At 41.8% G+C, this 115,394-nt stretch overlaps 7 protein-coding genes across 12 annotated transcripts; 6 read left to right on the top strand and 1 right to left on the bottom strand.

The window, feature by feature from the left end:
• The first annotated feature begins 6,622 nt into the window (after nt 1–6,622).
• Nucleotides 6,623–11,856, top strand: LOC139366259 (ras-related protein Rap-2c). Of its 2 annotated transcripts, none has more exons than XM_071103538.1 (3): nt 6,623–7,850; nt 8,241–8,559; nt 9,306–11,856. In XM_071103538.1, exons 1-2 carry the CDS (start codon nt 7,578–7,580, stop codon nt 8,517–8,519), a joined length of 552 nt encoding a protein of 183 aa, XP_070959639.1. In that variant the 5' UTR covers nt 6,623–7,577; the 3' UTR covers nt 8,520–8,559; nt 9,306–11,856. The 2 variants fall into 2 exon arrangements, with proteins under 2 accessions (XP_070959639.1, XP_070959640.1); XM_071103539.1 differs by lacking the exon at nt 9,306–11,856 and adding an exon at nt 9,030–9,106 and having other exon boundaries at nt 6,665–7,850.
• Nucleotides 11,857–12,156: 300 nt separating this feature from the next.
• c14hxorf65 (chromosome 14 CXorf65 homolog) lies at nt 12,157–18,289 on the top strand. Of its 4 annotated transcripts, XM_071103537.1 has the most exons (8): nt 12,157–12,288; nt 14,202–14,333; nt 14,490–15,456; nt 15,565–15,651; nt 16,192–16,314; nt 16,446–16,514; nt 16,652–16,764; nt 16,975–18,289. In XM_071103537.1, the coding sequence occupies exons 3-8, from the start codon at nt 15,432–15,434 to the stop codon at nt 17,062–17,064; spliced, it is 507 nt and encodes a 168-aa protein (XP_070959638.1). In that variant the 5' UTR covers nt 12,157–12,288; nt 14,202–14,333; nt 14,490–15,431; the 3' UTR covers nt 17,065–18,289. The 4 variants fall into 4 exon arrangements, with proteins under 4 accessions (XP_070959638.1, XP_070959635.1, XP_070959637.1 ...); XM_071103534.1 differs by having other exon boundaries at nt 14,490–15,651; XM_071103536.1 differs by having other exon boundaries at nt 12,212–12,288; nt 13,939–14,333; nt 14,490–15,651.
• A 5,248-nt stretch (nt 18,290–23,537) lies between these two features.
• LOC139366257 (sestrin-3-like) lies at nt 23,538–39,020 on the top strand. 2 transcript variants are annotated; one of them, XM_071103532.1, is made up of 9 exons: nt 23,538–23,739; nt 35,364–35,564; nt 35,803–35,985; nt 36,649–36,900; nt 37,011–37,122; nt 37,451–37,575; nt 37,762–37,928; nt 38,178–38,322; nt 38,544–39,020. In XM_071103532.1, the coding sequence occupies exons 1-9, from the start codon at nt 23,674–23,676 to the stop codon at nt 38,631–38,633; spliced, it is 1,341 nt and encodes a 446-aa protein (XP_070959633.1). In that variant the 5' UTR covers nt 23,538–23,673; the 3' UTR covers nt 38,634–39,020. The 2 variants fall into 2 exon arrangements, with proteins under 2 accessions (XP_070959633.1, XP_070959632.1); XM_071103531.1 differs by having other exon boundaries at nt 37,735–37,928; nt 38,544–38,871.
• Nucleotides 39,021–44,064: 5,044 nt separating this feature from the next.
• Nucleotides 44,065–52,127, bottom strand: LOC139366256 (forkhead box protein O4-like). The gene is made up of 3 exons (XM_071103530.1): nt 49,670–52,127; nt 47,988–49,444; nt 44,065–47,765 (listed from the first exon to the last, which is right to left on the bottom strand). Exons 1-2 carry the CDS (start codon nt 50,099–50,101, stop codon nt 48,017–48,019), a joined length of 1,860 nt encoding a protein of 619 aa, XP_070959631.1. The 5' UTR covers nt 50,102–52,127; the 3' UTR covers nt 44,065–47,765; nt 47,988–48,016.
• Nucleotides 52,128–52,780: 653 nt separating this feature from the next.
• Nucleotides 52,781–62,354, top strand: LOC139366255 (sorting nexin-12-like). The gene is made up of 6 exons (XM_071103529.1): nt 52,781–52,933; nt 53,067–53,341; nt 54,396–54,491; nt 54,620–54,744; nt 54,925–55,023; nt 61,769–62,354. Exons 2-6 carry the CDS (start codon nt 53,177–53,179, stop codon nt 61,845–61,847), a joined length of 564 nt encoding a protein of 187 aa, XP_070959630.1. The 5' UTR covers nt 52,781–52,933; nt 53,067–53,176; the 3' UTR covers nt 61,848–62,354.
• A 5,292-nt stretch (nt 62,355–67,646) lies between these two features.
• LOC139366254 (cationic amino acid transporter 3-like) lies at nt 67,647–86,610 on the top strand. The gene is made up of 12 exons (XM_071103528.1): nt 67,647–67,770; nt 78,546–78,967; nt 79,394–79,555; nt 79,774–79,945; nt 80,191–80,309; nt 80,399–80,621; nt 80,969–81,108; nt 81,216–81,318; nt 81,393–81,628; nt 81,880–82,046; nt 82,303–82,411; nt 82,689–86,610. Exons 2-12 carry the CDS (start codon nt 78,601–78,603, stop codon nt 82,829–82,831), a joined length of 1,941 nt encoding a protein of 646 aa, XP_070959629.1. The 5' UTR covers nt 67,647–67,770; nt 78,546–78,600; the 3' UTR covers nt 82,832–86,610.
• Nucleotides 86,611–86,814: 204 nt separating this feature from the next.
• On the top strand, nt 86,815–94,780 carry LOC139366253 (ubiquitin-like protein 3). The gene is made up of 6 exons (XM_071103527.1): nt 86,815–86,995; nt 87,509–87,707; nt 90,667–90,775; nt 91,125–91,211; nt 91,586–91,663; nt 91,866–94,780. The coding sequence occupies exons 2-6, from the start codon at nt 87,681–87,683 to the stop codon at nt 91,916–91,918; spliced, it is 354 nt and encodes a 117-aa protein (XP_070959628.1). The 5' UTR covers nt 86,815–86,995; nt 87,509–87,680; the 3' UTR covers nt 91,919–94,780.
• The last annotated feature ends 20,614 nt before the right edge of the window (nt 94,781–115,394 follow it).

The following is a 115,394-nucleotide window of genomic DNA, read 5'->3' as shown; positions in this document are numbered from 1 at the left end:
GTAGACCTCCACAAGTCTGGTTCATCCTTGGGAGCAATTTCCAAACGCCTCAAGGTACCATGTTCATCTGTACAAACAATAGTACGCAAGTATAAACAGCACGGGACCACGTAGCGGTCATACCGCTCAGGAAGGAGACGCGTTCTGTCTCATAGAGACTAACGTACTTTGGTGCGAAAAGTGCAAATCAATCCCAGAACAACAGCAAAGGACCTTGTGAAGAGGCTGGAGGAAACAGATACAAAAGTATCTATATCCACAGTAAAACAAGTCCTATATCAACATAACCTGAAAGGCCGCTCAGCAAGGAAGAACCACTGCTCCAAAACCGCCATAAAAAAGCCAGACTACGGTTTGCAACTGCACATGGAGACAAAGATCATACTTTTTGGAGAAATGTCCTCTGGTCTGATGAAACAAAAATAGAACTGTTTGGCCATAATGCCCATTGTTATGTTTTGAGGAAAAAGGGTGAGGCTTGCAAGACGAAGAACACCATCCCAACCGTGAAGCACAGCATCATGTTGTGGGGGTGCTTTGCTGCAGGAGGGACTGGTGCACTTCACAAAATAGATGGCATCATGAGGAGGGAAAATTATGTGGATATACTGAAGCACCAACTCATTACATCAGTCATGAGGTTAAAGCTTGGTTGCAAATGGGTCTTCCAAATGGACAATGACCCCAAGCATTCTTCCAAAGTTGTGGCAAAATGGCTTAAGAACAACAAAGTCAAGGTATCAGAGTGGCCATAACAAAGCCCTGACCTCAATCCCATAGGAAATTTGTGGGCAGAATTATTTTAGAACCCAGACCCCGTGTACGAGAACCTATTCTAATCCAACTCTGGCGAACCCCATTCCCGAACCTACCATTGTCACATCCCAAGTATTATCTCCATACCACGGCAGGTAGCCTAGTGGTTAGAGCATTTGTCCAGTAACTGGAAGGTTGCTAAATCAAATCCCTGAGCTGACAAGGTAGAAATCTGTCATTCTGCCCCTGAACAAGGCAGTTAACCCACTGTTCCTAGGCTGTCATTGTAAATAAGAATGTTTTAACTGATTTGCCTAGTTAAATAAAGGTGAAATAAAAAAATAAAATAAAAAATTGTCACATGAGATCCCTTCACTTGACGAGGTCCCAGTAAGACAAAGCTATAGGCGCCCCCCTCTCAATATGTTAAACAACCAGGTTATCCGGGAGAGTAGTAAGCCGTATGCCTCGTCAATCATCATAGTGAAAAAGAAAAACATTTACCTGCACCTGAACTCGAAAACTAGGAAGAATGCATACTGCTTACCCCACATCGAGGAATTTCTTGATGCCCTCACAGGTGCACATTGTTTTTCCACCATAGACTTAGCTATTCGTTATCACCAAGTCCCTATGGCAAAAAAAGTACAAGGCAAAGACCGCCTTCTGAACCCCATTTGGGCTCTTTGAGTTCAATCGTATGCCATTTGGGCTATGTTATGACCCAGGAATATTTCCGCGCCTAATGGAGCGCATCTTTGGCAATCAGAGCCTACAGTCTGTCCTCCTGTACTTGAATGATGTACAGTGATATAAAAAAGTAGTTGCCCCCTTTCTCATTTTTTCCACTTTTGCATATTTTTGATAATGAATGTTATCAGATCTTCAACCAAAACCAAATATTAGATAAAGGGAACTTGACTGAATAAATAACACAAAAATTACATAATAAATTTATTTAATAAACAAAGTTATGCAACACCCAATGCCCCTGTGTGAAAAAGTAACTGCCCCCTTACACTCAATAACTGGTTGTGTCACTGTTAGCTACAATGACTCCAAACAAACACTTCCTCTAGTTGTTGGAAAGTCTCTCACGTCACTGTGGAGGAATTTTGGCCCACTCTTCCATGCAGAACTGCTTTAACTCAGCGACATTTGTGGGTTTTCAAGCATGAACTGCTCGTTTCAAGTCCTGCCACAACATAGACAGTGGAGCAAAAAAGTATTTAGTCGGCCACCAATTGTGCAAGTTCTCCCACTTAAAAAGATGAGAGAGGTCTGTAATTTTCATCATAGGTACACTTAAACTATGACAGACAAAATGAGAAAAAAAAATCCAGAAAATCACATTGTTTTCAACAAGTTGTTTAGTTTGTCTGGGAGCAAGACATCGTGGTCCGCGACGGAGCTGGTTTTCCTTTTGTAGTCTGTGATTGACTGTAGACCCTGCCACATACCTCTCATGTCTGAGCCGTTGAACTGCGACTCTACTTTGTCTCTATATGAAAATGGTGTCACATATGAGACAAGCCCCTGACATTCTCACCTAACAACATCCAGCTGGAGGAAGGCTGTCAATCGTTTATGAGAAAGTGGGTGTGTGACCTCGACAGTTGATTCATACACAAATGTGCGTGTGCACACACACACATTCACACGCACACACACATTCACACGCACACACACACATTCCGCTACACTCGCAATAACACCGGCTAACAATGTGGATGTGACAAATACAATTTGATTTGACACATGTATACATAAACACACAAACACCGGGGATGGGGGGACCGTCAGAGACATGACATAATACAGTCCCCCAGAGAGAGAGAGAGAGAGAGAGAGAGAGAGAGAGAGAGAGAGAGAGAGAGAGGTGTTCCGGTTGGTTCTCCCCTAATATGCTTACTGTTGCCCTACTCACTATGGCCCTGTATCAAGACACACATGCACGTGCAAGCACACACGAACACACGAGAAATGAAAAGAGAGAGAAAGGGAAGTGAAGGAAAGGAAAGAAGGAGTGAAAGGGTGATGGAGTGGAGAGGGCCAGAGGCTGAGGAGGATATCTCCCACAGTACACAGCTTAGGGTCTCTGTGGTTAATGGCTCCTGTGGGAGAGAGAGGGAATGAGGGAGCAAGGGGGAGAAAGAGGGGGAGAACATAGAGAGAGAAACACATTAATGGTATGTTTTTCTTATTAATTACACAGCAATAATAAAGTCTACCTCAGAAGCAGCACTCCCCCAACTTACCTCTGGGGAATTACAGTGTGTGTGCGTGTGTGGATTTTAGGAACTGTTACTGCATTGCTGCTAACTGTATGTACGTGTAGGCCACTCAGCAAACTCAGCCGGTCATACCCATACCCCAGAGACAGAGGGGAAGAGAGAGAGAGAGAGAGAGAGGGGGGGGGGGGGTAGAGAGAGAGAGGGGAGAGAAAGAGGGAGAGAGTATAAGAGACTGTGAGAGAACCTTCCTTGCCTTCTTAAATACACCTGCAGTGCAGACTGACTGACTATGCAAGCTCAGTCAGAGATGGAAAAACACAACATTTTACTAAGCAAAGTAGATCATGTGTGTGTGTGTGTGTGTGTGTGTGTGTGTGTGTGTGTGTGTGTGTGTGTGTGTGTGTGTGTGTGTGTGTGTGTGTGTGTGTGTGTGTGACCCAGCTGCTGTGTCAAGCTGCCCCTTCACTCCCCATGGAAATCTGAGGAGAGACATAGTTCAATTCCATCCATTTCATTTCAAGTCTATTCAGAGAAATTAGGCAACTGAAATTCAATTAGTGAAGTAAATGTATTTCATAGAAAATGCACTGTATTTCTATTCGTTCCCTAAAGCAATAATATATACGTTTTAAATTAAAATGTCACTGTTAAAACGAGAAACCCACTCAGACTATATTGAATGAGCTGCATGTCCTTTTTACTCCTTACTTGCCACTACTCATCAGTCTCTCCATTTATCCTATCATAGGCAGGTCTCCCCATCTAGTGGTGAAACTGAACAGTAACGCAGTACACGAAGGTGTTATAATTGCAAAAGAATACAATGCCAAAGCAAGTCAATGGCGAATGGTAAGTAATCCTAATAAAACACTGCTTTAGCAATATGTCTGAAACTCAAAACAAATGGCAGTACAGAGTAGAAAACACTATTTAGCCAAAAATGTTATTAACGGCTACCAGCGCATTGCCTACCGGCATGCCTAAGAGCCTGTTTAAGCTTGATCCTAAAATGTTGTTGGAGGTTCCGTATGGAGGGTGTGACCCATTTGCGAAGCCTCCTGAGCACTGGCGATTTTAGCATGGGATTCTTGGTGGGCAAAAAAAATAAAGGTTGAATGCATGCCAGCAAAGCCAGTACACAACACGACACTATACAATACATTAATTGCACTATAACGGTGACAAATGGTACCCACAAACTGTTAGGGCCTACATAAAGCTGTCCCAACAGGAGTCCCAACATCTTACCACTTCTACACCTGGTTATCAGTGGAGCCTTGTCTGGTAGCAAAACAGTTCATTCAGCCTCATTTAATGCCTTTAAAAAAAACATAGCTGATATGGCTGAATTGCTTGACAATTGAGATGTACAAACTATGGCATAAGGGATTAGAGGCAACACGTAATTTCGATTAAGACATTAATGAGTGAGCTACTATTTGTTTAGCACTTTTGAAATGTACAGTGACATAATTCAGAACATGGGCAGTTGTTACAGTGATCTCCCTGTACAGCAAGTCAGACCGTAGGATAAATAAAAAGGGCATATAAGCCCTTACATACAACATTTCTCTAAAACAGGTTATAGGCTACATGAGCACCACCAAGTCAGAACAGTAGGAAAAATTAAGAGGGGTAAATAGAACAAATTATTAGGGTAAGGCACATGTGCTACTAACAGCTACGTACACTTAGTATTATTTTCTTAGTTACAGTATACATATCTCCCTGGCATATAACATAATTTATGCAGCAGCATACAAGACATTTTTGGACTCACCTTGTTGTGCTGTGCTCACTTGAACAGGAAGGTGGCACGGCGGGTTTCGTGGGCAAATTTTGTCATCGAAGTCTGGCACTCTCTGGATTTATGGTGCTTTCAAAACAACTGGGAACTCTGAAAAAAAACAAGGTCAAATCATGATGACGTCATTGATCTTCAGGTCGTAGCTCTAGAAAGAGGCCGGATTTATAATTCCGAGTTGGATGACCGTTCAAAGCGTATTTTCCTAGTCGGAGCTTGTATATTCCCGACTTCCCAGTTGTCTTGAACTCACTGAAGTCAAGTTTTTGCAATTCCGAGTTAACAGTTGTTTTGAGTGCGGTACAAATCATGCTTCATTGACAGCATGGCCAATGTTGAATGTTTATCATTTTAAACTTGAAAAAGAGCCCCTTTATCCCAGATTTGGGACCACACAGCCACTGTCATTGATTCCTTCCAAACCACTCATTGTTGAATTTGCGATTTCTAACTTGCTGTGTAATGTTAATGTCCAATGGCCGATGAGCACCGATATGTTTTATCTATCATTTCTCTTCATTATTTCTCTTCATGTGACAAGGATTAAAAAGGATTTGCCAGTAGATTGTCGACTTGATTCATGATGTTGACTGCTAGCTAAGATTTTGGAAGTATGATGTTGACATGATCAGTCCAATCAAAGCTAATGTACATATAACGTAATTTGACGTCATTTTACCTGTGGCCAATGACCTTGGGCCTTCATGGATGGGCATTTCTAATGTAACTCTATGGCAGCATCCAAAGGGTTAGAATTTTCTAGGTCTACCCTTAGACTTGGCGGTGACGTAGTGTCCCCATGAGTGACAGAACACTGAGCAAATCACGGCACAACGCTCCGTATTTTCTGCTGGCTTGCCCCACCACCACATAAAGCACTGAGCTAGGCTGAAACACCTTCCGTTTGGAGCTGTCTCACTCAAGAAAACTAAAAAAGAGACCATTTTCGTATGTGTCTTTATTAACTCAATGTTTGTTTGTTTTTTACATTGTTTGCAAACTAATATGAGACACATATTAATGCCAAAATAACATTTAACTTTCTCTGTAACTTTCTCACTCATCACTATTCATGATTCATTCATGATTTTTCTTAATCATGGCATTATATGGATTGATTTTGAAATTTTCAGAAGCATCTTGTCTACTCACTTAGAAATATAATTACTCCAGTCATCATTCACCATTCAGTTCCTATTGGACAAAATACAACCCAAAATACATCCAAAACAAACTGCAAATACATCCAATGAGTTTTTAAAAGTCACATGCTTGATGTAGTCATTGTGTGCTTGGAACATGGGACCAAATACTACATTTTTGACTACTTCAGTACCCTATAACTATAAATGAAATTTGTCCAAATACGTATTACATCTTCAAATGGGGGGACTATCTCTATGAAGTGCTTTAATTTATAAATGGTAAATCAGATATATATGAACAAAAATTATCCACAAGAATATGAGGTCCAAAAAAGCTGGGAAAAAAACACAAATTCACATCAGTGCTTTTGTTTGGAATCTCCTATTTATCTTGCTATGGAAAAGCTGAAGCACACTTAAAACACACAAATATAGGACAACTCAGACAAATGATTTCTTGCCTATAACAATCTATAACATAGTTTCTGTAAATAGCTCACTTAATGTTCACACTTCGATTATCAGCCATTATAAAGATGAATGTTTTCATTTAATTACCATCCTCAGCTTGCAGCGAACTGAATCCTGTAAATTCCATTCTATGCAGCATATTTCTATGTGCAACGTTCTATACGTTGCGCCCAACTGTCCCGCCTGAAGTTATATTTGAACCAATGGGAATGACAATAAATCTTCAAGGTGACCAATTACATTGCAGATTTTTCACGATGGTCCTTCTTTGACATATGGCCTGCATTTTGGACAACCATGTAGCGATTCAATGTCCCTGCTGAGGACTTAAATATATTAGTATTTGCACTAGCAAATTTGGTCCTCGTCATTTGATTAGATTTATGAAAGAAAATAAGAGCTGGTTACTTACTAGGTTCCACAGGACATTGCAGCCCAGTGGTGGTCGCGAGGATGAGACAGTACGGATACTAGGGAGAGGCCGTGAGGACGAAATTAAGGAAGGTAGTGGGAGGTCTTTCCCTGTCTCGTACTAAACAGCAACCAAGTAGTGTACTGTGGACAGCATTGGAACTCCAACCCGAGGTTCCTAAACGCTATCTGGCTGCTGAAGTGCAGCTTGCCCGTGATAAGGCCAGGGACCAGCCGTGGTGGAAGTGGCAGACGCTGGCATTGGGCTTTTGCGACACCGGTATGCTTTATGATGTGGTGTGAGCGAGCCACATTCACATGTTCTCCAAAAATGGAGACAATACAAGTCATTATAATATTGTGCATCTTAACTAGCTAGCCACCAACTCCGGTAATGCACAGTTTTGGGGCAGATTACTGATAAAAGCAACAGCCCATATTCATATCAAGGTAACGTAGTTATGTTTACTGTCTGAAGGATTTGTCATAAGAAGGCTCCTTATCGAGAGCGAGCATGGAGGGGCGTTGTGGATTTAGCCAACTTTGCTAGTTAGCTCAGTGCAACACTTCTGCTTTTAACTAGATTTTAAATTGTTTTCACTAAACGCATACATGTTAACATTTTAACTGGGAGGTTGATTTGTGCGGGTTTACAGAGTTGTGTTGTCAAGGTTTACTTGATTAATGTTGTCACGGGCTATAGCAATCCAGCTAGCTAACGTTAGCTAAGTAACCCGGGTCAAACTCGTGCCCCTAATGAAGGAGTACAAAGTGGTTGTGCTGGGAAGCGGCGGCGTCGGCAAGTCCGCGCTGACTGTCCAGTTTGTCACGGGCACATTCATCGAGAAATATGACCCTACAATTGAGGACTTCTATCGGAAAGAGATTGAAGTGGACTCGTCGCCTTCGGTGCTGGAGATCCTTGACACGGCAGGGACAGAACAGTTCGCCTCCATGAGGGACCTGTACATCAAGAACGGCCAAGGTTTCATACTTGTCTACAGTCTCGTCAATCAACAGTCATTTCAGGTAAAGGGCCTTTATCTGGTGTTACCTGCCAACATGTCAAGGAGCCTGCAACCTCTTGATAGAGTTGTAGCCATGTTTTAAATGGGCCTACTGAGCAATGCCTATTGTATTCATATCATTCTGAGTGCATCATTCCTAAAAACCATTGACAGCCTAATCTCTACAATATAAATCCATAAACCTCTCTTCTACCCCATTTCCATAAGTCTGTCCTCTACACACTGAAAGTTTAAGATCAACAGGTTAGAAGAGTGGCCAAAGGGCTGCTACTTAACCCATTGATATACATTGAAGAGCTAGGCAGCAATAACTGTTGCGCAAACATTTCCCCACAGTTCCTGAGAATATCCTTATATCCATCCCTAAATTCCTCCCCCCTTTGCTCCCCAGGACATCAGACCGATGCGAGACCAGATCGTGCGGGTCAAGCGCTTTGAGAAGGTGCCACTGATCCTGGTGGGGAACAAGGTGGACCTGGAGTCTGAGAGGGAGGTGGCGGGTGCAGACGGTCGGGCCCTGGCCCAGGAGTGGGGCTGCCCCTTCATCGAGACCTCAGCCAAGAGCAAGACCATGGTGGACGAGCTGTTTGCTGAGATCGTCCGTCAGATGAACTATGCCACGCTGCCAGAGAAACAGGAGCAGTGCTGCACGGCCTGTGTGGTGCAGTGAGGAAGTAGGGGACACTGTCCCCTCTACACCTCTCTCCCAGGTAAGAGACTGAAGCACTACACTTTACCCTCCACACACACACACAGTAGGACAAAGAAGTGTAAATGCACAATAGGCTTGTCACTGACAATGGGCAAGAATTCACAGGTTGTGAAAAGATGTATGGACATGGGTAGCAGAAGTGTAGAGTTCATAATGGGTGTACAAAAAATGTACTTGCGGAGGAAGGGAGATGAGAGGATCAGGGGTGGAACAAAATTACAGCTGTTAGATAAAGCAGACAGGGAAGGGGGTTTGCTTCTCAGATTGCCTGTTATCATTAGATCAGATGAAGAATGTGGCGTGAAGAACCCAACTGTCTGAGCAGTGAGCACAAGGGCAGAAAATAAGAGTAAGAGAAGAGGCTGTCAGTGTAAAGGCAGAGGGACTAGACTTATGAGCCACAGAGAGGGTAGGTCCCAGACAAAGGAAAACGCAGCATCCTGAATATAAATTGATGTTTCAAAACAGGAAGCAGATTTTCTGCACTGTGTGAGAACTACCCCCTGCCTTCCCCACACAAACTGCAGACACACATACACATTGAGGTATTGGTTGTTTTTAACTGGGTTTCACAGTTTACATATTGATGAAATGCTAATTTCCTTAACTGTGTAAAGGTCTTAATTACACAAATATGAATATCTTCATACTGTCTCAACACCTAGTGGTGTCTTCAGTCTTTCCTTTACTCTGTCGGTAAGTAAAATAGTACTTTTTTTGTTCTCCATCATCATTATTTGGCAGGATCTCTCCCAACTGGCTCCTGCTTTGATGACCCAGGAACCACTTCAGCTCGATCACACCTTTTGACCTCTCCAGCTGGCAGTGTTACCTACAGTACCAGAGAGCAGATTCTTGTCTGTCCATAATCCAATTCAAGTGAGTCTTGAGCCTGCCCAACCTTTGATATCTTGACTGTGGAACACATTCACCTACAGACTCACTGGCCTTCATGATGACCCGGCCCAGGGAAGACCCACTTTTCAATGTGTAGAGGATAACCTTTATGAGGATGAAGGATTGTCTATGGATTTCTATTTTCTCATTTGGGGTTGGGGAGTGCTGGGGCAATGAGCAGCGATCTGTTCAGGACCACAACAAAGCTTTTTGAAGCTGCTCCGTCATTAGTTCCCCTGGTTTTACTTTTTACTTGTATCCATTTATTAAATCTGGTATCTAATTTTAAAGTAATAACGGACATGCAGGTTGAGGACTCGGGTCAGAATTTATTCAAACCGTGGTAAATGTATGATTGCTGTGGTTTATAGGGCCTAAAACCAACTGTATGGTGGTTATAAAGCAGACCACCCTTCAACTTTCTTTTTTTCGATGGGCATGGTCGAGCCAGGTCTCCAAGCATGAAACATTCACGTTGAGCACTATGCATGTTTGTTTTCTGGTTGCCGCTGTGTGGTTTGCTTTAAAGACAGGAGATACAGTTTCCTCTTAGTCATGCAAATGACTAATATGTTACATGGTTTGATCAAATTCTGACCCTAAACAATCTAACTTGCCCTGAACCACATGTCAAGCACGATGTGCTGAGGGCAGTGTCTGCAGGTTTTTACGCCACTCTTGTACTTTATTGATGAATTAAGGTCAACGATTATTAAGGAACTCCACTCAACTGGTTGCCTTGGTCTTAATTGAAAGAAAAAACCTGCACACACTAGGCCCTCCATGGAATGAGTTTGACACCCCTGCCCTAAATGATCTAACTTACATTGTTACTTTTGTTTTTGCTTTTCTCATAACATATTTATTAAAATATCTAATTGCTTTGTTAGCCAATTATCAACTTTTTTTTTATATACTTTTGGGTTTGCTTTTGTGACTTCACAGTGTGTTGTTTTTGAAGATGAGAATTAAGAGCCTTAAATGCTTTCAGTCTTACATTGGTTTCTGTGTGGTTATTGTCTTACTTCCAACTTTTCAATGTAATTACTGCCATCATGTAGTACAAATCTGATACCAAGATTGAAGAACACTGGCCAGAGGGGTATCCTAAGAAGCAAGCTAGATCTACTCTGGGTTTTCTAAAGCTAACCAGCTTCAGTAAGCCTCACATTCCAGCTTCATCTGTACTAAGACAGTGGATATAACTAGCAGGCTCGTAACTGCATGTCGCACGTGGTTAGTCGAACGCCAAACTCTTCATTGAGACTGCTGAAACCTCAATGGATTGGGAAGTCTGACACATTTTCACTTGTGCTGAAATCAAAATGAAGAAATGTACCTGACTAAGGTATTTTTACATGACTGGTTACCTCGCTGAAGGATACCTCTGATCAAGTGGTCACACGTTTGGTGTCCTGAATCACTATTGGTAAGGACGTGCGCTTACATTTCTGGTTTAGACTGTTACATTATTACAGCTGATCTACTGTACCAGTCAAAAGGTTGGACACCTACTCATTCAAGGGTTGTTATTTTTTTTAGTTCCTACATTGTAGAATAATAGTGAAGACATCAACTGTGGAATCATGTATTAACCAAAAAAGTGTTAAACAAATAAAAAAAAATATTTGAGATTCTTCAACGTAGCCTTGATGACAGCTTTGCACACGCTTAGCATTCTCTCAACCAGCTTCACCTGGAATGCTTTTCCAACAATTATTCTACAATGTTGAAAATAGTCAAAAATAATAACTGCTTGAATGAGTAGGTGTGTCCAAACTTTTGACTGGTACTGTTTTGGGGTTTCAACTGGCACAAGGCTACCTTCAGAAGAGTCTTGTGAGTGTCTTAGTAAGTAAGCCGAACTGTTCGGGCAGTACAGACAATTTCTTGAGAAGACTGAATTTTAGGATGTCTCATTGTCTGAAAAACGCTGCTTAAACAGCCTAATTTTAATTGGGACTTCTGTATTATGCTAATTTGATTTTGACGGGGGCATCGATTCTAGGGGGATATTTACCATCCCTCCACATTGTAAATATGGCACTGGAATATGGCACTGGAACTGACCTTTTATATAGTATTGTAATGAAACAGGCAGGGAGCAGGCCTCGAACCCTTGACCTTCTAGCCCGAAGTCCAGCGCGCCATCGGTGTGTCCCAAGAGCATGCTCAAGCATCAGAGTTGATATCCGTGCTTAGAAACCCAGGGTCGTTACAGTATGTTATGCTTACTTACAGTACTTTCTCATGTTCTTATTTGTATTGTGTTTTTTGTTCTACGTTATGTTATTTTTAGTATTACTTTGTTATTGGATTACTACATCGTTGGGTTTAGAGCTTTCAAGAAAGCCATTTCACTGTACTTGTGCACGTGGCATTAAAATGTGAAACTTGGTTTAATATTCAGATTAAACCACTCAAGTGGCCTTAAGGTTGGGCCATTTTGGCTGAGACGAGGCTACTTACTTTTACTTTGCTCAATATTCGTTTAGAATATGGTGTAGGACAGTTATGATTTTCTATCATGTAGAAAGAATAGTGGCAGCTCTCTATAATATACTGTATTTCTATCTACAACGTTATATGTGTTACACACAGTAAGGCCAAGTACTGTCACACAATCAGCCACGAGGGGGCAGCATTATCTTATTTGAAAGCAGATATTCATCATAGTAGATTCTTCAGCATTTGAGGTGTCTAACCGATTTAAGTATTTTCACATCACTAGCGTAGTTTTCTAAATTGTCAGAGGGATACTACCACTGTTTCTACAGTATTACAATAATACCACACTTCTTACTCGGCGGAGAAAATGTCGAGGCTGCAGGTAAATCTCCAAATCTCCTTTAGGTGGCAGAGTGATGTATTATTGTGAGTAAATTAAAAAAAATGCGAACGTGACGTCAAGCTACTGACAGATGTAAACAAACAATCGATATATTTTGGTACAAGTACTGTAACATTTGATAACATTAGTTACATGCGTAACCATGAAGAGGGTATTTGTTACTGTAGGAACAACGAGCTTTGATGACCTATTTGAACGTGTTACTTCCCCTGAAGCTGTTCAAGTGAGTAGGATCTGTGAAAATGGCTACATAAGCTAGCCCGTTCAAATAGACGGTAAATGTTATTTAAGCAATACGGCCCGAGGTGGTGTGGTATATGGCCAATATACTACAGCTAAGTGCTTCTCTAATGCACGACGCAACGTGGAGTGCCAGGATATAACCGTGGTTTATTGGCCATATATCACAAACCCCTGAGGTGCCTTATTGCTATTATAAACTGGTTACCAAAGTAATTAGAGCAGTAAAAATAAATGTTTTGTCATACCCATGCTATATGGTTTGATATACTACGGCCAAGTACCCAATTGTCATAAATGAGTAAAAGTAAAGATACCTTTATAGAAAATGTGTTAAATATACTTAAATATCAAAAGTAAATGTAATTGCAAAAATATACTTAAGTTGTAAAAGTAGAAATCATTTCAAATTGCTTATATTAAGCAAACCAGATGGCATCATTTTTATTTTATTTTTTACAAATAGCCAGGGTCACACTTTCAGCACTCAGACATCATTTACAAATTAAGCATTTATGTTTAGTGAGTTTGACCAGATCAGAGGTAGTAGGGATGACCAGGGATGGATGTTCTCTTGATAATTGCATGAATTTGACAATTTTCCTGTCCTGCTAAGCATTCAAAATGTAACACGTCATTTTGGGTGTCAGGGAAAATTTATGTAGTAAAAAGTACATTATTTTCTTTGGGAATAAAAGTTGTCAAAAATATATATAGTCAAGTAAAGTACAGATACCCTAAACAACTACTTAATTAGTGCTTTAAAGTATTTTAACTTAAATACTTTACACCACTGGCTCTAATACTCTGACTCAACACAAATACACTCTACTCTGCACACGATACAGTTTAGGAAACAATTGTAATTTAACTTTAATATAAGTGAGAAATACTTGTTCAAATACAAAAGATACTTACTGTAAGCAGTTTAGGAAAGTTGCACCCAGTTGTATTTTGAGAGAAACACAGGAAATGTGGGATGGAATGGTCCAGTGGAAATGCGAGTGCAACGTAAGAGGATGTGTCTTAGCCAAGGCGGCGTGTGAAAACCGCCGGATGCAAGCAAGTGTATCTTTTTGTATTTTTTAAATTATTTCACGCTTATATGAAAGTTAAGCTCCAAAGGTTTGCAAAACTGTATCGCAAATTAGGAGTATTTCTGTTTAGACAGAGCTTTGGGATTAAACATAGCATCGGGTTTGTAGTTCACTTGGGAGCCAGCTGTGATCAGTAACATCCGCTGAGAACCCAAGGGAGGGCCGGTTGTAAACTAGGTATACCCAACTTGGGTTCATGAGCTCGAGCTAGCCAGCTGGCCTCAAAAACTAGACAATGATAAGTTGTGTAGATGTGCCATACCCTTTCATTGTTCCTTATCTTTCTTGAAAGCCCGCGGCTATCAACATTTGGTCCTGCAGGTTGGACGAAGCTCCATCTTCCCAGATTCAGACAGCTGTCACAAGCTCACGTTAGAGGCCTTTAAATTCAAGGATTCCACCGCTGAAGATGTCAAATGTGCCGACCTGGATATCAGCCATGCTGTTGTGTACAATGTCCGAAGAAATAAAAAAGCTAAACTACCAAACAATTTTGCTGGTGTTGATAATTTATGATAATTTATAATAATGAAATGCCTCTTCTTGTATTCTCAGGGGAAGGTAGTTGTCTGGAGACCCTTGGTTCAGGCAAGCCACTGTTAGTGGTGTTCAATGGCAACTTATGGACATTCACCAGCTAGAGCTGGCCAGACAGCTACACCAAGACCTACTGTACTTCACTGCCAGGTCAGTGTAAATCCTCATGTGCAACTTAATCATGAAGACTCACACTTTGTCAATCTAACATATTGTACATTTCTGCTAATGAAGTCCCAGAGTTGTCAAACTGATTGAAATTCATTGGGTCAACTTATAAATCTCATTTTGTCTCAAATTTCACAGCAATCTCACTGAGACCTTGAGGACGATGGACCTTTCGGTTCTCTCACCCTTCTTACCTAGACAACCAAATCATTTTGCCAATTTCCTGGACAAGGCCCTTGGTGTTCAATGATTCCAGCGCAGGGAAATATCTGAGGTCGACTCTGTGTTCTTTTATGGTCTCTGGAGATGTTTGCACTCTGAAACTCTCCTCATCTTTGAGATGAACTGGCGGTGGGGTTGGACAGAGGGAAGCCTGGGCCCCATGTGCCCGGCTTCTAGGTTCTCCTATCAGCATGCAGAGCAAACGCCAGAATGCGACGTCAGTCTATGCAAGACTTTAAGATTAAGAATCTGTTAAAAGGTCTGGCCATGTTCTATTTCATCTAGTTGAAGACAGGCTGATTAGGCATTAGATGCTGACTTTTTAATGGTGGAAGGGGTATGTTTTCAACTTGAAATGATAGGAAAGACACTCACGGATGTAGATACAGTGTATTGTAACTCTCATTTCTATGATTTGTTATGAACAGAACAACTTAAAAATATGTATAATTTGATGTGCTGTTTGGTGTGCTGTTCATATATGCTGTTGTCTCGATTATACTGTTGTTGTTGTCTGAAGTGTAATTAAGCTTCTCCTTCACTCCTCGTGACACTGGTCAGCACACTGTAATAAGGCTGGCATAGACAACAGTGGGGTTGCACTCTGACATGAAAACAAACACCACATCCTGTTCAGATGGAGATTAGCACAGATGGAGAAAGCCGCCTCGAAAATTATGGGATCAAAGTTGTGAAGCCAACAAGAGAAGAGAGCACTCCTGTGAAATCACAATTCATATTATGACTTCATAACCATGTATCCAATGATTCCAATCCATGGAATGTTTCTCAAAAAGCTTTCGTGACTTTAGGCTTCTCATTATCGCAAGGGACTCCGGTTCCTCAGCTTCCTGAGTGATGTTCATCTGTATTAAACATGGAGGTAAGGCCAAAGTTATAAAATGCATTCCGCTAGTGTCACATTTGATGTTTGCAGTGTTAGAAACTGTATTTCACACAATTTCTTTATTCTCATCCTATCTCCTCACAGACAATGAGCAGTTTCTGGCCAACACCAACTGCCCTGTGGTTCTCCTGCTGCAGTACATGAGAGCTAAGATGGGCCTGCCGGAGACAGGTGGGAGTTGATGATGACAGCTTCCTGATTGAAATGCTGCTGTGCCGATCGTCTCTTACAGACTAGGGGGGTCTTAAGTCTATCCTAAATTTAGTTTCACTGCTGTAACTAAAGCAGGGAATGTGGATGGGGAGCGCTGATGTGAGAGTCAGGGATTTGGTTGGGGGGGCCAGCGGCATGTGAGTGGGGGTTCACCGGCTGGTGTTAAATATTTCACACTGCTCAACTCGAAGGGTGTCTGCTTACACCTGCTGGGTCCTGCCACACTTACCACTGTGTTGCCGCTAAGCCCAGAACAAGCGCCATGCACTAATGAAGCTATCTATCATTACCACTCTCATTAGCACTGAGATTAATGGGGCTTGCTGATGAGTGGGTTTGACTACCGCAAGACTATCAGTAGTAAATCCTGCACTCTGGCTCTGCCCCTCATCAGCCATCTTTATGTTATGCTACATATTCAACCAGTTTTGGCTCTTTCTCTACGTACAGATAGATTTGTCTTAAATGTGTGTGTTTGTGTGTGTGCGCGTGTTTCAGAGCTGGTGGATCTGTGTGATGACCGTGGGGCTCTGAAGCTTCTCTTCCTGTCCCAGCAGCCTCAGGAGTGTGCCAGCCGACTACTTCCTCCCCGCTGCTCCCTCACATTCTGCATTGTGAATCGTGAGTTCTATACATAATAGAAGTCGAACCAATGGAGTGGACAAGTCCTCTATGAAACTATTCCTAGTTACCAAAAATAAGTTTCTATACATGGCTCTTCTTTGTTTTGAAGTTTATGTTTATCTTATCAGGAAACCCAAAGGATGGTGCCTATATTTCCATCACCCCCTTAGTGGCCAACCCAGACCCTGCATTTCTGGGTAACAATAAACTCTGCTTGTTAATTATGTGTGTGCATTCAGATAAAGTATTTCATGTGTGTCTTCTGGAGGATTGATTTGTTTACCCATTGTCTTAGCGTGTGTACATATGTTGTTCCTGTTTGTATGTGTATCAGAGACTCTGCAGACACAGACTGACAGCCTGGAGAGGGCTCGTCTCAGACAGCTCCGCTCTCAGGAGGACCGCAGAGCCACGGAGGCGCCCTCTCAGACCCAACCCACACAAACCGTGAGTATGTGTGCTGTGTGTGTGCTGTGTGTGTGTGTGTGTGTGTGTGTGTGTGTGTGTGTGTGTGTGTGTGTGTGTGTGTGTGTGTGTGTGTGTGTGTGTGTGTGTGTGTGTGTGTGTGTGTGTGTGTGTGTGTGTGTGCACTCCACCAATTATTTGGACAAAATAGAAGTATTAGAAGATTTCCAACTTTTGTACTGTGTCCCACAGGCTAAGGGCCGGGGTCGTGCGGTACATATGGACACCCCTGATGATGAACCCTCCAATCGCCGGACTGGAGGCAGGAGGAGCAGGAACTGAAAGAACCTATCAATTTTACAATAATTGATGTGCATATACATTTTGAAATGTAATAAAGTGGACACTGAATCTATCTAAGTCTACGCCAGCCAATGGTCATTAGTGTTGAATAGTACGGTAGATCAAAATAGAAATCTGTTATACAATTGCTACGCTCCCATGTCTAATACACTTTATGTTCTGAAAGGAAGAGAGTTTTAACATGGTCCCTTGAAGTTAAGCCATAGATGATGTCACCTTCTGCTTCTGTGATTGGTGGGTATGAATACCTGTTCCTTACCAAGCTTTACCAGTTGGGAAAATTGGATGGAAATGACTGATTTGGGATAAATATATTTAGAAAGGGTGCGAAATCGTGACTGAAGCTCTGACATCAGTGTTTATTTTCCAAGAGTAAGAGTTATGTTATGTTGTCTTTTAATCTTGCTTTGCTCAACAGGTGTTGAGGTGTTGTTGCAATAATTATGTGTCTTGCAATATGTTCAACATGCACAATTGACTTTTGAAGGCTTTATCAGAATTTCATTTATCTTGAAATTAATTTCCCTTGACCAGTGAGGGATCTTAAATTAGGGGTGGTATGTTGGGGCTATCTGCCAGAGGGACTGAATGAGGGGTGTGACAGTGTTCTATTCTCTTTTCTGAAGGTTTATTTAGCCACCTCTGGTGGGTGGCCTGGCACTTTGAAACAGGAAGTTGTGGGTTAAATGCCAGCAGGTGGTTCCTCCCAGTGTTTGTGGTGTACCATCTTCTAAATTATGTACAAGGCCTGGGTCAGATAGTTTTAATAACAGATAACTTCCCTTCCTAGAATCACTGGATTATTTTCTTAATGTATGTCTGTGGAAGGCCTAATAACGTTTGAGGAACAAAGGCCTTTGGGATTTTGTGATGAAGTTCCATTTGAAGTTTAGTTTTAATTTCATTCAACTGGTTTTTACCCAAACTGAAACAAGTACTGTACTTGTTTGGTCCTTTCCAAAGTGATTACCTCAAGAAAAGGAAGAAGGAGGCATGTTATAAGTATTTGAATAGGGCCACTGTGTCAGGCCATACAACTGTGTCTTGCAGATGGCCTAACCACTTGCTAAATACTGTGAAGAAAATAGGGAAGAAAGAGAAACAGCTGAGCTGTTCTTGTAAAAGGTTACATTGAGAATCTAGACATCATTTAGAAAGTGGAATGCAACATAAAAAATAAATTTTCCATGCCATTATCTAATTCGGGATTTGCTTGCTGTGTGATTCTTCTCTTTGATTGAGATTTGATTTACCCAATCTCTAGAACATCTACACTGTATATAAAAGAACGAGCAGTATACACTGATTGTAAAAAAACATATTGAGCACCCCCTTTTGCCCTCAGAACAGCCGCAATTCATTACGGCATAGACTCTACAAGATGTTGAAAGTATTTCACAGGGATGCTGGCCCATGTTGACTCCAATGCTTCCCACAGTTGTGTCAAGTTGGCTGGATGTCCTTTTGGTGGTGGACCATTCTTGATACACACTGGAACTGTTGACTGTGAAAAACCCAGCCTCGTTGCAGTTCTTGACACACTCAAACCGGTGAGCCTGGCACCTACTACCATACCCCATTCAAAGGCACTATATATCTTGTCTTGCTCATTCACCATCTGAATGGCACACATACACAATCCATATCTCATGGCTTAAACATCCTTATTTAACCTGTCTCCTCCCCTTCATCTACACAGATTTGAAGTGGATTTAATAAGTGACATGGATTCACGTGGATTCACCTTGTCAGTATGTCATGGAAGAGCAGGTGTTCTTAATGTTTTGTACACTCTATGTATATGCTATTTCACTTTTTATCCCGCAAATATCCATTCAATATTTCCATTAGCCTACTTTCTTGCTATAGTAAATCAGAACATTGTGTATGAAATCATGATTTAGCATGCCATGTAATAGTTACATCACTTCATGAATTTAGGAGATGAGATCATTGGGTTATTAACTATTCCAAGAAGTTTTAAAAGTCTTTGCCCTTTGCTGCAAAACAGCTTGATCAGGTTCCTATCAGATTTGTTGAGACCACATGACAGCTTTATGCAGCCCTTTCACATCACAATCATTTAGACTTGACCAATCATGGAATGTTCTAACGTTTAAAAAAATATATGCAATTGCCCCTCCAGTTCAATTGTGGAAAGGTTGCGCTTTATTCTGATTATTTAGATTAGAGTTATCTGGTTCAGACTGGTCTTGCATGTCTGCCAAAATGGCTATCACATGATGTTTTTGTGGACATAACTGTGTGTTAATCTAGTCTGTATTCAGGAGTTACATTCTAGCAGCTCAGTTTTTCTCCTCTCGAGTTTCTCCAACAATTACAACTGTTATATCTAGCACATTCATAGGATAGTCAAACTTTTAAAAGTAAAGCCATATAAAATATGTCATGGTATTTACATGTGCGAGGTGAAATAAATATTTCAGGCTGTTGCAATTTCAGTAACCAGCAGACCATAGCTCTAAGGGGTGTGCAGACAAGGCTGACTTGTCATTGCTCTGAGCTTGTTTTGTGTTTTTACCAGCTGTAGAATGATAATGCTTGTACACCAGTCCCCTCTCCCAGTGGAACTGGGGCCACAATGACTGTAAGCTGTCATCATTAATGGGGGTGAATATTGGGTACTGTCTCCCTTGCCATTCACTGGCACTTGATTGACTCCCTGAACAGATGACTCAGTCCATGGCAATAACTCCTGATATTATATAAGGCCCTAGATCTTAATCAACTCCTTGTTCTAGAAAAACAGGCGGACGCTGATGATATTGATATCGGTTCCCTTATGGGATAATTAATATAGGCCTTAATGTAACAGCTAATGAACAAATTACAGTTAAACAGAGGTCCAGTGAAATGGGGTGGCCTCATCCTTCCAGAACATAAAACAAACAAAGGGCTAACTACAATTTCTAATGACTTGCAGTGACATACCTGGAAAATATTCAGACCTTGGATGTTCCCTTGGAAGTAAACGGTTGCCTTTCACACTCACACTCCCTGTAGGTCTCTCACCTCACCTCTCTACTTCAGCCTTGTTGATTATGACGTAGTGCTCCTGAGAGAGGCCAAGAGTGTGAGAAGCTACTTTTGGCAATAGAACAAACCACATATAAAATCTTTAGATGGAATTACATTTACCTAAATCAGAGTTTATTCCTTTTATGCACAGGATACAGCAGGTGTAAAAGGTACAATAAAATGCGACAATGTCAAACTTGCAAGCTCTCCTTTCAACATTGCAGTAACAGAAAACAAAAACTCAATTGTAGTCTTTTTTTTGTTGTCTCAAAGGCCCACCTTTTTCTTTAAGCCTGTGGAAATCTAATAGGAAGAGTATTTTATCAACAGCAAATGTTACAGAAGGTAGTGCATTAGGAGGGCATGTGTATGTCTGACAAATGGGTGTCTTTGGGAATGAAAACATTGTACATTTTAGCAGGACATGATTGAATGATGGCCAGATTACTGTTTTAGGACAAAAGCACTATTCATTCAAGACCTGTGTGTGGACTGAGTTAGTCCAAGCTGAAAGCAACAGGGGGGCAGAAGGTCAATAAAATAATAATTAAATCAGAACGCAATAGTCATTAGTTGATATCACATGTTTGGGGAGAAAGCAATGATACTTGTTTATTTCCAGACACCAACTGCAGGGAACAATGGAATGGCTGTGATTTAACCTGGCATTTACAGATGGGGCTCCCCCACTTCCTGGCCAAGTTGAAGAGGCAGGGAAAAAGTGTTCTAAGTCAGTGTTAGCTCTGTGGCTCTGATGACATATGCCAGAATCTTGGTCCACTCTCTCTCAAATGTGTTTACTTGAACAGGAAATATACATAGATTTGTTTTACACAACAACCACTTTATACTAGGCCTCACATTCAGTTAAATGGATTGAGGACCTTGCTGCTGTAGAATCTTGATCTAGTTTGACAAAGATTGGCTCTTTTTAAGGGACTGATATAATTTATTGTCCGACCAAATAGTATAATCCCACTGATGCTCTGAGATATTGGTTTTCTCCAGGTTGGAGAGCACGTTGGGCTCTGAGACAAACGTACTAAATACAGACAGGAAAGAGCACTCCTTGGCTTGAGTCCCGCCTGGGGCCCTGCTGACAGTGCTATGAAATGGTGAGATTTTATGTAATAACTTAATATAAGAAATAAATGGATTACCCTGTCTATTGTTTTCTCAGCCTGTTTTGTTTCTCCAGGCATTTCCTGGGAGTTTGAATTATGCCAGCCATTATGGAGTTCTGGGCAAGAGTGAACCATTTCATGTTTCAGCTTCTGTACATTGTATACTGTATGTTTCCTCAGATGAAGGCTATTCTACTGTCAGTTAGATCGTTTGTTATTTTTCTATAGCGCAAATATATGAAATTGTGTAGGAGGATAAATAATGATCTTCCTGGCGCATTTGTATTGAGTCAGTGTGTATGAGGCAACTTCTACAGACAATATTAGTCTATAAGATTTCCAGCCAAGCAAAAGGGGTTTGGTATCAGATTCCCCACAAGAGTAACATTGTTCCCTGGTCCTTTGCCCAAATAAAATACCACCAATGAACCTATTAGACGTTGAAGCATCAGAATCTTGTAGTTTTCAAGTTACTGTATATCCTATTGTCACAAGTGCAATCTCAGATGTGTTTCATTACTGCTTTTTAACCACTTTTGTGTTGCTCATTGTCTGTTTCTGTGACATGGAAAATAGTTTTGGTTTGAAAAAAGTCAACTGTTGTTTTAAGGGTGATATTTCACCCACAGGATTATGTCAGCATGGTAACCAAATTTCAGACAAACCTTGTATAAAATATAAAAAGTGTGTACCTTTGAAACAATGTCAGTTCTTCACAGTTATGTATGTCGGGGTAAAAATAGTCTAGGCAGCACCTCCTACTGGAGAGTTGATTTATCTACAGCTACCCTTTGGTCTCCCATCAGGGTTTTAACCAAGCCCAGCTTTGATATTTGTCACTGACTATTACCAATGTGCTATCGTGAGAATGATTGTTGAGAGCTCGCCACTTAAAAACCAAATACACACTGTTGCTATCAAAGTCATTTCAAAAGGGTAGGTTTAACAGAGCAAATGAAATGTGACCATACTTTTTATTTAACATATCATTAATGCTAGTCAGGCCTATATAGCATTTGCAACTTAAAAATAGGCAATACTATAGGCCTAAGGTTTCAAGCTCTGGATGTATCACGTTTCAGGTATGACCCAGATGCAAACAGTATCCAAAAAACAAAAGTTTATTTCCAAAACAGGGGCAGGCAAATGACAGGTCAAAGGCAAGCAGGGGTCAATAATCCAGAGAGGGTGTAAAGGGTCCAGAACGGCAGGCAGTCAATAATCCAGTTAGGTGGGGGTAAGGTACAAACACGGTAGGCAGGCTCAGGGCAGTCAGAAGGTTCAAAACCACAAAGGACTAGGAACAAGAACCATGCAGGGGAACAACATGCTGGTATGTTTCAAAAACAAAACAAACTGGCAACAGACAAACAGAGAACTCAGGTATAAATACACAGGGGATAATAGGAATGATGGGCGACACTTGGAGTGAGGTGGATACAAGCACAAAGACAGGTGAAACAGATCAGGGTGTGACAGGATGATTTCAAATGTATTGATATTGAATTGTGTTTGATTGTCAACACAACCAAATATCCACATTTGAAGGACATGTGTCTTATGATTGAATAGTTCCATATTAATTTGTAGAAAAACTGGAATTAAAACCAGATTAAGGCAAGTTAACATGTTACAGATGCAGCGGAGAGCTTGTGTTTATAACTTGGTGATTATAACTTGTTTGCTTTCCTTTTCCTCAGAAGTGTCAGGGAATCGTTCCGTATGACATTATCTGATGCATGCATATGTTCCTTTTTTAGTACAATCTTCTGTTCCTCTATTTTGTTTCCTACATACACAATTTTTTTCTGATGAATTACTAGTAATCAAGTATCAGGATGGACATTTTTCAATTAAGGTATCTTTACTTTTACTCAAGTATGACCATTGGGTACTTTTTTTTTACCACTGCACCCACCTACAAACACTTGGCTAAGAATATACCCATAATCACTTGCGTTTCTTTTTTTTTAGGGCCCTATATGAGAAAAATGTATTTTGGACCCAGTAGGTACTGGAGTAAGTCCTGTGAGAGGTAATTTTGTTGTATGGCTTTCCTCTCTGTGGACTGTGGGAAAAATAAAGAAAAACACACTGCGAATTGATCTCAACGTTGAATGGATCAAATGGTTTTTTCCCCACCAGACCATAGCTAGCAGTAATAGAATTTCATATCAGCCTTTCAGTGAAAGAGTTGAAGCCTTAAATGCCATCTCTGTAAGTTGATTGGTCTTTAGCATTTGCACGGTCCCTACTCTTTACTCCGCCCCTTTATGATTTGATTGGGCACACTGTTACTGGAGCTGTCAGTCCACTGCGAGTTTTTTTTCACCTCTAGCTAAATGCCCAGACTTGTAGTGGCTCCGCTTTGTCAGGTGGACATCAGGAGAGACAGAGCCGTATCCATGCACTAATTAGTTGGAAAATGATCATCTTTATTAAAGAAATGGATTTCCCTCTCAGAAACCAATGTCAGCGCGTCCAGAACCAGGTATTTGTCTTGACTTAACTACTAAAAAGCCAGTCAACGTTCCAATTTATGATTAACGTTAGCTGGCTACTAATAAAGTTCCATCGACTGTCGTTCATTCATTTTGTCCTGAAAAATGTGTGGCAGGTTTTGTCTCTCACGAAACTGTTAGCTCCAGAACTACGTTAACTACTTATACTTCTATCCCTTGATAATGGTGTTTTTTGTTTTGTTTTTGTCTCGAGATTTGCTTTAGCTAGCTAACTAATTTAATATCCGAGCTAGTTTGTCGCCCTCTAATGGCTAGATAGCTAACGTTAACTGCCTTGGTAACTCATTCAGACAACTGACTTGATAACCAGCTAGCTAACGTTAGATGACAGTTGACAAGGGGCAGGTGAGCAGCTAAGTTAACTAACAGGTGGCTATTAAGTTAGCTAACAAGCTAGCTTGTTTACTAGCCAAGGCAAGTAACGTTAGCTAGCTATCTAACGATTATTCTGAGCCAAATGGTGAAATAAATGGCCAGCTAACGTTAGCTAACTATTGTTTGTCATCTCTGAAATAGCTAGGTAAATCACGTTAACTAACTAGCCAAAGTACCAACAAAGCAATGCCAATGGTCATCGATTGCCATTTAATTTATATAGCTAGGGGCTTCTTGAAGGGACGGTAACAAGCTGTCAATAATTTTGATTTGTCAGTCAGTCAATGAATGAACATTTGCTGTTGTTGAAAAATGGTTTAGACATCTATTCAACTAAACTAACGGTGTTGAATGGTAACCTAGTCCTAGAATGTTGCCATAATGGATTGACAACTAGCTAACGTTAACTGGATATTAAAAATGAATGTGTTAATCTGCGAACTAGGCTATACTTTTCCTCGTGATGTATTTGCATTATGATTGTAGCTATATTTGCAGCCTAGGTTTGATGGCCATCAGCCGCCTACTATTTTCTCTTTTTGTGGTAGAAGGCAATAATGACATCATCTCTAGCGATTTGCACGTACAGAAAAAGTGTCTGCTAATGCAATGTCATTCCATCATTTTGGCAGTCTCAGTGTGTTCTGACCAGCTGCAAAGAATCTAGTTGGCTTGCTAACGAACAAAGACAGTCGTTGACAATCAGAGTTCAAGGAGCAGTTTTCCTGTTCTGTTTCAATCGGCCTAATGCATTGTCCTCTGTCATAATGTCAAACGTTTGATAAAGATATTTGTTTTGTGTGTATTTTTTCACTAAGATTTAGACCTTGTGTGCAGTGATGCTGGGTGCACTGCCAATCAAAGTTGTTTTTCTCATTTCTGTGCTGTTTTTCCATGTACAGCCGAGGGGGGGCAGTGCGGATAGGATAACTTGTTTACTGCGATTCAACATTCAGAAAGAAGTAGCTAGAACAATAGAGGAATGTGGTCAGTGACATGCATTCCTTAATATTTGATGTAAAATTATATTTGACTTGTACCTGCACTTGCATATAGGGGTTTAGACCTAGGCTTTCTTCAATGCTATGTATGTCAGATGTCACATTTATTGCCTGCACCAAACCTGTCATACATATAAATGTGAATAGCCATCCTTATAAGATTTGCACCAGGCGTTTGCAGATTTGACTAGACAGAAGCATGGGATGTATATTTTTAATTTGAATAAACAAGATCCTTTCTGAGGTTTACAGTTTTGGACATTTGTTGCAGCTCTGGTTAGAAAGCAACAGACATTGTTGCATCATGCTTTTGTGTGTTCTTTGTGCAGAACCCAAAGTAGGGCCCCCTCCTAGACTATTACTCCCTTACCACTGTATATCCTGTCAATAAAAGTGCCATAGATAAATGTCAGGTGTTTAAAAACGGTCTTATCTGCTGGCATTGATATGAATTAGCAATTCTTACATACACACATGTGGTGTGTGTGTGAGTGTTGCAAAATAAATGTACACAAGTGTTTCAATCATTTCACCTGCACGGCTCGATCACGTCTGCCTAGGACAGCGCTAAAATAGAACTTGGTTCTCTTTGATACACGCAACGCACGGAAAGTCCCTTCCTGTTGTATTCGGCGCATGTGAAAAATAGTTTTATTTGATGATTGAATATCAGGAAGCTACAAACCCTGGATGCTTGAAAGACAATGGAGGAGAGATTAAAGGAAGCTCAAATCTAATTGGCGTAGAAACATACGATTTTGTATGACTGGGTCAAAATTCTGCGAAAGAACCAACAAACAAGAGGACCGTGTGCATGATGGGTAAAATAACAACCCAATGTTTATCTCCCAAGACTAACTAGCTATCTGAATGTCCATGAATGTTTCATTTGTGTTTCGACCTGCCCCCAAATTATTAAAGTTGGTTCTGATATTTTAACCCGCGTGTCATGATCTCTAGACTGGTGTGTACGGACAAAATCAACATACGTGCAATCACCGCGATGGCGCAAATGTCTGTGGCTGGTGTAGTCAGCATATTAGGCATGCTTCTAGTTTGAAAAAGAGTCAGAGAGAAGTTTGAAAAGGGGGTATTGTGAATGTAACTAACCAGGTTACAAAAGATGACTAGATCAAGCAAATGATGTAACCTGAATTCTGAAACACCTTGTGTGCATTAGCACTTGTTTCTTGTCTATGCTCAGCTGTCTGTCTCATGTCACCATATAATCTGGTTCTACCTGCCTGTCATGTTTTTTTGTTGTGTTATACATGCATGTTTGCATGTCTCCATATGTAGCATGGTATGTTTGTGTGGGTCGTCTATGGCTGCTGTCCTGCCCAGCTCCCCACCCCCTACCCCTCCTGTGGGCTGCAGCTGGTTGTTTAGCACACCTCCCTTGCAGAGCCAAAAACAAAGCTTGCTGTTTGTTTCCGATGAAGAGGGACGAGTGTGTTAATGGTACGCAGCCGGGACTCGACACTAGCAGAGCAGCTAATGACAAGGACAGACCCCTTCAGGCTCACTTGGAATGCAGATAGAATATCCCTTTATCTCCTCCTTCATCTGCAGCTAACCCCCTCCCTTGCAGCCCCCTGCACTACCTTATCCGCTCCCTCCCTCCCTGTCACATTTACCCTTTGAACCACTACTTGCATCATTTTTCTAGTCTTTGTTCTCCTTTGCTTGGTCATCTCTGCATACTTCCCATTTCTTATTTTATACTCCACAATTTATAGGCCATTGTCTATTTAAGCAATAAGGCACCTCAGAGGTTTGTGGTGTATTGCCAAAATACCACGTCTAAGGGCTGTTCTTACGCACGATGCAACGCAGTGTGCCTGGATACAGCCCTTAGCAGTGGAATATTGGCCATATACCACAAACCCACGAGGTGCCTTATTGCTATTATAAACTAGTTACCAATGTAATTGGAGCAGTAAAAATAAATTAGTATGTCATACCCGTGGTATACGGTCTGGAATACCATAGCTGTCAGCCAATCAGCATTCAGGGCTGATTTGTTTCTTCTACCCCTCTTTCCCTCCCCTCACCACTGCCACTATCCTTTGCATCTCGTTTTTACCTTGTGACGTTCTCGGATCAATAAACAAATTAGTTTCCCTGTGCTGCAGAGAGGCAGGGACCAGGGTCAGGGTGGATGATGTGGTAAATCAATGGTGCTTTTGCATTTCAAATCATGTTAACCTCTGCAGAGACCCAGGGAGTTACAGGCCTTTGTCAGGACAATACTTTATTGAAAGGCTTTCAGCTGATTTACAGCCTCTCAACCTTCCTCACTTAATACAATATAGCAGTCTGCTCTTGTAAACACTCTCAGTAATCCCTGTGCATGTTATTAGTCTCAGCCTTTACACTTTGATATTATATGCTGCTGCAATCAGTATGGCATGTCTCTATACAGGCCTACAGTTTACATACACCTTAGCCAAATACATTTAAACTCAGTTTTTCTCAATTCCTGACATTTAATCCTAGTAAAAATGTCCTGTTTTAGGTCAGTTAGAATCACCACTTTTATTTTAAGAATGTGAAATGTCAGAATAATAGTAGCGAGTGATTTATTTCAGCTTTTATTTCTTTCATCACAATCCCAGTGGGTCAAAAGTTGACATACACTCAATTAGTATTTGGTAGCATTGCCTTTAAATTGTTTAACTTGGGTCTAATGTTGCGGGTAGCCTTCCACAAGCTTCCCACAATAAGTTGGGTGAATTTTGGTCCATTCCTCCCAACAGAGCTGGTGTAACTGAGTCAGGTTTGTAGTCCTTGCTTGCACACGCTTTTTCAGTTCTGCCCATAAATGTTCGATAGGATTGAGGTTGGGGCTTTGTGTGTGCCGCTCCAATACCTTGACTTTGTTGTCCTTAAGCCATTTTGCCACAACTTTGGAAGTATGCTTGGGGTCATTGTCCATTTGGTACCAAGCTTTAACTTCCTGACTGATGTATTGAGATCTTGCTTCAATATATCCATGTCCTTTTTCCTCCCTCATGATGCCATCTATTTTGTGAAGTGCACCAGTCCCTCCTGCAGCAAAGCACCCACACAACATGATGCTGCCAACCCCATGCTTTACGGTTGGGATGGTGTTCTTCGGCTTGCAAGCCTCCCCCTTTTCCCTCAAAACATAACAGTGGTCATTATAGCCAAACAGTTCTATTTTTGTTTCATCAGACCAGAGGACATTTCTCCAAAAAGTACGGTCTTTGTCCCCATGTGCAGTTGCAAACCGTAGTCTGGCATTATTATGGCAGTTTTGGAGCAGTGGCCTCTTCCTTGCTGAGCGGCCTTTCAGGTTATGTCGATATAGGACTTGTTTTACTGTGGATATCGATACCTTTGTACCTGTTTCCTCCAGCATCTTCACAGGGTCCTTTGCTGTTGTTCTGGGATTGATTTGCACTTTTCGCACCAAGGTACGTTCATCTCTAGGAGACTTCCTGAGCGGTGTGACGGCTGCATGGTCCCATGGTGTTTATACTTGCGTACTATTGTTTTTACAGATGAACGTGGTACCTTTAGGCATTTGAAATTGCTCCCAAGGATGAACCAGACTTGTGGAGGTGTACAATTTTCTTTTCTGAGGTCTTGGCTGATTTCTATTGATTTTCTGGGATCTTTTATTTCAACTCATGAAACATGGGACCAGCACTTTACATGTTGCGTTTTATATTGTTTAAAAAAAATTATAGTTTGTACATTAGCTACGTATTTTTATTTTGTGCCAACTTGTTAGTTGGGCTATACGTACACAAATACAAATGTGTTAAGAGTCAGCAGAATTGATGTGTGACTCATTATGTCGTTTCCTGCCTGGGACTGATGAAAGGATGTTGGTTCCTGTTTTAGTTTGACTAGACTACTTCTTATAATGGAACATGTTGGAGATTAATTTCCCTATTTGAGCATGTCAAGATGTCTGGGGAAACTAATTGTACCGTATAGAAAATGTATGCCGTTGTGATAGTTTAAAGTGTGTGACATTTTCTTGTCTGGTTTGAATTATTAGTGAACAATTGCACAATTCCAACAACGGTGAACAGAATGACTAGTTCTATGTCTTAAGCAGGTCACTCACCCTACCTGTAAGTGTGCCAGTGACGCCTTCCATACAGGTTCTCTCATACTGTAACTTAAAGGGATACTTATGGATTTTGGCAATGAGGCCCTTTATCTTCTTCCCCAGAGTCAGATGAAGTTGTGGATACCATGTTTCTGTCTAGTATGAAGGAAGTAATGGTAGTTTTGCAAGCCATTGTTAACTAGCGTTATCACAATGACTGGAGGTCTATGCTGTCTGCTAGCATGCTTGATTCTGTTGCCCTACAGCGCTATCAGGTAAATGGTGACTGGCCTGTTGAGAGGTGCAGAACACATTTGTATTTTACTGCCACTCTGAACCTGTTTTCCATCGGGCTTGGTTATCGGGCCCTGATGAACTACTCTATATTTACAGGGCGAGTGGGACATGGCCTCTGAGGCTTTTAGCATCCTGGTTGGGAATAGGGTACCATCTGGCTGATTGGTCTGGAGCGTTGGCATTCCAGCGTTAACGCATCAGTCTGACACGTTAATAACACACACTAATAATGTGGTGTCATGGCCACAGCAGGATGTTTATGATACAGCCTTTAAAGCCTGACTGAGCCCTGACTGAAATTTAAACTTGTGTTTAATTCGCTTGTATGGATCTTGATTCCCAGAAAGTTTCTCAAAACACCCATGGAGGCTTGGTTAGACCGAGTTCCTGGAGAGTGGGACTTTGATTGCTCTCCAACATGGAAAATGTGGGGCCACAAATCAGCAGGCACAGAGTTGTGGGGGCATACATGTAGGGTTGTGTGAGTGACGTATGCCAGTGTCAAAAACCTTGATGCTAGACCAATGAGGCCCGTGTCGTAGAGTTGAGCTCCCGTGTTCCTAGAAAGTAGACAAGTGGGTCAGGATCCAAGTCTGCATGGCTAGAGCTTTCTCTCCTGTTTGCCTTTCTCCAAAGGCCACACCTGACCATGCATGCTCAATATAGGATTACCATGACATTGACACATTGCAGTCGATAGCTGTTGCATGGTGATTTAAAAAAGGACTAAAGTCATTGTGAATGAGGACTCGTGTATTGGAAGGCCATAGAAATAAAATGTCACATTTAGGCAATGAATTCCATGGGCTGTCAGCTGAGTGGTTAAACCCCCTAGGCCTATCCTGTTCCCCTTCTTGACATCCACCAAAATGTTGGAGGAGATGTGTATTCATTTTAATATTGGAAAGTCTTTGTACCTAATGTTGGAGGAAGAGCTGCGCCACCTGCTGGGTAAGGTGTGAAGTGAATCGTTTTTGAGCCACAGAGAAGCCAGTGAGATATGCTAACATGTGGCTAAATGCCACGGAGCTATTACGTGAGGTGTTAGAGCTACATAACGATCATCGCAAATCACCATCGCTGCCACACACCCGCTGATATAGATATACCTTTGGTATGAGGGGAGCCATAACTAGTGGCTGTGGCAGTCACGAAATTGTCAGCTGGTGATTGTCAAGCAAATAACTGTCAGTCTCATGGTAATTGACCAAAACACATTTAGGATCTCCTGGCTTCCACATATAGCCTACAAGCCATTTTTTTAAAGTCCATGTAATATAGCCTACATTTAATATAGCCTACACCTTCACAATAAATCCATGATTTATTTTAGACAGGTCTAAAGAAGCATGATATGAAGAAAATGTGGTCTATTTCAGAAGAGAAGAATAGTGTACTCTGAGTTGTCCTGATGTGGTTATGCCAAATGGCTGTGGGTTACACTATTTCATTTAACAGACAAGATTTGCTTATAATTCCGTGGCGTTATTTTAGAGTATGAAGAATACAATTTGAACAAGGCTGAATAAAATATAAATATTGTCTCCAAGCGATTTGAGGGAGTGTGCACCTGCGGCTATTCTGTTTTGAGCGGTTAACAAAGAAATGGGTACTCCTGTATGCTTAATTAAGAGTGTATGCAACTTTAATTGTTATACAAAAGTTGGCCTATGTGTTTATATTTTTATACATTGTAAGGCTGCATTATTAGATTATAAAGTCATGAGCTCTGCTTTTGTACACACTCCAATAGTCTCTCATTCACAATTTGATAAGCACTTGATAATGCCTTGCATTTCATGGTGGCATCCCCTTTGTGGCCGTAATGCACCCTAAAAAATCTATGCCTTTTTGCATCCTGGAGTGCTGCGTTGTGCCCTTCTCCCTGAGTGTGCTGTGCCCTCTCACTCACATGGCTCTCTGTCCTTATCCAATTCAGAGGTGCATGTTGGAAGAACTGTTCACGTTTACTTTTCGTCAGCCAACAAGATGAGTAGGCCTAACAAACAGCAAAAGCACTAGCCTATGTCAATCTACTATCCCCCATAGTACATTAGTTGACCTATTCTGTGTGAGAAATAAATATTCCAAACATAGTCTAGGACAGTTGTGGGATGTGATAGATCCAAAATGAATACAACCACTAGCATCAAAACATGTTTTATGCAATGTGGCTGATGCAACAAATCAGAATGTTTAGCTTAAAATTGCTATTTCTTCACATAAGCACAGCAATTTATACATGGTAGTAGGCTACAGTGGGGCAAAAAAGTATTTAGTCAGCCACCAATTGTGCAAGTTCTCCCACTTAAAAAGATGAGAGAGGCCTGTAATTTTCATCATAGGTACACTTCAACTATGACAGACAAAATGAGAGAGAAAAAATCCAGAAAATCACATTGTATGATTTTTAATTTATTTATTTGCAAATTATGGTGGAAAATAAGTATTTGGTCAATAACAAAAGTTTATCTCAATACTTTGTTATATACCCTTTGTTGGCAATGACAGAGGTCAAACGTTTTCTGTAAGTCTTCACAAGCTTTTCACACACTGTTGCTGGTATTTTGGCCCATTCCTCCATGCAGATCTCCTCTAGAGCAGTGATGTTTTGGGGCTGTTGCTGGGCAACGCGGACTTTCAACTCCTTCCAAAGATTTTCTATGGGGTTGAGATCTGGAGACTGGCTAGGCCACTCCAGGACCTTGAAATGCTTCTTACTCCTTCGTTGCCCGGGAGGTGTGTTTGGGATCATTGTCATGCTGAAAGACCCAGCCACGTTTCATCTTCAATGCCCTTGCTGATGGAAGGAGGTTTTCACTCAAAATCTCATGATACATGGCCCCATTCATTCTTTCCTTTACACGGATCAGTCGTCCTGGTCCCTTTGCAGAAAAACAGCCCCAAAGCATGATTTTTCCACCCCCATGCTTCACAGTAGGTATGGTGTTCTTTGGATGCAACTCAGCATTCTTTGTCCTCCAAACACGACGAGTTGAGTTTTTACCAAAAATATATATTTTGGTTTCATCTGACCATATGACATTCTCCCAATCTTCTTCTGGATCATCCAAATGCTCTCTAGCAAACTTCAGACGTGCCTGGACATGTACTGGCTTAAGCAGGGGGACACGTCTGGCACTGCAGGATTTGAGTCCCTGGCGGCGTAGTGTGTTACTGATGGTAGGTTTTGTTACTTTGGTCCCAGCTCTCTGCAGGTCATTCACTAGGTCCCCCCGTGTGGTTCTGGGATTTTTGCTCACCGTTCTTGTGATCATTTTGACCCCACGGGGTGAGATCTTGCGTGGAGCCCCAGATCGAGGGAGATTATCAGTGTTCTTGTATGTCTTCCATTTCCTAATAATTGCTCCCACAGTTGATTTATTCAAACCAAGCTGCTTACCTATTGCAGATTCAGTCTTCCCAGCCTGGTGCAGGTCTACAATTTTGTTTCTGGTGTCCTTTGACAGCTTTTTGGTCTTGGCCATAGTGGAGTTTGGAGTGTGACTGTTTGAGGTTGTGGACAGGTGTCTTTTATACTGATAACAAGTTCAAACAGGTGGCATTAATACAGGTAACGAGTGGAGGACAGAGGAGCCTCTTAAAGAAGAAGTTACAGGTCTGTGAGAGCCAGAAATCTTGCTTGTGTGTAGGTGACCAAATATGTATTTTCCAAATAAATTTGCAAATAAATTCATTAAAATTCCTACGATGTGATTTTCTGGATTTTTTTCCTCTTTTTGTCTGTCATAGTTGAAGTGTACCTATGATGAAAATTACAGGCCTCTCTCCTCTTTTTAAGTGGGAGAACTTGCACAATTGGTGGCTGACTAAATACTTTTTTGCCCCAGTGTATAAGTGCAAATGTTCCATTAGTGGAAAACACCATTATCAAGTGACCGCAAATGCGATTATGCATGTAATGCTTTTATTATAAAGGGGCATTTTTTTTATGGTGAAAATGATCTTTCCCAAACTTGAAAGTCACGTGCTGCTCAGTTAGGCTCTACACCCTTTGTAAAGCGGATTAATGTACTTAATTTTAAGAAGTTATTTGGCCACTTTAGTTGTGAAACAAACCTTGTCAAAACATATAGGCCTATGGGCTAGGCTACATGAGGTGTGCGAATAGGATTCCAAAAAGTCACATTGTTTCTTATGCTGGGCATCATTCACAAGGGATAATATATAATTCACAAGTGATAAGCTAATATTGTCACCCATCAGACTATTCTTGATTGAATCTTGTCTTTACATATACTAAATAATGTGACATTTTGTTTTGATTTAGAATGGACCATTATCATGCACCTGTATCGAAAACGGGGTCAGCATGAAGAAATACATGTCATCTATGTACTTAAATAGCAAATGGAGGACGCTTTCCCCCATGGTTTACTTTCATGCCAGCCAGTGAGGCTATACCCCTGTTGTAAAGAAGCAATGTGCTTAATATTAGGAAAGTTGAGAAATAGATATTGTAGGCCGAGCCTATAGAAAGCTGGTGGGATCCTTATATTTGTAATAGAGGCCATCACTCTGTTTTCTCCTGCATTTGCAAAGCCTATAGAAATGTTGCGCAACATGAGTTCATGGGCTCTCGTGAAGGGTCTGATTTAGGTTTTCGAATACATTTGCATTGAAATCAGAGTGACTAGAGGGACAATAGAGTGCTGAGTACCAGGCAGTTGTCAAGTTTAGTAGGCTACTAATGACCAGCAGCAGCATCAGAGCTTGGAGAAGCCTAATTACTCCGACTTAAATGGTCATGTGGAATTTGACTGGCTTCATCACTCGTGACCGCCGGTGTGGCGGTAATAAGTTCACCACAACAGCCCTAGCCTTAACTGAGAACACCAGGCTCTGCCAACAGAGACTGCTTAGCCACTTGGATCCTAGGTAAGCTGCCCTGGCCTCTCACATTTCACACACTGGGGAACTGAGTCAAGACCCGCTCTCTCCAGCCCGGTGCCAACACCTTTTCCTAGAAGCCGTTGAGAGTGAGGTAATAAATCCCTTTAGCCTTTAGAAGACCAGTCTCTCTCTGAGTCCAAGTTTCTCTTGGCCTGTGGCTCTCCTCTTCCCCAGACAGTTTCTCTCAGAGTCCATGTTTCTCTTGGCCTGTGACTCTCCTCCTCCCCAGCCAGCTTCTCCCTGTCAGTTTGGACTTTTCTACTTCTTTACTGTGGTTCTTCCCTCAATGAGGCCTCATTCAGGTCCAGCCTCACAATCCCCCATACACCCAAGTTCCTCTACATGTATCTGCTCTACTCATTTTATCACAGTAAAGTGGAGGACTTTGAGCAGTTAATTCAGGGTAGTCTCATTGCATCCTCCTATGACTATTGATCTGTTTTGTCTTTTGGTTGATACTCTCTGGTACTGTGAATGTGTTGGATGCTGAGCTCTTTTCCCTACCAGCAAGTCTCTCTGCCTGAAAAGTGTGCAGAGCGGCCTTGTTTGTGTTTTGCAGGGGAATATTGTGATGGTGGTAAAATATCTCTGCTGCGGTTATAAGAAGTCTCCTGTCGACGGTTGGTTCAAAACCCACAGTCCTGACCTGCCTGCAATTCACATACTGATCTCACTGTAGGCTGACACCACAGGGACCATCAAAACAGAGGCTATCTGTCAGCATATCTGCTACCATAAGCAATCCTCACTAAATAAGGCTTGTGGAAAAACTGGCATTTAATTTATTCCCCATTTTGTTATAGAACATTGATTTTCACCTGGGATGAATCATTGCATAGACCTAGTTGCTGTGTGCATTGTCAGTGACATATTGTCTCTGCCACCTGTCTCACCATCCTCTTCCTCTGGTCCTGTCCAGGTGACGAAGGTGAACGCTGAGAAGGAGCGGGTGTCGCTGCGGTGCATGAAGGCTTTGGCCAGCAGGGGGGGTGTGGACGCCGTGTCCCAGCAGATGGCCTCTCACCCCCAGTACCTGGAGAGCTTCCTCCGTGCCCAGCACTACATCCTCCACATGGACGGCCCCCTGCCCCTGCAGTACCGCCACTACATCGCCATTATGGTGAGGCCACTGGACACACGTTACACACACGCACTGCATGATGCACAGAAATGCGTATTATATTTGCACCAATCACCCACTCACAGTTGCGTACACTTGCACTGACCCCACTTTCATGTACATAAACATTTACACCGACACAAACCCACGCACATTGACACAAACGTGGTCAACATCCTGGAGTCAAGCCTACTTGTATTGAAGTGTGTGTCTCTGTCCCTCCCTCCATCTCTCCCAGGCTGCAGCGCAGCATCACTGTGGCTACCTGGTGTCTCTGCACTCGGCCCAGTTCCTCAGGGTGGGGGGCGACCCGCTGTGGCTACAGGGGCTGGAGGCCGTTCCCCCTCGCCTGCAACACCTTGACCAACTCAACAAGGTTCTGGCCCACCAACCCTGGCTCACCGCCCGCTCACACATACAGGTACCACAAGAACCAGCTCCTTGAAAAAGTTATGGGCTCTTATAAAAATATCTAATGTGCCAAAAAATAATGTTTTGATGCCTAAATTTGGATTTAGATTGATTCTTATCTTTGCGGTTTAGAACAGTGGTTCCCCCTTTTTGTAAGGAACTCAGTCTGGATTTCAGCTTACTCTTGAAAGTCGTAATGGTAGAATTGCACAAGGTGCAATTTTGAAATTGGGAAGTGCATCAGTTTTCCTCTTGTCATTTCAGACCTAGAGAGCTATTTATAACTTGCTGACGTTGCAGATCAACTAGCCCATGTCAGCTAATGTTTTTTAGCCCTTAGATGTTGTAGTAATATCACATTAATACACATCAGATATGGCCAAATGTATAGAATTGCAAGAAAATTAGCTTTAAAACGGCAACATTTTCTCTGCAACCCATGACAAAATGTGTATAATTGCAGGAAATGTACTTTAAACCTGCAAAATGTTCCCTCCACCAACAAGAGGGGGTGTGAACAGCGGGACGTTCCCCAATGTTGGAAGGGGGACCTGAGTGAAAAAAGTTTGGGAACCGCTGGTTTAGAGGGTCATATCCCTGATCAGTAGAGTTCTCCACCCCTGTCTAATCTCCACCATGAGGCCCACTCTCTGCTGTGTCCTTCCCCCACCAGGCGTTGCTGAAGACGGGGGAGCAGTGCTGGTCTCTGGCTGAGCTGGTTCAGGCTGTGGTGCTGCTGGCCCACTGCCACTCCCTTTCTAGCTTTGTGTTTGGCTCTGGCACTGACGCCGACCCCGACCCCGTCCCCCTCCACATAGCCCCCAACGGCACCCCCCCGGGCTACTGCCTCTGTGACGCTGCCAACGGCAATGTCAGCGCACCTCCGCCTCTCACCACACCCTTGGAGCACACCACACGACGACGGGTAAGGGTTGTGTGCTGTATCAGACTGAATATGACATTGGCGCTATTCCACAACAGATTGTTTCATGTTGTTCAACTTCACGTCTTTTATCATTTCATCTGTCTTGGCAGTCTCTGGACTCCAGTTGTGAGATGGTGTGTCTGAAAGAGAGGATACAGAAATCCCAGGAGGAGAAAGAGAGGGGGGAGTGCGTCCTACACACCCAGACACTCCAGCACACAGGTACACACACACACACACAGCTGTCCCCGCTCACATTCACACCTGACATTGTGAAGCTGCGAGGGCTAAACTTATCCTCATGTGTGAACCAGTGGAGGCTGGTGGGAGGAGCTATAGGAGGACAGGCCCTTTGTAATTGCTGGAATGGAATCAATGGAACGGTATAACAAAAATATGTAAACCACATGTTTGACTCTGTTCCATTGATTCTATTCCAGCCATTACAATGAGCCCGTCCTCCTATCGCTCCTCCCACCAGCCTCCACTGGCGTGAACGTTGAGTGACGGATCGACTAAATTTATTTATCCTCTAACTGTTTCCTCTCAGATGTGGAAGATGAGGAGGAGATGATCTACTCAGCAGACCCCTCTCGTTTCATAACAGACCCTGAGTTCGGCTACCAGGAGTTTGCCCGCAGGGAGGAAGACCACTTCCAAGTATTCCGGGTGCAGGTAAGGACATGGTTTACGTTCATGTTGGAATACGTGACCGGAGTCCATGTCAGTAAAGTAATAAATCAGATTTGTAGAATGTGAGTAGCATATGCTGCATCGTATGTCTGTGGGCATATAGTTAGCTGAGGTGTTACAGGAACCATGCGAGTATTTCAGGTTTGTTTGTGCGGTCTGTCTGGGCAGGACTACTCCTGGGAGGACCACGGCTTCTCCCTGGTCAACCGGCTGTACTCGGACATCGGGCACCTGCTGGACGACCGTTTCCGCAGCGTCACGACGCTCCCCTCGTCCCACGGTCCTGACCTGAAGAGAGCCATCTGGAACTACATCCACTGTATGTTGGGAATTAGGTGAGGTCATTCTATTGGTCTGCACACAAACACACACACACACACACGTATACATACACAGGAACCAGCACAAATCGTATGAACACTGGGTACATAGTTTGAGTTCTTATAAAGTGAGATGCTATCGTGATCACATGCATTGCAGCCAGGTTAGTCCTATGATTCAACGCTTGGGATTCGCTGCAAAGGCCCCGCTTGGATAGCGTTCATGTTTGCATGACATGTGACACTTGTGGTGTGGGTCTGCAGGTACGACGATTATGACTACGGGGAGGTAAACCAGTTGCTGGAGAGGGAGATGAAGCTTTATATCAAGTCTGTGGCCTGCTACCCTGACGCCACCAAGACCCCGCTGTGTCCCCTGCCCTGGGCACCACTCAAACCTTCCGAGAGGGTACGCACCCCACCTCATACCAATACATACTGCATCCATATAAAGCTGAACTATATACTGGAACTAAATCTACTGGAGAATAATAGTTTTGTCCAATTAATGTGGTCAAATGGGATGCAAAGTGGTCATTTGTGTTCTTTTTTCCCCCAACCCCATTCCATCTCTTGCTCTCTTATGATATCATCCTCTTTTTTTTTCTTTTTTTTCCTCTCTTCTCTTAGATCCATGTGAACTTGCTTATAATGGAGGCTCGGTTACAGGCTGAGCTTCTGTATGCTCTGAGAGCCATCACCCAGTACATGATAGCTTAGGTCGGTTGGCGGGAGGGAGGCACAAAGTTCATCACCAACGGTACAGAAAGACCAAGCTAGAAGGCTGCAGGGTGGGAACCCCCTTACAGCAGGCAGGGATATGGGGAAGAGACTGGCAATTCTGAGGAGGAAGCGTTGTGCAACTATCTGTCCTATTTCTCAGTTAAAAATGGGACAAAAAATATAATGCAATCATTTAAGATCTAGTGGAAAGCTATTTTCCAAAGTCAAAACACGCAACGCAATTCCTCTCTTCCCTTCACTCTGCCTGCTCATTTTCCACTGTGCAAGGGTGGTCTGTCCACTTCTCATTTAATGTGTTTTCCTCTTACAAAATGTCTCTGCTCTTGATGGTTAATGTGCAATTATATTACTATTATTACAATAGATATGAATTATTTTCATTTTTATTCATGTTTGTCTCAATTCTGGGATGAAAGCAGACGGTTGGTTCTGCATTGTAGCAAAGAGATACAAATGTAGAACAAATGTAAAGTTCTAAAGACTAATCACAAACCAAGAAATGGGTTATTGTGTTGGCCATGGGTACCATGGCCAACACAATAACCCATTTCTTGGTTTGTGATTAGTCTTTAGAACTTTACATTTGTTCTAAACAAATTGTTTATCCTTATTGGATTGAGTGGATGTTTTGGAGATATTGCCATAATTTGTCTTGTTAGTCCCTGCCAGTGTTGGTGTAGGTAGTTGATGAGGGTGATGGACAGTTGTTCATTGTAGCTCTCTTAACATTTTGCGTTAGTACTGTAAGGTCAAGAACAAAACCAAGACACTGCAAGACGATATCACACAACTATAGTTTATTTTAAAAGCACTTTATTTGTATATATATATATATATATATATATATATATATATATATATATATATATATATATATATATATATATATATATATATATATATATATATATATATATAAAATATGAAATAAAACAAGGTAGCTCAGTGGCAGAGATGGAGGCCAAAGTTGGTCCGAGTCTTTCCTTTCCGCTGTATGGCGTCTGATAGAAAGGATCCTTCTTGGGTCTCTCTGTAGTTAGATCAGCTGATCTCCATTCCTACAGTCACTACATAGTCCCAGAGCATTCTTGTGTAGGTGGAGTAGTGCAGGGCTACACAGGGTCCTAACAGAGGCCATGGCCCCAGACCTGAAGGAGATCACAATTCACTTCAGTATCTTAGATAAATATGAAATCGCTACAACTATTTAAAAACAGATTTTAACTTTAATATACACAGGGGTGGCCAAAGTAATGTTTTGTAGAGTGACGCTCAGCCGTATGACTGTCAGTTGTTATATTGATGTGCTCTGGCATAGATCAAATGAAGGAATCTCCATTTCAAGGAAACCTCAACCATCCCTAAAACTGCATTGGTCAGCAGCACTCTGAACTGGAATATTGCAACAAAAAAAGTCCCCAAAAGTGACCTGCACTGGGTTTTGAATTGCTGTTAAACATACTCTACTATGCTACAGAAGATGTAGACTACAGATCAAATGTCATCAGTGGTCTGTGTATGATCTTGTGCATGTGAAAAGTAGGTTTGTCTTTCAATTATTTATTTGGTGAGCTTTATGACCTAAAATAAAGATGCTGATGCATGGTACAATTTGCAGAGCAGAACAATATGGGTACTAAAAACTAGATTTTTACCTTATTGAATATTTTTTTGGACACTTTTTGTAATCTTTGCATCACAGTACTATGATTGTTGAGCCCTTTGTTCAGTTGCTGGGTTCGCTGCTATATCCTGCCTGTTGTGCTGCACCCTGAATATTTCAGAGGTAGTGAGGTTGACGACTCTTAATGGGCTCGACCGTTTTAAATGACAGAGGGAAATTAAGAAAGAAGGAAGTGCATATCAATAGATGCAAAAGAAGCGCTTTCTAGTGCAGGTGCCTTTAGGCCAAACTGGACTGGTGCTTGAGTGGACAGGCTAGTCTACTCTGGGTTGAGTGTGGGCCTCATTTGAGCAGACTGCCACTCTGGTTCCTCTGGAACAGTGTTCTGTGGCCCATATAGAACTCCCTGTGCCATCACCGCTGGACACATGGACGGTTACTCTACTTGGAAGTACTACAGTCCTCATTGGCTCCTTGTCAACACCTCTATGACATCGTTATGGTTCCAAATGCAGGAGCGAAAGAGTCTTGTGTTCCTGTCTGTCTGAAGCTTCTGACCACCTGGCCAAGGAACTAAACGATTGAGCCACTGACACAAAGTTGGATGTTAGTTGTTCAATATTTACCACGTAAATGAATGGACAATATAATAAAATAAAAATGTCAAATGTAAGTGGAAAAAAAGCAAAAAAATATGTTTTTTGGAAATGTGAAGACTTATTTTTTTCTATAAAGATGTTCTATCAAGTGAGTGTTTCCACTGTTTTATTTACTGTGGTTGCCTAATAGTGCTTTCACATTTGCCATATGCTGTAGTCAATTCCAAATCAACTTGTCAGTGTGTACAACTAAGGGTCTCCTTCTCAAGCAAACCAGTTTAGTTGAACCATTCACAGTACTATTGGAATAAGTGCAATTCAGAAACATATAATACACTGAGTATACACCTTTCTAATATTGAGTTGCACCCCCCCCCCAGCAACAGCCTCAATTCGTCAGGGCATGGACTCTACGTGGTGTCAAATGTCCCACAGCAATTCTGGCCCAAGATGTTGTTTTGGGTGGTGGACCATTCTTGATACACAGGAAACTGTTGACTGAAAAATCCAAGGGTGCTACAGTTCTTGACACAAACCGGCGAGCCGGGCACCTACTACCATATCCCGTTCAATTTTATCTTGCTCATTCACCCTCTGAATGGCACACATACACAGTCCATGTCTCAAGGCTTAAAAATCCTTGGACTTTTCTCCTCCCATTCATCTACACTGATTTGAAGTGGATTTAACAAGTGATGCCAATAATAGCTGTAACCTGGTCAGTCTATGTCATGGAAATAGCAGATGTTCTTAATATTTTGTATACTCACTATATCATTGAAGCATATTTACAAAAATATGAAATAAAGGGAGGAGAAGGTCCTTGCAGTTAAAAAGATGGTTGTCTTATGTCATTGAGGCAGAGTAAGGGTGAGGCTAGCCTGGATCCATAACAGCATCTGAGACCGAAGACAGATGGCAGGGTGATTTGAGCATGTCTGCAATCAACTCATCACGGATCCCTGACCGTAGGCCAAGTTCCCTTCTTATCCCTCACCCCCGTGATCACTTTACTGAGAAATCCACATTTAACCTATCATGTTGTTGTGCAATATGAAACAAACAAGCAGTTGTGCTCATGCATATTGCTAATAGTTGGCAAAAATACTTTGATTTCATTTAAATTGTCACTAAAATAGAGCACAGTCAGTATGATTTCTTTTAAGGGGCTAACTGATTCCAGCTATGATAAATGACAGCATGAAAGATGAAGGAATTGGGTTCAGCTTTTGTTCTTATTCTCCATTCCAGTCCCACCAGTCCTCACTTGCTCCCATTCTCTAATTCTTAGGACATAGGCCAACAGGTTGCAACAGAGGCCTGAATTAATTCATAAGGTAATGTCCTACATACATCTGTAATTACTTTGAAAGGCCTCCCTCCCTCGTGACATGATTAAAACATGGTAGCTGCTATTGGATAACATATGTTAATCCATTAGTCTCACAGAAGTGTTGGACTTGCGTCTGAGAATCCTTTTTCTATACACGTACTCCCTCTAGTGGCAGATATTAAGCATTGTGAATCAATGTTAAAACGTTTTAAAAATTACATCCCAATGTTATGTTCTTTGATACCATTAAGTTCATGAACAATATACATGTGAATATTAGTGAACCAATGACATGTTGAAATAAAATATTTAATTGGCTAAATGAGTTAAACAGAGTTTAAAGTTTATTTCCACTTTCCAGAACCGTGTTCCAACGTTATCTCTGGCTGACTTTACAACATGTAAAGTACGATTGGAAGAGAAATATATGGATGTCCAGAGAGCAGACATATCAATAATTAATTTTTTTCCCCTCGTTATGTTGAGATCACAACATATTTATCTCATGATCATGACATAACAAAGGTTGTTTTGTCGAGATCACGAGAAACTCTATAAATAGGAGTGGACCTATTAATGATTGACAGTATGGTTGAAGCGGCAGAGCCCACGGTGGATCAGCGCATATGTTTTAAAGGAAAACTACATCCAGAAATGTTTTGCTTGTCAGCAATGACATTTTCAAGATGTAACTTTCAAAATACAGAAATCATCCTGTATGATGCAAAATATAATGATTTCTCTATTTTGAAAGTTACATATCTTAAAACGATTGCTGACAAGCAAAACATTTTGGACTATGTCCACAATGGACTAATGAAACAAATACCAAAATATAGTTTTTAGGTGGAATTTTCCTTTAAGTTTTCTTAGGGCATTTAAGCCCTGAACGATGCCTGACAGGCTGTGCCGTCTCCCAGGCTGTGCCAATCTCAAGACCACAGCCAATCGGATGCGAGCAACAACGCAGCTAACTTTGCTAGTATTGTGAGCGAGCTAGCTAGCTCGTAAAAATAAAAATAAAAATCTATGCTGATTGTTAGCTTGCATAACTGATGTGTATAATTGTAAAGGGACACTTCATGTTTTATGGATAATAAACATTTACAGTGGGTGAGCTCCATTCCTGACAGGCTGATCAGATTTAATTTCAGCCTCAGAGCTTAATCAGATTCAATAGCAGCCTCAGAGAGTGATAAATCAGGATGCTGCCTTGTTGGCTGTCTGCAAGGAGCCTTCCTTTGAAACAGCCTACAAGGCAACATCCTGTTTTATCAGCCTCTAAGGCTGCTATTGAATCTCATCAGCCTGCCAGGAATAGAGCTCAGCCCCTGGATCAGATATTAATTTGCCTATAAAGCACCTTGACAGCTAATCTGCCTGCAAGGAGCTTTACCTATGAAACAGCCTACAAGGCAGCATCCTGACTTATCAGCCTCTGAGGCTGAAATTGCATCTGATCAGCCTGTTAGGAATGGAGCTCACACACTGTAAATGTGTCCCTTAAAATGATACACATCAGTTATGCATGCTAACAACCTGCATAGATAACAAGCTAGCTAGCTAATAAGACTACTTAGCTAGCTCACAAGACTGGCCAAGTTAGCCGTGTTGTTCCTTGCATGCGATTGGCTGTGGTCTTGGGGGTGGCGCGCAGCCTAGAGACAGTGCTGCCTGTCAGACATCGTTCAGGGCTTAAATGCAGCCACAGGGCTCCTCAATGGTGGTTATCGTGCATCTGAACAAAGGAATGGATGATGTGTGGTACTTTTGATTATCTCGTGATCTCGACAAAACAACTTTTGTTATGTAGTGATCATGAGATAAATCATTTGTGATCAACATATGGGATTTTTAAAAACATTTTATTCAAATGTCCTCCTGTAGTGATAAGACCAAAACAAATCAAAGTAAATCAACCCATATTGGCTATGCACAACTTATCAACCCCTGACCCCCTTCCCCCCCTTAAAAAGAAAATACTTACTCAACCCTGTCCACATACTAAAATGCTGTACTATCAAAAAGTGGGGCCATTTTTTATAAGAAATAAGAAAATTACTAACTGCTACTTTTATTATAAGAAAATTAGTATTAAAGAAATGTAAGAAACATATTGAGAGGAAATATTACAGGGACTAGGGGATACAAAGTAAAAAGCCCATAAATTGTAGGTGACAGTGGCTGAAACTCCAGCAGATTACTCAAGGCATGACCGAGCAAATAAAGTCTATGAGAAGGATGTCCTCTATACCCTGTGCTTTTACAAACAGCCACCAACACACAAGTTACACTACTGTCCAACACTGACACATTCACTTTCATACAGTCCTATCAAACACACACCCATCCTAAGATGCATAAGCAGAAGACATGTCTCAAAAGACTCGGACGATAATGGTAACAATAGTATGACCCTGTGGAATCCATCACAGCAACCAAGTTGATTTGTTGTACATCAATGGGACCAGTAAATTAATTGCCTTTTGCTTACATTTCATACATCATTACTAAAATATCTCAAACTACATGGTATTCACTTTAATTTCAAAACTATTTGTAAGTGACAACGTTTGGGGATCACAATACAGAAAAATAAAAGGTTTGTTTCTTGAAAGATGCACTATGCAGAAATCGCTCCGCCATTTCCTGGTTGCTAAAATTCTAATAGCTTGCCTAATTTCAGTTTATGTGACAAAACAATCACGCATAGTGTAGAGAATTATTGTACCATCTAAACCACTGTGAAATATATTTTCCAGAACCAAAAATTATATTTTCAGATGGTGTATAAAATCAAAAGTAAAAGACAAAAATTAAACTTAAAAACAAGAAGCATAGAAATAGTGCACATAGAACAGATCTACCGCTTCTTAGACTTGCTTACAATGACAATGACGACAATTTTGTCAGGTTGCCAGAAAAGTTACATATTTCAGATTTAACTAATCACAACCTCACTCAAAATATCCTTGTGCTGCATACAAATGATTCAAGGCCCTGAAATAATCTAAATATGCACCCATTGCATTATGGCCCTCTTAGGGTATGTCATAAATGACAACTAGCACCGGTCAATAGAAAAATTTGTGAGAAAGAGAGTGCTTTATACAAATGAAAAGCTAAAGTATTCACATGGTTACAGTGAAATGATCAATAATGGATGTCAAACTCCATCTAGGATGCATTTCAGATGAAAAACTGGTCAACACAAAACACATTTACAATAAATGAAACCTTTTCTTCTGTCGTGATCAAGTATTTAAATACAAACTTCCTCTTAACACAAAACTCATCTTCAAAAGGAAAAAAAACATGAAAAATGACATGGTGCATCTTGCTATTGAATAACATGCTATAGTGTTCAATATTGGCAGTTTAACAACCTCAAACAAGACTATTGTTATGATATACATGACTAAAGATATCTTGTTTATTTCCATCTTAGAAAGTAAAATTCGAATTTATATTTTTAAGTGTTAAATTGCGAGTGGTATGGTTCAAAGACCCTTGTGTCAAGGATGCCTCGCGATCAAGAAAATGGCAAAACACGAGGGGCTGTTGGTTTCCAGTCTTGTATTTTAACATATAAATTCACCTAAAATAAATGTAATTCTGATGATTATCTGATGACTCACTTAAGGAAGATGTTTCCATTATTATTATTTTTGAATGACCCTGAGATTTGATCGCCACATCATCTGAGATGTGAATTCAGCATCACTGCTGTAAGCAAAATGTCCTCCATTGTGTAAATAACATGTGCAGGTTTTTACTTGGATTTAAATTTCACAATAATCAAGTCAAATTAACTAAGTGGCAAGTCAATTTGGAAAATCAAGTTATTATTCTTTCTTTCTTTCTTTGGCTCCACTTGCGAAGCTTATCTACACTAAAATGTTTTTTTTTGTCCCAAGCACCCCCTATCTGCCAAGTAATTCTTAGTGTTCTTTTGGTTATGTATAAAATCTACATGCATCTCATCTTTTACAAAAAATAAAAGAATATATAGAAAATGACCGTTCAAAATGATCTGAAATTGTTTTTCTCCATAACGTCCGATTAGTAATAGAAATATATTCATATATGTTAATATTTCACATATAACCTCCATCTAAATTGTATATTAAACTAGTCAAATATTTTACTTCTCACATGTTGTATTAATTTAATGAAAAAAAAGATGTATAACAAAGTTATCAGTGAGAAACTATTTCCACGTGAAGCCCCAGTTTCCCTTACTTTAAGGGATAGAACATCGCAGGAAAACATTACATGCAAAACCCTTCAAGAGGAGATCTTAACAATTTCCTTCAAGATTTCTTTTGAATTCTCCTGATTGATCTGCATAGCATGACATGTCTATTTACATAGCATGTATACAACCTTGCCTCTTTTCTTGATGAAATGATTCAACCGAACTTGGTTTAGTCTCTTATTTTGCCATTAGAGTACAGGAGCCACATGACAAGAATACTCCCAAGTGCCTTGGAACACAACCCAGTTCCGTAAAACCTTCAAACGGCCCTTAAAGCAGTGGAGAAAAACTGCTTTCAATGATATAACACTTTGTCAACCAAATCATTTGTTGGCAAATACAATTACCTTTGAATGCCCCCTGTAAAAAGCTCACAAATCACTTTTCTTCACATTGTTAGTGTAACTGCACATCAAGAAAATAAAAAACTCCACCAAAGTGTTTTCTACCCTGCCCTTTAGCACACACTGAGCGGAGCCATGAATGCCAAGCGGTAAATGCATATCACATACCCTGTACTGTTAAATGACTACTGACATAACTCGTAGTTACTTTGCAGCTCCGGTCTCGTCAATGAAAAAGAAACAGAAGCACATGTTTCGTACCACCAAGCGACCAAATTTTAGACTACGTTGGGTCAACATGCGGAGTCCAATGTAAAATCATATATCTTCAACTTGGTCTCATCCAATGACTTAACATCATCAGCCTTTGCTCGTGTCATCTTCTCAATATTTGAATTAAGGAAAGTCCAGAGGAGTGTGTTGGAACTTCATTCCCTCCATAGATAAAGATGCAGCAGCGTCATTTCATGTCCAAGTTGGCGGTTGTCGGTAATAGTTAACCACCTACAATTTATATGAAAACTGGCAATTTCTTCCTGTGTGCACTGTCCATTTAACCTTCAATATCAAAGACATCAAGGAAGTGTACCATATCAATCCTAAAACTACTTTGGTATAGTAATAATAGTCATTGTGATATTAACTTAAGAGATGTTAGTTGTGCTTCATCTTTTCACTCCAAATAAATTCTGTCATACTTTTCTCAAACACTCATAAAAATACGGCAAAGTCCCCAAAAGTTGCAACTGTTACTAGGGGGAGGGACATGGATGGCCCGTGACATGGATGTCTGAGGTCAGGTTTCATCAAAAGTACAAGCACAAAGGTTTAAAAAATTGCTTCGGAATTGGATCTTCAGCCAATAGGGAGATAAGGATTAGGAATGATTGCACCAGGTGTGTTTTTTGTTGAAGGTGTCGTTGAGTTTGTGTGTGATTGGGGATCCTTACCTGCAACAACAAGTAAAAGGCAAATGTTCAAATTGTAGTTCATGATGTTCTTGATTAATCTCCAGAACAAAGCAGTGGATACAGGAAGTGAGTGAGGGTGAGAGGGAAACAAGGGTAATCATGAAGAGGATAAAGAAAGCAATGGGTAAAGAAAAGGGTGGTTTAGTTGTGGAGTGCAAAACTACTGAGAGGTTAGAATCTGAAAGTATAATTTCAGCATACCTGGCTAACACTGCAAGGTTGCTGAGAAGTTAGCTGGGTACCCAGTTGTGGGCGGCGCTCTGCGTAGTTGCAGGGCCAGAGTAGCTTTGCCCACCTGGCACTATGGGGTCAAAGTTGAAATCAATGCCCTCTCCATCCATGAGGTCACTGTTGATGATGTAGTCCACGTCACAGTCCAAGTTCTCTGTGAACATCTCAATGTCCAAGTCGGTGGGCAAGCGGTCTTGACTTGGTAGGAAGGAGCTCGGCGTTCCGAACTGGCCCATCCCTGGCAGACCTCCTCCTATATTGGATAGGCCCCCTCCGTGGTGAGGCCCCAAACCTGGCAGCTGTGCATGCTGAGCTTTGAGGGCTGAGAGCTGTGGAGAGTCTTGGGCCATGCCTGACAGGATCATGCCCAGGCTCAGCTGAGAGTGCTGCTGTTGGAGCTGGGACTGCATCCTCATGGATGCCACAGTGTTTGGCTCAAGACCCTTCCCCAGCAACAGCTGGTTTGGTTTGGGCCGCCCTCCCACCATGGGCCCCCCCATGCCCATCATCCCCGCTACACCTGGACTGGGCATAAGGGGGTCCTCCTGGGTCATCATGAAATCACTGGGAGGCGGGGAGTCCGAGGTGAGCAACGCCTCCAAGCTGGAGGGAACATGAGTGCCATAGAGACCAGTCCCACGGGAGCCAGGGCTGGGCATGGGGTTAAAGAGAGAGTTACCATAGTTTAATGGTTTGGAGTTGTTATTGTTGCCACATTGTGTGCCTGAGGACTGTCCCCCAGTCTGGTTGGGGGCCTGGGAGATGTTGGATGGCTGTAGCTGACGGAAGGAGGGGAACCCGGAGCCCCGGGGAAGCAGTGTTGAGGCAGAGGGCAGAGGGGTGGGGGGAGCCGGTGGGGCTGTGCTGGGACTAGCCCCTCCCTGCTGCTCGGTCATCAGTGTCAGGCCATCGATCAGGTCCAGCTCCTCCATTAGTGTCTCAGTGAGGGTGGGGGGCAGGTTGCCCGTGGAGTAGCCCAGTAGACCTTCCTCAGGCAGGTCATCCTCATCCTCCTGCCCAGGGCCGATGGGGGACAGCCGGCCACTCAGGGTGCTGGCATTGGAGCTGGTGCGTGGGCGGAAGCTGGTCCACATGTCAGGTTCGTCTAGGCTACCACGGGATGAGGGGCTGCCGCTGTTTACCCCCCATTTGGGGAACTGCTGGGAGGAGTTGGGACTGTCTGCGCCCCCGTCGCCATCTCCCCCAGTGGTCCCGCCCAGGCCTGCTGCTGCCTTCTTGGTCTGCTTGGCTCGCATCCGGCTTTTCAGCAGTTTGCTGCTGTTGTCCATGGAGGCAGCACGGCGACGGGGGGCTTTCCCAGTCTTGCCCCCCTCTGGGTTAAGCATCCACCAAGAACTCTTGCCTGTGGACTCATTGTGAACTCGCAGGAACTTGTTGTGGAGTGATAAGTTGTGGCGAATTGAATTCTGAGTTAGAAGAAAGGGTGAGCGCAAGAAAAGGGGTTTTAAGATTGGTGCCTTGTTAAATTTTCAGAAAACATTCAACTTGGTTTGACGATAGATTTCAAGCAATAACTTCCATTATTCACTAATTAATGCAGTGTAATAATGTATCATGTGTTCACAGCAAATTGGCTGTATAACATGGTTCTAACAATGTGAATAACAATAATGATTAGCATGTTTTTTTACCTTCCACCCTGCTGAGCTGTTGCTATCTCCTTTATCTTTGAAGTAAGGCACAGTTTTCACCATCCAGTCATATATCTGTGCCAAGGTTAGACGCTTCTCTGGAGAGTTCTCAATAGCCTGACTAATCAGGTCCGCGTAAGACTGGTTCCCCCATGCATTGCGCCGGGATGATCCCTTTCGGGGTGTGGCTCCACCTACTCCGGCTACGACTCCTCCCTCTGTGACCACAACTTTCTCAGGCTCGGATATGATTTGCTGTTGCTCCTGCTTATCGTCGTCGGCGGGCGGGGTTCCCGCAGAAGATTCAGGGCCGTCCGCCCCCTCCGGTTTGACAGCTGAGATGTCGGGTCTGGGGAGCGGCCATGTGCACGACCTAGGTCTGCTTTGCGGCTCAAAATCTGGGTCAATCGTGTGTACCGTCAAACCCTCCATTGTAAAGTTTTGTTTGCTACAACTATCCTAAATGTAGACAACTAAGAGATGATACATAAAATAAATTGTCAAGGTAAATAATAGTGAGACAGATATTGAAACAAAATGTTTTTAAAAATCAAAATAACAATATTGTATTTTTGTAGGGTCGCAGGTAGCCTAGTGGTGAAGAGCGTTGGGCAAGTAACTGAAGGCTTGAATCCCTGAGACGACTATGTGAACAATCTGTTGATGTGCCCTTGAGCAAGGCACTTAACCCTAGTTGCTCCTCTAAACCGCTCTGGATAAGTGCATCCGCTAAATGACTAATGTAAAATGTAATCTGGGGACATGTATTTGTAATAGGCACACCAAAATGTAGGCCTATTCTTATCTAAGAAGGGGTCTATGTTCAAAATTAGACTATATTGTCTAATGTAATTATTGTATAACCAAAAGTTCTATATAAACTTCAACTATCTACACAAAAACGCTATGTTCCATTCTCTATTAAGGGGACTAGTAGAAGAGAGAAACAATAATCTGGATACACCAGTATAGCGGTGTTAATCCTGAGATTGGAGATTAGGGGACCCAAATAATCCCTTTAATAGTAACTATCATAAACCTTCCGATTTACATGGAGCAGAGGAGGGCTGGGATGACGGTTCCTTTGTTTGTATAAAAGAACAAAGAGAACTCGGGGAGGAATGCACACCAAAACATCTGGATTTAAATCAGAGACCAATACAATTGATGGCCCACATAACGTGTTACTGTGGGGTATATACTTTAAAAAAAAATATATATATATATATATATATAAACGTTTGTCTCGGTGGTTTGTTGTGGAAAATGTAAATATATTCGATGTTTATGAAGGTAAAAGTAACGTTAGCTATAAAGGTATTGCTCTCACAACACTATAAATTGAACTGACTTATTTCGCGTCTTGCTTTTAGCTTTAACATTATAACATAAAAGTTACCCTCAAACACATATACTTTTCAAATAACCCACAAATGAGGATGACCACAGTGGGTCTCTGTTACAAAAGAGCCGACTAGGTTTGCGGTGCCCCCGTCTGCACTTGTAAACAACGTGCTGTCTCGCTCCTTCGCACGTAGAAATAACCTCCCGCTTTAATAGAATACTGGAGTTGATATAATATTAGTTTGAACATTGATATCAAAATTCAAAGCAATTTAGTAAACAACAACTTTTTGATTTCAACATACATCTAACTGTCACTGCTCCCGTGAAACAATATTACTTAGAGTGAACACAAAATCTGGATTCATGGAGCTTGCAATAAAATACTCAAAGTAAAAAAAATCTGCAATATTTGATTATCTAAGCAATGACACGTTTCCTTCTGATGTCAAAACAGTAATGTTATGCTGGCTGTCGCTTCTTTGGCTACAGTACTAAGTAATTTTAGTCGACTGACAAAAATAAAATGTTGAGCGCAAAACCTTACTGAACAGTTTGATCATGGTGGTCTGTAAAACAAAATTAGAAGAAACAAATGGATCAGAAAGTCCGTGGTTTTCTGATTCAAGTTTTCACGCTCCTCCACATTGCGGGCAAGCGCGTGTCACCATCTGCCATGTTTCTTGACACGCAGCAGCACACGATGCTCGCGCGAGCACAAACCTTCAGAGTGTGCCTAAAATTGGATCAGTCCGCGTCTTGTGGCCAATTTAAAGCACGGTTCGTAATCCACGGGTTCTTGGAGTTTAGGCTCTCCCACCTCGGCTCGACTCCACACACCAAACGTAGTTTTTAAAATAGCGTGATAGCCACTTAAAGTTAGCTGCTGGCTAACTCCAGTTATTTCGGAGTTTAAAATCCTTTCAAAAGTCGGAAAAAAGGCTTCAGTACCTTCCTTTGGAATTCTCCCCCTTTCATTCGTTAGTTTCGCTTGACTTGTGGCTATTCTGGATGTCCAAATATTCATTCATCGTATATCTTTTTTTGTTTATTTTTGACTCGAGGCGAAGACTCCCTTCTGACGTCTGTTTACCACTGCCAGAAAACGTGTACTGCGCATGCGTGGTGAGGACTGCTGGGAAATGCAGTCAGTCATGTGACTTCTTAAGCACGAATGTAAACAACGAACGGCTGTCGAGCTAAAATACCTAAATCAGGATTGTGTAACATTTCCTAAAGTGTACACACTCCACCTACACACCTAAACCAAATCTGGAAAATTACCCGACAATGGTCAATCATATTTCAATTGCTCAAGTAGCACAGACTTCTAGGCTACAGATCTATTCAGCTCCAATCTTGTCTTGAAGCACATGCGTCCCTCTTTAATTTGACACTCAAACTTTCACCAATAGTCCCAGTCTATCGGTATACTGTCATAAAAAAGTAGGTCGTAGTCAGGTTACTTTAAAATTGCCATTGTTGTACAGTGACATTCAAAAATAATGATTTGTGTCCAGAAAGATCTGTGAAGATGATTCATTTCAGTGTGATATTATTTTTTCAAGAATATCGGTACCAACCTAGAAAAGCATAGGAATGTTCGATGTGTTCTATGCAACACGTTTCATTAGATTTTTTAAGATCAGCCTAAATCAGCATGGTACGGTGTGTTTATTTAAACAATAATCTGACAGTGTGCACAAGAACTACAATTCCCAGTGTATTTCAGAGTATAACTTTGTTTGGGGAGTGTTTATCGAATGCAGCGCGTGATGTAAGCAGAATAATAATACACAGTAGAGCTAGACCTATGTACAACAAAAATATACATCTGGTCTGATTTAAACTCCTGAAAGTTTTTATTTTGGAAACAATTATTTATTTATTTTACAACAGAATAGGCCGTCCTATAAATTTGTAAGACTTTAAAATTATAAACAGTCGTTCTCTTCATTGATAATATTTTAATCACATTTTGTCTGTATGATTATTGTTTTACACTCGTTTAATTTTGGCACAATTGTTTCATTCTCTTCTGCAATTGGTCAAGGTTAACGCCGGTAAATACTTGGGGTTTGCGTTTCCTCTGTTTCGATTGGCTGCGGAACAAGAACCTTCGCAATTGTATCGTCTTGAGATCAGCCGCAGCTGAAGCCGAACATGTCGGATCCCACTGTTGCAGATACTCGCCGATTAAACTCTAAACCACAGGATCTCACAGATGCGTATGGCCCCCCAAGCAATTTTCTTGAAATCGACGTTTATGACCCACAAACAATTGGAGTTGGCCGGAACAGATTCACCACCTATGAAGTGCGAATGCGGGTGAGTGTTCTAGGTTTGTACTAGCTTACAGTATTGAAATCGGGGCCGGTGATTTTAGTAGGGCCTAGTTTAGGTGACGCTAGTATGATGAGGGAACATGGGTGGGACGGTTTTTTCGAGGGACTGGACTTTTTGCTGTTCAAATGCTTAGTCTTTCACTTTTTTGTCATTTGAAATAATCGTTATATACAAATTCCTGATGCAGTCGTTACTAAGATGGCTACCACCAACATCAAATAGCCAGTATGTGAAATAACTGTGTTAGTTTGGTAGCAGTGCTTCTGCCAGATAACATAGTGACTAGCATGGGCTATAGCTCTTTTATTAAACTCTGTTGATTTCTGTAGGATGTATAAGCTTTTTCTCCAACCCAGAATAAAAGCCTGCACACCCTTGGAATCCCCAGGACCAAGATTGGAGAATACTGGGCCAGCTAACGCTCTAGTTATGAGATAGGCAACTAGCCACTAGGGTGTTAAACCTTCATGGTATTAGAAAGATCTGTTTGTACATGGGCTAGTCTCTTAAATCCCAGATCTAGGGCATGCTGAACAGAGACTACATGTGCTGAGGGATAGACACAATTTGCACAGTGTGTACTGGGCTCCCGAGTGGCACAGCGGTCTAAGGCACTGCATCTCAGTGCTTGAGGCGTCACTACAGACACCCTGGTTCGAATCCAGGCTGTATCACAAACGGCCGTGATTGGGAGTCCTGTAGTGCGGCGCACAGTGTCGTCCGGGTTTCGCCGGTGTAGGCCGTCATTGTAAATAACAATTTGTTCATAACTGACTTGCCTAGTAAAATAAATAAAAATATCTACTGTATACCCTTACTTACTACTACAAATCTCAACATATTAATGCAACAATCTCTGTGTTTTCCTACTCTAAAGATGCGGTTGCATTATAAACCATCCATTATCACTAGACACAGCACCACACACCAGTGTCACAAAACTGACCGTGTCACTGTGAATTCTGTACTGGAAATGCCACTCCTGGATTTCTGTCATTTAATGTAGTGATTTAATATACATATTTTTCACATGCAGACAAATCTTCCCATCTTCAAACTTAAGGACTCTGTTGTGCGGAGAAGGTACAGTGATTTTGAGTGGCTGAAGAATGAGCTGGAGAGAGACAGTAAGGTAGTTACACACTGCATAACTAATTGCTTGCATGTCGGACCGGTATAATACTAATCTAAACAGAAATGTTTAATACATTTAAAGTTTGTATGTGACTAAGTTACTGATAAGTTGTGTGCTTTCTAAAGATTGTGGTGCCCCCTCTCCCTGGGAAAGCTTTAAAAAGACAGCTGCCCTTCCGAGGAGATGAGGGTATCTTTGAGGAGTCCTTCATTGAGGAGCGGAGGGTAGGCTTGGAGCAGTTCATCAACAGGTGTGTATCGTTTGTCTATATTATTTCTCTCTGTATCGCTGTGTCTCCATTTCAGGTCATTATCAAATGACCTCCCAGCCCATTATCAAATTAACTCCCAGCCATCTGCCTTTGACTCCACTAATAATCAACTATGATTGCTATTTAACTGAAACCTGCTACTCTCTCCTCTATCACCAGACTTGCAGGTCATCCCCTGGCCCAGAATGAGCGCTGTCTTCACATGTTCCTTCAAGATGAGTCCATTGACCGGAACTATATTCCTGGAAAAGTACGCAAGTAGGATGGGCATGGTTGGGGTTCTGACTGGGTGGGTGTGGTGAAGAGGCTGGTGGCAGTAGGTGGGAGGGACTGGCTGATCCTTAACGGTTTCTATCAATCTCTCCCGGCAAGGGAATAGCATTTTATTTTTTACATTAAAGAATATAAATACTGTGTGTATATGAATGTAAAAAAAGTATTCATACCCCTTGACTTTTTCCAAATTTTGTTAAGTTACAGCCTTATTCTAAAATGGATTACATTTTTTTTTAACCTTATTGATCTTTAGACAATAGCCCATAATGACAAATCGAAAACAGGTTTTTAGACATTTTTGCAGATGTATTTAAAAAAAAACGTATACCTTATTTACATAGTTATTTATACTCTTTCCTTTGAGACTCGAAATTGAGCTCCGGTGCATCCTCTTTCCATTGATCATCCTTAAGATGTTTCTACAACTTGATTGGAGTCCACCTGTGTTAAATTCAATTGATTGGACATGATTTGGAAAGGCACACATCTGTCTATATAAGGTCCCATAGTTAGCAATGCATGTCAGAGCAAAAAACGAGCCATGAGGTCAAAGGAATTGTTTGTAGAGCTCCGAGACAGGATTGTGTAAAGACACAGATCTGGAGAAGGGTACCAAAAAATGTCTGCAGCATTAAAGGTCCCCAAGAACAGTGGCGTCATTCTTAAATGGAATAAGTTTGGAACCATTAAGAATCTTTGTAGAGCTGGGCGCCCAGCCAAACTGAACAATCAGGAGAGAAGGGCCATGGTCAGGGAGGTTACCAAGAACCCGATGGTCACTGACAGAGCTCCAGATTTCCTCTGTAGAAGAACCTTCCAGAAGGACAACCATCTCTGCAGCACTCCACTAATCAGGCCTTCGTGGTAGTGGCCAGATGGAAGCCACTCTTCAGTAAAAGGTACATGACAGCCCGCTTGGAGTTTGCCTAAAGGTCTCCGACCATGAGAAACAAGATTCTCTGGTCTGATGAAACCAAGATTGAACTATTTGGCCTGAATGCCAAGCGTCACGTCTGGAGGAAACCTGGCACCATCCCTATGGTGAAGTATGGTGGTGGCAACATCATGCTGTGGGCATGTTTTTCAGTGGCGGGGACTAGGAGACTAGCTGGGATCGAGGGGAAGATGAAATGAGCAAAGTACAGAGAGATCCTTGATGAAAACCTGCTCAGGAAGGTTCACCTTCCAATAGGACAACAACCCTAAGCACACAGCCAAGACAACGCAGAAGTGGCAATGGGACAAGTCTCAATGTCCTTGAGTGGCCCTGCCAGAGCCTGGACTTGAACCCGATCAAACCTCTGGAGAGGCCTGAAAATAGCTGTGCAGCAACGCTCCCCATCCAACCTGGATCTGCAGAGAAGAATGGAAGAAACTCCCCAAATACAGGTGTGTCAAACTTGTAGCGTCATACCCAAGAAGACTCGAGGCTGCCAAAGGTGCGTCAAAGTACTGAGTAAAAAGTCTGAATACTTATGTAAATGTGATTTCAGTTTATTTATAATAAATTAGCCAACATATACAACATTTTTGCTTTGTCATTATGGGGTATTGTATGTACATTGAGGAAGAAGGAAAAAACGATTTAATCAATTATAGAATTAGACTATGATGTAACAAAATGTGAAAAAAGTCAAGGGGTCTGAATACTTTCCAAATGCAGAGTATATGTATTTACACTACAGTTCATAAGTTTGGGGTCACTTAGAAATGTCTTAGTTTTTAAAAGAAAAGCAAAAACAATTATCCATTGAAATAACATCAAGTTTGTCGGAAATATTGTGTAGACATTGTTAATGTTGTAAATGACTATTGTAGCTGGAAACGGCTTATTTTTAATGGAACATCTACATAGATGTACAGAGGCCCATTTATCAGCAACCATCACTCCTGTGTTCCAATGGCATGTTGTTAGCTAATCCAAGTTTATAATTTTAAAAGGCTAATTGATCATTAGAAAACTCTTTTGCAGTTTTCTTAGGTCAGTTGAAAACTGTTCTCATTAAAGAATAAATAAAACTGTCCTTCTTTAGACTAGTTGAGTATCTGGAGCATCAGCATTTGGTTCGATTCCAGACTCAAAATGGCCAGAAACAAGACCTTTCTTCTGAAACTCGTCAGTCTATTCTTGTTCTGAGAAATGAAGGCTGTTCCATTTGAGAAATTGCCAAGAAACTGAAGATCTCGTACAACGGCGTGTACTACTCCCTTCACAGAACAGCGCAAATTGGCTCTAACCAGAATAGAAAGGAGTGGGGGGCCCCGGTGCACAACTGAGCAAGAGGACAAGTACATTAGTGTCTAGTTTGAGAAACGGACGCCTCACAAGTCCTGAACTGGCAGCTTCATTAAATAGTACCCACAAAACAGCAGTCACAATGTCAACCGTGAACTGCGTTGTTGGTTAGGGGCTCGTAAGTAAGCATTTCACTGTAAGCATTTCACAACACATGTTGTGTTCGGCACATGTGACTTATAAAATTTGATTTAAAAAGGCGAATCCTGGATGCTGGCCTTCTAGGCGGAGTTGCAAAGAAAAAGCCATATCTCAGACTGGCCAATAAAAATAAAAGATTAAGATGGGAAAAATAACAGACACTGGACAGAGGACGATTGGGAAAAAAGTGTTATGGACAGACAAATCTAAGTTTGAGGTGTTCGGATAACAAAGAAGAACATTTGTGAGATGCAGAAAAAATGAAAAGATGCTGGAGGAGTGCTGGACGCCATCTGTCAAGCATGGTGGAGGCAATGTGATGGTCTTTGGGTGGTGAAGTGGGAGATTTGTACAGGGTAAAAGGGATCTTGAAGAAGGAAGGCTATCACTCCATTTTGCAATGCCATGCCATACCCTGTGGACGGCGCTTAATTGGAGCCAATTAATTGGAGCCAATCCTCCTACAACAGGACAATGACCAGGACAATGACAGCTCAACTATGCAATAACTTTTTCGGGAAGAAGCAGTCAGTTGGTATTCTGTATCATGGAGTGGCCAGCACAGTCACCGGATCTCAACCCTATTGAGCTGTTGTGGGAGCAGCTTGACCGTATGACGTGCCCATCAAGCCAATCCAACTTGTGGGAGGTGCTTCAGGAAGCATGGGGTGAAATTTCTTCAGATTACCTCCACAAATTGACAACTAGAATGCCAAAGGTCTGCAAGGCTGTAATTGCTGCAAATTGAGAATTCTTTGACGAAAGCAAAGTTTGAAGGACACAATTATTATTTAAATTAAAAATAATCATTTATAACCATGTCAATGTCTTGACTATATTTCCTGTACATTTTGAAACTCATTTCATGTATGTTTTAATGGAGAACAAGGATATTTCTAAGTGACCCCAGACTTTTGAACGGTAGTGTATGTGTGTATATACATATCTATCTATACAAAAGTATGTGGACACCTGCTTGTCGAACATGGGCATTAATATGGAGTCGGTCCCCCCTTTGCTGCTGTAACAGCCTCCACTCTTCTGGGAAGAATTTCCACTAGATTTTTCAACATTGCTGCAGGGACTTGCTTCCATTTAGCCACAAGAGCATTAGTGAGGTCTGGCACTGATGTTGGGTGATTAGGCCAGGCTCGCAGTCAGTGTTCCAATTCATTGCAGAGTTGTTTGATGGGGTTGAGACCAGGGCTCTGTGCAGGCTAGTCAAATTCTTCTACACTGATCTTGACAAAACATTTCTGTATGGACCTCAGTTTGTGCACGGGGGCATTGTCATGCTGATTTTATACACCTGTCAGCAACGGGTGTGGCTGAAATAGCCAAATCCACTAATTTGAAGGGTTGTCCACATACTTTTGTGTGTGTGTGTGTAAATGTGTAGAATTATATGATAATTATGCATAACATACCTGCATGATATTTCTTGTGTATATGTGTGTGATTTGTTTCATCAATTTTAAATGTAAAAATTAAGGAATAGTGTATTTAGCAGGGGGATGAAAGGGTTGTTCTGAAATGTCAGAGATTACATTTTTCAGTGGTTTAAGGTACCTGAAATCACTGTTCTGTGTCACACGTTTTTGTGTCTTACAATGTCTTTCCCCTTTTCTTAGGTGTGAATAAGGTAAGGTTGCTTTTTATTCGTACTAATACCATTGTGATAATCCCCCCCCCCCCCCCCCCCCCCCCCCCCCATAAAACAAAAAAAACAACTCAGATTTGGTATAGCACATACAGTGGGACAAAAAAGTATTTAGTCAGCCACCAATTGTGCAAGTTCTCCCACTTAAAAGGATGAGAGAGGCCTGTAATTTTCATCATAGGTACACTTCAACTATGACAGACAACATTAGAAAAAATATCCAGAAAATCACATTGTAGGATTTTTAATGAATTTATTTGCAAATTATGGGTGGAAAATAAGTATTTGGTCACCTACAAACAAGCAAGATTTCTTGCTCTCACAAACCTGTAACTTCTTCTTTAAGAGGCTCCTCTGTCCTCCACTCGTTACCTGTATTAATGCCACCTGTTTGAACTTGTTATCAGTATAAAAGACACCTGTCCACAACCTCAAACAGTCACACTCCAAACTCCACTATGGCCAAGACCAAAAAGCTGTCAAAGGACACCAGAAACAAAATTGTAGACCTGCACCAGGCTGGGAAGACTGAATCTGCAGCTTGGTTTGAAGAAATCAACTGTGGGAGCAATTATTAGGAAATGGGAAGACATACAAGAACACTGATAATCTCCCTGGATCTGGGGCTCCCCGCAAGATCTCACCCCGTGGGGTCAAAATGATCACAAGAACGGTGAGCAAAAATCCCAGAACCACACGGGGGGACCTAGTGAATGACCTGCAGAGAGCTGGGACCAAATTAACAAAGCCTACCATCAGTAACACACTACGCTGCCAGGGACTCAAATCCTGCAGTGCCAGACGTGTCCCCCTGCTTAAGCCAGTACATGTCCAGGCCCATCTGAAGTTTGCTAGAGAGCAGTTGGATGATCCAGAAGAAGACTGAGAGAATGTCATCTGGTCAGATGAAACCAAAATATAACTTTTTGGTAAAAACTCAACTCGTCGTGTTTGGAGGACAAAGAATGCTGAGTTGCATCCAAAGAACAACATACCTACTGTGAAGCATGGGGGTGGAAACATCATGCTTTGGGGCTGTTTCTCTGCAAAGGGACAAGAACGACTGATCCGTGTAAAGGAAAGAATGAATGGGGCCATGTATCGTGAGATTTTGAGTGAAACCTTCCTTCTTCCATCAGCAAGGGCATTGAAGATGAAACGTGGCTAGGTCTTTCAGCATGACAATGATCCCAAACACACCGCCCGGGCAACGAAGGAGTGGCTTCGTAAGAAGCATTTCAAGGTCCTGGAGTGGCCTAGCCAGTCTCCAGATCTCAACCCCGTAGAACATCTTTGGAGGGAGTTGAAAGTCTGTGTTGCCCAGCAACAGCCCCAAAACATCACTGCTCTAGAGGAGATCTGCATGGAGGAATGGGCCAAAATACCAGCAACAGTGTGTGAAAACCTTGTGAAGACTTACAGAAAACGTTTGCCCTCTGTCATTGCCAACAAAGGGTATATGACAAAGTATTGAGAAACTTTTGTTATTGACCGAATACTTATTTTCCACCATAATTTGCTAATTTAATTAATTAAAAATCCTACAATGTGATTTTCTGGATTTTTTTTCCTTCTCATTTTGTCTGTCATAGTTGAAGTGTACCTATGATAAATTACAGGCCTCATCTTTTTAAGTGGAAGAACTTGCACAATTGGTGGCTGACTAAATAATGTTTTGCCCCACTGTATCTGTCTTCGCTTCACCTCTACTTTCTCAATCAGCACCTGGCCAATGTTCTCCTTTGTTCATTTTCTCTGCGTAAATGCAAGTGTAACTGTTGGCATGATCTGGTTGCATGCATGGGGTAATCTTCACAATTCATCTTTAGTAGAGAACGTAGTTACTTCCCCTTTTGACTCAAACCAGTCATGCAGGCTTTCAAGGGGGCACTAAGTGAGACCTAGAGGGCGGTATCTAACATACTGTATATCATGCAGACCTTTTCATTGTTTTGCTAACCATGGTTGGTATCTCACCCATAGTTTTTTTTTTATGACAAAATACATTGAAGTAGCAGTGTACATCAACTGCTCTCATCTCCAGCACCCTAAAGTCTGCGTCTAATACAGTACACCGATACTGGTAACGCAATTGCTCTATTTTATCTTTAACTAGGCAAGTCGGTTAAGAACACATTCTTATTCACAATGACTACCTAACCCGGACGATGCTGGGCCAATTGTGCGCCGCCCAATGGGACTCCCAATCACAGCCAGTTGTGATACAGCCTATGAATCACTGACTAGTTTTTCAATCGTGATTTTTCTTTTTAAGTATTGATTTCAAACGGCCAATACTTCGTCATTAATGGGTCAAATGGAACATACCCCTAAAATCATGTCACTTATTTTTCTTTGATAGATTGTTAACCCAGCCATAGCATTGGAGCCTAAAACTAACCTACACACACCGACCCTACTCTTTTTTTTCTCTCTCTTCCTAGTAGCTACTATGTTAGAACATTACTGTTCAACAAGTAAAGCCTATGTGCCTTTTTTTTTGTTTAGACTTTTTAAAGACTTGGTCTACAAAGTGTAGCAAGGCTATAAAGGTAACTGTAGAAATGGCAGCTAATGTTCAGATTCTAATGAGGCCATGAATTACCTGTGAATTGTTTTCCTTTCTATAGCAGCCCGGGGATGAAAATGATGATCTACTCAGCCCCCCCTCCACCCCTACACCCCCTGGCTGTTTGGCTTTATCACTAGAGCTCACGTTGCCTCTTCCACAGGGGGCCTCCCCTCACATCCTCCTTAACACCTGCATCTGTGTTGGAACGCTCTGTAAATATGATGTACATATATACATATCTTATTTGTAATCTATGTCTGGGGAAGCTGTCAGGATACTTACATGCAGAGCATTTAACTTGTAGCAGATGTTTGAGGGTGGAGAAGGTGAATTCATGAAACGAGTGAGTTAGTAAGCTACCTTTTGAAACAAGAACATTTTCTACTTGACTTTAGGCTGAGTCATTAAGGCTAAGGATTAGTAATAGTTAACACCAAATTAGAGAATACTGCGTTGTTTCAGTAACAGAAGTTTGCTTCCTAACTCATGAATTTTGCTTGGTGAAGTAGCATTTGGTGTAAATTTCTCATGTAAAAATGGCAAAGGCTCTGAATACTTATTCGAGAGCCCCTAGTTTTTCTTAGTTATAGAGATTGATCTCTAGATTTTCAAAGGGAAACCTGGCCCACCTGACTTGCCAAACACAAAGAAAACAATTATATTACGTTCCATTAAAATACTATTTTATTCATGTATATGTACTTGACAATTCATTAGTGAATCTTGATTGAGGAATGATTCCACACTAGAATTGTATTTTTGCGAAGAATTATGATAGAGTTTTCGGGGACAAATATTCATACAATCTCAATTGTCATCAAAGATTTCCATGGCACTTGCTGCAATAGCAGGGATGTTAACGCCGATCTTCTTGGGAAAACTCCCAACCTAGCTTCTCACCACCGTGGCCACATAATCGTTCTAAACATCTCTTCTCTACTGCAACACTATTGTAGGTTTTTTTTTGTTTTAACTTGTGAAATAAAGGTTGATCGATGGCAGAAAAGAATGTCCAGCAGGATACATATCTTTACACTTGCTGATCCAGGGTTGTGTCTCAGAAGGAAATGTATGCAGTGTTTTGGTGAAGCTGTTCACTCTGATCTGTTGAATGTGTGGGGTGAGGCTGATTGTACAAAGATCGGCCCTCTCAGTCTGATTGCCCTGCAGCCCTGACAATCACCCTTCACACCACTGTTTATCCAACCAATCGGTGCTTGGATGCGAGAAGAAGCAAGTATTGCCTAATGTCTATACAGAATTATAGGGGCCTCTAGTGGCCAAAAGGCCGTATGGGCATGGGCAGCTCCATTGAGGGCTTCCATCATTTTAATGTAGTCAATTGGGTGGGACTTCCAACTTCATTTGCTGATCCCTCTTGGTAACTTTGCTGGAGTCATGTCTTACCGGGTCCTCGAGTGATCAGCTAAATTGTGAAGAAAATTGACATCTTCAAAATGGAGATCGCCTCAATGGAATTGCCCATGCTGTGACAGAAGACACTAACAGAGATGAGTCCATCTATCTATGGTAATGGCAGACAGGAAAACATCATATCTTAAAGGTGTTGCTCATCCATTGAACCTAACCACACAACCATAAAGAACTATCTCTAATGGAAACAGCTGTGTGTTGGTGACAAGACAAGTGCTCAGTATGGGCCTGAACATCTACCCTGACAGCACTATAGTGGGCAAACCAAAACCAATCAGCATTAAATGTACATGCATAGCCAACTGCTCAGAAAAGCTCCAGGCAAACTTTTTTTTTTCCTGGTCCTAGTTCTTGCTGGATTTAGCGAGCAACAATTTTTTTCACTGATGCAGCCGGACATTTTTGGTAATCAAGCAACAAAGACAGTCCCTGCTGCCCTGTGATTGTACTGTGCCTTCCTCTGTCTGACATCCTCTGCCTCACCTCAACAAAACGAATGGCTACTCGCCAAACATTTAATTGGGGTTTTATATGTTCATGTGTATTTTCCCGACATTCAAATACATAAAGGCTGATTGTTGCTTATTGTTTTTTTTATTAACGTTATTGGCCACAGTGTAATGTTAGTTTATTAAACCATTCTGAAAATATATCAACACTGGTTTTCTCATTTGACTTTCCCCAATTAGTAGTCTTTCAATTATCAAGACCTACCATTGGTCAAGAAGAGAAAAGGCAAGGAAGCGACCAGACTGGAGGGAAAGAGCCTAGCCCAATATGGCAGAGTTAAGATCTGATGTAATTGGTCAAAATGCCAATTAGTGGAAAAAAATCCAGACTTGGGTTTCCTGTGTAAATGCAACCTCTGACTAATTATTAAATGAATGAGACAAAGTCTAAAGACGTTTGCATACATAGGTTAGGTTTGCTCTTGGCAGATCTAGGCTAGGCAAACGTCTGTGTTTATACTCCCTAAAAACCTTTTAATTTGAAAAACAAGGAAAAAGCGGCAATATTATTGTTTGTTCATCTTGAGCCACCTTAGCAACAACATAGTCAGAAACACTTCTTCGAAATAGTCTGAATTAATCTAAAGTAAATCAAGAAATCTGTCATTAATTTTTACATTTTTGCTGAGGTCTTAGTCGAGCAATTTTACATCTACCTCAGATCTTTGGTGCAGTATTTCTTAAGTGAAATATGCATGAAAACTAGTCGTCTCTCATTGAAGGACAACAAACACTATTTCTCAGTCTTATTAGGAGTAGAATTTATGACCAATCACCAATGAAGGGGTGTTGACTTCCACTACCAAACTCGACTTACCTCAAGAAAAAATGTGTACCAACAGCGAAGACTAAAATGAACAAAAATGTTGCCAAATTCTATCCAAATATATGCCAGAACTGTTTAGATTGGGAAGCATATGGTAAACTTAATGCTGCGTTCACATGCTAGTCGGAACTAGGAAACTTATACACACGTGCCACATTCAACGAATCAGCAAGTTAGACATGTCTGAGTTCCTATTAGCATGTGAATGTGACATGGTCCAATAACAACCTGCTAACAGCATGTGTACCGGGTCCCAAGCTACATTCATAATCAGTAGACTGTTTGCGTCGCTGAGCAGTGACCAAGAAACTATTAGCTGTGTTCAAGAGCATCAAAATGGTGATGTATCATGGGGAAATTATGGCTGACTGATCAATAAATAATACTGAGTAGTTATTTATGATTCAGGGTGATTTATAGATAAGTCAGTTTTGACTTGTTTTTAAAGTCGGCTGCAATGTTGAACGCGCCCATTAAATCCAGTTTTTAGATGCTACCTCCCCCAATCAAACATGGGTTCCATGTTGTATTCTCACTTTGCATGCACACCTGTTTATCTAGGTAATCAGCCATCCAATGAGGGCACCATGCTGCCCCGGATGGGAAGTAGAAGAAACGTGTGCAAATGCTAGAACAAAACATTGCCATCCATATTACATTTTATTTGGGGAGGGGGTAGCATCTAAAAACTGGATTTAATAGTTGCTTGTTTTCTGCTCAGCGACACAAACTGTGATTATCCAATTGAAACAGTGTACTGATTATAGATGTAGCTTCAGATGTGGTGGGACACATGCTGCAAGCAGGTACAGGCATTGTACAATGACTTATCTTGCATGCTGTCACTATGGAATGTCTTTATTCATGAAAAAAAAATGTATTTAATATTGGGCTAGAAAAGAGACATACCTGGTGTAATAGCATTCAATATTTGGAATATTACTACTACTATTACAATGTAGGAGATAAAGACATATATCCCATTTGTTAAAGATACATTCAAGTAATGTTCACCATGTTTTTTTACGGAATTGAGAGAATCTACTGCACATTATTTTCATTTATACAGCGGGTGGGTCTAGTCCTGAATGCTGATTGGTTAAAATCGCATTCCAGCCAGTGTCTATTCCACAAGTTACCACCAGCTAAATCTATGACATTAAAATGCCTATTTACTCTGTTCCATCTCACTGTGCCAATCCACTGTCTCATCAGCCCAGCCAGGCAATTTATAAACTTTATCTCCACTATAAAAAGCATCTAGACATTATCTCACATTTCTTTTAGACTAACAATTTGTTTTCAACAGCGCTGATTTGTATAAACCTTACTGTCAGTCTCTGACATTTGCAACATTGTTTCAATATTCAAATTCAATCTCCAGCTGTCCCATAGTAATGAAGACAGGTAGGCAGCTTTTCTCTGCCAGTCACAATCATGAATCATCTTCATTTTATGGATATATACAAAAAACTATCAATAGAAAACAGGTAAATCGAAACTAAGTGCAGCTAGTTTGCATTCTTTTCAGCTTCAATTTGAAGTGATTGTGTTAGCTGTGTTGTTGGCTAGCTCCTCTGAACAACACAACAGTATCCGGACGATACCAGTACCAGTCACAAGTTTGGACACACCTACTCATTCAAGGGTTTTTCTTTCTTTTTACTATTTTCTTCTTTAATAGTGAATACATCAAAACAATGAAATAACACACATGGAATCATGTAATAACCAAAAAAGTGTTAAACAAATAAAAATATATTTCAGATTCTTCAAAGAAGCTACCCTATGCCTTGATGACAGCTTTGCACACTCTTGGTATTCTCTCATCCAGCTTCATGAGGTAGTCACCTGGAATGCATTTTAATTAGCAGGTGTGCCTTGTTAATTTGTATAATTTCTTTCCTTTTTAATGCGTTTGAGCCAGTCAGTAGTGTTGTGGTGGTATACAAAAGATAGCCCTATTTTGTAAAAGACCAAGTCCATATTATGGCAAGAACAGCTCAAATAAGCTAAGAGAAAGGAAAGTCCATCATTACTTCAAGACATGAAGGTCAGTCAATATGGAACATTTCAAGAACTTTGAAGGTTTCTTCAAGTACAGTCGCAAAAAACCATCAAGCGCTATAATGAAACTGGCTCTCATGAGGACCGCCATAGGAAAGGAAGACCCAGAGTTACCTCTGCTATGATGAAACTGGCTCTCATGAGGACCACCACAGGAAAGGAAGACCCAGAATTACCTCTGTTGCAGAGGATAAGTTCATTAGTTACCAGCCTCAGAAATTGCAACCCAAATAAATGGGTTAAAGTAACAGAGTTAAAGTAACAAACACATCTTGACATGAACTGTTCAGAGACTATGCGAATCCTGCAAAGAAACCACTACGAAAGGACATATAATAAGAAGACTTGCTTGGGCCAAGAAACACAAGCAATGGACATTAGACTGGTGGATGAGTCTAAATTTGAGATTTTTTGTTCCAACTGCCATGTCGTTGTGAGACGCAGAGTAGGTGAACGAATGTTCTCCAGATGTGTGGTTCCCACCGTGAAGCATGGAGGAGGTGTGATGGTGCTTTGCTGGTGGCACAGTTTGTGATTTATTTAGAATACAATGCACACTTAACCAGCATGGCTACCATAGCATTCTGTAGCAATACGCCAACCAATCTGGTTTGCGCTTAGTGGGACGATCATTTGTTTTTCAACAGGACTATGACCCAAAACCAACCTCCAGGCTGTGTAAAGGTTATTTGACCAAGCAGGAGAGTGATTGAATGCTGCATCAGATGACCTGGCCTGCACAGTCACCTGACCTCAACCCAATTGAGATGGAATTGGGATGAGTTGGACCGCAGAGTGGAGGAAAATAACAAGTGCTCAGCATATGTGGGAACTCCTTCAAGAATATTGGGAAAGCATTCCAGGTGAAGCTGGTTGAGAGAATGCCAAGAGTGTGCAAAGCTGTCAAAGGCAAAGGGTGGCTACTTTGAAGAATCTAAAATTATATTTTGATTTGTTTAACACTTTATTTGGTTCCATGATTCCATATGTGTTATTTCATAGTGTTGATGTCTTCACTATCATTCTACAATGTAGAAAATAGAAAAAATATTGACTCAGTAGGTGTGTCCAAACTTTTGACTGGTACGGTATATTAGCGTGTGTTGTATCAAGTTTTCAGACCGACAAGTCACACCTTTTTTTCGGACTGTAAAGTTCAATCAGAAGACAGATAGTTTTCATCTTGCTGATCGCAATTTATTTTGGGGCCGATCAATTCCTCAGGTATGTAGCTAACTAATGTTTGTTATACCAAAGACATCGAATGAAGATTGTATTTGCTAGCAATATGTTCCAAGAAAGTGTCTGAACCAAAGCGAGTGCTCATCGATAGGAATTAATTAACTCAACGTAATTCAATGTATGGCGATTTATAGTGAATAACAACACCTGAATCGAATGTGGCAGTACTAGTTGGTCAGCTGGACAACATTTTCGCGAAGCCCAGCATGAATTAACGAGACTCTTTGTAGCTATCTAGCGTAGTCTGGCAGACATGCTGGAGTGTTTGGATCTAGCTAGCTTTTCAGACAATTCAGCTGTCGGTTCTTTGGTTTTAGCAAGTCTCCCTCAACCATAGGGCTTGATTGCTAACGTTAGGTATTTTGGCTGGCAAGTGAATGGACCGTCTACTTAATCGTCTACTTAATCCTGTAAATCAGGTAGCTAGTTTACCAACCTCGCCAAACGTAAACGAGTTTAGTAATAATGTAACCCATGAGCGTGTCGATAATGTAAACCTAAACCTAATAATGTAAACCTAAATTCGTGTCGAACATTCCTTCTCTATTTGATCTAACGTTATCAATGTACTCTTGTAATCCGGTTGGTGTTTATTGTTCTTCCTTGTCCAGCACGGACTGTTGTGTGCAAGCCTGCAGCTCTCCATTTTAAATGTATTAATAATTTTAGCTGGCTAGTTAATACAACCTGGTCTCATAGCATATCGTATTATTCTGTATATAAATGTGGTACACATTTAATATAGTATATTGATTTGTGGATGTCAATCAACCATTTTGTATGATATTTTACGAATTCAAATTCGTACCATATGTTATGCACTTGCTAAATCTATCATATGTTACGAATTCCATTTTGTTGTGGAAAACATTAACGTTAGCCACCTATAGCTAATGCTAGCTAACGTTAGCTAGGCTAGGGGTTACTTTGGGTTAAATGGTTAAAATGCTGAACAAAAATGCAAGTGCAACATGTAAAGTGTTTGTCCCATGTTTCATGAGCTGAAAAAAAAATCCCTGAAATTTTCCAAGTGCACAGAAAGCTTATTTCTCTCAAATTTTGTGCACAAATTTGTTTGCATCCCTGTAAGTAAGCATTTCTCCTTTATCAAGAAAATCCATCCACCTGACAGGTGTGGCATATCAAGAAGCTCATTAAACAGCATGGTTTTGAGGGAGTGTGCAATTTGCATGCTTGCTGCAGGAATGTCCACCAGAGCTGTTGCCAGTGAATTGAATGTTAATTTCTCTATCATAAGCCCCCAACAACATCTTAGAGAATTTGGCTGTGCATCCAACTGGCCTCACAACCGCAGACTACATGTAACTACGCCAGCCCAGGGCCACATCCGGCTTCATCACCTGAGGGATCGTCTGGGGGGGAATTCTGTATGTAATAAAGCCCTTTGGTGCAAAAAAAAAATTTATTCTGATTGGCTAGGCCTAGCTCCCCAGTGGGTGCACCTGTGCCCAGTCATGTGAAATCCATAGATTAGGGCCTAAATAATTTATTTCAATTGACTTATTTCCTTACATGAATTGTAACTCCGTAAACTTAAATTGTTGCATGTTGTTTTTATACACTGCTCAAAAAATAAAGGGAACACTAAAATAACACTTCCTAGATCTGAATGAATGAAATATTCTTATTAAATACTTTTTTCTTTACATAGTTGAATGTGCTGACAACAAAATCACACACAAATTATCAATGGAAATCAAATGTATCAACCCATGGAGGTCTGGATTTGGAGTCTCACTCAAAATTAAAGTGGAAAACCACACTACAGGCTGATCCAACTTTGACGTAATGTCCTTAACAAGCCAAGAGGCTCAGTTGGTGTGTGGCCTCCACGTGCCTGTATGACCTCCCTACAACGCCTGGGCATGCTCCTGATGAAGTGGCGTCTCTTGAGGGATCTCCTCCCAGACCTGGACTAAAGCATCCGCCAACTCCTGGACAGTCTGTGGTGCAACGTGGCATTGGTGGATGGAGCGAGACATGATGTCCCAGGTGTGCTCAATTGGATTCAGGTCTGGGGAACGGGCGGGCCAGTCCATAGCATCAATGCCTTCCTCTTGCAGGAACTGCTGACACACTCCAGCCACATGAGGTCTAGCATTGTCTTGCATTAGGAGGAACCCAGGGCCAACTGCACCAGCATATGGTCTCACAAGGGGTCTGAGGATCTCATCTCGGTACCTAATGGCAATCAGGTTACCTCTGGCGAGCACATGGAGGTCTGTGCGGCCCCCAAAGAAATGCCACACCATGACTGACCCACCGCCAAACCGGTCATGCTGGAGGATGTTGCAGGCAGCAGAACGTTCTCCACGGCGTCTCCAGACTCTGTCACGTGCTCAGTGTGAACCTGCTTTCATCTGTGAAGAGCACAGGGCCCCAGTGGCGAATTTGCCAGTCTTGGTGTTCTCTGGCAAATGCCAAACGTTCTGCACGGTGTTGGGCTGTAAGCACAACCCCCACCTGTGGACGTCGGGCCCTCATACCACCCTCATGGAGTCTGTTTCTGACCGTTTGAGCAGACACATGCACATTTGTGGCCTGCTGGGGGTCATTTTGCAGGGCTCTGGCTGTGCTCCTCCTTGCACAAAGGCGGAGGTAGCGGTCCTGCTGCTGGGTTGTTGGCTTCCTCCACGTCTCCTGATGTACTGGCCTGTCTCCTGGTAGCGCCTCCATGCTCTGGACACTACGCTGACAGACACAGCAAACCTTCTTGCCACAGCTCGCATTGATGTGCCATTGTAGACTCCGTCTCATGCTACCACTAGAGTGAAAGCACCGCCAGCATTCAAAAGTGACCAAAACATCAGCCAGGAAGCATAGGAACTGAGAGGTCACCACCTGCAGAACCACTCCTTAATTGGTGGTGTCTTGCTAATTGCCTATAATTTCCACCTGTTGTCTAATCCATTTGCATAACAGCATGTGAAATTTACATTGTGTTGTTTAAGTGTTCCCTTTATTTTTTTGAGCAGTGTATTTTTGTTCAGTATAGTTGCAAAGTAGCTAAAATGCCTAAGTTGTCCGTGATGAGATTCAAACACGCAACCTTTGGGTTGCTAGACGTTCACATAGAGATCTCCACCCCGACCAACCACCCTCCTTTTCCTTTTTTCCTGACATTACCTGTCTTATGTAACATAGCAATTATGTCACCATAGCATATCATACTAATTTGTTTCCCAGATTTACGTTTACTATGTTACATCTAGTCTGAGACCAGTCTGAATGTCTCTAACTGATATATTCAATAAAAGATAGCTGATTAAGTAGCAATGGAATATGCACTAAGTGAGTACTGACACTTTCTATTGTGGAAGGCTTGGGTCTATGTATGTTTGATGTTTGTATGTTCAAGTACCTGCTGAGGCTTGTCTTTTCCAGGTGTTACACATTTCTGTGGCTTTTTTTTCAGCCAAAAAACGTAATCAACAATCGAACTACCACACCTAGCTTTTTTCAGGGTTCCAAGGATCGTTTGAGTGTTCAGTAATTTATGGTAACTGGAAAGTTAATAACCCCGCCTGAAGGCGTGTCACCCAAGGAGACAGTCACAGACTGTGCAAGTGCATTATCTGCTTGAGACCTGTGAGTGCCCCCGGGCTGAGAGTATGGTGGGTGATGAGGCAAACAGCTCTCTGGGAGGACATGCTGTGTAATCAAATATGTCATATACTGTGAGATATAACCTCCAAGTATAGCATGGCACTCTAGTACTCCTTTCAGCCTTTTGGTGAAATTGTATTATTGTGTGGAGACACGGGTGCGGTAGTAGATAGAGGGCTTTACGTAGCAAGAGATGGCTGATGCTCTGTCATCTTGGCCCATAATTAGATTGCCCTTAGACAGGGATCTGATGAATAGCAAATGCTGTGTGTGCATCAACTGGCATCATTTCAGAGAAGCCAAAGCAAATTAACCATGGAAACACCCACAAATTGAGCATTATGCCCTGTGTCTCATTCCTTAGCCAAAGTTGGCAATGATTCATTCCATTGTCAAATGATATGACAGGTCTTCTGAATGAGGCCTGTTTCCTTGAATTATTGGAACTGAATCATGAACCTTTTTAATTTAGCTGTACAGACTAAACCTGAGCACTCACTTTGATGGAGGCCACATTGTTCCCCTTTTGTTGTTTTTCCAAACAATAACAATGAGTGGGAGTAGAACCTTTGTTTTTCTTGAAATGTAGAACTTCTGAGCATGGAACAGCTTGTTCTAGTTGTAGTCATGTTTGGCAAGACAACAGTATTGCGTTGTTGAATTCAGAAATGTCCTGGCACCCAGGCCATATTTCCTGTGTCATAAGTTCTGCTTTACAATGGTTCTTCTATGTTTACAGTCGGGATTTAAATTTTGCAGGTTAGAGGTCTACTATTTCACCTGCCACATTGGCGAGTGGTCAGGGCTCCACAGTGCGAGCATTTCACTCGCATTTGTGAATACGAAGTATGATCACATTAATAGCTAAATCAATTCTGCAGTAGCTGTTTTCAGAGTATTTCTGCCGTGTTGTTTCATAGCTGGTAAACGCACAAAGTCAAAGAACTACGAATTATATATTATAGCCTATCCCACCTCGCTCTGCTGTGCGCACGTGAAGAGCTGAGTGAAGGATTATTTTTTGAAGTGCTGAGCACAGGCATAATGGTCTAATTTAGTTGAAACGAAAGTCTACTGAAGTGAGACTTTGTCACTGTGTTTCTTGGCTATTTACATTGAAAAACAGCTTGTGAACAATGTTTTGAGTTTCAAATGCTAGGGAAAAGAAGACAACACGGCTACTAGTCAGACTCATTCTCACAAGCACAAACATGACTCGAGTCGCCTTACCACTAACAAAGATTTTTATTACCTAACCAAGATAGACCAGAGCTTGTCCTTTTTTTTTTTTTTACATTGGAACAAATTAGTCATAGTGGGCGGAACAAGCAAGGAGGTGGGCAGAGCCAAGCACGAGCTAGCGAGATCCTATTGGTGCGTTCTAGCACATATTTGCATATTTCGGTTAGGGAATGCCTACTCTGAAGTGCGCGTGTGCAGTAACTACATTTTGCACTCATCTAAATATAAAAAAATAAAAAATTCAACTTTGGTGAAGTCTACAAAACTTTGTCCACTCAAATGTTTAATTGATGAGAATTTGATTTTGGCCCACATTCTGCTATCTTGTTCCATCTTCTCCCACCACCGGCCACTGGGCTTTCCACTCATCACTACCAAATGCCAATCCGATGCTTCACATTTATATATCTGTCTCATTGTTCTGTCTGTGACTGTAACCTCCTGTCATTTTTTTGTTTAATAAAAAAAAAATAGAACTTTTATTTAACTAGGCAAGTCAGTTAAGAACAAACACATTTACAATGACGGCCTACACTGGCCAAACCCGGACGACGCTGGACCTATTGTGCGCCGCCCTATGGGACTCCCAATCACGTCCGGTTGTGATACAGTCTTGATTCGAGCCAGGTTGTCAGTAGTGACGCCTATAGCACTGAGATGCGGTGCCTTAGACCGCTGCGCCACTCAGGAGCATGTTAAAGGGGCAAGTGAAAATTTGTCCCCCAAAAATTTAATGAAATGAAACAATATACCACATTTATTTCTTACTAGTAATGCATGTATTGTTTTAGGAACATTACAAAGCATGCTCATTTGTTTTATTATACAGTGGCTGGTGGACCAAAATGTTAACTTGAGGCCCTCTTTACAGTTAAACATAAAAATACAGCTGCGCCACTCGGGGGCCCAAAACAGTTCTATTCTTTAATACTTCTTAGAAATTACCAGAACATGCAATTAATTTCCCACATCATATTGCAAAGACTTTGTGGTGAAGTTTAGCCCACACATTTCACCATGGTCATGCTAGGCTACACAAACATACTAATTATTTGTTCACCTCTAAGGAGGTTAGCAGGCTTATGCAACACTATTGATTATCCTCTTAATGGAGGAGAAAGGCCAACTGTGCTTGATATAGTTGTTATTCCAGAGTCTGGATTGTCCCAACTTAGCCTGGCTAGTATGTCAGTCTACTGAGCCGAGTAGATGACAGCATGAAGCCAGGCAGACCTTGCAATCCCATTTTGACTGCATCTCTATCAGCCTAAAGTCAGCGAAATGTTTCTGGTCAAATTGTTAGGAAATTGAAAGTGCCGTGGGTGTAGTAACTTGTGACTGAGATGCCTGTTTGTTGAACTGATAGCCTATTGCAGGGCCATTCAACTTATTCTTACATGGACAGATGTAAAAAAGTTAATTGCACGGGGGCTGGGCGGTTTGCACATGCAATTATTCTTCAGAAGAACTGTATTAAAAAAAAGCAATGCATTACCACCAATATAGCACTTTGGAGTGTGCTCAACCAACACCAGTTAAGGTGCAACCAAAACAATTGATCATCATTGAAAGGAAAAGGCGCAATGCTCGCTCACCATTATTTTTGTTTTATTTAAACAACCATTAAAAGCTTCTTAATTAAAAGTAACTAATTAAAAGCTTAATTAAGCATCTCAATAAATAAGACAAAGATATGCCAAATTCCAGTCTGAAGGAAGAATTCTTTGAATTCATTTTTCTCAGTCTTTAGATGTTTGTCACACCCTTCTTGCGAGCATCAGAGAGTGAAATGGAAGGCACATGCGTGTTCCTGAGAGTCGTAGCTTTCAGGAATGTGGTCATAGCTTAAACCGTTCAAACGCTAGAGAGAAGTTCGTATGAAGATTTAATAATCAACATGCCACATAGGCGCTAGAAACCACACTATAGACAGCCACCATAGTGCTTGTCTTTTTGGCACTGAATGTCAGATTTGGGCAGGGATTTTTTTTCAGATCTTTTGTTCAGAATTTATCTAAGGGCCGGTATAAATTAATATACGGGCCAGATCTGGCCTGCTGGCCGCAGGTTGAATAGCCCTGGCCTATAGTGTGTACACTAGATTTAAGAACAAGGGCCACAAGGGTATGATATCTGGGTGTAGGAAATGCAGTTGCCTGTGTCCCCTGTAGACATGGTCTCCTGTCAGCCAAACAGAGTTAACATGGACGCTCTCTCCCTCCTGATGAGGTGTGTTGCCCAGACCTGGCCTGATTAAACTTGCATGGCCTCTCCGGTGTGTGTGTGTGCCAGGATCAACCCTTCGACCTGGACCCATTGCCAGACAGGAGAGCTTTATTATGTCCAACCATGGTGCCCACACGGTGGGCTTGGACAGCAATTTTTTTTCCTGTTGAATAGTTCCTTTTTTGGGCACAGTTGGATAGGGCAATTCTAGTTTTCTTACCCAGCTTTGTATTGGGATCATCTGTCTGCTTCTTGAAAATTTAATCGGTCTGGTGTGTCAAGTCAGAGGCCTTTCATCATGTTTTTCCATTCCCCTCTCTCTCCCAAGCTTTATTTGCCAACTATGCTACCATTCCTGCTATTCCCCCCCTTTCACCCTGTTCTCTTTTCATTTATTTTCTTCATTCTCCTATTTTTGTTTTTCTGGCTGCACATTAATGGGGTTGTTGACTCCCTCCCTTTCAGTCTTTCAGATTCAATATGGTCTCTGCCAAGGTCAGGGTACTGGTCAGCACTATGCACTACTGCAGGGCTTTCTTTCCTCGAGCGGCTACCAGCCAGTGATCGGGGCCTAAATGGCTGCCTGACATGATTCACTATTCAGTCAGACTGCCTTTAAGAAGCAGGTAAATTCCATGTAAAAGGACCTACGAGCACCAACATCTGAAGTTCATATGAGCATGTCAAATGAAAGCTAAGCGTCTCTATTTTTGAGAAATTAAGGCATATATACATTTTTCAACCATTTTCCATCCTAAAAATGTGGAATAAGCAAACGCTATGGTTTCTTGTCAAACAGATGGAAAATGGGTCTTAGAAAACATCTACCAGAAAGTCTTAAAAGGTGTTAGAAATATACCAAAAAACAATGTTGAAGTGAAGACCCCTGCCAACTAATATCAACACTTTTTTTTAAAATATTTAGTTTATAAGAGAAAAGGTCAGCATTCTGTAAGTTCAAGAAATCGTGCCTTGGAATTCCATTACCAAAACCCCACATCATTAGACATGATCCGGACCTTTGGCGACTACTAAGTCTTTTTTAAACCTTCCGCTTTAGGCTGGATTTGTCGGTGTATTTCATACATGCATAATCTATGAGCAGAATTACCTACATTGACCACGAAGTCCCTAGTTTGAAATCAACTTGTTTTCTGGAAGCTGTACTGCACCATTTGTCCCCCACATGGGCCAGCCCCCTAGCAATTTGAGTTCTAGCCAATGAGCTTCAACCCCTCGCCATTTCAGTGAAGACTAGCAAGATGCACATGCAATGACAGGGTGTACATATCTGCACATATGTGACAGTAGCAATTTTTGGGGACCACTTTTGGCTTGTGAGCACAACTTTAAGAACTACTGGCAAAAAAAGTATACAAAACTGGAGAATCTCTTTTGAGATATTTTCTCATTTCTCTCCCTCATGAGGAGGAAGGATAATGAATGTTCACAGAACAAGTAAAGGTAGACATCAATTAGTTGTAGTGTTTTACTGATATCAGTTTTGTTTATGAATTAAGTGAATTGGTAACAGAAGTTCTGCAATTGAATTGGCTACAATGGGGAAATCATAGTTGTCACAAACCACAGTTGGGTCCCCTGCTACTGTCCTCCCTTCTGCTGGCATACTGTCATGTTGATCTGATAAGTTTTCTGTAGTCTGGTGGTCAAAGCAAGAGTGTGAAAAGTCTCTCCAATTAATATCACCTCTCCCAGCTCTTATTGACACCTACCCATGAGCCCCCTCTCTTCCCATTTTACTGTAATCAGCGTCCTCTCCCACTGAGCACCAACTGACACTGGACGTCCATGAATGATGAAAAGTAGTTGGAATTTGGTCCAGCCTGACCTTGATTTCAACGTCCACAGACGTCTGGTACGGCCTTCATTTGGTCCAAACATAGACGTCCATGGCCCAGTGTCGTCTGAGAAGGAGGGTTTGACCGGCCGGGATTTCCTTGTCCCATCGTGCTCTAGCGACTCCTTGTGGCAGGCTGGGCGCCTGCAAGCTGATGTCGGTCGCCAGCTGGATGGTGTTTCCTCCGACACATTGGTGCAGCTGGCTTCCGGGTTAAGATAGCAGTGCGGCTTGGCAGGGTCGTGTCTCGGAGGACGCATGGCGCTCGACCTTCGCCTCTCCCAAGTCCGTAGGAGTTGCAGCAATGGGACAAGACTGTAACTACCAATTTAGATATCACGAAATCACTATTTTTTTTTCTTACATTTTTTATAGACGTCCATAATTGTTTCAGGTTTGGACCGGACCAAATCTGAACCAATCATAGACGTCTATGTTTCACAAGTTTGGACAGCACAGTACAGTACCATATAGGAGAGTGCTGTACACGAGTTTAGTACGCTAATGTACTGAACTATACCTTACTGAACTCTACTGTTCTGTACTTTAATATCCAAAATTGTGAAACATAGACAAATACGATTGCTTCAGGTTTGGTCCGGTCTGGTCCAACCAAGTTTGGCGGTGGAGCTCGTTAAAATAATAGCAAGTGTGTAGAATAATACCCAAATATGCAAATGAGGATATTTATACCTTTGTGTTCCACTTTGGGATACATCACCATGAAGAGAATGACATTCATATCCATAATTATGCATTTTTGTGTAGTACAGATCAGGCACCCATGATGGAATTCCATAATCGCAATTATGTCACCGGGTGTAAATTCACTTCACTTACTGTAGTTCCAAAATATATTTTTTTCAGAGTCAAGATGCCTTGTGACAGCTGACATACCATTCTGTTGGCAGACATCTTTGAATCTTAATTCTTTGCAGATATTTAATAACTGAGTAATATTTTACCGAAATGTTGTTACCAAACTTTGCATATGCACAGATCTTCCAGTAAATGTTTCTGTAAACTGTTCTGTGTAAATAGTTAAAAGCAGTCATTGTGCATGGAGTTGTATGGTTTGTTTAACTTTGAAATCAATGGTTTTTGTTTGGAATACATTTTAAGTGAAAAATCTGAGTCTCGGCACAATTCTGTTTCTGTTGGATTGCCCAGCACTGTTAACGTAGTGTCAGTGTTAGATCAGCAGAGAGATTGGGGATTGACGAAGGATGCATATCTCTAATGTTGCAATTGGGGATGTTGTGCTTACCTACACTTCAGATGATGTAAAATAGGGTCTAACTTACAATAAAAAATGACAATTTTTATTTAAAAAAAAGTGTAAACCCAGTTTGTAAGCTTTTTAGTGATATCAAACTCAACTGTTTATCTTATCCAGTGATGAAGACATGGGTGTCTTATGGTAGGGTGTGTTATGCAAAATTTGTCAACTTTGAGCACATCTGTCTTCTAAATGTTTTGGCATTCATGTCCACAGTCACTTTTTGACCACTTCTACCATGGGCAAATATGTTTAGAAAGTTTTGTTCAAATCAAAAGGCATGTGGTCAAAAAGTGACTGAATTCAAACAGAATGACCCTTCAGAGAATTATGATACAGTTTTGGCATCTACTCTACATGTGTGAAGAAGCGTTTTTCTGACTGACATTTCACTCCCCATTTTGATTATATGATACCTCGCTTCTGAGAAAGTAGTCGATTACAAAATAATGATTGTTGTGTCTGGACTTGTCCCTCCAAACCACTCTTCGCTCTCATTTGACAGTAGATTGTCCTCTTCCTCAGTTGGCTGTAAGAAGATCCTCCATCTCCTCCTCTTGATTTGGTGACCTGTCCTATCATGGCTGAAAAGCTAGCGTCCTTCGGTAAGATGCTGCTCCGGCGACGGGCGCTGGACTGTAACCAGGAAGAGAGCCACTTCGCCCGCTGCCTGACCACGCTGGACCTTATTGCCCTGGGGGTGGGTGCCACTCTGGGGGCCGGTGTCTATGTGCTGGCTGGAGAGGTGGCCAGGGAGAAGGCCGGCCCAGCCATTGTGCTCTGCTTCCTCATCGCAGCGCTCTCCTCCGTCCTTGCTGGTCTGTGTTATGCTGAGTTTGGTGCTCGTGTACCCAAGACTGGTTCAGCCTACATGTACAGCTATGTGACTGTGGGGGAAATCTGGGCCTTCATCACTGGCTGGAACCTCATCCTCTCCTATGTCATAGGTAAGTCAGAAGTGGGTTAGTAAAAATGAGTGATTTTTGAAATTAAGAACCAAAGTGATTTTAAAAAATGGTCAGGAAATGTTTGATTTTTTTTTTGTTGTGTAAAGTTGCAAAAAACATGTTTTTAAAGGTAAAAGCAGGATATGAGGTTCAAGGATAACATAAATCTATGTGACTGCACACAACTCCAAGCTCCTTAAACTGCAGTGATATTACTGCTATACCCAGCCAGTCATTTGAGATAATCAGCAATTATGAGTAGCTGAATAATTAAACTGAATGATTAAGATTCTGACGAGGACGTGAGCTGAAGAGGTTTTACAGGCAGAGCAAGTGCCTGGTCCTTCAGAAGGATTGCCTCGTGACAGAAGAGCCCTTGAATGTATGACTCCAACCTCTCATTGTAAGTCTCTCCCCCTCTTTCAGGCACAGCCAGTGTTGCTCGGGCCTGGAGCTCCACCTTTGACAACCTGGTTGAACAGAAGATCTCAGACTTCTTCAGAGCCTCCATGTCCATCAAGGTCCCTGGGAAGATTCTTGCTGAATACCCAGACCTCTTCGCCTTCATCCTGATCTTGCTGCTCACTGGTGTGGCTCACATCTCATTAACATAACTCAGAACACATTTGAAAGCATTATACACAACCTCAGCGAAACTACAGCTGCTAAAGAGAGGTTTCTATGGCTGCCTCTTCATTGCTGCCCTAGAGCAAGGGCAGAGTGCCCATTCAGTGCAGCATTATGATTGGCCGCGCTTGGTCGCTGCCCACATCTGTGGCTCTGACACTTTGATAACACCCACACAGGCCTGCTGGCGTTTGGCGTTAGCGAGTCGGCCCTGGTGAACAAGATCTTCACGGGGGTCAACCTGGTGGTGCTGGGCTTCGTCATCATCTCAGGCCTGGTGAAGGGAGACCGTACCAACTGGAACCTCACTGTGGAGGACTTTGTCAACACAACCAACATCACTGATCCAGAGTGAGTCACCAAAGACAAGACGGGCAGGGGAGCTCTGAAAGAGTACTTTATTAGGCAGGAATGGTGGTGTTTTAAAATGAGCCCTATGGAGTAATTGAGAGGGTACGAAAGTATGTTTGCAAAAATAGATCAAAGCTTTTGCAGCCATCAGGGGTAGCAGTTCTCTTCTTGAAGACTAAATGTGAAACGATTACTCTTTCTCTTGGGCATTTTTCTGTATTTTCAAGTTCTCTATCTTTGTCCAGGATAATTAAAGAGAAGTTTGGCACCGGGGGTTTTGCTCCATTTGGCTTCAGTGGAGTCCTGTCTGGGGCAGCAACCTGCTTCTATGCCTTTGTGGGGTTCGACTGCATCGCAACAACAAGTAGGCCATTTCTTCTTGTCTCTTGACACCAGAGTATTTTTTTTCTGTGGTTGACGACTGTCATATTTAAACCATCTCTATCTACACAGGTGAAGAGGCCAAGAACCCTATGCGTTCCATCCCCATCGGTATCGTGGCTTCTCTGCTCATCTGTTTCTTTGCCTACTTCGGGGTGTCTGCGGCTCTCACCCTTATGATGCCCTACTACCTGCTGAACAGAGAGAGCCCACTGCCAGAGGCCTTCAGTTATGTGCACTGGGACCCTGCCCGCTACATCGTGGCTGTGGGCTCCCTCTGTGCCCTCTCCACCAGGTGACTGGCACAGACAGTTTCCCATAGAGACTTCTCATGGCCTTGTGTGCACTTCTAGCAAAGGTAGAAAGGCACCCAGATGGCGGGCTATTTTTAGTTCATTTATTTCTGTGTCTGAACAGATGTTTCTTATCATATGCTGTGCTTTCAGTTCCTTTTTGTTGTTCGTTATTTGCCTGCAAATAACCAATTATGATGTGGAATATATGAACCAAACTTTTTTTGTTTCTTGTGTTAAATGTTGATGGCCAGTCAGTGTTTGTGGACTGTCCAGAGACATGGCTGACCTCTGTGTGATGGCGATGACTTTGCCTGTGTCTGAGTCCCTCTGTCTTTTCTCTGTCCAGTTTACTGGGCTCAATGTTCCCCATGCCCCGTGTAATCTATGCCATGGCTGAGGACGGCCTGCTCTTCCGCTTCCTCTCAAAGATGAACATAAAAACTAAGACCCCCCTGTTAGCCACCATCGTTTCGGGTATTGTAGCAGGTAAGCTTAGCCCTTGCTTTACTGTGCACCAACACTTAGTTTTCTGTCAACTTTTTAGCAGCTACTCTATGTTTCTTAGAATTGAAATGGATTCTTTCTCTCTGCAGCCCTGATGGCATTCCTGTTTGATCTGGCAGCCCTGGTAGACCTGATGTCGATAGGAACTCTCCTGGCATACACACTAGTGGCAGTGTGTGTGCTTATCCTCAGGTTAGTGCAGAGGATCTTGGCTAAAAAGAGTTCTCAGTCAACGTAGGGTTGACTCTTTGTGTATTTGTTCTCAGGTACCAGCCGGGTACCCTGGGCCTCAGCGGTGCCAGTGAGAAGCTGGTAGAGCTGGTGGGTCTGCAGAGGGCAACCATGGCGGAGGGGGACAGTGGAGACGAGTTTGACCAGGAGGGTGAGGGGGAGACCAGGCCCCTCAGGGAGAGGTTCACCCTCAAGATGCTGCTGGTGCCCAGCTGTGACGTCCCCACCAAGACCTCCGGACTTATCGTGTACATCACTACCGCTGTCATCTGTGAGTCTCCCCCTTTTGTCAGGGTGAAGTGTTGATGACGTTTAAAGCTGTTTTGGGTGTACCAGAATAGCTCCACATATTTAAGTGAGACTTTTTTTTTATAAGTTTGGCATACTGGTTACAAATGGAAGCAGCTGTCTGATAATTTCAATGCATTCTCTCATATGCATTATGTATGACCAAGAACTATAAAGTATAATTAAGATTCCACTATACATGCTGAAGTTCACAATCTCTCTTTTTCTCTGTAGCTGTGGTATTCACCCTGCTGTGCGTAGTGCTGGCTGTGTGGGGGGCAGAGGTGGTGAGTGGCCACCCCCTGTGGGTCACCATATGTGCCATACTGGCCTTCTTCGCCTTCCTGTGTGTGGCCATCATCTGGAGACAGCCCCCAAGCAGACAGGCACTCACCTTTAAAGTATGATGGGAGTTGCAATCACATGACTCAGTTCACGTTTGTTGTTTCATTCATCCTGAGAAACCATTTCCTATTTACTGTAGGTTTCCGCGTTCTCCTAGAAACCACTGTCTGTCTGTACTTGTTTCATTGAATCATCAGCTCTTAGCTTTAAAAAAGCAAATTAACATTAGATGTTGTACTTGTTAGTCTTATGTCCAGTGTTTGCTAATTGTTGTTAATGTCGAAACGAAACAAAAAATGTGAATCCCCTCAGGTACCCCTGCTCCCAGTGCTGCCATTGGTCAGTATCTTTGTCAACATTTACCTCATGATGCAGCTGGATGGGCCAACATGGTGTCGCTTTGCAGTGTGGATGACTATTGGTTAGTGAGATCCCCACCCCTTATTTTTGCTTTGCCTCTTGCTCTTGTGCCGATCTGTATTATTACTCAATGTTGTGTTACTCAAAGAAAGGAAAGGGGGATACGTAGTCAGTTGTACAATTGAATGAAAGCATTCAACGGAAATGTGTCTTCCGCATTTAACCCAGCCCCTCTGAATCCGAGAGGTGCGGGGGCACAAGTACAGTGCTGAGGTTCACCTTTGACATGCTGCAGTTTCACTGTTTAAATCAATTTCTCTTCCTTCTCTTTCTCCTAGGTTTTCTCATCTACTTTGGTTATGGGATTAAGAACAGCTCAGAGGCCACACCCAACCGTGGTAAATTTGAGACAGTCCTCCGATCAAAGAGTCCCATCTACCTGGCAGAGGATGACAGTGAGGTGGAAGGGATGACACCTTAGAGGAGAATAGTGGTGGAGTAGATGGTGTACGCCCCAACAACATAACACGCAAGACGAACAGGTGCACAGTCTCATCGTGTTAATTTTCAACTTGTCGGGGCATTGTGCTACAACCGACTGTCTTCTCCTTTGTTGATATTTGGTCATTCCTATAATGTAGAGAGACCCTCACATGCTAAATGGATTTTGGATGTACAGTATCAGTCAAAAGTTTGGACATCTACTCATTCAAGGGTTTTTCTTTATTTATATTATTTTCTACATAGTAGAATAATAGTGAAGACATCACACCTATGGAACACACACATGGAACCACCCTTTGCATTGATGACAGCTTTGCACACCTATGGCATTCTCTCAAATAGCTTCATGAGGTATTCACCTGGAATGCATTTCAATTAACAGGTGTGCCTTGTTAAAAGTTAATTTGTGGAATTTCTTTCCTTCTTAATGTGGTTAAGCCAATCACTTGTGTTATGATAAGGTAGGGGTGGTATACAGAATATAGCCCTATTTAGTTAAAGACCAAGTCCATATTATGTCAAGAACAGCTAAAAGAAGCTAAATGAAACGACGGTCCATCATTACTTTAAGACATGAAGGTCAGTCAATCTGGGAAATGTCAAGAACTTTGAAGTTTCTTCAAGTGCAGTCGCAAAAAACATCAAGCGCTATGATGAAACTGGCTCTCATGAGGACCGCCACAGGAAAGGAAGACCCAGAGTTACCTCCGGTGCAGAGGATAAGTTCATTACCGTTACCAGCCTCAGAAACTGCAGCCCAAATAAATGCTTCAGAGTTCAGGTAACAGACACATCTCAACATAAACTGTTCAGAGGAGACTGCATGAATCATGCCTTCATGGTTGAATTACTGCAATAACAAAAAACACTACTGAAGGACACCTATAATAAGAAGAGACTTGCTTGGGCTAAGAAAAATGAGTTGTAGACATTAGACCGGTGGAAATCTGTCCTTTGGTCTGATGAATCAAAATTTGAGATTTTTGATTCCAACCCACGTGTCTTTGTGAGATGCAGAGTAGGTGGATGATCTCCGCATGTGTGGTTCCCACTGTGAAGCATGGAGGTGTGGGGGTGCTTTGCTGGTGCACTGTCAGTGATTTATTTAGAATTCATGGCACACTTAACCAGCATGGCTACCACAGCATTCTGCAGCGATACGCCATCTCATCTGGTTTGCGCTTAGTCCCACTATCATTTGTTTTTCAACAGGACAATGACCCAAAACACACCTCCAGGCTGTGTAAGGGCTATTTGACCAAGAAGGAGAGTGATGGAGTGCTGCATCAGATGACCTGGCCTCCACAATCACCCAACCTAACCCAATTGAGATGGTTTGGGATGAGTTAAGACTGCAGTTGAAGGAAAAGCAACCAACAAGTGCTCAGCATATGTGGGAACTCCTTCATGACTGTTGGAAAAGCATTCCAGGTGAAGCTGGTTGAGAGTGTGCAAAGCTGTCCTCAAGGCAAAGGCTGGCTACTTTGAAAAATCTCAAATATATAATATATTTTGATTTAACACTTTTTTGGGTTACTACATGATTCCATGTGTTATTTCATAGTTTTGATACCTTCACTATTATTCTACAAAGTAAAAAATAAAGAACCTTGAATGAGTAGGTGTGTATTAACTTTTGACTGGTACTGTATGTGCACTGAGATATACACTGATTGTACAAAACATTAAGAACACCTGTGATTTCCATGACAGTCTGACCTGGTGAAAGCTACAGTCCCTTATTGATGTCACTTGTTAATTACACTGCAATCAGTGTAGATGAAGGGGAGGATACAGGTTAAAGAAGGATTCTTAAGCATTGAGACATTGTCTATGTGTGCCATTCAGAGGGTGAATGGACAAGACAAGATTTATGTGCCTTTTGAACAGGTTATGGTAGTAGGTAAGAGGCACACTGCTGGGTTTTTCATGCTCAACAGGTTTCTATGTGTAACAAAAATGATCCACCACCCAAAGAACACCTAGCCAACTTGAAACAACTGTGGGAAGCATTAGAGTCAACATGGGCCAGCATCCATGTGGAATTCTTTCGACACCTTGTAGAGTCCATGCCCTGACGGCAAAAGGGAGGGGTGCGTGCAACTTAATATTAGGAAGGTGTTCTTAACGTTGTGTACGCTCAGTGTATACTCGATCAACATGAACTTGCCAAATTTCTGCATATCTAACCATTTGAAAGGGTTTTTTGTATTAAATATGTCATTTAGGTGGTACAAATGGCATGACACAGAGTTCCTCCATTTTTTAATGTGTTATTCTAGTGCCTGGTTGTTTCTGCCTGAATTCAGCCATTTCCCCCAAAATGGTGTCAGATATCCACTGTCTTTGCCCTGTGAGTTACTGCTGGGTACAGTAAGCACATCAACAGGGTATGTCGTGTGTCCTCCTGTCCATATAGGTAAATTACTATGGTATTATTTGTGTTCTTTGGGGACAGGCAATACCAAGGAGAGGGTCAAACCACCCCAGAACTCACTGTCTGCACTTTAGAGAGATGCTTGACAATGAAATTAAATTTTGTAAAACTTGGTCCTTACCCAAAAGATGGTAATATTTGTAATTTTTTAAGAATTTATCATTTAGAATAGAGAATATTTTTTTAAACAATCATTCATTTGAATTTTGTTTTCATATTTATACATAGATATGTATTCTATATTTGTTAATTATTGGAAGAGCTGCCCAAACAATTATTCAATTTAAAATTATGCTCTTAACTGTAGAGATTGTGTGACGAGATAAATAACTTATTTTTGTACCATGATGATCGACAAACTCTACCAAATAGAGAGATGTCTATAGGAAGGTACACTGAAAGAAATGCTGATATTCCTTGGAGCCCAAAACTGGCACTACTGAAAGGCAGAGAAAGGATTACAATATACTAGCCTAGTATGAAAAGGCTTACAGGTTTCATTCCTGTTTTAAGGTCTTAATCTCGTGGTACATGTTACTTACATGATTGATTCCATGTATAATTTTGTACATAACTGTTTTGTATATAATTGTGTCATTGATAGATGGGCCTGGGTTTTAATCTCTTAACTCTGAGTGTCTAACTGAATGTATTAATAACATGAACTGAAAACCCCACCAGCCTCAGTCAAATGTTGTTTCTAGACACTTTGCTGTGGTGTTCAAATCAACTTGTGTTTTTTCTGTTTTAACTATGTGCCTCAATTTATTTGCTCACTTCAAGGGTATGTATGTAACTGTTATTTGTATTCTATGCCTATTTACGAGATGTGGAAATGGTCACATCACAGATAATCAATTCAAATTGGTATCCCTTCATATTATTGCGATTTAAATGACCATTTTAAGATCAAGACTGGCCAGTCTTGTGTAAAAATGGCCTAAACACACTACAAATAGCTGTGAGTAAAAGTCTACAATATGGTATTTTTGTATTTTATTTTATGCTTCCAGGGGGCTCAAAGCTTGTTACAGAATCATGTTGCAAAGAAAAGTCTTGCACATTACGTCAGTGTCTCATACAAGGTTTTGTGGAGTGAGTTACAATACTAGGATGTTTACAAACTACCTTGGTCATCAGAACAGTATTTGAGAAAATAACAATTGTGTTGTACTAACTGTTTCATGTCCATTTGTACTCTTACTGATTTTAAAGCATAGTATAACAGTACATGTACTATCTGTAAATGTATTAAGAGAAATGACTGTATATAATCAATGTTTGTTTTTTTAAGTAAATTTGAATCCTCCAATGAAAACTGTCTTTGTGACTTACTGAATATATATATATATATATATTTTTTTTTTACTTTACAAGGTGGCTTGAAACAAATGTCAAATTATCCCAATTTCTGTTGATTTCCTTCGTGTCCGACTTTCATCACTTGTTCAATCAAAATGGAATCTTATGGCAAGACTGCAACTCCCAGAAATACTTTTCGTTTCCTATGTTGACAAACAGCTGATTTCCGGTGTCTTTAAATGTCCTGCCATTTATTCTTCGACAAGCAGCAGTTAGGTTCGATGTTATTTGACGGAAAGAGACACCCAAACGTGGGATACGTTTAACCATTGGGATGCTTATATATTTAAGTATTTGTTTTATACCGTTACGGTCTTTAGAGATGTGAGTTTTTTTTTGTTGGTAAGATTAACGGTAGTGATATCGCGGGTTGTCTTTTCTGTGCTCCCACAGTTCCTATTTTCTGCCGCAGTCAGATATGTTCACTTTAGTTACATTTTAGCAACGTAGCTACCTACCTACATAAGTTAGTTACCTTCCTTGTAAATTAACACAGCTACCTAACGTTTCTTCGGGTGTCATCTCCTTGCTAGCCAACCATGCTACTAGTTACAAGCCAGCGTTAGGAGATCTTGTCAGGCAATACGGATGATTTTGAGTTAATCTGTCGAGGTTAAAGCAACGAGTTTATAGCCATCTGTTGTTAACTAAGTAACGTTAGTGTTGGCAAGCTACTGAAGCTAACTAGCTAATGTGTAGCCAAATGCTATGTAAGTAAATAGCTTCCGTCTGACAGTGTATGATTGCTAGGCAGTGGTTGATTGATACATACGCTTGACACCTAGCCACCATCGTTCGCAGATATCACATCAACAGGCGAATCTTGTAACCAATTTTATGTTTCACGTTGGTCAGAGCGCTTGAGTTGGTGCCAGGCTGTGGAAAGCAGAGAAAGGAGGGGGGTGGGGGGGTGAGAGAGTAGTGAAACGCACACAGTGTTCTTTGTGCCAGGGGTTTGGCCCAGTCTCCATCAGCAAAGCGCAACACTAACTGCCCAGTCGGCTCTGTGCAGAGCAGCTTCAGAGCCATGACAACTCAAAGGGATGTCGATATTGTGAGTATTAATTGCAACCCAACATAACCAATCCTTAGTTACTGCATAAGATCCAATGCTGTGCATGTCTAATATTGACGTGGTTACAGTGCGTGTGATGTTTTCCATGTCTGAATGTATTTGGAGGCTAGTTTAGGATCAGGGATTAACTCAAAACAGAATAGCTGCTGTTTCTGTAATCATCTGTCAAACTACATTTTGAGATTGCCCCACATTTTTTGTAGAGGTGAGCCTTAAAGGCCCAGTGCAGTCAAACGTGATTTTTCTTCTCCCCCCTGTGTTTTTATAAACATTTCCACACTGAGGTTGGAATAATGCTGTGAAAATTATAATGCACTTTTAGTGTAAGAGCTGTTTTTCAGACTGCCTGAAATGACAGCCATTTTTGGTGGGAGGGAGTTTTGGCCTTCTATGGTGATGTCACCATGTGGTAAATTGGTTAATAGACCAATCGAGTTCCAAACCTTTCTGCCTATAACAGCTAATTTAAACTTCCCTTCCCCACTCAAAACATTCCCAGACAGTCTTAGTTAAATTCTTGCTTTAGAAATTGTCCTTTTTGCTAAGAAGCTTTTTTTTTTTTTTTAATATAAAAAAACATCTTTGTTTTGATTTTGATTTTTTTTATCTCGCTAAGCTACTTAAATGTTATCCAGAAATGATTTGCTATTGAGATATAAACGTCTGCATTGGACCTTTAACTGATTTGATTCATATCCCCAAATCACAGCTCTACCCTCTTGGAGATTGTTCATTTCTTAAACAAACCTGTATGACCAGTGTAACACAAGTGCCACAGACATGGTTTTTAAGGCATGGATGGAGAGGAGATTTTTTTTTTTAAACTGAGGAGAACCAGTCAAATTGTTTATGATTTCAATCTAAAAATCAATGCAGAAGCTAGTAGGCTACTCTGGACTGCCTGTACTGTTGTACTGATGCCAGCTTGTGGTGTTCTGGATTCCTCTACTTTTGCTTATTTAGTAGAATCCCTCATTGTCACATTTCTGTTCTCAATGCACGCATGTTGCAGACCTTTTCTCTTAATTCAAATCTGAGTTTTTAAAGCGCATTTTTGTTTGTCTCTTGATTGGATAATCTTAACAGTATATACTTGATGGATTAAAATAAAGGGCAGGTGGGCAGATTCTAGTTCGTTTTTTGTTTGTTTGGTTGTGGATCGGGGGGGGGGGGGGGGGGGTTAAAGCTTGTTAATGATGACATGGGTATGTAAACCCCACACGGAGGGGTTATGCAGTTCATGGGGGGGAGGGGATGGGACTTGACTTCCTCTGCTTAGGGGGGGTTGGCGTGTTTGTAAACGGATCATTGTAGGACTGTCCTGACGTCACACCTGGTGGCACGCTCTTTGTTCTGGCTTCCCTGATTACCAACAGAGAAAGTTTAGGATCAAATGAACACATTGTAATATGTGGGGAAAATACCCATCTGTTAACGTAACATTGATGTTGGTCTCCAAACTATAATAGTATTGGTAGGCCTAATGGTTGGAATGCCATGATTTCCCAGGCATTTTCTGGATTCTGGTGGAATACCAATATCTACTTTGGTGAATGATTTATTTTTTTAATGTGAGGCAGTGGTTGTGTGTGCAGCGTGTTACGATTCATCAACTAATGCAGAGGGGTGGAGACGGTGTGCCTTCCGTCCATAATGATGCTTCAGAGCATTTTTCCCTATCAGAGGTTCTGACCTGGGGCTGCTGCCACCACAGGAGGGAAGGCTTTGAGCCTGGGTCTCCTCTTGTGCAGGCACTGCTGTGTATGCTTAAGGCTACTTACTGTAGCGGATGTTTCATGAGTTTAAAATTGATGAGTTGATAATAGAAATCATTTACATAGCCTACATGGAGTGTCTGACAGGAAACCTCAGAGTTGCACTACCTCAATCTACTTCATGTGAAACTATGTTTCCCTATTGCCCAATGGGATTTCAATTGCATGACTTGTATGTACTATGATTTCTCAGAAATAGTCAGTTGGTTTTATTCATTTGATTCATTATTCTGTGGCATTTGGGATTTGACTCAATGCACTGGACCAACTGCCTTACCTTGTCCTTCTCTTTCGCCGTTTATTCCCTGCGGAACTCTGCAAACAGCATGTGGATGATGTAACCGTTAAACCAAATAACTATTTTAAATCCAAGAATATATATATATTGTTTTAAGTGCCATTACCCAAGTCTCCTAAAAAGTAAACCAGGACCATCCTTTTGGACTCTGTAAATGACTAATACATATGAAATGGTCTCTGTTTGTTTAAGGAGCCTTTCTAAGGCTTTAGGGGAACATTTCATGAGGTGCTAGTACGATTAGGGCAACATGTCAAACACATTTCCATGTATTTTTTTTTCTTCTTTCGATGCTTTCATTTAGTGGACTGGGTGGGTACAAAGAAGAACAGGGAAAAGCCCTTTCTAAGACCTTCACCCCCCCCCCCCCACCCCTCGGGTTACGCGTTGGCAATATCAATGTAATAATGTGGCCCAGGCCTGTCTGGGACACCTGGGGTTATCACATTAGGCCGACAGCCCGGAGAGAGGAGCTGCTCCCTGCCTCAAGCCACTGAAGGCCCACTGTTCTCCCCCTCCACCCCATCACCCCCAGCTCCACCCTTATCTATGCCCCGTCCTACTATAGGGGCTCACTACACAACAAGCTCAGTCCTCTCTGAAGGAAGCAGCCCAGTCAAAGGGGCTGAGAGCTGCACCAGAGAAATCTAATTAGACTGGAATGCCAGTTTTGGTGCAGGCTTCCGAAGGTCATCTCATGTCATTCGAGGTGAGAGAAAACGGAAGGATTCCATGTGATTAGGCGAAGCTACGTGCCTCTCATTGCTCGATGGGGTGGAAATGTGGACTTTTATTATACTGTAATCTTGTGATTTCTGTGGAGCATGTGTAGGATTATTCAGATATTTTGTTTGGGCCATTCCAGGTGAACCTGCGTCTTATCCTGGTCAGTGGGAAGACACAAGACTTCATCTTCTCCCCCAGCGACTCGGCCATGGACATCGCCAAGCACGTCTTTGATAACTGGCCCTTGGGTGAGTTTTTTGCATGTTGGGAGGTGGACCAAGAAACTACCACTTCACTGTCTTGTTTTCTATTGAGTTGTATTGTGGAATTAATCAGGTCACTTCAACTGTCTGATTTAGTGTACTGGGCATACTTCTATTTCTTGTTGTGAAAGCCCAATTTGAAGTCCGTTACTGGTATAGGAACAGCTGTTGGACCATGCCTTGTGTCGTAACACTTTATTCCATCTTCACACCCCTGATGATGGTAGTAATGTTTGTGTGGGTTAAACCTCTGCAGGAAGTGTCTGAGTGTTTCTGGCGCTGATAAAAAAAATTATCCCCTGAGCTTCTGTGTGTTGTCTCATCGCTCCATCAGGATGGGAGGAGGAGCAGGTGAGCAGCGCCAGCATCCTACGCCTCATCTTCCAGGGACGCTTCCTGCATGGCAACGTCACCCTGGGAGGTATTTCATGGACCCTCCTATACACACACACATTCATCCTACATGTCTGAAATTTACTAGTGAATACTGTGATTGAATGACCTGTGTCCTTTGAAATTAAGTTTGACCCTAGAGTCGATGTCCGCTCCCCCGCAAACATCTAATTAGCATAATAAAAACATCAACTGTTGAGTAAGAGATTCCGTTTTTTTTGCATGGGCTGTGTCTCAATCCACCACATCCGCCGATGGCGGCCTTAGACTCTAGAGGGTTACCCGTGCCACAGTTAAGGATGGAGAATAGGCATTCGGAACATGTTTAGTAATACCATAATTAAAGAGGATTTATATATTCTGCATATTAATTGTTCATTCTGTCCTTTTTTGTTTTCTAAGCTTTAAAGCTGCCCCCTGGCCGAACAACTGTCATGCACTTGGTTGCCAGAGAGACCCTGCCAGAGCCTAACTCCCATGGTGAGAACCCCTCGGTTTCGTTCTGTCTCATCTCAAGGTCAACCCATCCCATCACCTAGCTGTCAGGGACCATGTTGAGCTGTAATTGCTACAGATTTAGGCCTTATGGTCCCTTTTGAACCGGAAAGTCTGGTGATATTTGCTCTCTAGTTGTCGTGTTTGCAGTTGTCTCACCAAGTTTCTATCGTCCTCGTCTTTGTAGGTCAGCGTAACCGGGAGAAGACCGCGGAGAGCAACTGCTGTCTGCTCTTGTAAAGACGACAACAAACCACAATCCTCCCCTTAACCCTCCCCCACATTCACCCCTGCTCGGCTTCTGTCTGCCCGTCAACCATGGATTTGGAGAGATCACAGGGAGATGGGTCACAGAGCTGTCAGCCTGCTGTCTGGCACATGTTTGTGGCACTCTGGCCCAATCGGTGGCTTTGGAATTTTTTTTGTACCCATTTATTCAGATCAATTTTCTTTTTTCACCCTTTTGCCAGATTCTGCCTTTTTCTTCTGTGTTGTAAAACCATGTTAAGAATTTGTACATATAATCTCCGTGGTTACCCAGGATAAGATAGCTGGGTGACCATACAGGTTTTGAAGACCTCCCACAGAAACACTGTCAAACTATGACTTCGGAACATTGACCCGTACTGTGGCGTTGGTCATTTGCATTGACTCCAAGTATCTTTCTGCTAATGAAATGGAAGTTCCCATGGCTCTTGTAGAACGGCGTTAAAACCTCTCATTGCACTTAACTGGGTTGTTTATTAGAAAGTGTTTCTTTTAGTTTTTTTTTGTATCGTTTTAATCTCCCCATCTTACAGAGGAAGAGAGAATAATGTCCTACTGTTAGACAAAGTGCCATCCTCCTCACCCGATGTAGACTGTGCACAGTACAGTAGTTGACTCCTACTAGCAGGGTGTGTGTAGTCTGCCATAGCACCAGTGGAGTGTTGTGTATCTCTGTGACATGGGCCACACTCGTGTTTGTTCCTGGACTTGGACCAACAGAGGAAGAGTTCAAAGTTGTAAAGGGACACCTGTGTGTGTGTGTGTGGCATTGTCACGTGTTTGATCACCTCGACGGTGAATGATGAACTGGTCTAGCTAGAAGAATCTGAACTAACTCCTACACATTCTCCCCCTGGTTGTGAAGCCCTGCTTTTTTCCCCCTTTTTTTTTGTTTTTATTTTTTTAACTGAGTGAAAAGTATTGACGGATTGCTTCTGAGTGACCATTGTCATTCTGTATGGCTTCCACCTCTGATCAACATGACCATTTAGACTACATCCCGTCCCATGGGACAGCCCCCTCGCCACTCCCCGTCCGACCTGAGTGAGGAATAAGGGCATCGACACCAGGAGCCAGTCAACAGAGAGGTGTTGGTAGTTGGAGGTCTTCATGGCCAACTACAGGACATTCGGACTAGAGGCATGAGGGAGCAAGTCCTTGGAGAGGGTTCAAGTCCTTGGAGAGGGTTCCCCTCTGGAAAATAGGAGGAAATGATGATGATGGTATTTGACCTCCTTTTTGTTTGGATGCTGTCTGTTTTTGTTTGCCTTTTTGATTGTGGAATTATTCAGTAATATCATTAATATTGCAATTGGAAAATGTCAATTTTTATCTTGTATTGATATTGTTTGTCCAGTTGCTGATGTCTGACTCCTGTTAATTGAATGCCTTTTGTCCCAGGGGTTAGTGTGTGGGAATTGCGTATTAATTTTACATGACTGTATGTGTGAGTGGATAGGTTGGGGAAATGACTGAGTGTATGGAGACAGTTTGTGTATTTGAGTAATGGGTGTGTGTTAACCTAAAAACGGTGTGTGTTGTGTGTGTGTGTGTGAACACTGGAGGTTAGTGATGCAGGTGGTGGAGTAGAACAGATTGGTCTTGGGTGGCTGTGGTTTCCATGGAAACAGTGTGAATCCTTCCTTTTAGTGAGTGTCCTTTGGTTAGTGTCTGTCAACCAATGTCACTGCTATGAAATGTAGCTCAATATGAATAAATGTATAAAAGAAAAAATAATACTAATGAAATGTGGTCTGCTTAAAGCTTGTATTATAAATTAATAAAACATCTTAAAGAAATGTTCTAAGTTTTAAAGTGTGGAACACTTTGCTTGGACAATATGCATTCTTCATTGTAGAGGTTGTGATATAGGGGACAGATCTATGTTCTTTGTCAGTAGTAGAGCAGATGGATGGCCGCTGGGTGGCAGTGTTGTGTAGCTACTCCATTCTCATCCTAGGCCCTGGGCTGTTCAACACCTCCTGGTTGAGTCCCATACTTGTATTTTTTGAATTAACTAGGCAAGTCAGTTAAGAAAATAATGACAGCCTACCCCAGCCACACCCGGACGACGATGGGCCAATTGTGCGCCGCCCTATGGAACTTCCAATCTCTGCCGGATGTGATATAGCCTGGATTCGAACCAGGGACTGTAGTGACACCTCTTGCATTGAGATGCATTGCCTGAGACCGGTTTGCCACTCGGGAGCCCCTCTACCGATAAGAATTCCATGTGTGATACTCCAAGGTCAAAATGTACTATTTGATGTTGGCTGTTACATCACCTTTTCCTCTGACTGTAATAATGGTTGGCTGACATTATCTATTATTCAGAGGTTCTTTGCAATGAATTTAGTTTAGTAGTAGACTGATCAATATTACTCTCCAATATCACAAATGACCTTAACAATGGATAAGAATCAGTGTAGTTTTGATGGCATACCATATGTGGACTTGGATAACTAAAAGGAGGTAATCAGTCACTAGATTAAATAAAAGTTAAATACATTTAAAAAAAATAGTTATTTTAATACATTTAAAACATATAGTTTTGGTGCTGGAAATAAGTTTGGGTGTCTTGGATTCTGTCTGCGATTTAGACCCCATATAAAATGCTATGCATGTTGTAGTGATTCAGTCGTAACAGTTGGTCGAGCTCCTATTATTCAATATTATTCTCTCCAAAAACCTGGTTATGACGTATAACTGAGAGCGCTCCAGGTTTCCAGTTGACATTGGCAATTAAAGTTAGGAAAAGTGCTGTCAAGCTCCCAGATTTATTCTAAAACCTACTGCTGTTCTTAATCTTTTAAATAAACTACTTGTTCTTCCATGCATCTGCTCATGTCTCTGTCTGTCCGTTTTTAGCTCTCTGTCTGGCAGTGGATGAAGTAACACAGAGAGGAGAGAGATGGTCATAACAAAGGGGTCTCAACTGTGAGGTGATAACCAGCATCTCTGACCTGGAAGCAGCATCTGTTGAAAGCATCACTGCTCTAAACACAGATACCACTGTTTCAGGATGAATAACTTTGCGGTCTTGCATGAGTTGGCACGTGCGGTCAGTCTGTCCAGTGTGTTAGAGTGGGCCCCAGTCCAGGTTTGGCGACCAAGGGTAACAGAACCACACATGGTTCAGCTGGGCCGTCTCTGTGTACAGTGTGCTATGCTGCTGTGGTGATCGGCAGGGGTGGGGTGGAGTACAGCTGCCATACCCAGCTTCCTCTGGCCTTGGCTGGGGACTCTCCTCTGCAGGGAAGCCGTGATCTGGGAGAGGGGCTGCATGTGGCGGAGCGGAGGCCTGTCTGTAGTGATTTCTGAGGCCCTGGGAGACCCGTCACTCTTTTTCCCTCTGTTCATCTTGGGTTCTGTATCTCACACTCCCTCCTCCAGCTCCCCCCCCCCCCCCCCCCCCCCCCCCCCTCTCTCTCTCTCTCTCTCAGAGGCCCTCTGCAGGCACTCTGGGTAATAGGTGTGTGAACGTCATAAGAGTATTAGATGTCTGAGGCTCTGCACTTGCAGTGGGTTGTGACTAAGGTTGCAACATTACTGGTAATTTACCAAAGTTACTGGAATCTTCTGTTTTAATATACAGTGGGGCAAAAAAGTATATAGTCAGAAACGTTTGACCTCTGTCATTGCCAACAAAGGGTATATAACAAAGTATTGAGATAAACTTTTATTATTGACCAAATACTTATTTTCCACCATCATTTGCAAATAAATTCATAAAAAATCCTACAATGTGATTTTCTGGATTTTTTTTCTCATTTTGTCTGTCATAGTTGAAGTGTACCTATGATGAAAATTACAGGCCTCTCTCATCTTTTTAAGTGGGAGAACTTGCACAATTGGTGGCTGACTAAATACTTTTTTGCCCCACTGTATAGTACTAATTGGTTATATCTGTGTCCATAAGTTTCTAGTAGATAGACCACATGGTTCAAGTGAAAATAGCCTAATTAATGAAAAAAGCATTTAGTCAACAATGGCATTATTTACAGAGGTGGAAAAAAGTACTCAATTGTCATACTTGAGTAAAAGTAAAGATACATTCATTCAAAATTACTCAAGTAAAGTGAAAGTCACCCAGTCAAATACTCCTGAGTAAAAGTATTTGGTTTTAAATGTACTTAAGTATCAAAAGTAAATGTAATTGCTCAAATGTACTTAAGTATCAAAAGTAAAAGTATAAATCATTTCGAATTCTGTATAATAAGCAAACCAGACTGCACAAATGTATTTTCTTTATTTTTTATTGAGGGATAGCCAGGGGCACTCTCCAGCACTCAGACATCATTTATACAAACAAAGCATTTGTGTTTAGTGAGATCAGAGGCAGAAAGGATGACCAGGGATGTTCTCTTGATAAGTGTGTGAATTGGATCATTTTCCTGTCAACATGTAACGAGTACTTTTAGGTGTCAGGGAAAATGTATGGAGTAAAAACTACATTATTTTCTTTAGGAATGTAGTGAAGTAAAAGTTGGAAAAAATATAAATAGAAGAGTAAAGTACAGATATCCCAAAAAATGACTTAAGTAAAAATACTTTCAAGTAGTACTTAAGCACTTTACACCACTAATTATTTTCAATGAACTCTGTCACTCTTCCTACAATTGACTTTTTCCACAACTGCCACCAGTTTGACGTCAAAACATTGACAGCAAATACATATTGACATACTAAAATAAGGGGGAAGAAATATATATATACACTGCTCAAAGAAATAAAGGTAACACTTAACACAATGTAACTCCAAGTCAATCACACTTCTGTGAAATCAAACTGTCCACTTAGGAAGCAACACTGATTGACAATACATTTCACATGCTGTTGTGCAAATGGAATAGACAACAGGTGGAAATTATAGGCAATTAGCAAGACACCCCCAATAAAGGAGTGGTTATGCAGGTGGTGACCACAGACCACTTCTCAGTTCCTATGCTTCCTGGCTGATGTTTTGGTCACTTTTGAATGCTGGCGGTGCTCTCATGGTAGCATGAGACGGAGTCTACAACCCACACAAGTGGCTCAGGTAGTGCAGCTCATCCAGGATGGCACATCAATGCGAGCTGTGACAAGAAGGTTTGCTGTGTCTGTCAGAATAGTGTCCAGAGCATGGAGGCGCTACCAGGAGACAGGCCAGTACACCAGGAGACGTGGAGGAGGCCGTAGGAGGGCAACAACCCAGCAGCAGGAGGAGCAGGAGGAGCACTGCCAGAGCCCTGCAAAATGACCCCCAGCAGGCCACAAATGTGCATGTGTCTACTCAAACGGTCAGAAACAAGCGTCTCTTCACAGATGAAAGCATGTTCACACTGAGCACATGTGACAGAGTCTGGAGACGCCGTGGAGAACGTTCTGCTGCCTGCAACATCCTACAGCATGACCGGTTTGGGGGTGGGTGGGTCAGTCATGGTGTGGGGTGGCATTTCTTTGGGGGGCCGCACAGCCCTCCATGTGCTCGCCAGAGGTAGCCTGACTGCCATTAGGTACCGAGATTATATCCTCAGACCCCTTGTGAGACCATATGCTGGTGCGGTTGGCCCTGGGTTCCTCCTAATGCAAGACAATGCTAGACCTCATGTGGCTGGAGTGTGTCAGCAGTTCCTGCAAGAGGAAGGCATTGATGCTATGGACTGGCCCGCCCGTTCCCCAGACCTGAATCCAATTGAGCACATCTGGGACATCATGTCTCGCTCCATCCACCAATGCCACGTTGCACCACAGACTGTCCAGGAGTTGGCGGATGCTTTAGTCCAGGTCTGGGAGGAGATCCCTCGGGAGACCATCCGCCACCTCATCAGGAGCATGCCCAGGCGTTGTAGGGAGGTCATACAGGCACGTCGAGGCCACACACACTACTGAGCCTCATTTTGACTTGTTTTAAGGACATTACATCAAAGTTGGATCAGCCTGTAGTGTGATTTTTCCACTTTAATTTTGAGTGTGACTCCAAATCCAGACCTCCGTGGGTTGATAAATTTGATTTCCATTGATAATTTTTGTGTGATTTTGTTGTCAGCACATTCAACTATGTAAAGAAAAAAGTATTTAATAAGAATATTTCATTCATTCAGATCTAGGATGTGTTATTTTAGTGTTCCCTTTATTTTTTTGAGCAGTATATATATATATATATATATATGATATTTCATGCTGAAATCTTCATATTAAACACCAATGGTATTCACTAAGCTTATGGTTTATATTTAGGATCATGTTTTACAGGTTTGTCATTCAATAAAAAAAATGTATTTAATTATTTCATATTTTACCTGTGATAAGGCCAGAGAAAGGTTCAGAGATAATTAGACACCATTAATCATCTGAAGTACCCAAAAGGGCCACTAGATTTCTAGTGATAGATTACATAAAATCCTTGAAAGATACCAAATTCCGGTACTTTACTGGTAAACTTTGAACGTTTCCAGTAATATGCCCTCCCTTTGCAAACCTTGTTGTGACATTTTTTAATTCCTCTGTTTTTTAAGCCCACCAGAATCCATTTCCCCCTTCCTGCTTCTGGCTGGTGCAGATACATCTTGCCTTGTCAGTCCCACTTATATTAAAACCAGCTGTGAGTGCACACACGCACACACACACACAGTTGAGCACATAGACTGAGGACAAGCTACTGATACCACAGAGTCTGAGCTTGTCATTCTAAGTCAGTCAACCTTTCTGTACAGCCTGGTTAGACAGTAGTGTGGGAGAAAGCCAGACAGGATGCGTGAGAATGTTGTTTCGGTGTGTGTCGCTGTCTGTCTGTGTGAAAGTGTGTACGTACACTTGTGCCTATTTTTTACAGCGTGTGCATTCCTCCGTCTCATTTTTTTTAATGCACGAGAACCCCACTCAGTTATAAGAGTTCAGTAGGCCAGTATGAAAACACACACACACATCCACCACACACATGCTCGCATGGCTTAAACTCACACAGCTGGGTGTGAATGAGTGTTCACACACTGACTGAAGCAGTCTTTTCCTTCTCTTCACTCCCTTCTCCAGCCATCCCCTCTTCTCCTAATTGGAAAAATGACACCAGTTCATGTGACTCCATTTGTTCCACATGAAAGGACTCACACTAGACAGAAGTCAAGGACGCGACGTGGACTTTGCCTTGGCATGTGGAGAGGGAAAGGGGTTTCAATCAACATAGTCCTACTGTTTTCACAGCCAAGAAGTAGCGGCACTAGAACTGTGGAGGGAGCCACCCAGTCAACCACCGGGCATCGTTTTGCGACATCCATTTTTTATTTGTCAGTGGATTTTACCAGATGGTCCCTTGTCCCTTCATAAAATTCCACTGTAAAAGGGGGCAGGCCGGGGTGGGGGGGGGGGGGGCTTGGCAACAATATACAGTTGAAGTCTGAAGTTTACATACACCTTAGCCAAATACATTTAAACTCAGTTTTTTCACAATTCCTGACATTTAATCCTAGTAAAAAGTCCCTGTCTTAGGTCAGTTAGGATCACCACTTTATTTTAAGAATGTGAAATGTCAGAATAGTAGTAGAGATAATTATTATTTCAGCTTTTACTTCTTTCATCACATTCCCAGTGGGTCAGAAGTTTACATACACTCAATTAGTATTTGGTAGCATTGCCTTTAAATTGTTTAACTTGGGTCAAACGTTTCAGGTAGCCTTCCACAAGCTTCCCACAATAAGTTGGGTGAATTTTGTCCCATTCCTCCCGATAGAGCTGGTGTAACTGAGTCAGGTTTGTAGGCCTCCTTGCTCGCACACGCTTTTTCAGTTCTGCCCACACATTTTTGATAGGATTGAGGTCAGGGCTTTGTGATGGCGACTCCAATAGCTTGACTTTGTTGTCCTTAAGCCATTTTGCCACAACTTTGGAAGTGTGCTTGGGGTCATTGTCCATTTGGAAGATCCATTTGCAACCAAGCTTTAACTTCCTGACTGATGTCTTGAGATGTTTCTTCAATATATCCATGTCATTTTCCTCCCACATGATGCCATCTATTTTGTGAAGTGCACCAGTCCCTCCTGCAGCAAAGCACCCCCACAACATGATGCTGCCACCCCTGTGCTTTACGGTTGGGATGGTGTTCTACTGCTTGCAAGCCTCACCCTTTTCCTCCAAACATAACGATGGGCATTAACAGTTCTATTTTTGTTTCATCAGACCAGAGGACATTTCTCCAAAACGTACGATCTTTGTCCCCATGGGCAGTTTGTAGTCTGTATTTTTATGGTGGTTTTGGAGCAGTGGCTTCTTCCTTGCTGAGTGGCCTTTCAGGTTATGTCGATATAGGATTCATTTTACTGTGGATATAGATACTTTTGTACCTGTTTCCTCCAGCATCTTCACAATGTCCTTTGCTGTTGTTCTGGGATTGATTTTCACTTTTCGCACCAAAGTACGTTCATCTCTAGGAGACAGAACGTGTCTCTTTACTGAGTGGTATGACAGCTGCGCGTTCCCATGGTGTTTATACTTGCATACTATTGTTTGTACAGATGAACGTGGTACCTTCAGGCGTTTGGAAATTGCCCCCAATTCAAGCCTCTTTGGATGAGTTGATCTGCTGAGGATAATAGGTTAGCCCTGGTGTTGACTTTTAGCAGTGGTATTAGTGATCATATTAGATGGAATAGTAATAGCAGCCCTCTAGGGGCTGCAGATCATAATACAAATAGCTCAAAGATGATGTGTGAATATAGGGCCAGTTGATGTTTTTCTACAGTAACCTTTTGCAATAGATTTGTTTGGATTATTTGGCTTGGCTCTGTGTGTGCTCATTGTTAGAGCAGGGTGACTGGTCACTTTATGGGACTGGTTTCTATCCAAACTCTTAGTGAAATAAAATGAGAAAAAATAAGCGAGGAAGAAAAACATACAAAATAAATGATACAAAGAAAAGCTGTGCCAAAACTTGGTAACTACATGCCCTTCAGAATGGTTCAGAATCAGCTACTTCTCAGCCATCAAACAGGTCATGTAAAGTGATTAAACGGTATCTTTGTGTTTGATTACACTTTAGTCATGCACATTGAGTTATTTTGGTTTATCAAAACAGTTTATCAGTTTTAATAAACCACATATTGTAAATCTACCTGATTTGTCTGCTCTGTGCCACCAAACAGATGATCTTTAAATATAGTGACAAGGATATAGACTCAGTATAGATATCCTGACAGCTGTTTACATAAATATTATCCAGACAGCTGTTGTCATTGGTTTACATAAATATTACCACAAAAAGAACATTGTTTACTTCTGACAAATGATTAATCATATTTCTCTCAGGCTTTGATCAGATGACATGCGTTACATCTCTGGTCTGCAGTCATGAATGTGTATCTTTAATGACTTCCATTTGGTTCATGTTTGCATTTTCTCATCTCTCTGTTTTTCTTCCATGATGGTGATGATGATGGGGATGATGATGATGATGATTTATGAATGGGTGGCTCTGGTTTCTGCATCTCCTCAGTGGCTCAGACAGTCGACTCCCTAGGCACCAGAAAGATAAGTATTAGTAAGGAGTTGTTTGTTTGAAGTTTAGTGTCTGTGTCTATTTGTGTTTTGGATCATTGGACCAGAAGGGGAGGAGAGGTGACCTAATCTGGACATGTGCCCATTCCTTTACCACATTTCGTCATTCACTGACCTACACAGTGGTGCCGTGAGATTTAACTGGACCATATGAAACTGGAATCAAACCGCCTGGCCAAAGTGCTCTGTGACATCATTCAAACCAACTAATCCCAGTTTGCGTGAGTATTTCAGAGCGTTTCCAATTGAAAATGTGAGCCTGTGCTGTGTGTGTGAGAAAGTACGTAATGAAATGCTTGTCTTTATACGTTTATACGTGTTTCCACAGTATCTGCAAACATCGGTGCTGTATTTCATTGATTGCCTTCATTGGGCTTCTTGTTGCTGTATACCCACATGAAAAAATACTACAGTTTACTATATAATACGAGAGTACTTACTATAGAATTCTATAGTGAAATGTAGTATACTATACTATACTATACACTGTTGTATCCCTTGATCACGTGTAGTACCTACTATAGAATGTTGTTGTATACTGTAGAATACTATAGTAAATACTACAGTAAATAGTACAGTATTCGCTGTAGTGTTTGTACCAAATAAAGTCTGCAAAAACACTACAGTGAATACTATAGTATTTATACCATACTATGCTATAGTATTTTTTAATGTGGGTGTGGCTCATTAAGGCATTTAGCAGCACATTGCAGTGCATTACAGTAGTTCACTGTCAGCTGGGGGTATGATCCGGAGGTCTGCCCAATGCACAACCCTGCCATTCTACACTAAATTACTGCTCTTATCCCCACTAATGGTCTCTCTTGGTAGGATTCCCAATGGTGATGGGGGTTTAAATACCTGGCCCCTCGCCCACCACAGCTCTGCATGGATACAGCTGGGCTGCATGGTCTGCTGTAGGCATTATGATACTATTGATTATGTTATATCACCGAACTCCAAACTACGATGAGAGTACCGGTGAGCCAAATTCCACCTGTTCATTTTATATGGGATTCCCATCCAACATACAATGTATGGGGATCGACTTGAGTCCACTGATGAACCCTTATGGATCCACAATGGATTGGTCTGTACCGGATCAGTCCGGTTCCATGAGGCCAGCACTGCCAGCAGGTTGTGTGTGATCTGACTTTGCACTGACTGAGCGTATTGATTTCATAGGGTTAACACCGAGTGAAGACGTGGGCCGGCCTAACCTTGGCCTAGCTGAATCTGACACCTCAGCACCTCCATCAGAGGGAATCAAATGAGGGAGTGTAGGGAGCCCGAGGGTAAAAGGACAAGGTTAGACGTTACTTAAATCCACCCGCATTCACTAAAGTCCTGTGTTGCATTGTTGGATGTCCTCTGCAGTTTCCTTGTGTTACAGCCAAATAAAAGGGGGAAAAACACCACTTGGAGGAAGAATAAAGAAAGTGAAAGGGTAGAGGATGGAAAGCGTCCCAAAAGAGAACAGAGTGAGAAAAAGAGAGTTGGAGAGGTGAGGATCGGGGGAGGGAAAGTGATAGAGAGAGAACAGTGCTGAGAGCATGCTGCATCTCATTGCCCGAGTAAAGTGAGAAGACACTGTGCAGGATCCCTGAGGGTTTGGTCTCTATTCTTCATCTGTGTGCTATGCTGATTCCCTGTGCCTGGGTCTGGGTTGAAGAAGGATGACTCAGGGACTTGGGTCTCCATGGCTCAGCATGAGGCCCATATGTCTGTCACGAGAAGTCTGGGCGACTCATGAATAGAAACAGCAACAACAAAGAATTCAGCCATTCCTCCTTCCAGCACCACAACATAACACTCCCTCTTGCTTGTTGCTTGTCCCATGTACTGTTTACTCCAGAGCTATTTGTTTTTCCGTTTGATGCTCTCTCTCCAACCAGCCTCTTCGTTTACATCCTTCTACTTTGTTTTATTTACGACATCAACAGATGGATTTGATGAAGCCTTTTTGTTCGAGTACTTCAATTTGAACTATATTATATTCTGTGACGCCGTAGCTATTCACCTCCATGTGAACTAGCAGTGAGTGTTCATACCTCTGGTATCTGTCAGTCTGTCTGAGGGTTCTGTCCAGCTGGGCCTCAGAGACTGGGAAGCCAGCAGTGGCAGCGGGTGCAGGGAATCAGGATCCGGTGGTGCTGAGAGCAGCAACAACTAAAGGTCACTTAGACTCTATTGTTCTGCAGAGCTGTAGAGTCTATTATTTATTGTCAGCGGTTTTATATCCTGTTTAATTTTCTTCCGACGTCTCAGTTTATGGAGCCTGAGAGAGAGAGGGAGAGGGATCCATGACCGTTTTGTGTGCTCTCCGAGTGTTTGTTGTGTGTGAGAGGGCATCTGTGAATCCCTGGGGAGTAAAACTCTTGAGTGAAACGTTGTCTGAGACATGGTGGAGCTGGTGAACCAACGCTCTTTAAAGCAGACAGTCACTCTACTTGCTGCCAAGCCTCGGGCACACACACTACATGAAAAAAAGTCTGTGGACACCTGCTCGTTGAACATCTCATTCCAAAAGCATGGCCATTAATATGGAGTTGGTCCCCCCTTTGCTGCTTTAACAGCCTCCTCTCTTCTGGGAAGGCTTTTCACCAGATGTTGCAATATTGCTGCGGGGACTTGCTTCCATTCAGCCACAAGAGCATTAGTGAGGTCAGGCACTGATGTTGGGATTAGGCCTGGCTCGCAGTTGGCGTTCCAATTCATCCCATAGGTGTTTGATGGAGTTGAGGTCAAGGAATTTTACAGGCCAATCAAGTTCTTCCACACTGATCTCAACAAACCATTTTTGTATGGACCTCGCTTTGTGCACGGGGGCATTGTAGCCTTCCCCAAACTGTTGCCACAAAGTTGGAAGCACAGAATCGTCTAGAATGTCATTGTATGCTGTAGCGTTAAGATTACCCTCACTGAAACTAAGGGGCCTAGCCCTAGCTATAAAACACACTATGCATTGGGGCAGGTAGTATACGCCTGGCATCCACCAAATCCAGATTAGTCTGTCGGACTGCCAGATGGTGAAGCGTGATTCATCCCTCCAGAGAACGCGTTTCCACTGCTCCAGAGTCCAATGGTGGCAAGCTTTACACCACTCCAGCCAATGCTTGGCATTGCGTATGGTGATCTTAGGTTTATGTGCGGCTGCTCGGCCATGGAAACCCATTTCATGAAGCTCCTGTCAAACAGTTCTTGTACTGACGTTGATTCCAGAGGCAGTTTGGAACTTAGTAGCGAGTGTTGCAACCGAGGACTGACGTGCTATGCGCTTCAGCACTCGACGGTCCCCTTCAGTAAGCTTGTGTGGCCCTGCAGCTCTGCAGCCCTCCACTAATCAGGCCTTTATGGTAGAGTGGCCAGACGGAAGCCACTCCTCAGTAAAAGGCACACGACAGCCCGCTTGGAGTTTGCCAAGAGGCATCTAAAGGACTCTGACCATGAGAAACAAGATTCTCTGGTCTGATGAAATCAAGATTGAGCTCTTTGGCCTGAATGTCGTCACGTCTGGAGGAAACCTGCCACCATCCCTACGGTGAATCATGGTGGTGGCATCGTCATGCTGTGGGGATGTTTTTCAGCGGCAGGGACTGGGAGACTAGTCAGGATTGAGGGAAAGATGGATGGAGCAAAGTACAGAGAGATCATTGATGAAAACCTGCTCCAGAGCGCTCAGGACCTCAGACTGGGGTGAAGGTTCACCTTCCAACAGGACAATGACCCTAAGCACACAGCCAAGACAACGCAGGAGTGGATTCGGGACAAGTCTCTGAATGTCCTTGATTGACCCAACCAGAGCCTGGACTAGAACTTGATCGAACGTCTCTGGAGAGACCTGAAAATAGCTGTGCAGCAACGCTCCCCGTCCAACCTGACAGAGCTTGAGAGAATCTGCAGAGAAGAATGGGAGAAACTCCCCAAGTACAGGTGTGCCAAGCTTGTTGCGTCATACCCAAGAAGACTCGAGGCTGTAATCGCTGCCAAAGGTACTTTAACAAAGTACTGAGTAAAGGGTCTGAATATGTATGTAAACATGATATTTCCGTTTTTTTTAAGTCAAATAACTCACTCACACCTCATACCTACATGCGCATAGGAAAATAGCATGAGAAAATAGCAGAGGAAAATAGAAATGATGCACATCTGCATGGGAGCTGGGTTCTCAAGGAAAGTTGAAGAAGTGATTCAGGTCAGCCTGAAACTGAATTAATTGTTGTGGGTCACTTATAGGAACTGTTGCATATTATATGGCAGCTGGTTCAGATTTGGCCTCTGGCTGCAGGTTAAGCAGACTGATCCTGGAGGAGGTCTGTGGCTGCAGTCTGCAGACCTCTGTCATGCTGCCTGGGACCCTGCAGGCCAATGTGATTCAACGCCCTCTTATACACATGATTTATCCTCTCCATCTGTCCCTAAGGTGCCGGACGGACCTGTTTCACAAATGCTATTAAAACTCACAAATGCCTCGCTATTAACATTGCGTAAGTGAGAGAGAGAGAGAGAGAGCAATGAAGAGAGAGAGTGTATGCTTAAATTGGCACGTTTGTTAGTGTGGATAATCCAAGTGAATTCCCATCCAAGTGTCAGTGAGCCCAGATCTCTGTTGAATAAGAGCATATTTGATGTGGAAGAGCCAAGCGAATGGAGGGCTGAATGGAGGTTGAACTTCAACACAGAGACACACAGCTGCAGCCCGCCTGTCTTGGTCCTTGGCCTGGCCTTGGGCCTGCAGCTCTGTTCGCCAGTCCCTCTCATAGTAATAATCACAGACGAGTGTTACCGCTCGGATCTTCTGCTCGCCGTCTGCAACCCTGCCAGCAGTCTGTGCAGCTTCACATAGCCTACACTAAAGCAGGAAGAGTGTGTAGATGGGAGACATTTATTGTAAACACTACTTGTTTTACTGCTTTGGAGACAACATTTCCCAGATCTAAGTTTAGAAAGATGAAGGTTTTACTTCACAGGAGCCCTGTTTTCAAAATGTAATGGTTTGTTGGTCAGTCATGGTTGATAGATTTCTTGCCAGGTAAAGCACTCAGACTTAATGGTGAGGAAGTGACCGAAAAGCAGAGATGGACGTGGTTGTTTGTAAAGTTGACGATGACAGATAGTGCTTTCAGAAAGTATTCATACCTCTTGACTTAATCCACATTTTGTGGTGTTACAGCCTGAATTCAAAATGGATTTAATAATTTTTTCTCTCACCCATTTACACACAATACCCCATAATGACAGTGATTTTACAATATCTGCACATTATTCTTTAAAAAATTATTCAAGCTCTGTCAAGTTGGTTGTTGATCATTGCTAGACAGACATTTTCAAGTCTTGCCATGGATTTCCAAGCCGATTTAAGTCAAAACTGTAACTAAGCCACTCAGGAACATTAAATGTCATCTTGGTAAGCAACTCCAGTGTATAGTTAGACTTGTATTTAGGTTATTTCCCTGCTGAAAGGTGAATTTGTCTCCCAGTGTCTGTTGGAAAGCTAGGAAAACCTGGTTAAACTGGTTTAGCTATATTCTGTTCATTTTTATCCCCCAAAAACTCCCTGGTCCTTGCCGATGACAGGCATACCCATAACATGATGCAGCCACCACAATGCTTGAAAATATGAAGAGTGGTACTCAGTGATATGTTGTGTCAGATGTGCCCCAAACATAACACGTTGTATTCAGAATATGAAGTAAATTTCTTAGCCACATTTTTTGCTGTTTTACTTTAGTGCCTTATTGCAAAAAGGATGCATGTTTTGGAATGTTTTTATTCAGTACAGACTTCCTTCTTTTCACTCTGTCATTTAGGTAAGTTATTTAGGTAAGTTACATTATTAGTGCACACAGAGTGAGTCCATGCAACTTAAGCAAATTTGTACTTTTGAATTTATTTAGGCTTGCCTGTAACGGTATTCGTCGTCTGAAGAAGAGGAAGAGGAATCATCGGACCAAAGCGCAGCGTGGTAAGTGTTCATGCTTTTTATTGGAACTGAACACTATAACAGAAATGAACTACCCACAAAAACCATGTGGGAAAAAGCTACCTAAGTATGGTTCCCAATCAGAGACAACGATAGACAGCTGTCCCTGATTGAGAACCATACCCGGCCAAAACAAAGAAATACAAAAACAGAAAAAAGAACATAGAATGCCCACCCAAATCACACCTTGATCAAACCAAAATAGAGACATAAAAAGCTCTAAGGTCAGGGCGTGACATTGCCATAACAAAGGGGTTGAATATTTTTTGACTGAAGACATTTCAGCTTTACATTTTTTATTACATTTGTACACATTTCTAAAAACATAATTCCACTTTGACATTATGGGGTATTGTGTGTAGACCAGTGACACACAATCTAAATTTAATCCATTTTCAATTCAGGATGTAACACAACAAAATGTGGAAAAAGTCAAGTGTGTGAATACTTGAATAGCTTAAGGTTCTGAATGCTCTGAATGTCACATCCAGTACACTGTCTAACTCCTCTCCCATTTTCTTTTCTCTCTCTCATCCGCTCCCTCTCTACTTTCTTCTTCTCCCCCTGTTGGGACTATTTGAAAGGCAGCAGCCTCCGGATGTGATGGAAATGGGACAGCTGAATTTGGAGAATAAGCTGTCTTTAAATCCATCACTTTTAAGTGTATAGATACCCAAAAACACAACCCCACACACACACACTGCAATTGTTTCATAGTTGCACAGATTGAGACATGTATATGGTGTGTTTCTTTTGTTGCTGGTACAGAATCGCTATCACTAACCCCAACAGCCTTGAAAATGATTGCCTTTTGATTTTTTTAAGCTTCTCCCAAATAGATTCCTGCTGTCGGAGATGAGGCTGATGTTTTTCTACGTTTTCCTAAGCACTGTATGTGGTGTTTAAAAAAAATCTTATTATAAACAGACAGGCATTAGCACCGCTTTCGTGATCAGCCCATTCTTGCCGGCGCTGATCCTCTTGTGAGGTCTGTCAGTTGGCTATCGATACCACCAGGTAAGTTTGCAATTAAACAATTGTCGTTGCAGTGTTTTTTTGACAGGGATGATGTGTGGCTGATTGAGATATTTGGAACCGTAAACATCCGAGCCACCTCCCATCGGTTGGATTTATAGACCTCAATCAGTGATGGATTCAAATCTGGTCACAGCAATAGCTTCAATAAAGTTACGGATCAGAGATGAGGCCTGCTGGAATCCCATTAGGCCTGCTGTTGCCTCATCTCCCTCCAGGGAACAAAAACACAGGTCAGGCCCATGGCGGAGCAGCAGTGAGAGTATTATGCTCCTCTGAAATGAGTTCCATGGCATTCTCTGCCACACGGTAAGTGGCTTAGATCGGAGGCCTGTTTCTGACACTGGGAGTGAGGGAGTGCTTTGTTTCCATCCGATACGTGGTGTTTAAAGGATTAAGCGTGGGCTTCGGAGAGGCTCGCCTTTCTTTGAGGTCTCTGATTGCTTTAAAGCCCCATCCGTCTACACATCCACTGTTTTAGGGCCCGGGGACCAAAACAGGCTGCCTAGTCCTTCCCAAGTCAAGAGGAAATAAAGTTAATATAAAAGTCTGCCTGCCAAAACCTCAGTGAATTCCTGATGAGGGAAAGAATGCTGCAGGAAAAGAAGCCACATTCCCATTCTTTCTATTTTTCCCTCACTCCTTCCCCTTTTTGATAAACATGAATACTTTCCTGTGCCGTCCCTCCCTCCTCTTCACTCAGCTCCTCATTCACTTGCCCAGTTCTGTCAGAGACTAGGAGAACCATGAAATCCCTCAAGTCCAGATCTCTGGCAGAGAGAGATGTTGAAAAAGAAATAATTCCACTTGCATTTGAGATCTCAGTAATAGTTAAACACAAGTGTTCATCCACTGATAGTTTGTTTATCCATTGTTGGAAAGTTTAATCTGTTTTACTGAAGTCAGAAGAGAAATGTAACTGGGTAAGTAGGATAGGGTGTGTCGAGGGCTTGTGCAGAGTGATTGACTGAAACTGGTTTAGAATGTTGCAGAGGAAATGTCTTGTTAAGGAGCTTCGGAGATGTTAAGCTGACTGCTGGTTGTTTTCCCTCATGTGATTAATGTCAGTTGATTATCTCTGATTGGGGGCTGCGGAGCAGAGCTGATTAGATCTACAGCTGCAGATAGGACCGAATGGTCTGGCAGCAATCGTCTTATCTCTGTTTGCCAGATTTGGGTTTGGAGTGTCTCCATTGAACACACACACACACACAGAGAGAGTGTGTAATATTGTGAGTGTAGTATTTGTGTGTGTCACCTTTTATTGTTTATTTCACTTTTGTTTATCCATTTCACTTGCTTTTGCAACATGTGTTTTCCATGCTAATAAAGCCCCTTGAGTTGAATTGAGACAGAGGGGGTTTCTGCATGACTTGTATTTCTTCCTAAAGTCTTCCCTCACTGTATTGTGGAACTAATTGGGAGTGAAAGGTGAGTTGAAGTACACACACATATTTCCCCTCTCACCCCACATGAGTTCCAGTGTGTGGTCACTAGATGATCTGCCTGTCATCGAGACTGTTCGGTTACCTGGCAACCTCCATTGTTTCAGTGGGAGTGCCTCCAGAGAGGGGAGAGCGGAGGGGGGGGGGCTGATAACATTCCAGGACATTCCATTGAGGACTCAGGTGCCACCCTCTGCCAGGCTCATAGCTCTGTAGTGTGTATGTGCTGAAGGACAGGTGTGCTGGTACGCTGTGCTCGCCGAGCCTTGAAGGGAAAAACCCACACCACATCCATTGAGGCATGTCTGCCTGAACTTCTTACTCATAGGGACATGTGCAGGTTTGAAGATGAAGACAACGGAGCTAAGCTTCTCAATAACACTCTGCAATATACAGTGCCTTGGGAAAGTATTCGCACCTCTGGACTTTTTCCACATTTTGTTGTGTTACATCCTGAATTTAAAATGGATTTAATCATGTCCACTGGCCTCCACACAATACCCCATAATGTGAAAGTGGAATTATGTTTTTAGAAATGTTTACAAATTAATTCAAAATGAAATGCTGAGTCAATAAGTATTCAACCACTTTGTTATGGCAAGCCTAAATAAGTTCAGGAGTAAACAAGTCACGTATTAAGTTGCGTGGACTCACTCTGTGTTTTTGAATGACTACCTCATCTCTGTACCCCACACATAAAATGACCACAAAGACCAGGGAGGTTTTCCAATGCCTCGCCTAAAAGGGCACCTATTTGTAGAAGCAGACATTGAATATCCCTTTGAGCATAGTGAAGTTATTAATTACACTTTGGATGGTGTATCAATACACCTGGTCATTACAAAGATACAGGCGTCCTACCTAACTCAGTTGCCGGAGAGGAAGGAAACTGCTCAGAGATTTCGTCATGATGCCAATGGGGACTTTAAAACAGTTATAGAGTTTAATGGCTATAATAGGAGGAAACTGAGGATTGATCAGCAACATTGTAGTTACTCCACAGTACTAACCTAAATTGCAGAGTGAAAAGAAGGAAGTTTGTACAAATAAAGAAATACTCCACATCATGCCTCATTATTTACAATAAGGCACTAAAGTAAAACTGCAAAAAATGTGGCAAAGAAATTAACTTTAAGTCCAAAATCCTAGAGGAAAACCTGGTTCAGTCTGCTTTCCAACAGACAGACACTGGGAGAGAAATTCACCTTTCAGCAGGACAATAACCTAAAACACAAGACCAAATCTACACTGGAGTTGCTTACCAAGACTACATTGAATGTTCCTGAGTGGCCTAGTAAAAGTTTTAACTTAAATCGGCTTGAAAATCTATGGCAAGAAAATGGCTGTCTAGCAATGATCAACAAACAACCAACTTGACCTAGCTTGAAGAATTGTTTAAATAATAATGTGCAAATGTTGTGCAATCCAGGTGTGCAAAGCTCTTAGAGTCTTACCCATTAGCATTGGGAGGAGGAGGGGGGGGGGGGGGGCTGTCATATTGATGTTGGGGTTGCTTGTCACAATCTGACAACCATCCCCATTGTAACAATATACCCAGTAAGCTAAATGAAAAGAAGTTTGGATAGCACAGTACAGTCCGGTACAGTTTAATTTAGTAGAGCAAAGCAGTGTACAGTACAGTTGCATTTAATTCAGTAGAGTAGAGTAGAATACAGTATATTTGAGTGCAGTGCAGTACAGTGCAGCACAGTACCATTGAATTCAGTATAGTACAGTAGAGCAAAATATAGAACAAGACAGTAGAGTTTAATTCAGTAGAGTACAGTACAGTTTAGTTTAATTCAGTAGAATAGAGTACAGTACATTAGAGTACAGTATAGTACAGTTGAGTTTAATTCAGTAGAGTAGAGTACAGTACATTAGAGTACAGTATAGTACAGTTGAGTTTAATTCAGTAGAGTACAGTAGGATATAATACAGTACCTTTTTGGTGCATTTCAATACAGGATTTACCCCAGTGTTTTATCCAAAACAATTTACATAACAATGACTAACTATAAACCTTAACACCTTCACACAAAGCAATTGTTTTGATTATGCAAAGGTTATTGATTCTGCTCTTCACAGGTCCTCACTGTCAGCCCTAGCTATGGAAACCCTAGTTTAACATAAGGGTGTACTGTACACACTAATGTAACATTGGTGTTATAGTTGAAAAGCAGCCTATGTAGGCTTACTCTACCCTACTGTGCTGTATCCTACTGTACTGTACTGTACTCTACTGTTCTGAACTCTACTTTAGTGTTCTGCACTCTACTGTACTCTGCTGTGCTCTACTATGCTGTACTCCACTGTGCTGTTCTGTACTCTACTGGACCATTCTGTACTCTAATGTACTCTGCTGTCCTCTACTCTACTGTGTTGTCCAAACTTGTAAAACATAAACATCTATGATTGGTTTTGACCTGCTCGTCAAAATGGTGAATCACGCAACTCAGACTGAGAGTCAACAACATTCACACACACTCACACACACACCTGTTCCTGTTTGGGAAAGCGTTCCTTCTTTTCAACAAAAAAAAAAATGTTTTTTTCATCCTATCAATGTATAAAAAATGTTATCCCAAATATCAGATGGTTACTGTTGTTGGTTTTTATTAAGCATTGATATGATGGTTTGATTTGTTAAATAGCCATCATTAGCCGGCTTCCACCCGGTTACGCAACCCTGCACCTTAGAGGCTTCTGCCCTATTTACATAGACTTGGAATCACTGGACACTTTAATAATGTTTAAATAATGTTTACATACTGCTTTACTCATCTCATATGTATATACTGTATTCTATTCTACTGTATTTCAGTCAATGCCACTCCGACATTGCTCAATCCAATCTTTATATATTTCTTAATTAAATGATTTTACTTTTAAATGTGTGTGTATTGTTGTGAATCTTTTTTAGATACTACTGCAATGTTAGATGCTACTGCACTGTTGGATATAACACAAGCATTTCGCTACACCCGCAGTAACATCTGCTAAATATGAGTACGTGACCAATACGATTTGATTTGAGTGGAGGAAGAACTACAATGTCAAAGCAAATATTATTTTATTTTTGTATTTGTGTTAGATATAAATTATTGATTATTATGTAAGGTAGCAATATTGTTCAATAAATTAAAGGCTTTACTTCTTCTAAAACATTGTAAATTGTTTAAATTGTTGCTGACAAACAAATTGTGTGACAACCAACCTCGGGATGTGTTTAATAGCTGTGTTTAATGGCTTATAACTCCATGTTGGAATAAGATATGAGGGTAAAAACTATCCCCATTTCAACCCAATACTTCTCCTGATATTGAAAATGTCCATGTACAATATACTGTACTGGTGCTGAGAAATACACTAATTAGTCAAACGTGTGACAACCAACCCCGGTCTCCTCTACATGTTGTGATTTAATGACAACTTGTTTGACTATTTTCCAATATGCAGCATGAGACATTGGGCAGAGGGAAGAGGAGATATAGGATAGAAAGGTTAGCACAGGAAATACATCTCTACCTAGTCATGTTACAGAGGTTTCAAGTGCCTGCAGATGACCAACATATCTGAAACCACATCTGCGTGGCTCAAAAAGTTATTGAGCTACAGTAGCAGTTCATGTCTAAAAGTCACTTCTGGATTATCCTTGGTATCACTCAGCACTCGCTAAACTCACATTGAAATAGCACTCCACCATGAACAAGTTGGTATATGCTCATTGTCCTCCATGGTGAGATTCTAGACATGCCAACTGTGCTTGAAACTCTGTTTGCTGAATGCTTTGGCAGGATTCCTTGAAGACATACCCCAGAATGATGTCTGTCATTATGAATTCAGATCATTGACACAAAGGAGGACTTGTACTATTCAAAATTGGATGGCATGGCTTTCTAGGGAGGGACAGTTGCTGTACAGAAAGATTCAAAGACCAGTTGATGTTTTTATAAATATTCCTTCTATAACTGCAGCTCATGCCTAAAGCCTGTTTCTAGGAAGAAAAACTTATGTCACTGAGCAATGCGATACTGTTGTAGTTATTTTTTTTTATCATGACGCTACTGTGACAGGAGAAATACCTATTTATATGGGGGAAAGTGTTGTGTTATGTACACAGTTGCTAGCACTGTGGAACGAGGTACATTTTATTGCCAAGCCATGAAAGATGTTGTCATAGTTTTGGCTTAGCTTCATTTAGTTTAATAGGCATCAATGCTGCAGATTTTAACATAATGGAATAGAAGTTGCATCAAAATAACTGCACTCAAAGTAATTAAGCATCATAGCCCTCCCCTCATCTTTTGAAATGCTGAATGGGAGTCCCATAAACAAAAGATCTTTGTACTTTCCTCCTAATACACATTCAGGATCTCATCTAGTGACCCTGTGAGGCAAATTGATAACAAACTTCCATCTGGCTTTGTAATGAAAACAGTGTAAAACTACATTGATTCTGTCCATTTAGATGTCCTGCTGGTTATGGTTTGACCTGACCGGGTTGACCCATAGACTTGGGGTTGACCTCACTAGATTACACCACCAGATCACCCTCAGGTTTCCATGGCTGCAGCCCAAACACAGAGATTAGGCTTGTTAGGGCTAGAAGTTGGTGTGGAGTGATAGGATACAGTTTTAGGACAGCTTCCAAGTCTAACAAACTCTCGCCTCCACACCCTTCACCATGCCTGAGCTGGTTAAGGACTCATCTCCTATCCTTAAAATTGATTCTAGCTTGCATTCTCTATTGCTGTTTTGCTAACTGTGTTTTCCCATTACTTCCTGCTCACTCTGCTTATGCTGCCAAACGGAGGATGACCTCATGCAGAGGGGGAAGTGGGGCTGGAGACGTACCATCTAGGTCCTGCAGGAGGACCGGGGACCAGCGGGAGGAGCTGGTACAGGGACCAGTGGAGGCTGATGAGGGGAGGACGGCTCATAATAATGGGTGGAACAGAGCGAATGGAATGTCATAATTCCGCTCCAGCCATTACCACGAGCCTGTCCTCCCCAATTACGGTGCCACCAACCTCCTGTGAGGGAGAGACGGTAAAAGGCACAGAAAGAGAGTGGGGAGAAAGGGATCAAGTGATTTATTCGAAGCTGTACATTCAAGCGTCACGAGAGGTTAATTGTATGACATGGAAAAAACCTTGGCCAACATCACAACGAATGAGAATCCACAAGAAAGTTTAGAAAACACATTTCATTGTGGTCTTCATGAAACGAAGACCGAGGTAGTGAGGTAGAATTTACAAAGGAAGGGAAACTGAGAAACGAAGAGAGAGTACAACTATATGGACAGATGGGGAGGACTTTGACAAAAAAGGAGGGAGGGGGAGTAATACCTATAACTGAATGATAAAAGAGAACCAGAAAATACTGGAGTGCTAGAGTGAGGGCAGAAAGGGGACATTGTTTGTGTTCACAGCTCACCACTCTTAAAGAATTACAC

This window comes from Oncorhynchus clarkii, chromosome 14 (assembly GCF_045791955.1).
Source record: "Oncorhynchus clarkii lewisi isolate Uvic-CL-2024 chromosome 14, UVic_Ocla_1.0, whole genome shotgun sequence".
Lineage (NCBI taxonomy): Eukaryota > Metazoa > Chordata > Actinopteri > Salmoniformes > Salmonidae > Oncorhynchus > Oncorhynchus clarkii.
Note: the sequence above shows the minus strand (reverse complement) of the source record. Positions and strands in the feature narration are given on the sequence as shown.

What these genes read in the sequence shown, in the direction of transcription:
- LOC139366259 (XM_071103538.1), top strand. Translation starts at nt 7,578, where the DNA reads ATGAAGGAGTACAAAGTGGTTGTGCTGGGAAGCGGCGGCGTCGGCAAG. An exon ending in TCAATCAACAGTCATTTCAG is followed by an intron (nt 7,851 to 8,240) that starts GTAAAGGGCCTT and finishes TTTGCTCCCCAG; the next exon opens with GACATCAGACCGATGCGAGA.
- c14hxorf65 (XM_071103534.1), top strand. Translation starts at nt 15,432, where the DNA reads ATGTTCATCTGTATTAAACATGGAGGTAAGGCCAAAGTTATAAAATGC. An exon ending in GATGGGCCTGCCGGAGACAG is followed by an intron (nt 15,652 to 16,191) that starts GTGGGAGTTGAT and finishes CGCGTGTTTCAG; the next exon opens with AGCTGGTGGATCTGTGTGAT. An exon ending in AGACCCAACCCACACAAACC is followed by an intron (nt 16,765 to 16,974) that starts GTGAGTATGTGT and finishes TGTGTCCCACAG; the next exon opens with GCTAAGGGCCGGGGTCGTGC.
- LOC139366257 (XM_071103531.1), top strand. Translation starts at nt 23,674, where the DNA reads ATGATCATCTTTATTAAAGAAATGGATTTCCCTCTCAGAAACCAATGT. An exon ending in GCCACTACATCGCCATTATG is followed by an intron (nt 35,565 to 35,802) that starts GTGAGGCCACTG and finishes CATCTCTCCCAG; the next exon opens with GCTGCAGCGCAGCATCACTG. An exon ending in AGCACACCACACGACGACGG is followed by an intron (nt 36,901 to 37,010) that starts GTAAGGGTTGTG and finishes CTGTCTTGGCAG; the next exon opens with TCTCTGGACTCCAGTTGTGA.
- LOC139366256 (XM_071103530.1), bottom strand. Translation starts at nt 50,101, where the DNA reads ATGGAGGGTTTGACGGTACACACGATTGACCCAGATTTTGAGCCGCAA. An exon ending in ACAGCTCAGCAGGGTGGAAG is followed by an intron (nt 49,445 to 49,669) that starts GTAAAAAAACAT and finishes CTTCTAACTCAG; the next exon opens with AATTCAATTCGCCACAACTT.
- LOC139366255 (XM_071103529.1), top strand. Translation starts at nt 53,177, where the DNA reads ATGTCGGATCCCACTGTTGCAGATACTCGCCGATTAAACTCTAAACCA. An exon ending in CCTATGAAGTGCGAATGCGG is followed by an intron (nt 53,342 to 54,395) that starts GTGAGTGTTCTA and finishes TTTCACATGCAG; the next exon opens with ACAAATCTTCCCATCTTCAA. An exon ending in TTGGAGCAGTTCATCAACAG is followed by an intron (nt 54,745 to 54,924) that starts GTGTGTATCGTT and finishes CTCTATCACCAG; the next exon opens with ACTTGCAGGTCATCCCCTGG.
- LOC139366254 (XM_071103528.1), top strand. Translation starts at nt 78,601, where the DNA reads ATGGCTGAAAAGCTAGCGTCCTTCGGTAAGATGCTGCTCCGGCGACGG. An exon ending in ACCAACATCACTGATCCAGA is followed by an intron (nt 79,946 to 80,190) that starts GTGAGTCACCAA and finishes ATCTTTGTCCAG; the next exon opens with GATAATTAAAGAGAAGTTTG. An exon ending in CTCTGTGCCCTCTCCACCAG is followed by an intron (nt 80,622 to 80,968) that starts GTGACTGGCACA and finishes TTCTCTGTCCAG; the next exon opens with TTTACTGGGCTCAATGTTCC.
- LOC139366253 (XM_071103527.1), top strand. Translation starts at nt 87,681, where the DNA reads ATGACAACTCAAAGGGATGTCGATATT. An exon ending in CTTTGATAACTGGCCCTTGG is followed by an intron (nt 90,776 to 91,124) that starts GTGAGTTTTTTG and finishes TCGCTCCATCAG; the next exon opens with GATGGGAGGAGGAGCAGGTG. An exon ending in GCCAGAGCCTAACTCCCATG is followed by an intron (nt 91,664 to 91,865) that starts GTGAGAACCCCT and finishes TCGTCTTTGTAG; the next exon opens with GTCAGCGTAACCGGGAGAAG.